Consider the following 144179-nt stretch of genomic DNA (forward strand, 5'->3'; position numbering starts at 1 on the left):
GCTCAGCGAAATAAGCCAAAAAGAAAAAGAAAAATACCGGATGGTCTCACTCATAGCAGGAATCTAGAATACTTAAATAAGGGACCAGGAAAATGAATAACTATAAGAAAGTGAAAATCAAAATCAACAAAAACTATGAACCAGAGACACTTTTTGGGGGGTGGGGGACGGGAGGGGAGGGATTGGGGTCAGAATGGGGGGATTGCAATTGTATGGGGAATATAAAAATAAAATTTATTAATTAAAAAAAATAAAAAAATAAAACATTAAAAAAAAAATCAATGACAATATTAAAAAGTCAGTGGATGGATTAAGGAATAAAATGGACTCAAGACCAAGTTCGATGATCTGGGAAATAAAGTTAATAAAGTACTTTAAGACCTGGGACACAAAAATCCAAATAAATGGAAATGGAAACTATCAAAATGAAATACAGAAGCATGGAGGTCTAATATTTGCTTAATAAAAATGCTAGCAAGAAAGAATAGAGAAGAGAAAGGCCGAAATGCTTGTAACAGAATGCGGCAGGAAATTTCCTTGCAGTCTTCAGACTGAAAAGAACTTGATTACTCCATGGTAATCAAAATGATCCACATTTCAACAAAATTCTTACATGATTTCATAACTAAATTCCTGCATGTTTCCAGTGAGGATGGAAGAGTAATATAGAAACCATCAGTGATCATTTTTCTTACTTTTTATTATCCGGTGGCAGCAGTCTCCTATACTACTAGTGACCCATAAGCACGTTGCCTTTCTTTGAGCTCCCACAGCACTTTATTTGAATGTCTCATATAGTACTTGTGTAGTAATTTATTTATGCTTATATCTCTTTTATTGGACTACACTCCTTTGCTTGGGAAGCTTGTAGCAAAACTGTTAGCTAAAGGTGGAGCTGAATGGCAATTTTATTGTTTACAAATCATGTGCTTGATAATGTTGAATTTTTATCTTATGTTGATGTCTTCTGCATATAACATCACCTGTAGGAACTAGTTGAAAATTGGTTTATAGAAAAGCAAGGAAATAGAATATTGAGGCAGGTAATAGCAACTTTTTTTATGTTATATTTAATAATGTCTTATCTGAGCTCCAAACTTAAATCCAATGGTTTGCTTGACATGTCCACTTGAATATTGATTAGACATCTGAAACTTAACACACCCCAAACTAAACTTCTGATTTATGTTTACCCCAATAACCTTAGCCTGAAATGACTTCTCCCTCCTAATATACTTAGAGCTTTATTTTCCATTTATCACAATTTTCTGCCAGTCTAATACATATGATTTTTTTCCCCCTAGGAATACCACAATTACAGAATGACTAAACATTAATGGAAAGAGAAGCATAAACCTATCATCTTTCACTATGGAGGCAGGTTTGGCAGATGGTGAACCTGACCGAACTTCGGTGAGTGGGTCAAATACAGCATAATAAGGTACTATCATCTACAGCTGTAAAGTGTGTGATGTGTAAGCTATGATTTTATTTTTTTAAGTGTACTTAAAACAAACTTTAAAAAAACTAAAATAATACTTCAACTTTCCTGTTGATTCTATAGTTACAGATAGCTTAAAACTTATTGACATACAGCCAGGTCATTTTTCTGATCCTTCTGCCCCATTTCCTCCTTAGCCTTCCCAGCCATGTAAAGAGTACTCCTGTAGTAGTTTGTTTGTAATTTTGCTAAAAAAACTTCTTGTTATAGTGACATCAAGAGAAAATGTTAATAGTTGAGGAAATTAAATGCCAAATATCAAGTCATGTGCAGCTATGAGCAGGTGGAGGGAATGAACCAATTAAAATAAATAAGAACTGTTGTGATGTATATTCTTTTTATAAAAATTCTTTCTATAAAACATATATTTAGGGGCCTCCCTGTTGGCATAGTGGTTAAAGACAAGTGCTATCAAGCTATTGCCAGCCACTGCAGCCGGGGTTCAATCCCCGGCCAGGGAGCTGACCCACATGGTGCAGCAGACCATGTCTTGCCCGCTGCTCCCCTCAGCAGTGTATTTCAGTAGGTCTGCCTGTTCTACTGCCCACGGTGGTGAATCCTCTCATCCCCTCACCTCTGACTTACACCCCAGTTCTTGTATGCATAAATAAATCTTAAAAAACAACAACAGGGCCTCCCCGGTGGCGCAGCGGTTGAGCCCTGGGCTGCGAAGCTGCCCATAGCCTCTGCAGCGCCAGTTCAATCCCCAGCCACCGGGCAAGGGTCCCACATGGTGCGCAGACCTCTCCTGCCACCCCCTGCTCCCCTCAGCAGTGTATCATCGGTATGCCTTTACTGTTTCCCACTCTGGCTCTGGTGAATTCTCTCACCCTCCCGTACTTCTGACTGTACCCAGTGCTTGTATAAATAAATAAATAAATAAATAAATAAATAAATCTTTTTAAAAAATCTTTAAAAAAAAAACCAACAACAAAAATACATATTTAATAAACACTGCTGCTTTGTGATTGTGACTGAATTATATTTGAAATTAGAGTAAATAAGTAAGGGTGGTAATTAGGTATACCTTACCCAATAAGTAAAAAATGAAATTCACCAGTAGGGTAGGTTAAATGATGACTTGTCATTACAAAAATCTTTTGCTCGAGTATAAAATCATTTTTAATTTTCATGTTTTGAGAGATTCCATTAAATACTGGTTTATAGGGTCTTTATTAGGAGTATTTCTATTACTTAAAGTAAGGGTACCACTGGCTAAAATGTTATAACTTGGTAACTGATTCGTTCGGTAGTAGATTTATTGGCAAATTTACATGGTTAGAGTAATGCAGGGGCCAGCTTTCTTTAAAATTATATTGCTATGGAGATGAGAGTCACTATTACATTGAAGTGTCTGTAAATTTTAATTTAGTGAATGTCCTTTGTTCAGTCTCAAATCTAGCAATAGTTTAATGATTGATAGCAAATTGCAGTTTTGCTTACTTGTATTAACTGGATTTCAACCTTTCTTGAATTTTTTGTTCAAACTTGTCTAAGATTCTGTAATGGTAAAAGAAAAAGTTAAACTTTAAAATGATAACTTGGGAATAGGGAATAAAATAGACATGGATATAACTTGGTTTATGAAGAAGGTTATTGTCATGGCGATTAATGGAAACCTGATGGTAGGTCATTTTATTTTCACTATGGCTTAAGAAAAAAAGTTAAGATTAAAGCCTTATCTTAAAATATGATGTTTTTTAATTTGTTTAAATGAGCTTTCTGATTTCTTTTTGTTTAAATACATTTAATCTCCTTGTGATAATAAAAATACCACTAATAATAATAGCCATTTTCTAAGAATACACTTTGTCAGAATGACTTCATAAAACCATTAAAGGTAGATACTTGTTTATTTTAGAGATAAGAGTTTATAGATAGAGAAATAGGCTTGGGAATGTTAATTATCTTGTTGACAAGTTCATAGAGTAGTGGAACTGAGGGCTGTCTGAATATTATTTTGCCACTAGCTATTGACTATGTATCTTTACGAGCAGAATTGCTTAAAATGAATTGTTACCTTTTAAAAGTAACAATTAGTAGATAGTAATTAATAGTTTTAAATATCTTTTTTTTTAAAAGATTGATTTATTTATGCATACAAGAGCTGGGGTACAGGCCAGAGAGGCGGGGGGTGTGAAGAGCCACCAGAGACAAGTGGGGACAGAACAGGCAGACTGACTGAAATACACTGCTGAGGGGAGCAGCGGGCGAGACAGGAGAGGTCTGCCTGCCATGTGGGTTTCTCCCTGGCCGGCCGGGGATTGAACTCATGCTGCAGAGGCTGTGGCTTGCTTCATAGTGTGGTGCTTAACCCATTGTGCTACCAGGGAGGCCCAGTTTTAAACATTTTTTATTCTAAAATCTGTTGCTGTTAAGAGAGTAGAGTAAGTTATTTAAAAAAAAAAAAAGTGAGCAGTTTTCTTCTTGTTCTTTAAGCTTCTATGAAATATTGTAGCTCATTTTACAGAGAATCCAAATAATTTCACTGTGAACTACTAAAATATTCTGTATTTGAAACTGATCTTGAGGTACACTTTTGACTGGATTACCTATTAACAAAATAGCACCTTTTTACTGCATGGCCAACTCTAGTTACTGTTTAGTATCTAGAAGTGGATAAGAAAAGAATATGTGCCCTGTATACATTTAGCTACATAACCTGAGCTCTACTGCTTTGTTGTGTGACCTGTTATTAAATTCGCTAGGTTTCCTCATTTATTAAATATAAGTAATAGTTATGAACCAGAGACACTCTATGGGGGCTGGGGGGCGGGGAAAGGAGGGCTTGGGGTCAAAATAAGGGGCTTGTAATTGTAAGGGGAATATAAAAATAAAATTTAAATAATAAATAAATAAGTAAAGGAAAAAATATAATAATAATATCTACCTCCCAGACTTGTTTTGAGTTTTAATTGAGAAAATATGTCTTATTATAAAGTGCATGTTATAAAGCTGTGTACATTGTAAATATCTCCAAAATAAAAATTACTGTTATTGTAACTATTAACATTGAAACATCTCTCCAAAATGATAAATAATTAAATCATGGGAGAAGTAATAAAGTGCACTGAAAAAACCTAGGTTATTCATTAATTTTCACTTTATACTTTCTCTGAATTTCAGTTTTTCTATCTAGAACACTGAAACAAATAGTCTACTTCAAGAAAAAATAATAGTCAGTAATATTAACTCTACCTACTTGACAGGGATAATATGATTTAGTGAAAGCAGAAAGTTCTTCTGAATAAAAAGTTGCATATCAGTATGAGGTGGTAATGTTTTTTTTAAATCTGATTGCTGCACTGCTTTTTAAAATATAACTAGCAAATGTTTTTTGAATTCATTCAAAGTACTGTGCAGGTGAAGGCGATGCCAAGATATAGACAATGTAATCTGTCTGATTTACATTTATGTTGTGAAGCTTAGTGGAGAATTAGATGATGAGGCAATAAGAGCATTTACAAAGTATTAAATGAGGAACACAAACAAGGTACAGTTTACAAGTTGTAAAGATTGAGTCCTCCCTGTAATGCTGGGATAGTTAGAGAAACTTTGTTAAGAAAACAACTGGGAGTAAGGTAATAGGAATGTTAGGGTTGAAAATAAACAAGTATAGCATTTTAAGAATAGCTAGAGGCTAGATTAATGGAGGTCAAGATTTTTTTCAAGGAAAAATGAATGGAAAATTGAGTGAGGTAGATTGGAAGGGGAGAATGGTGTTAACAAAACTAATGATTCATGTAGCTCATAGAGATCACACTTGAAGGGATTTTAAACTTGATTCTTTGGGCAGGTATGTCATTGAATTTTTTTATGCAGATAAATAATATTAATATGGACATAAGTCAATCTTACTTTAGTGCCCATTCCTTTAATTTTCTTCCATGAGAAGTTACTCTGTATTTTTTAAAAATTAATTTGCTTATTAGTTTGGTCGTGTACAGTTCTAATTTTTTTGTTAGTGTTTGTCTTAGGTAGTAATTACTGAAAAATATGGATTGAATCTCTTTATGTGGCACTAATGTACTTCAGAATACAAGTTACATTTACTATATATCTTAAAAAATTTTTTAATAAAGATTATTTATGCATACAAGAGCTGGGGTACAGGTAAGAGATGCAGGGATGAGAGGATTCACCAGAGACAGAGTGGGGAGCACAACAGGCAGATTGACTGAAATATACTGCTGAGTGGAGCAGTGGGTGAGTCAGAGGTCTACTGCGCCATGTGGGTTGCTCCCTGGCCAGCCGGGGATGGAACTTGTGCTGCAGAGGCTTCGGATTGCTTCATAGTGCAGTGCTTAACCCCTTGCACCACCAGGGAAGCCCTTAAAATGTTTCTTAAAGTTCAACATTTATACCCCTTTCAAAATTAACAACTAAGGAATGTTGAAAATATAAGAGCCAAGTGTTTAGCAGTAATAGGTTGAGGTAGACTAAATAAGTGAAATATCCTTTAAATTTAAAAAAATGGAATATGTTCCTGACCTTAATCAAGTACTTTATCTTTAAAATACCTATTTTCTGTTATTGGAGGAAATAGCTTTATAAGGTAGTTTTAAAAATGTACTATATAAATGACTTTTAGAAGAGAATAAAAGTTTTTAAAATATGTATGAGTCTTTATAGTATTTTAGGAGTTTTCAATTGAGAAAATCTCTCTTAATATTCTAATTTAAATTGGGTACTTTAAATCAAAAGTTCTGCAGTGGAAGGAAATGCAATGATGATTCAGTTGAGTAATTCTCAGAATATAGTAAATGAGCATCTTCCTAATGTGCCTAGAGATGATCCAACTTCCTGAAACTTTGATTCTTACATACTTACTTGGTGAGTATTTAATTATAATTGAGATTTGGTGCTTATAAAGTAAAATTGTATTTTATTAGAGTTTACTGAAAGATTTAAATCATATTCTCAGAAGTGTAACATTCAACAACATTGTCTAGCTTATTTTATGGGCAAATTAATAGAATTGTACCAGTTTTGATGACATCAACTATTACTTCGAGTGGGTCACAGTTTCTAAATGTTGCTATTTTTCTTCCCTTTTTATAAATACTATTTAGTTTCATTATTATCATCATTGATTTAGTATATATGTGTTGCTAATGATAGCGTATTTTTGGTGTACAATTTCCAAATAACTGGCCTTTCAGTTATTTATGCCTTCAAGTCCAGTTAGAAATGATCCATATGCCAATTACTAAGCCTCTTGGAACATTTTTGTATAGTGACTCTTGGTTGTTCTTCCTAGATTCCATCCCCTCTTCCCTAAAATGAGAAAGGATGGGAAAGAAGGACTGTGTAGTCTCTTATTTCATTTATAATAAATGGGCCTTGGTTAAAATTTGAGGGTCACCAAATTTGGGGTGTGCGTGTGTGTGTGTGTGTCCCTAATAATTGAGTATCTTTGAGACCTGCCTACTGAGTGTTTGGCTAATGTTTAAATACTTAAGACTTTTTTCTGTAGAAGCCATTGTGCTTTTCTTTCTATTTAATGAAGATTATGCTACCAGAAGAATCTCTTGTGAACCCGAGTCCTGTGGCTACTTTTCTTCTCTTTGTCTTTATGAGAAACACAGAGATCATTTAGTCTAATGATTCTGCCTAATGTGAAACTTCTATCTATAGTGTCTTACACAGCTGGTCATCTAGCCTTGGCATGAACACATGCAGTTATAGATAACTCATTCTCTCAAAAGGCAGTTCAAATCATATACTTGTAAAAGACTTCTCTGTTAAATTTTACCATTGGTCACTACACTGGTTTCCTCTAGGTCCTGTTAACAGGTGACCACAAATTTCGTGGCCTCAAACAACACAATTTTAATATCAGAAGTCTAAAAGCAAGGTGTGTTCCCTTTGAAAGTCCTGAGGGGAGGATCTGTTTCCTTGCTTACCAGTACCTTGAGGTTATAGTCCATTGACTCCTGTATCTTCAGCCTCTGTGTACTACTCACTTTAAGGACCTCCTTCCTATAAGGACCCTTGTGATTATGTGGGACCCTTGCCCATAACCCCATCAGTCTCTCTGCCCCATCCCCTGCACCCTACTCTTAATCCCTCTGATAACCATTATCTTGTAGGAGGATTGATCAGATTTGAGGGGAAAAGAGAGACTCAGATAACTTGAGGGTGCAGTCTGTGTGTCCAGAAAATATGTGGTACCATTGGAAGAATTGGGCTGTGGTGTGGTTTCTGAGGAAAACTAATGACTGCCAGTATTTGACATAAAGCTGCTTTTGCAACAATGTTTATACAGGTAGCATTGTTTTGAAATAGTTTTGGAGGTAGGCTTGATTTCTGAAGAAAAAACTTGGCAGTTACCTGAATAAGTAATAAATAAGCCTTGTGTGTGAATGAAATATACAGGAAAGGAGCAGGAAGAGAAGGCACAACAGATAGTTAAGGACAGAGCCTGGTTATGGCTGGCTATTCTTTTTATTGAATGAGAGGACAAAATGGAGGCAGGAAAATAGGAGAAGGCAAACCAGAACAGTGGAGTATTGTAGAAACTAAGGGAAGACAGGGCTTACATGATAAAAAGGCTGGTAGAATTAAATACATGCAGGGAGGATAAGAATTGATAAAAACCCAGAATCTGCCAGAAAGGGCTTTACGTGTTGACAGAATGATGTTAATTTCCTGATGCCCCATGATTTTAAAAAAATTCAGTTTCCAATATAAAGGTATTATTGTACCTTTCTTTGTTCTTGTAACTCTTCAAAGATTAACGCACCACTTAATATATTTTATAAACTGTGGGTGCGCTCTAGATTCAGATTCAGGTATATGAGATTAAACCACTCCTGAGAAAAATATCTTTTTTTAGATCTTTTCCATATTCAGAAGTCGCTGAAGTTCAAGAGCCAGTGAGTAATATATGGTGCTATCTTTGAAATGTTAACATTTTTGTATTTTTCTAGGCTTTCAAGTTGAATTATTAAAATGTGTTTTTCATTGTATCCAGTCCTAGATGATTATGTCATTATAGAAGTAGCTAACATTGATAGAAAAGGTCAGTTTAAAAAGTTTTCAGCTTTTCCAAAAATGAATAGGTTAAATCTTTTTTAAACTAAATAACTCACACCAATGAACATGTTTAAACAATACAGAAAAACATGTAAAGTGAAATACAACTATATAAAGGTTACCACTGTCACTATTTTGGTTTCTTCTTTTGTAAGTTTCTTCATTGTGTATATCTTACATAGAAAATTTTATAAAAATAAGATCACAGCATACAAACTTTTTAATAGCCTACTTTTATTTATTTATTTATTTTAAGGATTTATTTATTTATTTATACAAGCACTGGGAACAGTCAGAAGTACGGGAGGGTGAGAGAATTCACCAGAGCCAGAGCAGGGAACAGAACAGGCAGACCGACGAAGTACACTGCTGAGGGGAGCAGCGGGCGGCAGGAGAGGTCTGCACGCCATGTGGGACCCTGGCCCGGTGGGTGGGGATCGAACCGGTGCTGCAGAGCCTGCAGGCAGCTTCGCAACCCCAGCGCTCAACCGCTGCGCCATCCGGGAGGCCCTTAGCCTACTTTTAAATGCCAATATATAATGGATGTTTTTCTGTGAGTGGAGAAAAAAATTTAGTGACCATGTAGTATTTCATTGTGTGAATATGTTGTTATTGTTTATGTACATAAATATCTGTTTTAAATAGACCATTGCTTCAGGTTACTACAAATGAGAAATATTTATAGATACCTCTTTTTGAATATTTCAGATCATCACCTTAGTATACATTCTTAGAAGTGGAATTGCTGAGTGAAAGTGATTAGGTTATTCTTAAAGAACTGTCTGACAGGTCAGATCATATTCCCTAACAGTGATAGGCTCTAGTTCCCAGAAAAGTATTCCCTTAAATTCTCTCTTGTAAAATTCAAGGATAAAATGTGCATGTGTGTTTTACAGATGATTGCAGGAATATGAAAAATTCGGTTAAGTATAGAGGAGAGTGATGACTTCTGTTGAAAGAATAAATAGATCACAGCTGCATTATATAATTCTCACTGAAATTTCTTACTCTAAGGGCCAAAGATAACACTAAATAGAGCACTCTTGAGATGTCTTATATAGTTCTCCTGCAGAAATGTGGTTTTTGAGAGCCAGGTTCAGGAAGGAATATAACATTAATTTTATTGGGAGAAGAGGTGCCACCTGCTTGAAACTTTATTTTCAAGTTGTACCTGTCAGTGCTCGATAAGCCCTTTGTGCTTTGTTCAGCTCAAAAGATGACTTTAGTCAGACCAGTATGTGTGTTAGAGGGAAGTACTGTGTTAAAGGCAATGGAATTTAAAAGCTATAGATGTCATGGGATTATAGGATGGCCATCTGTACTGTATTGTTCAGGACTGAGTGTTTTCTCAGGATGTAGGGTGTGTTTGTGAATTTCTGCTTATTCCTTTACATTACTTAAAGATTGCCAAGTTTTATGCTAATTACAGGTGGTGTGGCAAACTATTGGAAGTACAATAAAATGGAAGCACATGTTGGCAGTGTTCTTTTTCTGAGATTTTTAGACTAAAATCAGTGAAGATTTAAGTAATGACTTTCATGCTTTAAATTATAGTACATTTGTAGCATGTAATGAATAATAATTAGTAAAAATTCAGAGCATTTTATTATTTCATTATTATATTACTATTTATTTTACTATTTATATTACTATTAGCCCATACCTGTTGGCAACATGGAGAATTTATATAATAAAATTATTGAGATAACTGTGGATTTTGTCTAAGGGATAATGGTAAATTACTCAAGTAGAAAAATGTTTTTCTGTCATGTCTTAATGTTTTTTCCTCTAAAACAAGCTGAGAAGGTGCTATATTCTTTGAGATTCTAGTAATATCTTGGTTCTCCAGAAAAAGCCAAGAAGAGTGACTAGCTTTTTATTTTTTTCAATATAAGATAGCTAACTTCACATTGTCTTTATTCTTGTGTGATACAGCATGGCACTGCACCAGATCCCAAAAATAGTAAGAATAAGAAGTCAATGTGTAGACTAGCCATGTGCAGAAGATTTGTGATGGGAGTTATTTGGTAAAAATGATATGTAATAGTCAAAAACTTATATTCCATTTCTTATTAGCATCATTTGCAAGCAACTGTGGGAAGATTTCATTTGTATCCCGATGCAGTATTTTTGTTTCCATTCCTTGAGGAGAAGGTTTCTGAAGCATGCTTATTTTCATGGTGTTTCTGATTTTATTTGGGGTGTTTCAGCTTGATGTTCTGTTGTCTTTTTATAATATATGTCTTCTGATGCCTGTTTTTTTATCTTTTGGCCTTTTTAAATCTCCTGTGAGTAAGCCATTCAGGTCATAATCACTAATTTTCACACATACCATAATTTACATTGTTTTCTGTTTCCCTCTCTGGGTCTGTATGTCCAGTTGCCTACTTGACATTTTGACTTGGATGTCTCACAGGCATTTCAAACTTAACCTGTCCTAAACCGAACACTTACACTTTTCCCTATAAACTAGCTCTTCTCACTAACAGTCTGTCTCACATAATAGAAGTTCCATCTCTCCATGTGCTCAAATTCCAACACTTGACATAATTTTAATTCCTATTTTTTAGTATATTTTACCTCATACTTGGTCTGTTTTGAAATCCTATTGGCCCTACCTTCAAAATATATTCAAAACTTGGGCCTCCCCAGTGGTGCAGTGGTTGAGCGGTGGGTTGCAAAACTGCCCGCAGCCTCTGCAGCGCCAGTTCGATCCCCGGCTGCTCCCCGGCCACTGGAGGAGGGTCCCACATGGCGCGCAGGCCTCTCCTGCCGCCCGCTGATATCCTCAGCAGTGTACCTCAGTCCTTCTGCCTGCTCTGCTCCCCGCTCTGGCTCTGGTGAATTCTCTCACCCTCCCACGTTTCTGACTATATCCAGTGCTTGCATAAATAAATAAATAAATCTTTATATATATATATATATATATATTCAAAACTTGACTAATACTCATGACTGACTACTATCCTCTTGGTTCAGGTCTCCTTCCTTTCTTCCTAGATTATTATAGTAACCTAACTTATTATGTCATTGTCCTTCTATTCTAGACTAGAATAGTCTAGTCTAGAATAATAGCCAGAGGGATGCTGTTAAAATATGAGTAAATCATGTCACTCCTTTTCTCAGAATCATTCAATAGTTCTCCATCATGTTCAGAATAAGACCAAAGTCTTGAGTAGGCCCAATAAAGTCTTACACAGTCTGGTACCCATTAACTTATTTGTTGGTTTTTTTTTTGTATTTTTTATATTAATTTTTTTATTTTTTTACATCATTGTTCATTTTTAAACAATATTTGCTTCCCCTCATCCCCTCAGATGTAGTCCCCATGGGATTTCCTTCCCCAGTGCACCATGCACCATCACCTCAGTCCCCTGTGCTCCTCCCTCCCTCCCTCTAATCCCTCTCCCTCCTCCTCCCCTGCAGGATGTCTCTGATTTATAATTGTCCATTTTTGCTTTGTTATTATTTTTTTACACTGATGTCTTATTTGGTTCCCCCATATTCCTGCTATTAGTGAAATCATGCGATATTTTTCTTTTTCCTTCTAGCTTATTTCACTGAGCATAATTCCTTCTAGTTCCATCCACGTTGCTGCAAATGGCATGAGTTTATCTTTTTTGATTGCTGAATAATATTCTATTGTGTATTAATGCCACATCTTCTTGATCCATTCGTCTATTTTTGGGCATTTGGGCATTTGGGAGTGCAAACTCGTCCAACCGCTATGGAAAGCTGTCTGGAGGTTCCTCAGTCGACTAGAAATGGAGTAATTCCACTACTAGGGATCTACACAAAGGACACAAAAACATTGATTCAAAAGAACACCTGTACACCTATGTTAATTGCAGCACTGTTTACAATAGGTAAAATCTGGAAACAACCCATTAACTTATTTGACTTCATGTACAACTCTCCTACTTGCTCATTGTATTCCAGACTCTCTTAAAACCTTATAACTTTTCCCCAAACATGCCAGACTTGCTCCCATCCCAATCCTCTGTTCTATACTTGCTCCTCCCTCTGCCTGGAATAATCTTCCCTTTATGTCTTCATGGTAAGTTCCCTCGTTGTATTTAATCATCTTTGAATAGAGTAGTAAAGTCTTAGGCTATCTAAAATTTTAACTCTCACTTCCCTGAAATTTTATATGTCCCCACTCTCTGCTTATTTTCCCTTAGTATTTATACTATATAACAATTTTTTTTACTTGTTCATTATGTTATTGTTTATCTCTCCCACTAAATCATAACCACCACAAGGGCAGAATTTTTCATCTTTTTATTCCCTGCTCTCTCCATGCTAAAATTATTCCCATCTACATAGTAGGCACTAAGTAAATGTTTGAGTGAATGGATGACTAGATAGATGGATGGATCAATAATTAGAATAGTGTTTATTTTGATTATCCTCCAGTGTTTCAGTCTGAAAAAAATGAATCTAATAGAATGAGATTTATATAACATAAACGTGCTTGAGAATAAACATTGAATGTCAGCATAACTTGGAATAAATAGAAGTTACTGTGTATGCTAGGATAATTTGCCTGGGAGTACACAAGGTAGGATTACTGTTGCAAAGAATTTGACATAATGCTTTGACTCAACAAAATTTGAAAATATAACAGAATTATAGAATGGAAGTGAAATTACTCTTTCATTCTATATAGACCAAATCATCTGAATAGTCTATTCAGAACCGACCAACTCAGAAAAAAACTTCAAATGTCAAATATGACCAACCTTGTGAAATTATATACTTCTCTCTTTCTCTCTATCCTTAGGCCCAACTCTTTCTTTTTGGAAGTTACTGGTAAATCTAGGGAAACTAGTAATTATTCATATCAATGCAGGAAGATTTCTTAGAAGATGTCTGTCAAGTTGTGAAGTTTGCCACAGTTGTCTCTGTTAGTTTCCTAAGTTATTTTGGTTTTCCAGTATTACATTAGTTATTTATTGGTGTGTAACAAATTATCCCGAAATTCAATGCTACAAAGCAACAAACAACTGCTACCAGATTTTTTGGGGGAGGTGGGTGATGGTCACAGCCAACTAAGATTCCCTCATTTCCTTTAAATAAGACTAAGCTATACTGTAATCAGTGTGAAATTTGTTGTTGCTTTAGTTTTAATATATTACCATACTTGGTATTTGAAACAAAGAGGACTCTTTCTATCAAGGGAGATCAGAACAATGTCCATAGGCAACATTTAGCATAATGTTGTATATTTAAAAAGTTACTAGACAAAAAAAATCAACGGTCTTTTTCCTGTTTTTTTTTTTTTTAGTTGATTACAAGTTATTTATTTTAGAATTGGATCTCTGATTTCCTAGAAAACAGTAGTAACTCCAGATGTTTGATATCTAATGGGTGCTGTAAAAATATTGTCTGACCAAAAAAAAAAAAAATACAGCTCATCTTTCTGATCAATATTACTCTTTGCTTTTGTGCTTTTCAGGGAAAGAAATGTTCTTTGTTGATGTCTTGTTAAACTTTGCACAATGCTTGGCATGTAATAAGCACGCAATAAATGTTCCTTTTTGTAGAAAAAACAGACTGTATGAATCGCTATGTAGTATTAAGTGCTTTCATAGCATGCACAACTAATACATGATAGTGCATGGTTGTTTCATATTTTTATGCCACTTTAATTTAAAGAATAAATAACTTTTGGCTCTCCCTTCTATCTCTAAATAATTTTTATCACTCCTAAACCATGTCTTGAATTATAACTGAAAGTAATTTTTGACGAGTTTTTCAAACCAAAATAGATCACTTGGGTGATTTTATTTTTTTCTTCCCATCTCTATTTTCCAAAATTAAAACAAATTTTTGATAATACCTAAGTCAAGATCTTTTTTTTTAATGTGTGGAAAAGGAATTTCCTTGTGAATTATAATTTTTAGGATTGATATGCATGTGCTTTCTACTTATAAACTAATGCTATTTTCCTTGTCCTTTTGTTTCACTGCTGCTTCCATCCTGATGCGTTTTGCTTCTTCCTGGTTTGGATTGTATTTGTTTGCTGCTCAATTACCCTGCATTAAAAGCTTCTTGGTGATAGCAAAGATGTCCTTGGGCCATCAAGTAAGTAGCTAAAGTTTGAATGGCATGTTGGGGACATGATAATATTTTGGTGTGTACTTATAAAAGACATACGGTATTTCTCTTAATTATTAAATCTTTTAATTGTTCTTTCCACGCATTGAAATACAAAGAAATGGTCATTCATTGCCTGTATGTTGTCAGTGGGATTGATAGACTGTGTATTTACATCTTGATAATCTAAAGATGGATTATTTAGTCAATTATTAAACTCATAATTTAGAACCTCTTCATAATAATTTCTTTCTACAGCCATAACAAAACATAGTTCAGATTGCTTTGAAGCAGGATATGGTACAAAAAATTCATGGTAATATGAAAATGAGAAATAGCCTATTTTTTCAGAATTTTTATGTAGTACATAATTTGGTCATAAAAATTCTATTTAATATACTTTGGATGTTAGTAAAACATGACTGATCTTAGGGATTTAGGAGGTATACCCTTTAAAGTTATGTCCAAAAAATTGTATTTGAACATTATGGTAGCTTTGGGGGATACACAATGAATAAAATATGTGTCCTGCATTTCAAGATCATTATAGTCTAACTGGGGAGTTACACCCATGAACAGATCATTTCAAAGCATTATCATAGGGACAACTTTTGTATTAAATATCTTAGAATTATTGAGGTGAATATTAAACAAATCTAATAGAAGATTAATTTTATAATAAAGAATCTATAGCTAAGAACTTAAAATATCCAAGGAGTTTGTATTGGTTACTAGCTTTATCTGCCTGCTACTGGTTTTCAAAAATCAGAACAAAACAATCATTTGGCTGAATTCAAGTCTAACCAAATAATTACAATTTTCTGCATCATAAGTCCAACAAAGATGTTAACTTTATCAAAGATTACTTTACTTTCACTACAAAGTACAATCAGCAGAGGGCACTGTAATGCTGTCTTTAGTAGGTGAGGCGTTGGTTGTAATATCACAGTGTATACTGGGATCATACATTGATTGATTCCTCAAATCTATCCAGTCATTTACCAAGTGTTGTCAGTTTTATGCCAAAGACTATAGATAAAAACAAAATCATTGTCCTTCCTGAGTTTATATTCAAATGGCCTACTATTATGCAAATAATGTAGACTGTCAAAATGATTTTTGTATTATACAGATCCTCTTTTGTCTGATTAGCTGTTAATGTTTGTTAATGTTTGTGAATGGAGAAAACAAATAAAAATTGAATTTCTATTTTTTTTGAAAGGAGTACATTCTGTATATTGCTGTTTCTGCAGTCCCTCTCATTTTAATGTTATCAACATTAATACCTCAATTAACAGAGGTTAAAAAAGCATGAAAAGAACTAAATTTACACTTCTCAAACTATTTCCCTTTTTTTATAGTTGAAGTTAAGTAAGACATAGAAACCTACCCCTACTAATGGAATGCTAATGTATTCTTTAACTCATAAATATGAGTTGTGTTCTCATAATATATTTTACATTAGCCTTAATGTACTGTCTGATATTATAAAAGAATGTGTGTAGCATATGTGAAAAAATCTATTCATATAAGTGACTGTTGAACCTGAACCTACCACTACACTTAAGAACTTGAATCTTATGGATATCTCACATCCATGTATGTGTTCTCATTGCAATGTCTGTGCCTGCCCCACAGAGGTGACAATTACTTTATGTTTTTAGTTTATCACTTTCTGGTTTTGGGTTTTTTTTTTTAAAGAGTTCATTTTTTGTCAACTTTATTAAAGTGTATGACAAAAAATAGAATGTACTTATTTGTTGAAAACTTAAGGAGTTTTGATAAATATCTCCACCAAAGTAATTACAATCCATATCAAAATACAAAACATTTGTTATTGAGAACATTTACTTCTGCCCCTTTGCATTTAATTTCTCTATCCCCATTCAAGGCAACTGTCACTAGTCACTTGTCATTGTTGAATAAGCCTGACTAGGATTTGCATGTGAGAATTACTTTCTGAAATTTTACATGTATGTATATACATAATACATTTACATATATACTATATAATGCATTTATGATATTATAGTTATATATAAAGGCACTCACCTATATCTACATATTTTTATTTTATTTTATTCATTTATTTTTTTAAGATTTATTTATTTATTTATACAAGCACTGGGTACAGTTAGAAGCGCGGGAGGGTGAGAGAATTCACCAGAGCCAGAACAGGCTGACGAAGTACACTGCTGAGGGGAGCAGCGGGTGGCAGGAGAGGTCTGCGCACCATGTGGGACCCTCGCCTGGCGGCCGGGGATTGAACCCATGCTGCAGAGGCTGCGGGCAGCCTTGCAACCCAGCACTCAACTGCTGCGCCACCAGGGAGACCCCATATTTTTATTTTAAAAGTATATATGTATCACTAAATTTTGCTTAGTTCTTAATTTTTTATTATAGCTGTTTTACATATAAAATGTCATTTATGTTAATAGTTATATGTTTGCCAGACAAAATTCCCTTGAATTCCTCCATTTTGCTGTAAATGGCAACATTTTGTCTTCCTTTGTGGCTTAATAATATACCATTGTGTGAATATGCCACATTACAGATCCATTCCTCTTATCAGTGGGCACTTAAGTTATTTCTATGTCCTAGCTATTATAAATAATGCTGCAGTAGACATTCTTAGTATGTGGAATGAAGCTAGGGATCTATTATTTCAATACAGATTATCAATTATTTTTATCATTAATTGAATTATCTTTCTTTTCCTTACATCTAACATATATATAGGCTCTACACATGCATGGGTTTGTTTCTGAGCTGTCTATTATGTTCTTTAGGTTAATTTGTTTTCTTTTTACATCACTTCCATACATTTTTATTTTTAGTAATAATTTTTAAGAATTAAATGGGTCTCAAATTTAATAACTGAAGGAGTCTCCATAAGCTCTGATAATACGGTTTCATAAAATATAAAGCTATTGATTGATTTATTCAAGAAAATTCTGTTGAATACCTTTGGTATGCCAGGAGCTGTACCAGGATTTGAGGAATTATGGGATAAGCAGACAAAGCTCCCTTCTCTTTTGGAATTTGTGATTTAATGAAGAAGATGGATAAACAAATGAGTAATATAGTTTAGATAATGATAAATTCTACAGTGAAAATCATGTGGGCTAGACTCCAGCAAGATGGCAACAGAGTGAAGACACCAAGCTACCTTTTCCAGACACACACAACAAAACTTGCAAAACAAACCAAAAACCCCTGAGGGAAAAAATTATTTTCAGCATACACCATAGGTGCATCAGCTCAACAGAAAGGGAAAACTCTAAGTGAGCTTTAATTAAAGTAATAAAAGACATCACATTCCATAAGACAGATAGGAGCTACTATGCAGAACCCCTCAACATCAGGGCTCCTAAGACCTTGCATAAGACCTTGTACAAGCAGGCATTGTACTGCATAAGACCTTGTACAAGCAGGCATTGCTGGAGAGTGGCAGAGGTAGGGACACTGAATGAGGACAGTGGCTTTTAACTGAGATTGCTAACACAGAATAGTGTAGTCTGAATTGGGTCAGAGCACCTGGACTTCTTATAGAAGAGGCTACTACTGAAATCAAGGATGAGGTATCCAAAACACCTGATACCCCCCACCCCAAGCTGATATGACCATTGTCACCCCTTCTGTTTAACTTAGTGATTGAGGTTTTGGCCAGCGCTATCAAGCACACACAGGAAATAAAGGGAATCCAAGTAGGAAAAGAGGTGAAACTGTCACTATTTGTAGACAATATATTATATATAGAAAATCCTGAAAACTCCATTGAAAAGTTACTAGAAACAATGATGAATGAATACCGCAAAGTGGCAGGCTACAAATTAAATACAATAATACACACTTTTCTATATATCATCAACAAATAAATAGTAAAAGATATTAAGAAAATAACTCCATTTATAATTGCTTCAAAAGGAATTAAACACCTTGGAATGAACCTAACAAAGGAGTAAAAGAACTATACATTGAGAAGTATGAAACATTACTGAAGTACTTACATAGCAACATAAGGAAATGGAAAAAATATTAAATGCTCATGGGTGGGGAGAAACAATATAACCACAAAATGACTACTTTTTCTAAATTGATATACAAATTTAACATAATCCCCATTAAAATCCCAGCAATATTTTTCAAAGAAACTGAATTAAAAAAAATGAAATTTATGTAGAATCACAAAAGGCCTCAGATTGCAAAAGCTTTTCTGAAAGATGACATTTAAATGCAGATAACTATTTCCAAACCATCCTGAAAGCAACCAGTTTTCTGTGAATGCCAACAGTAGATGTTGAGAGGAGACAGTAATGTGAAGATCTGGGCTAGGAGTTTTCTAGGTACAGGAAACAAGAAATATAAAAGCCCAGAGACTGGGGCAAGATGGCATATTTTGAAGAATCACAAAAGGCCATTATGGCTAGAGTCAAGTAAGAAGAGAGTAGCAGAGAATGAGATAGAAAGATAAGCAAGGATAGATGCTTTTAAGTCTTTAGGCCATGAATTTATTTTCAGTATATTAGAAAGCTGTTGAAGATATTTCTGCATGATGCACATCTGATTTGTGACTTAGAAAGATTGCACAGGCTTCTGTGTAGAGAATGAACTACACAATCAAGGAACAAGACAGTAAATCTGGATGGAGATCATGTAGCAATCTGCTGCTGTGAACCAGTGGAAAGGGAACGGTGGCTTGTAATAGCGCAGGTGGCAGTTGTGGAAATGGGTAGAGGTGATAGATAAATTTTGAAGGTAGTGTCTAAAAATCTCACAGATGAATTGGATGTGAAGTATGAAAGAAAGATTTAAAAATACATCTTTGGTTTTTGACCTGAGAATATGGTGGATGGGAATAATGATTCCACTGAGATGAGTGAGTGGCAAATGTGGAGAAGAAATAGTATCATTAATTACATTCTAAGTGAATTTGTGATGCCTGTTAAATGAGAGATGTAATTATAAGGCAGGTAATTGGATAAGAGTTTGAATTCAAAAGGAAATATAAATTTAGGAGTCAGCAGTCTAGATTCTTTTTTAAAGGACTTGATATGAAAAAAGATTTTTAATACCTTTACCTGGGTAAATGAAAGTGTTTTTTTTAATTTTTACTTTGAATTTAAGGAGCAGAATATAATTTTGGAACCTTGTTAAAGCAATATGATTCAAAAGTCATGGTGGAAAAAGTGTGAACATGATGATCTGGCTAAGTTAAAAACTAAGTAGAGGAAGACAAAATCATTCTCAGCATAAAATTTAAGTTTTTGTGGGCTCAAAACATAGAAACATAAAATAAAAGGATGTGGGAATCCTAGGGCACTGTAGTTATACCTTATTTGTGCTATTCCTTCACTGAGTATTTCTCATTTCTTTCCTCTCTGGAACTGGGCATTGTTTTCCTCTATTGGTGGCCTTTCAAATGGGAGAATAAGCGCTTTCAAAATTATTTAAATTGATTGTTGGGGCAGCAAGCTTTTAAGAAAGCAGACATTGGAACCAAATGGTCTTGAATTAGAATCTTGCTTCTATTACTTAATCTTAGGCAAGAAGTCTTTGCACCTAAAGTTTCTCATCACTAAAGCAGGAATCATGTCTACTTTCCATAAAATTTAAAAATTTCCATAAATGTAAAAATTTTAGGGAATATAAAGTATTTTATATTGCTGTTGAGTTGTCTGTTTTTTTGGCTGCTAATGCGTTAAATATCTTTTCATGTGTTCACTGAACTTTTGCTTTTCTTCTGTGAAATGACTTTTGCTTATTTGTCTATCAGCTATTGTAAAAGAGTTAAAAATTAATCACAATGAAAGGTTCATAGTAAATTTTGGCATACCCTTCGTTAACAGTTGAATATATATTTTAATTTTTATAGTTCTATTATTTGACTCATGTGCCTATATATTCTTTCTGGACTGATAGCAAACTATAAAGAATATAAAACAATTATGTGAATTCATTGAAGTTTTGAGTTGGTAAAGTGATTATAACCATTAAGGCCTTTTCAATCTAGGTCTATTCCCTGTTAATAACTATGCCATTATAGAAATATTTGGCATAGGTACTTAAGTACTAATTCTTTTTCCCTTCTTTCCTTGAGCTGTGGTAGCAAACAGTGAAGAATCTCAACTTCTAACACCAGGAAAGATGAGTCAACGTCAAGGGAAAGAAGCTTATCAAACACCAACCAAAGATTTGTATCAGCCATCTTTTAGTCCAGCAAGTCCTCATAGCCAGGGTAAGAAGTTGTGGTTTTAATGTTATTTTCTTGTTGGTGTGTGCTTTCTTTAAGAGAAGAAGACATTTTGGTGTATCATAACTTTGGTTTCTTTTTAACTGCTTGGTTTATAGGGTTTTTAAATTTTTTTATTTTAATTCTCCATAATAGTCCTTTAGAGTCCTTTAATTCCTCCTATATTCTCCAACATACTTGGTTAGTTATATCATTCTTCTAATTCAAGGATTCTGAAATTTTTTGGTCTTAGAACTATTTCATACTATGAAAGTTGCTGAAGATACCCAAAGAGATTTGTCTTGTTAACCTAGTAATATTTTTTCTATTGTAAATTAAAGCTAAAAGTTTTTTAAATGTTTATTATTCATTTAAAAAATCACAATTATAAACCCATTACATGTTAATATAAAAAACATATTTATGGAAAATAACTGTTTCTCCCTCCCCCCCCAAAAAAAAAAATTGTGAGACAGTGCTGTTCTTTTCCCCGAGGGTGTCTCAGAAGTTAGTACTTTTGACATCTTGGACTGGATAATTCTTTGTTGAGAGATTTAGTCCATCCATTATAGTATGTTTAGCAGCATTCCAGGCCTTACCCATAAGATGATGCCAATAACTTTCCCCAGTTGTGAAAACCAAAAAATATCTCTAGGCCTTGCCAGATATTCCTTAAGGGACAAAATCATCACTCTGCTTTTTTTTTTTTTTCCTTTACAAGACTTGAATGTGAAGCTTTTAAAAAGACTTGTATTTTTTGTTATCTGCTTCTATAATCAGTCTGTTGTAATGTGATAATTTGATTGAAGTGTATGAATAAAATATGGCCTGACATTTATATGTGTTTGTAAAAGGGAAGATTGTATTAATAGCTTTTATACATAATTGTGGACATTTTTGATACTATACCCAAATTGGACAAGTGATAGTTTCTTATGTGTTGGTTGCAATATGGAGTATGAAACCATAATGTGTCCTTATTCTGTTAAATTTCATATCCATTGATCTGTCTTGAACTTGATTAGCTCTTTACTTATGCATGATTTTGGAACATTAAGTAATCATTTAAAAAATAGTTAATCACTGAACTGTGGAGATCTATCAAGTGTTGATGCATTTTAAAACAATCAAAAAAGTGTCTTACGCATGCTTCATGCACACTTATTTTGTCACATAGAATATTAAGCCATGTGTATCAAAGATAAAGATTAATAATTTTTAATACTTCATGAAGGATTTGTAAATGATACTGGCCTTTTACTACAAGTTGCATTTGAGTGAAGAATTCAGTGATGAATACTACTACTACAGTTTGATACTTCTGCCTTGATTTGTGTAAAAGTGCCTGCAGTTTTTACCTAACATTATTTTGCACCATCAGTAAAAATATCAACACAATGAGAATGTATTATGAAACTAATTTTGATTCAGATCCTCTAAAATAGTGTTGGGGACTCTTAGAGTCCATGGGATCATACTTCCTAATTCATAATTGATGAGTTTTGTCTATTTGATTCTTCTTAGCTAAAGCATTTATAGAATCAAATGCTTTGATAACTGTAATGGAAAGACTTCTGCTTTTAAAGCTGTGAACTTAAATTTGGTGTTTGAAAGTTAATATATACTTAGACTACTAAGCATTTTTAAAAATTAAATTTAGAGTCAACTATTATATTGTCTGTATAGCCAGTTAGGTTTTTGGTGTTATTACTTTATTATCCTTGGAGTTAAGCTTTAGTTACTTTTTAGAAAATGAGTGTTAACTGATAAGTAATAAGTTACATGCTTGTTTTCTACTTAAGTAGAAAATGTTTTTTCTAGTCAAGTGTTATTTGGAGACTTTTTATATAGCATTGTTGGAATTGTAAAATGATCAAACAAGATAATTATCTTAACATTTATTGCTTAGTTGTTGAAAATAGTTTTTAACGATTTATTTATTTATGCATACAAGAGCTGGGGTTTAAGTCAGAGGTGCTGGGAGGTGAGAAGATTCACCAGAGTGGGGAGCAGAACAGACAGATGTACTGAAGTACACTGTTGAGCAGAGCAGCGGGTGAGACAGGAGCAGTCTGCTGCACCATGTGGGTTTGCTCCCTGGCCAGGGATCGAACTTGTGCTACAGTGGCTGCTGATAGCTTTATAGTGCTGAGACTTAACCACTTGCACCACCAGAGCGTCCCAGTTGTTGAAAATATTTTTGAGAAGTCAGCATTTTTTTTGCCAGACTGCTTTTTTGAAGCCTGAAAATGGATATCTGGTACACACATTATTGTAAATAAGCTTCATTAAGATAACATTTTGAAAGGATGCAACTTACCTGGTTTTTCCTTTCGATGTTCCAGAATTTTTACTATAGTAGTAGTGATTTATCTGATTGATGTATCTTATACTAGATTATTTAGAGCAATTCTTTGACTGGAACTTAGTATAGCAACAAGAGTTAGTAACCAGTAATCAAATCTTCCCTTATTTACATCTATCATGAACATTTTCAGGCAAGCAGAGGCCTTGGGAGAATAGTAAAATAAACACTAATATACCCATCATGTAGATTTTAAGAACTTCTTAACCTTTTGTTGCATTATTTTATTTCTTTGGGAGTTGGGTTGGAATATTGAGAATAAATTATAGGCCTCATGATGTATATTTAATGTACCTCTAAAAATCAATATTTTGTTTTCTAACTATAAAACCTTTACTACATCTGACAGAATTAATAATTACTTTATATTACATAATCAGATTTCCCCAGTTGTCTTAAGGTCTTTTTATAATAGATTTGTTGAGATCAGTATTCAAGTAAGTTTCATACATTGTATTTGGTTGTTATATCTCCTTTAATACTAAAATATATCCTCACTTTTGTTTTTTGTGTTGCCTTTGGCTTTTTTAAGAAACTGGGTCAGTAACCCCATAGCATGTTTGGTTACTTTCATTTAATCAGTTGCAACATTAAAGGTTGAAAACAGTAATTTTCTAATTCAGTTACATTTTTTTCATTTTTTTTTTGAGTAATATATAGGAGTGTAATTGTGGAGTCCTATGCTGAGTGTATGTATTACTTTATAAGAAATGACCAAACTATTTTCTACAGTAGTTGTATAATTTTATACCCTTTAGCAGTGTGTAAACGTTTCAGTTGTGCTATATCCTTGATCTTTTTTATTTTAAGCATTCTAGGATATATTGGGTGGTTATCATGTGGTTTTAATTTTCATTTCCCTGATGATTTTGAACATCTTTTCATATACTCGTTGACCACTTGTATATCTAAAATGTCAAGTTCAGATTTTTTTGCCCATTTAGAAAACTGGCTCATTTGTCTAATTATCAGTCTGAGGAGGTCTTTAAATATTTCCATATTATCCTTTGCTAAATGTGTCTTGTATTTTCTTTCAGCCTCAGCATTTCTTTTCATTGTCTAAATAGTTTCTAGCAAAGAGAAGATGTTTTTAATTTTGATGAATCCTGGTTTGATAAATTTTCCCCATATGATTCATTTATTTTTTTCCTATTAAAGAAATCTTTTTTCTACTATAAGTTTGCATAAAACATTTTATGTGATTTTTTTTTTTCCTAGAAGTGTTACAATGTCAGGGGTCTGATTTCTTTCTTTGTTTTCATTTTTACTACCTCTATCTTTGGTCAAACCTTTATGATTGTATACCTACGTATGATGTTTTATACCTCATACAAGATTGCATAGCCTCCTAAGTTCTGTTAGGAACTTGCCCTCCTGTTGATGAGGTTCATCCACCTTAACAAAACAACCAACCATGAATATTGTTGTATGTTGAGATCAGTTTATAATGGGGTTGGGGTTCTTATTGATGTATGTGGCCAGAGAATAAACAGATCCTGTGAGGTAGGTCTCTGAGGAAAATAATAGGAATAAATAAAATTATTTATTTTTGTGTATGAATGTTGTGTAGAGCAGTGGCTCCTAAGTCTGTGTTTTAGAATCACCGTGGAGTTTCGCTTAGCTACAGATCCTACTCCAGCCTTTCGAAATCTCCAGGGTGAGGTTGTGTATTTTTCAAGTTCGGACCAGCAGGTTAAAACCAGCAGTGAAGAACATTAATTGCCAATTCCATAATCTTATAATCAAGCTTCTTAGTATGTCTGATTTTATTTTGTCCTTCCAGTTTCATCCTATATTTCCCCTCCCTCTCGCCTTCTCTCCCACCTTTTCTTAAATATTCCCTGCACTTATCAGTAGCATAGCACTTGGAAGATAATGTGTTCTTCTGTGCTTAATGGATGAATGTCTATTAAGTACCTGTTATGTGCTGGTCCCTGCCCTTGTGAAGCTTACAGTCTCATTTTTTAAGGAGTAAATACAATTTGAGGCTTGCTTTCTCTGTTCTTTAATCTCAGCTTCACATGTAATATTGTTCCTGTGTTTGCTAAAGAGAGAGTTCTACAAGAGAGTGCAGATGACCACGCAGAGGGGGTAGGTGGGGAATGGAATTCATTTTGGTGAAGTTTGATGAATGCATACAGATAGCTAGCTGTCACCATTGAGCACTTACTGAGTTTGGTTTTTGCGTGTCATCCTTGCACAGGGGCCATGCTAATCTTCTCTGTATTGTTCCAATTTTAGTATATGTGCTGCCGAAGCGAGCACTGAGTTTGGTTTTTGTGCTAAAAGTTATATTTAACTCTTGGAACAATCTCACTAGATTTAGGCATACTCTGTTTTTTTACATGTGAAAAATATGAGGGCTAGAGATGTTAAGAAATTTGTTTTAATTTACAAAATTAATAAATGGTAGAGGCAGACTTCAAACTCAGGACTGTCAAAGCCTATCATCTTACCTTACTGGATTGAATTACAGTGTTGCTATTTTATTTTCTTTGTTTTTAATACTTCATATGATATTAAAAATTTACATTTTGCCTTTGCTTTAGAATGGTAGATTCTCTTTATTCCTGTTTTCTGACTGAGTCTCCTTCAGCTATATTGACTTCAATAGCAATTTAATATAGATGATTATCCCTTAAAAATATTTTTTTAATTTATTGCAGTAACATTGGTTTACAACACTCTTTATGTTTAGAAGTACAGATTGACACCTCTTCAAATATGTTATCACCAACATACCAGAAGCAATCACCATGGCCACTGAATCTCCCTTAACGTTTGCTCCCACTTCCCTTTGCTCCCACTCTTCTTCCCCCTCTAATAACCTCAGTTCTGTAGTCCAAGTCCAAGGGTTTGTTTGCTTCCTTTGCTTTGTTTTCTTTATATTCTATACAGATTGAAATCATTTAGTATTTGTCTTTTTCCTTCTGACTTGTTTTGCTTAGCATAATTCCCTCTGATTCCATCCATGTTGGATGACACAATTTGGGCTTTTTTTTAACTGTATAGTTCCATTGTGTATATATACATATCTTCATTAATTCATCTGTCATTGGACAATTAGCTGGTTAAAAATAATTTGTAAGTTTGTCAATCTCTTCAATCATCTTAGGATTTCCTTTCCTTTTTTTTTGGAGGAACTGGGCATACGCTGAAACTCTGTGATAAAAACAACATATAAGATAATATTTTATTAAATATTTAGTTTATGGTGCTGAATTAGGTTATTACAAAATTGTGTATTTGCCAGATTCTTTTCCTATTCAAAGACTAAGTACCCATTTACTTCAAAAAAGTTTTATCTATGATTACAATCTCTTCAATAGGATGGAATTTTTTATACTGGTTTGTTTGAACTTCAGTGTATTTCAGTTGTTTATCAAGAAAGACTTATAGATTAATTAGGCCTGTTGTGTCCCTTTCCCCTTCTACTTTTGATTAAGAACAATGCAACGGAGCCTAGAGACTAAATTATAGCTCATCTCATCGATGGATACTCTGTTCCCTTTGGATCACATTTTAGATTGTTATGAAAGCTCAGTGAGCTGCTATAATTTATCTTATAGTATTACCCTTTTATTCTTTGGTCATGAAAAGCTATTTTCCATACTTTTATTTATAAAAAGCCATCTTTTAGATGTAGTACTTTGTGAGAGAATATAAAATGTTGCTTTGCCAAAACTTAAGATCCATTTCAAATTAAATGTTTAATGTTTAAAAACTTTTTGAACTAAAAGTTTTACCTGATTCATTCAGTTTTACTAGAATCTAGATTAATTTTGATTAATCTAGACTTGAGTTTAAAAAGACTTTATTCTTAGTATTATGTTTTTCTTATCCTTTGGAAATTCTCTTAAACCTACAAAGTCATTTCACCTTGACTAATCTGACAGACTTAAACATCATAATGATGGATCTATAACTGCAAATTAATAGAAAACTTCTAGGTAAAGAGGGATTTTCTTTGACAGAGAGTTTGCTAGTGTGAAGATACAGTACCACATTCCCCACGGTGACAGCTGTAGACATGGTTGGTATAATCCCAGGTGACTAACACAGAGCACCTTCATTAAAGTGGTTCAGAAACAAAAGGAGACCAAGAAGTCAGTTTTCTCCATGAATCGAAGCAATTCCTCCTTCCTTGGTAAGACATTTTTAAGATCAAATCTGCACAAATATGAGACCATACATACATAATAATTGTGTGCTTGAGTATCTTTGTTACATTTCATAAAAATTTTTTTTCGGAAAGAGAACTTGAATTTATCCACACTCCCCACTATCTAATTTTTAAATGTCATGGTTTGGTTAACAGGAAGAGGTTGTTTTCATTACAAAAATATTGATGTTATGCTTATTTTCTTCTGAATTATTGACACCTCAGGGAATTAAATTTCTGAAATTATTTTGTAAGAAACAGTTGCTTTCTGCTTTGAAATTCCTTCTTTTGGTGCCATTGCCTTTATAGTGCTATGAAAGAACCTATTAAAATAACGAAAGAGAATATAGTACTTGACAAATTAAGAAAATAAGAATAAAGTATTCTTCTATATCTCTCTTGAGCCAGTGTTACAATGTCTGTGTTCTACGGTTATTTCTGTGCTCCTATAGTGAAAACTGAAATACTTTGAAAGCATTTATTGAAGAGTGAGAATAAATAATTGAGCTTTGCTTTAAGCATCTTTCCAAGATGAGGAGTCTGTCTTATCCTTGCCAGCCCTTATAACTTGTTTTTTTTTTTTTTAACAAAGCAGTAAGATGAACATTAAGAGCACTACTCACTACTGAATACTTTTTTTTCCCCCAAATAAATATCCTTTCTACACACACACACACACACACACACACACAGAGTTTGCCATCACTGCTATAATTTTCCTGATTTGAAACATGGAGAGGCAGGCTTTCTGTAGTTTTAACTAGATATTAAAAGAGAAAATACTGAGAACTCTCAGAATTGATAAAAGAGAGCCGCCTTCTGATTAAGGAGACCTCGCAATTCCCAAGCAGGAAATCAAAAATGTAATAGTCCTATAATTCCAAAATACCAACAATGTCAATATTACTTTAAAAAATAAATTTAATTAAAGAGAAAAAAAACCAAAATGTAATAATAGTCTTCCTGCTGATATTTGACAAGAAGGAAGGCTAAAATATAAACATCTCATTTACCCTTTATTTTGTAGGAACAGACTCTAAGTTTTAATCAACTTTTAATTAGTATGTATTCATACATATTGAAAACTCAATCAGAGCAGAAACTAGGACTATTATGTTCTTGGCTCTCTTGTGCCCAATGTAGTACCTAGCACATAGTAGGTACTTAATAGTTTTTATTGAATAAATGATTATATAGTATATATCTATAATTATAAACTTTTCATTCAAAGGAGAGTGCTATCATCTGTACAGTCTGAAATTATCTTAAGCCGCCCTTTTGCTTGTGAATTTGTATTCCTGTTTATGTTGAAAACATTTAATACTGAGAATTGAGAGAGTTATTTTCTGAGAAAATGTAGGGTAGGATATTAAAATTGTTTTTCATATTTTTCAGGCCATATAACCATTAATGAGATTTTGCTAATTACAGCTAAGAAACTGCTTTGCCCTGTGGAGGGTGGAAATTATCAGAGAGCTTTATTGTTGTATTTATTATAAACAACAGTCATTATTGACCATCTCATATGTCCTTTGCTTGTTAAGCCTGAGCTGCTTCAGTGTGCCAGCTGCATTCTTATTGAATTGTGTGTTCTGTAGGAGAACTTATTGCTGAATTTATATAGTATTATCTTCAGATATTCAGTTCATTTTATAAGATAATGTTTCCATGTTTGGGTAGAATCTTAAATTTTTGTTTGTTGATTTTTGTTTTTTTTAAAAAAAACTGATCTTTTCCAGCTGTTCTTGCTGCTTTAAGAATTTTTAAATCTCTTAAAGCCTAGGTTTATTATCTTGGGATTCAAGATAAATGGCTCTTGCAATACTCTTAACAATACCTAATTTAAACCAATGTATTTTACCATAAGGTACACACAGAACTTTACAGAATTTAAATAGATATTCCAGCTATCAAATTAGGTTATTTCAAAATATCAGCTCTGTTTGTCATTCATCTGTCTTTTAAATAGAGATAGTCTGGAATTTGTCCAGAGAGCTCATTAGAGTTCTATTATTACAGTGAAATGCCTTTCCTTGTCCTAATCTTTTGGCTCTATAGAAAGAGAAATTAAGGTCAGGCATTATCTTTCAACATACGCAGGAACATCTAGAGAGTCTTTTTATTATGGCCTTTTGTGGTTTGGGCTCTATTCAGATGTCTAATAAGGGATGAGTCACTAGACCAAAGACAAATATATATATAGTTAGTCTCTATTGCAAGGGGGAAAAAAATTTATAATTAGTTCTTTTTAACATGAGGGAATTTCAAAAGAACTACATCGTTTATGTCAGTGTTTTCCGATTTTGACCTTAACCCACAGTAAGAAATATATTTTATATTACTAACCAAAACGTTACATATATATGTGTGTATGTATGTAGTTAGATGTTAAAAACCTAAAACAAATGATTCATGAAACAACTTGCCTTTTGTTATCAAAGTATGATACATTCTGATATTTCTTAGCATGGCCTATACTATTTTGTTTCTTGAAATATTTGTGACCCGCTGAATTGATTTTTCACCTTACCATTGAGTGGTGACTTATATTTTGAAAAACATTTTCAAATAAGTGTGTTTATCTGTAGATCAAAATCTATGTCTAATATTAATGTCTTACATAACTTTCTTTTTTTTTTTTTAGGCTTGATTAATGGTATTTATTTTTATTATTTTTTTTCTTTTTTTTTTTTTATAAATTTTATTGTTATATTCCCCATACAATTGCAGCCCCCCCATTCTGACCCCAATCCCTCCCCTCCCGCCCCCGCCCCCCTAAAAGTGTCTCTGGTTCATAGTTTTTTGTTGATTTTGATTTTCACTTTCTTATAGTTATTCATTTTCCTGGTCCCTTATTTAAGTTTTCTAGATTCCTGCTATGAGTGAGACCATCCGGTATTTTTCTTTTTCTTTTTGGCTTATTTCGCTGAGCATGATCCCTTCCAGCGCCATCCATGTTGCAGCAAATTGCATGTGTTTATCTTTTTTGAATGCTGAATAATATTCCATGGTATATATGTACCACATCTTCTTGATCCAGTCATCTATTTTTGGGCATTTGGGTTGTTTCCAAAGCTTAGCTATTGTAAACAGTGCTGCTATAAACATAGGGGTGCAGGTGTTCTTTGGAATTGATGTTTCTGTGTCCTTTGGGTAAATACCTAGGAGTGGAATTGCTGGATCATATGGAAGCTCTATGTTTAGTAGGTCCAGAAATCTCCACACAGCTCTCCACAGTGGTTGGACCAGTTTGCACTCCCACCAACAGTGCAGAAGAGTTCCTTTTTCTCCACACCCTCGCCAGCATTTGTTGTTGCTAGTTTTTTTAATATGTGCCATTCTCACTGGTGTAAGATGGTATCTCATGGTAGTTTTGATTTGCATTTCCCTGATGGCAAGTGATGTTGAACATTTTTTCATATGCCTGTTGGCCATTTGCATTTCCTCTTCAGAGAAGTTTCTTTTTAGCTCTTCCGCCCATTTTTTGACTGGATTATTTTCTTTGTTGTTGTTGAGTCTCATCAGCTCTTTGCAGATTTTTATGATCAGTCCTTTATCATTAGTGTTGGGTGCAAAAATGTTCTCCCAGTTGGTGGGGTTTCTCTTTGTTTTTGTTATTGTCTCTTTTGCTGTGCAGAAGCTCTTTAATTTGATGTAGTCCCAGCTGTTTATCTTTGCCTTCACTATCACTGCTTTGGGTGATGTGTCTGTAAAGATGTCTTTGATGTGCAGATCACGTAGTGTTTCGCCTATATTTCCTTCTATATATTTTATGGTTTCAGGTCTTATGTCTAGTTCTTTAATCCATTTTGAGTTGATTTTTGTGTATGGTGTGAGGTAGTGGTCAAGCTTCATTCTTTTGCATGTAGCGACCCAGTTTTCCCAGCACCATTTATTGAACAAACTTTCTTTGCTCCAATGCATAGTCTTTGCTCCTTTGTCAAAGATTAGTTGACCATAAATCTGTGGGTTTATTTCTGGATTTTCTATTCGATTCCATTGGTCTGTATGTCTGTTCTTGTTCCAATACCATGCAGTTTTGAGGATTATGGCTTTGTAGTATAGTTTGAAGTCTGGGAGTGTAATGCCTCCATTCCCTTCTTTTTTTTTCAGGAGAGCTTTGGCTATTCGGGGTTTACATAACTTTCAAAACAATTTTAATGATCTTGACACATACTTTTTGTAATTTTTGTTTTTATATAAAGGTAATATAGTGTGAAATATGAGAAATACTAGATTCAAATGTTAAATGGCCCAGATAGGTTTTTTTCAGGAGTGCTCAGCTATGCTCTACACTTTATAGTAGTTGAGTCTAGTCAACATGGCACATAAAATATGATTATGCTTTAGTTTTTCAGGAGTGATAAGTCGGGCTTTGATCATAGTATGATCCACAGCATGAAATTAAAATTAATAAAATCCATAGTGAGCACAAATAAATCTGAAACTAAATTAAAATCACAAGATTTAGTAAATATTTTTAAAGTAGGCCTTTGGTCCTTTAGAATAATAATCCCAGATTTGGGTTTTAAATTAGGTGTTTATTATTTATTTTTAAATTTGGTGCAAGTTCCTTGAAATTCTTGGGATACAAGGAACATACCTCAACATCATAAAGGCCATCTATGACAAGCCAACAGCCAGTATCATTCTCAATGGTGAAAAGCTGAAAGCAATTCCATTAAGATCTGGAACAAGACAAGGATGTCCACTCACCATTGCTTTTCAATATAATACTGGAAGTCCTAGCCAGGGCAATAAGACAAGAGAAAGACATCCAAGGAATCCAAATAGGAAAAGAAGAAGTCAAACTATCACTATTTGCAGACGATATGATATTATACATAGAGAACCCCAAAAACTCCACAGAAAAGCTAATTCAACTCATCAATCAGTTCAGTAAAGTGGCAGGATACAAAATCAACACGCAAAAGTCAGTAGCCTTCCTATACACAAACAATAAATCTGAAGAAGAAGAAATCAAAAAGACCATCCCTTTTGTTATTGAAACAAAAAAAATCAAATATTTGGGAATAAATCTAACAAAAGAGGTAAAGGACCTATACAAAGAAAACTATAAAACACTGTTAAAAGAAATAGAAGAAGACACAAAGAAATGGAGAGACATCCCCTGCTCATCGATTGGAAGAATAAACATTATTAAAATGGCCATCCTTCCAAAAGCAATATACAGATTCAATGCTATTCCAATCAAAATTTCAATGTCATTCTTCAAAGAAATAGAACAATTATTGATGAAATTCATATGGAATCACAAAAAACCCCGAATAGCCAAAGCTCTCCTGAAAAAAAAAGAAGGGAATGGAGGCATCAGACTCCCAGACTTCAAACTATACTACAAAGCCATAATCATCAAAACTGCATGGTATTGGAACAAGAACAGACATACAGACCAATGGAATCGAATAGAAAATCCAGAAATAAACCCACAGATTTATGGTCAACTAATCTTTGACAAAGGAGCAAAGACTATGCATTGGAGCAAAGAAAGTTTGTTCAATAAATGGTGCTGGGAAAACTGGGTCGCTACATGCAAAAGAATGAAGCTTGACCACCACCTCACACCATACACAAAAATCAACTCAAAATGGATTAAAGAACTAGACATAAGACCTGAAACCATAAAATATATAGAAGGAAATATAGGCGAAACACTACGTGATTTGCACATCAAAGACATCTTTACAGACACATCACCCAAAGCAGTGATAGTGAAGGCAAAGATAAACAGTTGGGACTATATCAAATTAAAGAGCTTTTGCACAGCAAAAGAGACAATAACAAAAACAAAGAGAAACCCCACCAACTGGGAGAACATTTTTGCACCCAACACTAATGATAAAGGACTGATCACAAAAATCTGCAAAGAGCTGATGAGACTCAACAACAACAAAGAAAATAATCCAGTCAAAAAATGGGCAGAAGAGCTTAAAAGAAACTTCTCTGAAGAGGAAATGCAAATGGCCAACAGGCATATGAAAAAATGTTCAACATCACTTGTCATCAGGGAAATGCAAATCAAAACTACCATGAGATACCATCTTACACAGTGAGAATGGCACATATTAAAAAAACTAGCAACAACAAATGTTGGCGAGGGTGTGGAGAAAAAGGAACTCTTCTGCACTGTTGGTGGGAGTGCAAACTGGTCCAACCACTGTGGAAAGCTGTGTGGAGATTTCTGGACCTACTAAACATAGAGCTTCCATATGACCCAGCAATTCCACTCCTAGGTATTTACCCAAAGGACACAGAAACATCAATTCCAAAGAACACCTGCACCCCTATGTTTATAGCAGCACTGTTTACAATAGCTAAGCTTTGGAAACAACCCAAATGCCCAAAAATAGATGACTGGATCAAGAAGATGTGGTACATATATACCATGGAATATTACTCAGCATTCAAAAAAGATAAACACATGCAATTTGCTGCAACATGGATGGCGCTGGAAGGGATCATGCTCAGCGAAATAAGCCAAAAAGAAAAAGAAAAATACCGGATGGTCTCACTCATAGCAGGAATCTAGAAAACTTAAATAAGGGACCAGGAAAATGAATAAGTATAAGAAAGTGAAAATCAAAATCAACAAAAAACTATGAACCAGAGACACTTTTAGGGGGGCGGGGGCGGGAGGGGAGGGATTGGGGTCAGAATGGGGGGCTGCAATTGTATGGGGAATATAACAATAAAATTTATAAAAAAAAATAAATAAATAAATTTGGTGCAAGTTACCTTTAAAATTTATTTTTAAAAGTGATATTTTTTCTTTGTTATTGAAAGAGTGAAGTTAATGTTCATCAGTTTGTTTCTTGACATCATTGTAATATAATGACTTTCTTTAAATTAGATTATAGACTTAAAAAATGGACCTTATTACTACTACCTTACATTTACAAGACAATTTATATTGATCAAAACATATTTTATTAAGTTGTTCTCTGATATTTACCCTTCCTTATTATATATGTGGGCAAGGCAGGGTGTAGCTAATAAATGAACCAGATCTAGTACTCAGAAATATTCTCCTAGTGTTTTTTCCTTCCACTTTTAATTAAAGTAATGCTTAGTTTACCATGTATTTTCATCAACTGTTTTGGGTTTACCAAGTATTTAGAATTTTTTAACATAAAAGAATGTTAATGGAAGTTTTGTGAAGCTGTGTAAATATGGGTACCACTGTTTGGCTGGACATTTACCCATGAGGGGATGGGTAATTTGGGTGACTGATTTGAAAACTATATTCCTTGCCTCTTCTGTATTGTACACTAATTGTATTAAAGTTCCTTTCCGTTGAGAAAAAACAAATAAATATGGATACCATATTTATTTCACCATCAACCATATGAGGCAGAAAAGTGGGAATTTTTAAATTTCCAGATGATTTAAACCTAAACCTTACGATAGGAGAGATATAAACAACTGATTGGAGTTAGGCTTAGTCAAATGAGTGCAAAGAAAGGACAACATAGTAACAGAAGGCTGAAGCAATGGAAAAATAAATTCTGTTCATTGTTTAATAATATTTTGTTTTTCTTTGTCTCTCTTCTCTGAATTATTGAATTAAGACCCTGGACAATAATAATTACTTAGGTTTGTTGTATGTTTATCATGTGCCTGGGGAAAAAAAGTATGTGGGTATGTATTGTGAAGTGTTTAATGTATGTTGGAGTGCATAAATGCATATGTAGTTGATAGATTATTAATAAAACCAATACTTTACAAGTACTATCCCAAGTTTGGAAAATATGCTTGTTAGTATTTTAGAAGTCTTGGGTCTTTCCCTACTCCTATTCTCTTCCCCATTTTTCCCCTTTGTATGCTCCAGATGTGAACTATCCTCATTAGAATCTTTGTAGAATTTACATGTTATCCAATTTGATCCTTTTTACAATCCCTAATATAGATAATATTATTAGCATTTTAGAGATGAGGAAACAGAGTCCAAGAGAAAATAAGTTAATTGCTCAAATGCAATTAATTTGGTGACTTAATTTCAAATTCTGCTTAACCTTTACACTATAATGCCTTTTGTGATATTATGTTCTTTGTTCTTTATGCTTTAAGAGGCAGAAAATCATTAAATGAATTATAATTCTCTGTTATCTATACTTAATGGTGATTTATATTTATGACATGGGGAAAAGGGAAAATAAAAACACCAAAAAGTAAAACCCAGCTGTAGTCATTGGTATCAACCGTGCAGTTACTTATTTTTCACCATTAATTGTTTTTGAGATAACTTGACCCAAGGAAAGAATCTACTCTATACCAAAAACTTTAGTTAATTATCCTTTTAGTAAAGAGAAACAGTCTTACATTATATGGGATGCTGTTGCATGTGGGTAGTGAGCCAACCTTGAGGTGCGTGCATAAGGAGGGAAACGTTGTATAGTAAGATAGTTACAACCATGAACCACTAAGTTAGTTGAATTAATTTTTCTATCTCTCAGTAGCTAACTGGGTGCATTTCCAATTTGAAACAAGGAAATGTGATTCGAAAAAAAAACCACTGTAGGTTACACGAAGTGGTTGACGAGATCTTTTTACCTTCAGTTGAGGTGGAGAAAGGTAAATGGATTTTAACATAACTAGGAGAGAATTCTTTGGAATTTTAAAAATTACTATGAAGAGATGACAGTGTATTGATTTGGCTATAGATGCTTTTGTTAGATTTTTGATATGAGATCATATCATTTAGTTTTAGCCTACCAAAGAAAGGTATTTCAGTTTATTACTATGATAATAAGATTGCATTGTTTATAAACAGGAGAGTTTTAAATGGAAAATACTCAGTGGTAAATTACATATTTCGAAATGTTTAAATGTAACAAAATAGGTACTGTAGCCGTTCAAGGAGACACATATTGGAGCATACAACATTATTATAGTGTCTTTTTAACTTCACTGTTTATTGGTTTGCATTAACACTGTCTTAATGACTCATATTTGCCTGCTAGACATAAATCTTAAATGTTTATTTTCTGCTTTAGCTTTAGCTGTTGGAATCCATAAAAGTTGTTCTTGAAAGAATATCTTCCCTTATGAATTAATCATGGCTGAGGCAAGCAGTGGGTTAGATAAAAATCTAAGAGCTTCAGGAAAGAAAAATAGCATTATGGATGTCCATTTTTGAAGTATGAAAAAACTGGAGAAGAAAATGTTAGAAGTAGGAGGAGTGGTTATTACTACACGAGCATAATGGATACGATAAAAGGATTATTTTTTTTAAAAAGAAGAGAAACGAATTTTATTGCTTCTTGAATCTCTAATTTATTGATCTTGCTTTGTTTTCTTAAAGCAGCAGTTTAGTGCAGGGCATTATTGGTGCTTGAATAAAAGGTAAAACGTTAGTGGAATACCTTTCTTGTTTATCAGTTCATTAAAAAAATGCCCAAGAGCATGGCTTAGTGCCTTTTCTGTGAGTCTCTTTGAGACTATCTGTTTATTGCTGATTTGACAGTCTCTGGTCCTTGTCCTTTGCTGTTAGATGTGTGTGTCCTTTGTTTGTGCTGGTGGGTTTTGCTACATTTGGATGTGGGAGAAAAGCCTGTCATTGCCAGTCGGGTCTAATTAGCCTTCTGGGTGAGCATATAGGTTAAATAGCCCTTCTAAACCATGAAAGAAGAGAGCTCACAGCAACGTAGATTTTCTTCTTGTACTGTGGTTTCGCCTGTTTTATTTCCTCCACGAACTGATGGCCGAAAGCTTGTCCGGAATGCTTCATTTGGAGGATACAATGAACTTTCTCCTTCATTGCCAGGTTTGTTTGTTTAATCTTGCATTCTTTTCTTAATTTCTTGGAGACTTTTCATTTAAAAAAACTAATCATTTTAACATCTTAACTGCTTTTGTTTAAATAAGACAATTCTTTCACAATTTTAAAGGCTACATGATTGTATCTTACCTCTTAAGGTTATATTTTGCTTTTAAAATAAAAAAATACTTGATATTCATGGCAAAGAAGTATTGACTGAAAGGGTGCTTGCTTTAACCATTTTGTTTTTTTTTCTGACACTTACATTTTGCTAAATTTTAATTACATTTCCAATTTTTATACTAACGTTATTCTTAGCTTTTTGGGAATATTCATTCTAATAGGTGGTATATATGCATTCATTTGAAGTAGTGAAACACTTGTTCACCTGTGCAGATAAATAACTATAAATTCACTGATTTCATTTTCTTTTCTAATGGTGTCTCTGAAAGGGACTGGAAACCATACTCCTGAACTGTTTCCTAAGTAGCAAAAGCTTTAAACAGATTTAGAATTCATAATCTGTATTTAGTCTTCTTAGTGTAATACGGTTGTTACTATCATGCTTCTTTCTTATGTTCTCAGATGTTGTAAATGGCTTTGAAAATACAACACGTTGAAAGTTTTTAATTTTGTTACTCCCTTTGCTTGTTCACTGAGACTTAGTTCCATTGCTATATTTGTCTCTTTTTTTTAAGTCAGCAAAATTGCTGATCTTGATGCCATGATTGTACTTATTATTAAAGAATAATCATGTGACCCTTATAAACAATAGAAAGCTTCACTTTTTCAAAGTTGGGTATTTACTTAACTAATAATTGAAGGAGAATTGTCAGTTTATCTTGCCAAAGGATATAGTGAAGGTCATTCTGGTTTGATTTGCTTGAATGATAACATAAATGGTTAGCATTGTTTTTCAGTGATTGAAATAGAGAAAATGATACTCATAGATGTGCTTCCATTTTCCCCTTACTACAGCCAGCAGTTGTATTATAAACAGCCATGATAAAAAGCTCTTTAAATATGTTGCCAGCTAAGAAATAGAATGGAATCTGGTATTTCAACAAAGTATCTTTTTATGTTTTTTTTTTTAAGTTTAAAGTAAAAAATAGAATTTCTTTTGGGATATTTAGTGTACTGAAAAAATTTTAGATGCATTTGTCTTCATCTGACATCACTAGAGGAGATGTTTTACTTCAGTGATATTTAAAGATAACTTTGTCTCACTGTTTTGAGCACAACCCTTTATTCATTTTGGTTTTCCGTATGAAAATCTTTTATGTGTGTGTGTGTCATTTCTACCTTAAGAAATATGTTGGTATGGTCTTCTTCTCTATGGTGAGCTACGATATAGGATATGGTATTGTTTCCCATGTATTCATAGTGATACCACAGTGCAGTTTTTTTAAATTTATATCTACTTATCTTTCCTTAATCTCAGGTATAACTTCAAATATATATATTCATTGAGTAAATAAATGAGCAACTAAATTTATAGACAAAATATGTGAACTTTAGTGCATAGATTGGTTTCTTTTTAGTATATTCTGACTTCTTTTGTATAGTGTCTTATTCGTGGCCTAGTTCTCTATAGTTAATATTCTGCAGCAGCTCTATATTTTGTGAATACCTACTAAATCTGTATTTGGTATATGTGTGTATAATCTTATTTTAACAAAACCAAAGCAGCATAAAACTTCTATTACAGCCAAATAGTGAGCCAAATTTATTGTCACAGTATATAAAAAGTATATCTTATAAGTGATGATTGCACTTGTATTCTGTTAATTAATTGGTAGTTGAATACACAATGATAGTTTATTCAGTAATAATAGTCCACTGTCCACTGATTAGCAGGAGAAATTAAGGCCTGTGTATTTCTGTAAGAGATAATCTAATGTAAAATTTATTTGTAGTTGAGGAATGAAGGCCCTGGGAAATCAAGGGACTTTACCATGGTTATATAATTAGATGATGGTAAGTTAAAAATTATAATGCACATCTCTATTCATTGGAATTATTGTGAGTTTATGGTAACTTCCAAAATGAAATATTTAGAACAAAAAGAACTGACAGACTTAAAAAAAAAAAAAATTCAGAATCAGGGAGAACAAGTTGTTTGTAATTGGTATTAGTTTTGTTTTTTGACTAGTTGAACTACTGCTAGGATCGTCTTTTTTATTTACTTTAACTGTTGAAAGCATTTCTGAAAAATATGTTTTCTTTCCTTATGAACAAAATACAATAGCAATTTCTTTCTTTAAAACTCAGTATTATTATAACTCAAATATTTTCCCCACAGAGAAACTTCACTGGGAATGAAGTAACATGTCCAGGGTCATATAGCTAGTAAATGGTAGTGCCAGTATTTAAACTCAGTCTTATTCTTGTTCTCTTAGCTATCCACTGCATTCAAAATAAGGAATTATCTTACCTTATTACAATTTTTGTTTGAATACTTGGCTTCTCACAATTGCCTTTTGGAGAGGAGTAATACAACAGAGAAGTCTTTGCATGTTTCTGTCCCTAAAATCTAGTCCAATGCATGGCACATAGGAGGTACATTATAAATAGTTTTGAGATGAATTAATAATTATATTTGTTGATTGAGGGTTTGCCACCTATCATTCTAAGTATTCATCCATTCTGAACATGTTGTTGTTATAGGTTCTATAGTCAGAGAAAATATAGGGACCAGTATGAATATTTTGGAGTGTGAGAATGGAGTTCAGCTCCCTGGTTTTAAATCATGACTTGTCTGTTAACTGAGCATTTAAAAGATATATGTGGCTTCACTAAAAATAGTAGTCTTACTGCTTTATATAGTATAAACAAGAAAGTAGATCGTTCAGGAAAAGGCCATTAAGAAAGTAACGAAAAATCACAGATCTTTTCTGAATAAAAAGCATTTTTATTCTAGGCCTCAAATTATTGCTTTAGATAATTTTCAAGGTCAGCTATCAAAATATAAGTCAAAGATAACCAGGTATATAAGAAGATGAATGAGAAGTAACTGAAGTAACCGAAGCAGTAGATAACAGAAGGCCTTTCAAATAATAGAATTAGTCAGGCATAGATATTTTTTTTTTAAGTTTGTTTGCTGTGTAAAAAAACAAAGCCACACTTTCAAGACAAACTTGAAGAACTAGAAATTATACATAGTAGCCCACATAATTGTAAAGTAATAGAATAGAATTTTCAAGAAGTGAAGTGAAGTAAAATTAAACAAAACATGATAACCAAAATTAAAAATTAAGTAGACATGTAGTATATTGGACATACAGATGAACACAGAATTAGCAAACAGAAGACAGTTCAGAAGAAATTATCCAGTATGCGGGAAGGAGAGACAAAAAGATGACAAATGTAGAAGAGACAGGAAATAGAGGGGAACAGTCTCTCATGAATTTCTTTTTAGTAAAAGAAGTAGAGTAAATCTTTGAATATAATGCTTAGAGCTTTTTATAGGACTAATCAAAGACCCCAACCCACAGAATTCTGAAGAAGCCAAAGTGGAAGAAACCCAAACCTTAAACACATCATAATGAAACTTAAGAACATCAGAGCAGAAGGAAAAAAACCTACCAGATTTCCTTCACAACAGTGATCATTTCTCTCTGACTTAAAAACTGAAACAGTCGAAGCCTAAACAAAAGAACAATATATTCAATATGTTGAAAATAAATATTGCCAATCTAAAATTCCATGCCTCAAAAAAATTCTTCAAGAATGAAGGGACAATATAGACATTTGAGACAAATAACTGAAAGGATTGCTGCCAGGAAAACCTCACTAAAGAAAATTCTAAAAAAAACTTCAGGCCAAAGGATAGTCATTTCCAGTGAAAGGTCAGAATTGTAAAAAGAAATAAATGTTAAAGAATATGTGGGAAACATTAATTTATGTTGATTTCAAAACAAAAAATAATGTCTTTGACAGAGCTTTGTTCTCCTACATACATTGAGATCTTTGAAGTGATTTATGTTGGTCATTAGTGTTGAGAATTACTTGTTACAATATATATTGCTCTTAGTAATTTAGACTTTTCAGGTTGAATTATGTACTTTTTGGTTTAATTTACACTGAAGTTTCAAATTCTGATAAGTTTTCATTTAAAATTTCATGTTATATTAATGAAACAATTGTGGCTTTGTTTTTTTCACTAAAAAAATTCCTTCTTCATATTACAGAAAAAATTCAATAAATTTTCTAGATTAAGAAAATGGAATGGAATTGTTTTTATCTAATGTAAGCTAAACTCAGAATAAATTATATTATCATTGATATGCTAGAAATTATTTTAAAATGTTTCAGGTGTTGGTACTACTTATGATATATTAACTTCTGCTTTATGAATAATTGCACAGATATTTTTAATAAAGGTTTTTATTTGACTCAACAAATAATTATAGGAAAGAGGCCATATTACTTATCCTCAAAAATAGATAGAACCTCATTAAAATGTGCTTTGCTTCTTTTATGACTGCCACAAATCTCAGTATAAGCCTCTCTCTATAATTATATCCTTATAACATTAATTTGTTAATAGATTTTGGCATTGTGCTACATTAGTGTGCTCCATGACTATAGGAATATCTATCACCCATTTATTTTGGTCACCCTTATAGAATTTGTATAGCAATAATTAATGATAGTTATAAAAAAACTATAATTGAATGTTTTCTGTGTGTAAAGTACTAAACTAAGTGTATTCTGTGCCTTTTCATTTGATTCTCACAGTAAGCACATGGTTAGATTTTTTGAAGGCCTATTCCTCAACCCAGATTTATTTACTGTCTTTTACCACAGTTCTGTGATTGTTTTAACGTTTGGCAAGAGAAATGAAAGTTATGCTGGGTTGGTTGTATTAGGGAAAAAGGTTCACTGGAAAAAAAGCACCACAAGGCTTGAAATCAGGCCTCTCAGAGCACAGAAAGGAGGTACCTAGGTTGATATCAGTGGGTTCAGGAAAAGACTTCATTACCTCTATAACCTTTAATTCATTCTAAAGAATTATTGCACTAAATCCCTTATAGGTCTTTAATCCCTAATAGTTTAAAACTGTATGTACAGTCTAGGCTTCTTGCTCTGATACATATCAAATATAACATATATTTGAAATCGAATGACTTACATGTTTATTTTTTAACATTAATGCCGGTGTATGTTCCCAAGTACAAATACTGAGATGACAATGTTTTTTAAAGGTTTTGAAAGAGGGAAGGAAGACATTTCCCAAAACAAAGATGACTCTTCACTCTCTATGTCAAAGAGCAAGGTAAGCATGTAGTCCCCAAATAGTGACATTTTTCTAATATTTTAGATGCAAAAATGAATTCTGAAATCCTATCAGATTTCTATGGGATTTTTTTTGTTGCTACAGCTAAGCCATGTAATATGTAAAAAAATAAAGAATAGTTCTTCCACTGGGGCTGATTTAAGTGCTCTTGGTTGCTCGGAAATAAAGCCTGTTGGTAACAGTTCTCTCAAGAGTTGCATTATTTCTGGTATGTCTGCGATTGCAGCACTTCCTTAAGCAAGTGTTCAGAGTTCTATTCAGAGATATTCTCAGAGTTCATGGCTTTTTAAAAATAATTCCCAAGTGTTTGGAGTTCATTTGTCTGATAATCAAAATTATACATTTTATCCGTTAAAGGCCAGATAGCCTTTGCTTTAATAGCCTGGAATTGAAAGCCTTACTTAGAATAAGACATCATTTCCTGAATTAGTATTTCTCAAACTAGGATATTTGTATATATTCATATACCTATTGAAAACTTTTTTATTCAAGTTTATGTATTCAAATTTGAGAAGTACCACAAAATCATTGGTAGTCCTATGAGTTTGTACTTCACTAGGTTTTCTGTAATTTGTCAAGGGATTTGGCAAATTATAGAAAATATGACTTTTTTCTGGCCAGGCTTAACACAAAAACAATTCTTAGGTTTTTGGAATCAAACTTTCAAACACTGGAAAAAAAGATTGTTAGTGATTTTTTCTACTATTCATAGCAATAGGGTTTGCTCTTAAAACTACATTTTTTGTTCCTGTTTTGGGGGTGGTTGAGAGGATACCACAATATGTTTTTATATATGATTTTACACAAATTTTATTCACATTTAACATTTCAAATAATTATTTCATAAAAGTCCATCTAGCATAGGTGTAAAGTGCTATGGATGGAAACTGGATGTTGTCATATTGAGGACACATATTTTCTCTTATTCATGAAGCTAAGTATTAAATTTGACTGTGATATAATGTCTGAAGTCATTTTAAAAAGGTGAGAAATACATATAGTGAGATGACTAAGAGTATAAAACTAGGAACTATGCCAACCGGGGTACAAATGCCAGCTCATCTACTTACTATTTTAGTTTCCAAAGTTATTTAATCTGTTGGTCTTAGTTTCCTTGTTAGAAAAAGGGGGGCTACTACTACTATCTCATAGGGTTACTTTGTGTATTAAATGAGGTAGTAAAAATAAAGTGTTTAGTGTGATTCATGGTAAGTAGTAAACTATTATTAAACTAAACTATTAGTATTTTTTGTTTAATAGTATCTAAGAAGTACTTTATAATATAAATTTCCTATTAAGTTGTGGAAAATAAAAAGCATCACATTCCTCTGACAACAGCAGTGCCATCATTGGATTTCAAGGGTTAAGAAGAAGAGACCTGTTTAAGGGATTTTCTGAAATTGTTTATATCATAATCTATGCCATCATCATGGTAGTAAACATTGTAATGTTTCAAGTCTTAGTTCTCAAGGGAGTAACTTTAACAAAAATCTAACAGGTTAATCCCCACCCTCTACACTGAGCTGAGTTTTTAGTTCCCTGCAAGTTTTGCCAGTTATTACCATCACATAGTAACCCATGTGTTTGTCAGCAGCAGAAGTGTTTTAGAGAAATGAGAGAAATGAACTGCAAATGTGACTTCCATTTTCATTTTATTAATTCACCATATTTCTTGAGCCTTTCCTTTTCCCCAGATGATAACTGGCTATCATGGTGAATAAACATGATGCCTACCCTCATGGATCTTAAAATTGAGTGAGGGAGTTTATACCCAAGGTCTTTATCCTTGATCATATCTAGTGATTTTATGCAAATGTGCAAAATCTGGCTATTCAAAATTTGAAAGCAACCATTTGTGTTGTGCCCTGTGTATTCTTCTGTCACTAAGAGGACTACTGAGAACTATAAGTACCTTCTGCTATGTCTAACAGTAGGTAAAAGTGAAAATCACAAGACAATGAAGGAATATGTTCAATTTAATTATCCCAGGGTTTATAGAAACAGATTTTAGTTTTTGTAAAGTAAAAAGCATTTGCTTTCATGGATGAAGGTGGTCTTCCTAAAAGAGTGCTGGATTATAAGAGACTCAATTTCTGACCCCTGATGTTACTGTTAATTTGGAAAATCAGTCTCCCTGAGTCTCCCTTTCCTGGTTTGTAAAATGGAGGTGAAACTATATCTTATGCCGATTTTTTCAAGGTTATTAGGAAAATCAAATGAATATATGAAATATAAACTACAAGTTTGGAAACATTTATGAAAATAATAGGGGCAATGGATAGGCAGGAAGTAGGTGCTAGAAATATTAGTTCTAGGATAGTGTCATAATACTAGTTTTTGAAGATGTTTATATTTCTTTTCATTGGTGTAGCATTGGGCAATGTAACAGCTTGCTAGAATGCACATGGTTTGTTTTTTAATTTAGAATATTTCAACTATTAAAAAATTACATTGCTTTGTCAACCCTGCCCTAAGAAAAATTAAATGATTAGAAATTATTAGAAATACTCTAGAAAATAATTTTTTTTAATTATAAATGATTTTATTTTACTTCATAGATTATTTTTTATTTTTGTGTATTTATTTTGTATATTTGTTAGTTTAACATAGATTTATTTTTAAACCCAATAGTATAGGGAAAATTAGTATTTGAAAATGGACATTTACTAAAGTTACAGCAATACTTGGAAAGAATCTCACAAATATAACTTTGATGTCAATTTTTATGTGCCATATTGTATTGAATAAAGATTTTAATTTTTTTTCTTCATTTCTATGTGATTTTAGTCTGAATCTAAACTTTATAATGGCTCGGAGAAGGACAGTTCAGCTTCAAGCAAGCTCACAAAAAAAGAATCTCTCAAGGTTAGTTTCCTGAGTTATTTATGAGCAATAACTAGCACTATTCTTTGCATGTGCTTTTGAAAGTAGGTTGATAAAGAAATAAATGTTTCTTTCTAAAGGAAGAAAAATACATCCAAACAGGCACACACGTAATGATGTTAATATTTGTGTGGCACAGTGGAATGACTGATAAAGCTGCTTGATGACTGAGGCAGGGCTGCTTCAGGCCTCAATTACCTGTCCTGGGGCTGAGGACTTGATATCTCTGTGCAGTTGTACCTGAGTCAGACATATCACTGTACTGTGAAACATTTGATGGGAAGCTCTGGTATCCTTTAAAATTAGAGTTTGCTAACTGAAGGTCATGTACTGAATTGTCCCACAGGAGATATAGTTTTTAACCTATATAATAAATATTTGAGCCAACGATTACAAGTCCAAATTTTCAACTTCTTTTAAGAAATATGCAACGTGGGGCCTGCCTACCATAATATGGTGCCAGAACCTGGAGCTCAGGAAACCCCTTTTCCAATGGACTCTGATCTCTGTCTACTCTTTTTTGCCCAGTTTTGTTTCATACCTAATCCTGTATATATTTGCAATCCCATATTCAATTCAATGTTAATAAAAACCAAGTCTAGAATTGTAGAATTGTCAAAATTTTTATCTGTGATAGTCTCTTATGTTATGTACTGTTAGGTACAATTAGCAAGATAGTATTGTATTTATTTTTTAAATATATTTATTTTCTTACATCATTGTTAGTTTTTGATATATCATCTCTTCTCTTCAGGTGTAGTCCCCGTAGTTCTCCCACCACCATAGCACACGTGTTCCATCTCCAGTCTCTTATGCTCTTCCCTCCCCTGGCATAACCACTCTCTCTCTCCCTCCTCTGCTGTATACCCCAGGTCTATGGCCACCTTGCAAGTTTTGTCTTTTTTCCTGATCTTTTGTTTGGTTTTTCTATATTGCACATATAAGTGAAACTATCTGATATTTACCTTTTTCCTTCTGACTTATTTCACTTAGCATAATCCTTTCCAGCTCCATCTGTGTTGTCATAAATGGCATGAGTTATAGATAATGATAGTCCTACTTCAAGGTTATCGTGAGGATTAAGTGAGGTAATACATGAAAAGTGCTTAGAACAGTGACTAGCATACAAAATGGACCCCAGTAAATGTTAGCTGTTATTATTTTTTCATACTAGGAATCCTGTATAGCAGCAAAAAGAATGACGTAGGCATGGAAACACTCCAAAAAATCAGGAGTGGGGGGAACTTTTTATATGTGTTAAAAAAAAAAAAAACGCACAAAAGTTATATATTTCTATATGCTTTGTGCTTAGAAAAAGCTTGAAAGGATAGTAATTTCCAGAAGGTTAACAGTGGTCAATTCTAGGGCCTCCCCAGTGGTGCAGTGGGTTGAGTACAGTGCTGTGAAGCTGTCCACAGCCTCTGCAGCATGGGTTCGATTCCCAGGCACCAGGGAGAAACCCACGTGACGCAACAGACCTCTCCTGCTTCACCCGCTGCTCCCCTCAGCAGTGTCTTCAGTCTGTCTGCCTGTTCTGTTCTCCACTCTGTCTCTGGTGAATTCTCTTACCCTCCCACACATCTGGTCTGTACCCCAGTTCTTATATAAATAGATAAATCTTTAAAAAACAATAATTAAAAAAACTATAGTTCTTTTAACATAAGATGTTAGAATTCAAAAAAGTTTTAGAGTTTTATATTCTACACTATATAGGTCTAAATAATTGAAAATAAATTTCCCATTTGTATTGAATTTTTAATTTTTCTGTTATTTCTATAAAATAGGTGCAAAAGAAGAATTACCGAGAAGAAAAGAAAAGAGCCACTAAGGAATTACTCAGTACAATCACAGATCCTTCCGTTATTGTTATGGCTGATTGGTTGAAGGTCAGTTGTATTGAGTCTAGAAGTCAAATTGCAGAATGTTTATCTACTGGACTAGGAAAGCCCAGAGTGTATGTAAAGCTTACAAGACAAAAACAACTATGTTGATTTTTCACTGGCAAAGAAACTGTTAATTGTATCTCACCATTTCTGTGTTCCATGCTTAATGGGGAGGAGGAAGTTTAATGTTTATTGACAACAAAATCAAATACAAATAGCAGTTATTTTTAAAAGGCTTTTTTGATTTGTATATTATGTAGTCTAATCAGTGTGCTGTAAGTAAATATTTTTTCTTACTATTCAAATTATCATTTGGTATTATTGTAGACTCACTACATGTTTCACTGATATGAGGCAAAGTTAATGTAAAAGTTATTTGAAAAGCAATTTTCAGAAAAACTTGCATATTTCTTCTTACCTTTTTGTGGCCTTTGGTTATTTACCACTTACTTTTCCTTCCTTTCGATGATCTAATCACCCTATCTGTGTCCGTCTTATCTGAAGGATGTTTGGTAGGAATCTTCCAAACTAATGCTGTTTTTAAGAATGATCTTGTAAGAAATCCAGGAAGTTTTGGTACTGGTAGTCACTTAAAAATCACCCCAGCTCTTACAGCTTTTCCCTTTCCTCAAGAGTTGGTATGACCTTCAACCTAAAACTCACAAGAGATCTGTGATAGAAGATCTCTTAAATGAAAGTCTAGTATAATTTCCTGATAGTTCAGGTAATACAAGGGTCTTTCAATGCTATGCTTAAAACACCTTCTGACTGACATTGGCTCAACGTTAGAGGTTTTTAAGCTCTTGATCTCATTTGGGCTTTTCAGAGCTGTTGCTATTCTTGTCGTATAACATTGGATTTCCCTAACCAATCCCCACCACATCCCCTGACTTCTTAATTGCTAGCTTCATTCTGATAATTTGCCCTCATAGTCCGTTAAATCTCCAGGATCTAGAACATTATGTCAGGGTAACTTTTGCTATTATTTCTCTTTCACATACTTTGTCATAACAATCTTTTCCTCATTCTTAAATTCTTCCTTTCTAAATTTTCCTTGTTTAGAGTTATTGTGGTGTACTTATTTGTGGGTTATAGACCCCTACATTTATTTCATAATTCATGTAATTGCATCAAAAGATTAAATGTCTATGGTAAATAAAAATGAGTTTATCCCTAATTTTCATCTGTTATATTATCCTTTAGTATTGTGAGTTCAGTGGCTTGAATAGATACAATTTTAATGGATTACAGGAATACAAGTTGGTAGGAAAACCTAGTTATAGACTGTTGACATAAACTCAGTAAAGTCAGGATGAGGAACATTTTATGAAATAAGAATGACATTCTTATAACTTGAGTTTTAAAAATTTCCCCTAGGAAATTTATATGACATACTTTATGTAATTGCTAAGAACAAAGTGATTTAGAGAAAGTAATTGTAGAGACTGGGAGGAGGTTCTTTCCTCTTCCTACCAATCACCAAATATTTAGGGAATGCCTGGTGTGTGCTAGTTTGTTTTCAGCATTGTTGATGTAATGCTAAGAGGAGAGGAAAAAAAACTTAAAAAGCAAAATAATCATATACTCTCATAAATAATATTATACTTGTGATAAACACTTGTGATAAGAAGAGGAAAATCTCAGTAGTAGCAAAGTGTATTTTAATGTCCCTGACCTGGTAAGGAAAGAAAGGAAAATCATTTTACTAAGTACATTATTTGAAACTGTTGATCCAGTTTCCTGTAGAATTTAAGTTCCTCAGAAACAGAAGCCATGTTCTTTTCACGATTATTTGAAGTCCTCATCATTGAGTAGTTTAAATACATAACCATGTACAGATAGATTATATTCATGTATAAATCTAAAATGTACAGCTTATGAAAATTTTAGATTAGAACATCCTATTTGCCATTATTTGCTTTGTATCTTATGGAACTTGAAAACAGAACTTATTTCTTTCTAAAGAGTAATTTTTATTGAAGTAAATAAATTATCTCTCTTTAGATTCGTGGTACTTTAAAGAGCTGGACCAAGTTGTGGTGTGTGTTGAAACCTGGGGTGTTACTCATCTATAAAACCCAAAAAAATGGTCAGTGGGTAGGAACAGTCCTCCTGAATGCCTGTGAAATCATTGAGCGTCCATCAAAAAAGGATGGCTTTTGTTTCAAACTTTTCCATCCTTTGGAGCAGTCTATTTGGGCTGTGAAGGTAAGTAAGCCCTGGTTATATAGTAAAAAGTAAAGAAGATAATCTATTAGTAGATCTGTGATAAATCAATCTAATAATTGCTGTCTTAAAAATTTGTTCTGTTTTCAAGTGCATTATTCCTTACTATATCTAGCCACAATGAAAACCGTACCCAAAAACTTTTATCATTAAGATTTAACTTAAAATTTCTGCAACGAAAGTTTCCTAAACTTATAATGCACCTTATCCCTTTTGTCCACAGGGATTCAGTTTGTATTGTTTAATTTATTTATTTATATAAGCACTGGGTACAGTCAGAAGTGTGGTAGGGTGAGAGAATTTACCAGAGCCAGAGTGGGGAGCAGAAAAGGCAGACTGATGAAGGACACTGCTGAGGGGAACAGCAGGCATGGCAGGAGAGACCTGTGCGCCATGTGGGACCCTCGCTGGTGGCCGGGGATTGAACTGGCGCTGTAGAGGCGGCGGGCAGCTTCACAGCCCAGCGCTCAACTGCTGCGCCACTGATGAGGCCCTGACTATGTTTTTTATCTTCATTAAAATTACAAAATCCCCCAGAATAGCAATCGCCATTTGTTTTTTGTGGTTTTTCCTCTAGTGGCATAAATATATGATAAGTTACCTATAAGTAGAAACAATTCTACTTGTAAGAGAGACAGCTTTCTTTAAAGATGTAGTTCTAATGCCTTTTTTAGTAAAAAGCACTACTGTGGTCACTCCTGCATTATAAAGGTAGAAACTCAATCAGGAAAATAGAAATACCGTACTTGATTACCAAGGAATTCTACAAACAGGAGACAGGTAGTACATGCTAACTAAATAAATGAATTTTGTTTAGTTTTTATATCCCAGATTCTGGGATTCAGTCCTTCCCACAGGGGAAAGAATTTAACCCATAGAATCTCCAGTATTTGTATATATTATGTGATTCTCAAATAAAAAAAAAAGGCTTTCAAAATCTTTGATCTGTAGTATTTATTGTTACTACTACCCTTCCACTACCCTGAGGATTTTTAAGAATTAAAGTTAGGGGCCTCCCCGGTGGCACAGTGGTTGAGCACTGGGCTGCGAAGCTGCCCACAGCCTCTGCAGAGCAGGTTCGATCCCCGGCTGCCAGGCGAGGGTCCCACATGGCGCGCAGACCTCTCCTGCTGCGCTCGCTGCTCCCCTCAGCAGTATCCGTCATCTGTCTGCCTGTTCTGCTCCTTGCTCTGGCTCTGGTGAATTCTCTCACCTTCCCGCACTTCTGACTGTACTCAGTACTTGTATAAACAAATAAAGATTTTAAATAAATCTTAAAAAAAAAGAATTAGAATTAATTTTTTAAGTCATAAAAATATTTTTAATGTTTATTTAATTCAAAATATTAATTTTAGGGAAATATGTACAATTGTATGAGCATTAGTTAATGATAACCATGATTTCAGTTTTCTGGTAAGCAAGTCTATTTGTTGAAAAAAGAGAACTTAATATTTAGCATTGACTTTTTCCAGAAGTATGAAATTAAAGCTTGTTTGCTTTTAGATTATAAATCATACCTAACTTAGATTGTTACAGGAAATAATAGATAATGTAATGTTGAAGTCACATGATAATTACAGTATACCATTTATTTTCACTTTTATTTATTTTAAGGGTCCAAAAGGTGAAGCAGTTGGATCCATAACTCAGCCCTTGCCTAGCAGTTACTTAATCATCCGAGCTGCTTCAGAGTCAGATGGTAAATAACAAGTTTTAGTGGATTGTATTTTGGTCCTCATTTTTAAGGGTTTATTTTATGTACTATTCTGTATTTTTCTTTGGGGAAATCTACCTTTAGATTGATATTTGAATCAGAGGTATTGTAATCATAAATTACTTAGAACACTAAATGCATCATTAACTAGGTAGAGAAATTGGAAAATTGTCTTGAGAAATCCTGTCAGGATTTCATGTTCAAATTAACTTTTCTAGTGCATGTTTCTCAAAGAAATGACAGTATATGTAGTAATAAAGGTTAGCACTATTAAATTAGATAGTAATTTTTAGAATTCTTTGATTTATATTGCTCATGAATCCATGTTCTTCTAGGAAGATGCTGGATGGATGCCTTGGAGTTGGCTTTGAAGTGTTCTAGTCTTCTTAAACGTACAATGATCAGGGAAGGAAAGGAACATGACCTGAGCATTTCATCAGAGAACACGCATGTCACTTTGTATGGTTTGTTACGTGCTAACAATCTCCACAGTGGTGACAACTTCCAGTAAGTAGATATTACCAGTAACCTGTTAAATGTTTTAGAGACCATGTTGTACACTAGGTTAGTCAGCAGGCCTGGAATTTTTGTAGTATATCTGGGATTGAAACTTGATTGCCTTCCCTTTGTGACCTAAGACCTTGTTGAACATTTGTTCACTTGCTATAAGGTATACAAAATTATTTTCCTGGTTCCAGCTAACTTGAATTTCTTGTGTTTCCTAAATATAGTCATGCTAACTAGCAACCTTGTCTTTTTGCATAGTGTTCCATTTCCTCCATTAATAATGATTGTTAGTCCTCCTTGTTCTTTACTTCTGGCATACTCTGTGTGTTGTTCAGGCTCAGATATTGCAACATATGAGTACTTTCCTGATTCTTACCAATAAAATTTGTACTGTTGTTGCTATTTTATAGAACTTCTTTTTGTGTGTGTGATGGCACTTGATTTATTCAACATTGTATTTGTAGAATTCTTCTATTATATAAGTATTTCAAGTTGAGGCTATACCCTACTTGTGGTGTTAACCCTTTAAGCATTAATTGCAAGGTTATGCTAAAATACTTCTGCACAGAAACTTCTTTAGGTTCAGAGATTTGTTGAGGTTCGGCTCTTTTGTCAGATTTCTAGGAAGAGAATATAGAGAAAAATAGACTTCCCCTTTTCCTTTCTTGCACTAACCTTAACTTCTCTGTCTCCACTTACTGCCATCAAGAATGAGGTTCTTCTCAAAGTTAGACTGCTACCATCTCCTCCTTCATGTAGCCTCACCTGAATTTATTTTAACTTCCTTTGCTTGACTCTTTCTTTACTCTCTTTTAAAACTCCATTCCTTGACCTTTTATGTTCTTTCTTTGTAGAACTATAATTTGGACTTTATCTTAAACCTGAGTGGGATAGGATTGGGGGAAGAAACTGATATACGAATGGGTATTTGTTGGTGCCTTTTCTCAAGATTTTCCCCCAAAGCACTTAAGCTATACACAGTCCTTTGTTTTTACTGAATACTTAGTAATCTTGAAAAGCTCTTATTTGGGGATTTTAAAAGTTCATCTGTTACACTTACTTAGTCATTAAAAATTTTTGAGCTTCTATTGCATAAGACACCATATCCTTCTCTGTCTGGTTCACTGCATTGTGAATAAGGAGATGAATTGGATGTAATCCTAAATTTGAGTTTAGTACAGGGTTTAGTAGCTGTGTGTTCCTGGAGACATGTTGCATTTTGCTTTTTGTTTTACTAGAACTCTGTAAAATGTGAGGAGCCATAAAAAGTAAGAAGATAAGAATGATATAAACAACCAAAGGAATGTTTTAGAGTAATATAAGATCAAGAAAATTTAGAGAGCGGAAACTTAATATCCAGCAAAGGAATCAAAGAGAGAAGATCAATATAACAGATTTTTCAGAAGTAGAATCAGCGTATCAGCATGTTCATTTGGCTCTGTGACAGGAAATGAGCTAGGAATGATGATACAGAGATGAGGGGGCTGGGGCCTTCCTTTGAAACTTTTAGAATGCTTAGCTGTAAAGGACAGAGAGTGGGTGAGATTAATGATTCAAGTTTTAAGCCTGAGTGACCAAGAAGATAGTAAAATAAATAAAATCATATTGGGGAAAACTAGATGATTTATCAAATACTGGGTATGTTGAGGACGCAGTGATCCCAAGTCATATAAATTATGTGAGCCAAACATTTAAAAACAAGGATCTGAAAGGTAAGGTTACATGGATCTGAAAGTTATTGTTGTATGCACTTGTTAGGAAATCATGAAATAGAAACAATGGTGAAGCCTTGAAATGGGATAGCTTGCCAAAGGAGAGCAGATAGGTAAAAATAAAAAGAGGGTCAAGGAAGGTGAAAATATTTTCAGGACGGAAAAAGATGAAGGCACTCAGAGAGCTCAAAATGTAGAACCACAATTACATGTAACCCAATTGCCGAGACCATTTCAGGGAAGGGTAATAAAAGTCTAGTTTTGCAGAGAAGTTACAGAAGGTGAAGACTAGACAACATTGGGTTTGTCAACTAAGCCGTCAATAGTGACTTCTATGGGAATAGATTCAGAGGATGAAAATCAGAGCATAAGGAGAGAATAGTTGGTAAGATAGAAGAAACAGCAATTTAGGCTACCTAAAGTCTTTGTTTAGACTTGAAGAGATGGTGAGGTTAATTAAAATGATGATGCTTGAAAAATAAGGAAAAAAATTCTAGGCAAGAGATCATCTAAAATTTTGCTTTTGGAAAATTTTAATCCTTGGTAGTAGAGAGGCAAAGAACTTTGAGTTTTTCCCTGGTTTTTTGTTTAACTTCTCTGTACCTCCATCTACTAATCTGTAATGTGAGAATATTATTAATTTCATAGGATTATTTTAAGGATTTATTGAGTTACTATATAAAACAATTAGAATAGTACCCAATACATAGTCTTTAATAAATGTTACATGTTGTTCTTACATATTCTTAATATTTTCTTTCTTATAATAATTCTTTCCCTTAAGGTTAAATGACAGTGAAATTGAACGACAGCATTTTAAGGACCAAGATATGTATTCTGATAAATCTGATAAGGAAAATGATCAAGAGCATGATGAGTCTGACAATGAGGTGATGGGGAAAAGTGAAGAAAGTGACACAGATACATCAGAGAGGCAAGATGACTCCTATATTGAACCTGAGCCAGTTGAGCCTTTAAAGGAGACTACCTACACTGAACAGAGCCATGAAGAACTTGGGGAGGTAAAAGTCTCATATTCAGAGATTTATGATATCTTTAATGTTTTTTAATTTTATTTTCTTTTTTATTTTAATTAAGTAATTTTTTATTGAGATGAAATTAGTTTACAGCAATATGGTTCAGAGTTACAAGTTCATATCCTTTCAGATGTATGACATAAATTAGCATTTATAAACATCTAAACATATACTTTCACATAAAATAAGCAAATAAATTTAAAGTTCATATTTCTTCAGGTTTGCCTTTGAATAGAATACTTACCTGCTTTATGTCATTGCTAGAAACAAAATAAATTGCAAGGAAATGTGAGTATAGTTATTATTAACTAGCACATAGAAGTAAAGATGTATAATAGAGGGTAATGTTTTTGGTATTGGTTCTTTGTATATATCATTCAATTTTGGTTTCTTTTACACTTACCCTTTTTACCTAAATTTTATAACTATAGACTTTATTACCTAATGGGTTATTTCTACATTTTAATAATGCTTTTATAATAGTCCTATGTAGATTTTCAACATTACCCTGTCCTTTCTAAATTATCTACATATCTGAAATAAATATAATATTTCAGTGTTCTTGTTAATTATTAAAGGCAGGTGAGGCTTCTCAAACAGAAACTGTTTCTGAAGAAAACAAAAGCCTTATCTGGACACTGCTGAAACAAGTTCGCCCTGGCATGGACCTGTCCAGAGTAGTTCTGCCAACATTTATTTTGGAACCTCGTTCTTTCCTGGATAAACTCTCAGATTACTACTATCATGCAGATTTCCTATCTGAGTAAGTAGATTCTTATTTCTTAAACTAGAAGATGCTTTGTGGTATTTTCCTCCAAGTTCTATAGCACTCATTAGTTTTTATGGATCTGTTCCAATCAATGTCAGCAAGAATAGACTCAGTCCAGGAAACCTGGCCCTTACAGGACATATGAGGCTGAAGAACTCTAAACGAAATTGATAACATGGCCACTTGCCACTGCCTCATCATTGTAAATACCAGGCATTGCTCGGTAAATGAACCCCCAAATCTATTTTTATTTTTTTCTATTGCAGTTTCTCATAGAAACTCTGGCAGCATCTAGGGTTGAAAAATCTTGGTTTGAAATGTTTCTAAAATTGAGCACAGATTTGGGCAGTATCTTAAAGAATAGAAAAAATTGGGGGATTGGGGGGAGGAGAGATATAACCAGATTATGAAAAATGATTCTTGTAAACTTATTTACATGGATTCATGTCTCATACTGAGTTCTTGGTTTGATAAAAACCGTGGAGAATTTGTGAAAAAAAAATTTCCAGTTTTATTGAGAACTAATTGACATCACTGTGTTAGTTTAATGCATACAGCATGATTATTTGATTTACATAGATTGTGAAATGATTAATGCATCTAACATCTAACATCTGTCTCCTTATAAATAAATGAAAAGAAAATGAAGAAGAATTTTCTCTTTGTGATAAGAACTTTAAGAATTTTTTCTCTTAACACCTTTCCTATTTGTCATACAACAGTGTTTTTGAGGCTCTTCATACTATTTTTCATAATGATTGTAACCAATTTACAATCCTATCAACAGTGTATAAAAATTCCCTTTTCTCCATATCTGTACCAGCATTGTTACCTCTTTTCTTTTTGATGATGACCGTTCTAACCAGCATGAGGTGATAGCTTATTGAAGCTTTTTTTTTTTTTAACAAATTTTATTATTAAATGTACAAAAGCCTTCCAGATACTTCATTCTAGCTATTAGTGGCAACAGATGTTATTGGCAGGAAATCCAGATGATTAAACAGGGATGAACTTAAAGATCACCATTGCCTGAGGCATAGGGCAACCTGCTTTTGCCAGATTTCTTAGTTTCACTTGTGGCACAGGAGATCCCTTCCCTGTAACCCTTGCTTTTAACTCCTTGAGTTTCTTTTGCTCCTCCATCTGTTTCTACTTAAAATGCTTCATCCACCTCTCCCATCTCCTTAGCCTGCTTCTTGCCACCTTAGCTGGACATGGGTCCTGCTACTCCTTCTCCCTGTCAGTGTGGTTTTAATTTGTATTAAAGCCCTAGTAACTAATGTAAAATTTTGGTATTCGTTTGTTTTTAGGGCTGCACTTGAAGAAAATCCTTATTTCCGTTTGAAGAAAGTAGTGAAATGGTATTTGTCAGGATTTTATAAAAAGCCAAAGGTAATATTTATGTTTTATTTTCTTTAGTCTTGTATGCTTTCTTTATTTTTTGTTATCTTTAGATTTTTTAATTAATAATTGCATTCAGAACTTCTTTGAGTTAGCAGAATTACAAAATACTTGATCATTTAGACATAATATGATTGAAGTAATTTCATGTCACTACTGTGGAATTTTGTAAGGATGACTCCCAGATGATACAGTGAAATCCACTTTGACTGGTTTAAACTATCTTAACTCTTCCATATATGTAATTTGAAATTTGTATTTTTTTTTTTACTAGGGACTGAAGAAACCTTACAATCCTATACTTGGTGAAACTTTCCGTTGTTTATGGATTCATCCCAGAACAAACAGCAAAACCTTTTATATTGCGGAACAGGTATTAGAAATGCATGGTGCAGATACAAAACTGATTTGGAAGTTTTTGGGATTTTTTTTTAAAGATTTATTTATTTATTTATATAAGCACTGGGTACAGTCAGAAGTGCAGGAGGGTGAGAGAATTCACCAGAGCCAGAGCGGGGAGCAGAATAGGCAGACGGACGAAGTACACTGCTGAGGGGAGCAGTGGGCGGCAGGCGAGGTCTGTGCACCATGTAGGACCCTCGCTGGTGGCCGGGGATTGAACTGGCACTGCAGAGGCTGTGGGCAGCTTCGCAGCCCAGTGCTCAACCGCTGTGCCCACCAGGGGAGGCCCAGTTATTGGGATTTTTTTATAGAAATATTAACTCACAAAACTCACGGTTGATTAACTTTTCTTATCAGTGAACATTTGGTGAGCATTTAACGTTTTAGTTCATAATACTATTAAATGCCATACTCAAAAATATTACTACAGTCATAGAATCCTATGTTTAAAAATAAATCTTTATTTTTCGTCCCTCCACACTTTTGTTTTTGACCAAGTTCATATTTCTAAAACACCTTTTTGATTATTCTTAAAATTCTTCAGTGATTCCCAAGTTCCTAAATCATGTTTATATTTGTCTGTCATTCAAGTTCTTCTGTATCTTTCTGAATTTGTCTCAAATTACATGTCTCCCTGAACTCTCCACAGTGGTCCTATTTGTGCATTCACAATTAGGTAACCTAGTATTATAATTTTTTGCCTCATTAGTTTAAAATTTAATTCTTCTTCCCACCCTGTGACCCCCCAGTATTTCTTCTCAATTATTCTCATCTAAACAAACCCCAAACTGCTCATCTTATATTGACCCAGATGACAGCAGCTCCCAGTGATTTCTCCCTTCTCAAACTTCTGTTATTATTAATTATCCATGTTTTTGTAATTACCCATAATGCAGTTATTTTAACACTTGTATTGGTTTAGCTTTTTACAGAATACTTACTTCCCTAATTGAATTGTTGGCTCCTTGAAGATACCCTCCCCATGACACCTCTTTTTGTTGTACACGTAGAAGGCAGTCAGAAAATATTTTTTAATTTGAAAATACTCATTCATTTAAACTTAGGTACATTTGCATTCACGATTCTCAGTCTTCTCCTAACCTAACAAACCTGAGAAACATGACATTGTGTTCCAGTAAAGTGCCTCCTTGAATGTAAGGAGGATGAAAATACCATGTCATTTGAAAAATCATCCCCTGGAGATTTTGACACATAGATGCCATCATATTGAAACCACTGTGTATTCATTTTTTAAAGTTGATGGTTATGCCACCTTACATTTTAACTCACAATAATTCTTCACTAAATGAGAGACTTGAGAGGAGTTAAACCGATTTGTCTCACTTTGTCTCACTTCAGAAAATGTAAGATGTATGTATTGAAATATTAGGTTATTAAGACAAAATGTTTGTCAAAGCTTTTGTTAGTTTTCTACAGCTTATCCAGCAATACATAAGAAAAATAAGTAATACAGAATTAGTTGTCCATTGCTGTATACACATATTACTCCCAAAACAGTGACTAAAAACAAACATTTATTATCTCATACAATGAGGCTCAGAGAGCAGGGGCTGCTTGACTGTTTTCTGGCTTAGGATCACTTAGGAAGTTTTAGTCATGATGTCATACAGTTTTTGCAGTGATCTGAAGGTTTGACTCAGCCTGAAGATTCTACCTCCAAACTCATTACTGTGTTTATGCTTTTGTGTTTCCCTGTGTTCAATAGGTGTCCCATCATCCACCAATATCTGCCTTTTATGTTAGTAACCGAAAGGATGGATTTTGCCTTAGTGGTAGTATCCTGGCTAAGTCCAAGTTCTATGGTAAGTTTCCCTGGTTTCAATCTTTACTCTTTTTCTGGGAGGTAGATAGTAATTTCTTGGTGAGCTTTTCTTTAGACAGCATCTTGTACTGATTTCAGCAAGGGATTTGCATGTCACTTTCAGTATGCTCTTCATTTGAATAATGACTTTTCTAATGTTTTTCTTTTCCCATTCATAGAGGCATGACTCACTTTAAGTATTTTTACATATATATAAATTTATCACAAACACCACTTATCAATATACAGAATAATGTTTGCCCACCAGAGTGTCCCCTTTTTTTACATAATGTATTTCTTTTGCCATTAGTCCTCCAAGGTTTTTTGTTCCATTTCAGTGTACAGAAAAGGAATCCACATATGATTAGAGAGAAGGCATCCAAGTACAATTAGAATACTTGGTCCAGGGTCAGTCAATAATGAAATTTAACCTTGGACCAAAATGCCAAAAAAAGAAAATTAAAACTTTACATAAAACCATACAAGTGCAAGTACAAGGGAAAATAGAGAAGAGAGAGAAAATAGTTACTATAGAAAACCTTAATCTATAAACTGTGACAATTCAAACAAATATGACTAAAGTTATACACCCATGGAAACTATGACCTTAAGTACTTTCATTTGATAATAAACTTTTAAATGGAGAAAAAGTATCAAGTTAAATTTCAACTAAAGAATTTTATTTTTTTTTTAAAGATTTATTTATTTATTTATTTATTTGTTTATACAAGCACTGGGTATAGTCAGAAGCACGGGAGGTTGAGAGAATTCACCAGAGCCATAGTGGGGAACAGAACAGGCAGAATGACGAAGCACACTGCTGAGGGGAGCAGCGGGCGGCAGGAGAGGTGTGCTTGCCATGTGGGACCCTCCTCCGGTAGCCGGGGAGCAGCCGGGGATCGAACCGGCGCTGCAGAGGCTGCGGGCAGCTTCGCAGCCCAGTGCTCAATCGCTTCGCCACCAAGGGAGGCCCTCAACTAAAGAATTTTAAACTTGAAAAAGTAATTTTCATAAAATATGAAAATAAAATGTCAACAGAAATCTAGGTCTGGTTACCTAATAGGATGTAGAGGACCATAAGTAAGTCTTTAACAAGAAAACCACAGTTCAATATCACTCATAAATATACATGCAAAAATCCTTAACAAATTGGTAACAGATCTATATATATGTGTAGGGTAATTCACATAAAAGGATATATTGTGATCAATATTATCAATAATATGTCAGGATTAAATGGAGATATCTCATTAATACAAAGTTGCTACATCATGTGAAAATCATTCAGAATCATTCATATTAATGGAATAATAGAAAAATAATAGAAATAAAAAATAAAAAAATAGAAAAAATTAATAGAGACAAAGCATTGACAAAATTCAATACACATTCAAATTAAAAACTCTCAACATACTAGGACTGAATTAAAGATAGCTATGAAAAATTGATAACAAATTCATTCCCAAGGTAAAAATTAAATAATTTTTAATTCTGTTCACAGAAATAAGATAAAGATGTTCACTCACACAACTTCTATACAAAATTATATCAGAAATCCTCACCAAGATGTAGTAGACAAGATAAAGAAAAGACATACGGATTGGAAAGAGTGAAGTTTAAACTATTTATGTAACATACTGATCTATGTAGAAAATCCTAATGCATCTGTTTGACAGACCTAGAGCAATTATTGTCTGCTGCCAAGGTTTTCAGTGCAGATGCAAGAAAAAAGTATGCTTAAGCTTTCTGCCTAACGTTTGCACCCAAGATTGAATGGAGGAATACAGGGGGGAAAATAAAGATTTTTTGCAACTCAGAAATAACCTTGTAAACAGTAAGGAGCTTTTTTTGGCTCCAAAAGAAAAAAACACCTGTGGTACTATAGAAAACAGCTACTGGAAGTCATTAGTGAATTTAGTAAGGTTGCAGGATACAAGGTCAAAATCCAAAAATTCTACTTCTATACAATAGAAATGACTACTTGAAAATGAAATTTAAAAACAACTTTGATTACAGTAGTACCTGAAATACAAAATATTTGGAAATAAATTTAATGAAAGATATGTAAGACCCTTTACACTGAAAACTACATAACATTGCTGAGGAAAATTAAAATAGATCTAACAAGTAAATGCAGAATGTACTATGTTTACTAGATTATTTAATATTGTTAAAATGGCAAATCTTCCAAATTGAGCTAAAGATTCAGTGCAATCAAAATCCTAGCAGACTTTTTTAAATAAATTGACAAACTGGCTTTAAAGTTACATGTAGGGGGCTCCCTGGTGGCGCAAGGGGTTAAGCACAGCACTATAAAACAGTCTGCAGCCTCTGCAGCACAAGTTTGATCCTTGGCCAGCCAGAGATAAACCCACATGGTGCAGCAGACCTCTCCTATCTCCCCCGCTGCTCCCATCAGCAGTGTATTTCAGTCAGTCTGCCTGTTCTGTCCCCGCTCTGTCTCTAGTGAATCCTCTCACCCTCTGCATCTCTGGCCTATACCCCAGCTCTTGTATGCATAAATAAATAAATCTTTAAAAAAAGATAAAAAATAAAGTTACATATAAAGGTCAAGGACATAGACAGCCAAAAAAAATTTGAGAAAGCAGAATAAGACAGATCTTTTACTTCCTGAGTTCAAAACTTCCTGTAAAGCTACAGCAATCAATACAATGTGGTATTTACATCAAGAGAGCTATAGAGATTAATGGAACAGAGTAGAGAGTCCAGATTTAAACTTATGGGGAAATGATAGTCCAAAATTAAACATATATTTACAATGAACACAGAACTTTCTTAGTGAAAGAAGTACAACACAGTAAACTACAGTGGTACCCAAATAAAATCCTAGAGCTGGTAAAACTGCAGTGATAGAAACTGGAGCAGTGGTTTTACAGGAAAAGATTGACGCCAAGGAACAAGGGGAAATTTGGAGAGTTTATGAAATGTTCTGCATCTTGATTATAGATGGTGGTGATTTCATGACTGTATACAATTGCCAAGACTATAAATGAAAACTTAAAATGGGTCACTTTGAAAATTATACTTCAGTAAAATGATGATGTGGGGGGGAAGCTAGAGAAAAATACCATAAATTTTATATTTGATTGCATTTTGTGGATTATGCATATTCAATTTTTCTAAATTATAGTATATTGATTGTAAGTACTTAAAGGATACACTTAACTAAGTTATTGTGATGAACAGATAGGAAATAATTTTATTCAGAAATGGACTAAGCAAGCATATGGTGAAAAAGTCTTATTACATGTTCTACATGTTTCAGATTTTTCTTAATAGCCCGATATCATAGTAAGCACATGCCTCTATCTTTCAAAAGTACTGATTTTTAAAGAATGGAATATGGATCAAATATGTTTTGGATATAAGAGATATATGTTTGGCCATAGTGAGACTGAGACAGTAAAACATTCCACTCTAGATATATGATTGATGTCCTAAATATATTTTGTTTATATTGAATTGGTTGAATTATGTGAAATTTAATAAGCAATATATATTTCAGGAAACTCACTGTCTGCAATATTAGAAGGAGAAGCACGGTTAACTTTCTTGAATAGAGGTGAAGATTATGTAATGACAATGCCATATGCTCATTGTAAAGGTAAAAATCTTCCATACTTGATATAGATTTTCCTTAAGCTTCTTTTGTAAATATATGTTTATAGCCATAATTTATGTTTTGACATTGATGGAGCCTGCCTTTTGTTTAAAAATGTCTTTGGTCTACAGATACTTGAGATTATTGCTATCATCTGCTCAGTATTTCCATGGTGAATTAATTCACACATAACAGACTTTTTTTGACAAACTTTAGTTGGAGGAGGCTGATTTATAAATAATGGAATTTCATTTGCCTTATGTGCATGTTTTAAAATTTGATGAAACTGCCATTATTTTGGAATCTTTATGATTCTTAAGATTTCCATCTTCTTTCACTACCACCTGTCTTTTAAATTTTTAAATTACCACTTTTCTGTGTATCAATGTTTTTAAAATTTCTCCTTATCTTCATTTGGTAGTTTTTTAAAAGTTAATGTGTTATGCTTCCCCTCATTATTTAGGATACAAAGGAAGCTATCAAATAACATATCAGGCCAGGTATCCAATTATTCTGTGTATTTTATGTTTAAAACCTCATCATTTCAGTAGCCCTATAAAGTAGGTTATATTATCCCTGTCTTATGTATGAAGAAAATGAAACACAAAGAGAATTTGCCTGAGATCACTCAACTGCAGTGTGGGAGAATCAAGATCTCTGCAGTCTGCATTACTAGAGGTCATCAGCTTAAACACTCAGTTTGGTCATTATATGCACCTTATTTCCAACCCGTTTCTTAAAAATAATTTTTTGTTAATTATCCTCTATTTTAGGAAATGATTAATAAAAACAGAAATGATTTTATATGGCCTCATTTTACAGATGAAAAACGTGAAGGGTGGAGGAATAGTAAGAATCTTATCCAAGGAAAACTGGCTAGTCCATAAGAATGCTGAGAGCAAACTCAGTTTTGTTGACTCCCATCAACTATACCTAGAAATTACTATATACAAGAGTAGCCAATGTGTGGCCTCAGGCTAGATCATTCTGACAGCTTCACATGAGGTTCTTGAAATAGGTATGAAGTGAAATACGTGAAGTTATGAATTAAATTGATAGAATATATTAAAAATTTTTATATCATTTGCAATAAAGAAATGATTTTCCATGTAAATACCCATATTATACCCAGCTAGCAACAGAGAAAATTTTTTTCATAGCAATATTTTTATTGCATAGAAAAATAATAGAGACTAGTAACTCTATGAATGAGAATAACCAAGGTTATTCTCCAAATAGCTCGTCTCATAAATCACTATACAAAATAAAGTCCAAGCTGAGTAAGTATGAGAAACGTTACAACCTGTTCCTTTCTTGGAAATTAACACTATTTATTTGTGCTTACAGACTACAGTCTGAGAATAGACACACACCCTATTTATATTTGCTAAACTGAGATTTCCCCTACTTCTAGCCACTGAATCTATTTTACTCATTTGCCTTACACAGTTGAATCTTGTTATTTATAGTAGTTATGTTTTATAAAGTCATCATGAACACTCAATTCGTGCATACTGGACCATTGCTCCTAAGAGAAACACAAGGTCTGCTTCCTTTGAGCCACTTTTCACAGTTTCATCACCTGATCATTACATAATCTTGTTTCTATTTAAAGATACTTTATTTAGTATATACTGTTGGTTCGTTAGCGTTGAACTAACAGCCAGCAGCAGTATAACTCATGTCTGAGTTTTAACACTTCACTTTCTCCATAATATACATCACAGCCTTCTGGTCTTAAAAACACTTGGCAGCACTTTCACACTACACTTGGGGGCCATTCTAAACAGTGAAGTTACCAACAAAAAGCATGAAAATGCAGTGCTAGGGCCTCCCTGGTGGCGCAGCGGTTGAGCGCTGGGTTGCGAAACTGCGCGCGGCCTCTGCGGCGCCGGTTCGATCCCCGGCTGCTCCCCGGCCACCAGAGGAGGGTCCCACATGGCGTGCAGACCTCTCCTGCCGCCCGCTGCTCCCCTCAGCAGTGTACTTCGGTCCTTCTGCCTGCTCTGCTCCCCGCTCTGGCTCTGGTGAATTCTCTCACCCTCCCGCGCTTCTGACTGTACCCAGTGCATGTATAAACAAAAACAAAACAAACAAACCAGCAAACAAATAAATAAAGCATGCCTCTATAAAAAAAAAAAAAAAATGCAGTGCTAAAAGTCCTGTAAGAAGAACATTCATTTACAGTAAGAGGGAGTAAAGGAGAAGGCAGTCTCGCTTTGTTTGACCTCAAGTGGAATGTGTACATTAGGCAACTCAAATTTTTCACGACTTGGTGCATGTCCACAAATTATAAAACAAGTGCTGTGTGATTTTTTGGATTATCAGTATATTTAATAAATATGTGGGTTTGCAAATATGCAATCTGCAAATTATGAGGTTTAGCAGTTAGCTATTTAAAACCTAATAGAATCAACCTTTTATGTGCTTATTATAGACTTCTTTGAATGCTCTTGAATGCTCTTGAATTATTAGCTTTATTATAATTACTGCTTATACAATGTAATTTTATATAGTAAATATAATAAGTATATATTAAGTAATAATTATTGTTCATCCTGAGAAATGAAATTTTAAAACTGCTTGTTCTTATCCAGTGTCTGTTTCTTCAACCTTTTGTCAATTTTTTTACTTTAGGAATTCTTTATGGCACAATGACCCTAGAGCTTGGTGGAACAGTCAATATTACATGTCAAAAAACTGGATACAGTGCAATACTTGAATTCAAACTAAAGGTTAGTAGAAAATGGTAGGCTGTATTACCTAAAGGGGAGCTTTCCTAGAAATATAAATTTTGAACAAAGAGCAAAGTTTAATTTCTAATTAAGGATTAAATAAAAGAACATAGAATCCATGAAAGGGTAGCCTTAGGAGATTCAAATCAACACAAAGCCGTCATTTTAAAATTTCAATTAATAAAACTGTTGGCATTATACAGAGGAGATTTAGGAAGTGAATGAATAGTGATTTCTCAGTAAATTAAAATACCGCTTTACAAAAGACCAAGAATTATATATTAACTTCACCTGTAACTGTATAGACTAAAACAGAATTGTAGTAGTTATAATTTATGCATGACAAATTGTTCTAGAACTCAAAAGCTTGAAAAGAATCATCTTTTAAGTGGTATATATACACATAGAATATTAATCAGCCACCAAAAAGATAAACTCACACCATTTGCAGTAATATGAATGGAGCTGGAAGGGATAATGCTAAATAAGTTAGGAGAAAAGTAAATACTGGATGGTATCACTAGTATGTGGACTATAAAGTAACTAATCTTAAGAGTCAGATAGAGGGCCTCCCCGGTGGCGCAGCGGTTGAGCGCTGGGTTGCGAAGCCGCCCGCGGCCTCTGCAGTGCCGGTTCGATCCCCGGCTGCTCCCCGGCCACCGGAGGAGGGTCCCACATGGCGCGCAGACCTCTCCTGCCGCCCGCTGCTCCCCTCAGCAGTGTACTTCGGTCCTTCTGCCTGCTCTGCTCCCCGCTCTGGCTCTGGTGAATTCTCTCACCCTCCCGCGCTTCTGACTGTACCCAGTGCTTGTATAAATAAATAAATAAATCTTTAAAAAAAAAAAAAAAGAGTCAGATAGAGACAAGCTTAAAAACTAACCCTTCATAGTTGACATAACTGGAGCACCAAGTTGGGGAGGTGTTGGGGGAGGAATAAGAACAAAGAAGGAAGGAAGCACCATGGACTGTGGAGATGGATTATCAGTGATTTGATGGTGGGTACACTATGGTAATAATACCTGATGGAGGTATCCCAATATTACCTTAATTAAAATTAATTAATTTAAAAAAATCAGGAGCCATCTCATAATCCTTAGGGGTTTTATGGATCAGGAATTTAAACAGACTATACTGGGGACTTTTCTCTGCTAGAAAATATCCATTCCTCACTTAGGAAGAATTTGTAGGCTATGAGAGTCTTGATAGTTGGAATCATTTCAAGGTTCATCACTTACATGTCTGATGACTGGGGTTGGATGACTACAAAAGACTAAGAGTGCTGATCTGAGCACCCGTGTGGATGGCCTTTCAATCTGACTTGGTTTTGAAAGCATGACTGCTTTGAGATAGACTTCTTACTGGCAGCTCTGAGTTCTAAGTGAAGATTTTCTTGTGGGGAAGGTGGGAGCTATATCACTGTACATGACCTAGCTTCAGAAGTCAAGTTTAACATCTCTTACACCATCCTCTATTAGCTGAAAAATTACAAACCCACTCCAGTCCAAGAGGAAAAAATTAAGACCTTTCAAACTGTCAGTTGTGGTACATTATGATAGTACATTATGTTAAGATAAATGTTTCCATAAACTAATATTTATTACTAAATCTTTCCTATATTATCTAGCTGATGAGCGACTTTCTCTATTAAAACGGGTCTTACTTTTTTTTTATATAATGTCCTTTGATTTTTATTTCATCCTAGCAAATGTTTTGCTTGTGTGGTAATAGTACTTGAAATCATTGCTAAAGATGATTTAAGTAATTCGTGACATCTTTAAGGATTAGATTAGGACGTTAACATTTTGTCTTGGTGAAGGTAGTACAGTAACTCAAAGTATATACCCTCTAATTTTATTCTTTAGAAAGTTTTTTGATTGGGCATTGATTTACTATTTTGTTTTGAAAGAGGAGGTCTTATTTCTTTCCATGGATAAGTTAAATCCCTTCAGTTTACTAAGTTTTGCTTAATACATTGCAATACTGATAGAATATTCTTGAGTCAGAGGTGAGCACAGGACATGAGACAGTTATGTCAGTGTGATCTTTCTCAATATGTTTATTTGGACTCGACATAATCTGTTTGTTTTATCCTATTTTTTCCCCACAGCAGCAAATTCAAATTTCTTTTTTTTTTTTGAGCATTTCTGACTAAAATTTGTGTTGTATTTTACTCAGATGTCTAAAATAGCACTGTAACTACATAATTACTTTTTGGTTATTTTTTTCTATATTGTGTATACATATAAGTTAAAAATAAAAAGTTACTTTAACATTTTCTCTTTTAAAAGCCATTTCTAGGTAGTAGTGACTGTGTTAATCAAATATCAGGAAAACTTAAATTGGGAAAAGAAGTTCTAGCTACATTAGAAGGTCACTGGGTAAGTATTTTTATGGATTAGCTTTACCGAAAAAAAAGAAAAAAAAAATCAAGCCATATTTTAAAAACTTACTCTGAATAAATCACAGTTAACAAATATTTTGGTTTTGATCTGTTATTAACATATTTAATTTTATGTAATAGTTTGTCTTCTCAAAGTTGTAAATCAATAAAAATAGCGAACATATATCACTGCTTTGTTTGAAAATGTTATTGATTTTAACTAATTTAATCTTTAATACAATTATGTATCATAATTATACCTTCTGTTGTTACAATCTGCTTTTACAGAGGAGGAAACTAATGCACAGAGAGTTTAAATAAGTAATTTGCCCAAAATAAGCGATGGAGCAAGAATTCCACTCCAGACACTTTGACTCCAGAGCTATACTTTTACACACAGCAATAGACTACCTCCGACCTAGAGAGTCATTTCCAATGAGAGTTATATATCCTTTTGCAGAACATGGAAAAGATATAGGAGTATTTGAGTGCAGTGGTTTTTATTTACTTCTTTGCTGGCCTAAATTCTCACTTATGTAATTTAATAAGAGGAACTTAAATGAATAAAAAGGATCATGATACTGCCTCTCACTTTGCACTCTCACTGTGAATACTGAGTTATGTGCTATTTTCTGCATTTTAACAGGCAGAAAATGAAGAGAAAATGAAACTGGATCTTGAAATTCAGCCAAGAAACCACATATACTCTGTCAGCTTTAAATTTTACACCTAGTTGAAGGTCCTTTAGAAAAAAGATAAAACCATCTTTTATAAAAGAAATTTCTAAGATTGAGTTTAAATTTTTAATGCTAAGAAAGGTTCTTACAGGTTTCTAAATATAATGAGTGCATATGTAGTCAATAGCATCTCATAGACTGAGGTCTATTTTGATAATTCAGACATGAGACTTTGAGACTTTGCATGTAATTGTTTGAAATTTGTTTAGTAAGTAAATTTATGAGGGGGCCTTCCTGGTAGCCTATAGGTTAAGTCTCAGCACTGTCACCTTTACAGCCTGAGTTCTGTTCTCAGCCAGGGAGCTAACTTATATGGCACAGCAGACCTCTCCTGTCTTGCCCCACTGCTCCCCTCAGTGGTGTGTTTCAGTAGATTTGCCTGTTCTGATCCCCACTGTGACTCTGGTGAATCCTCTCACCACCAGCTCCCACGGCACCTCTGGTGTACACCCCAGTTCTATGCAAGAAAAAAAAAGTAAATTTATGAAATCTTAGAAGCAAACTGTGCATTCAACAGTTTTAAAAATTGGCTAGTATTACGTGTTTAATCTTAGTGTTTTTATAAAAATGACAAATTTGGGACTTTTGTAAGAGTAGTAGTTACATTTTTTTTTTATATTTTATTTATGCATACAAGAGCTGGGGTGTAGGCCAGAGGTGTAGGGGGTGCAAAGATTCACTAGACACAGAGTGGGGAGCAGGACAGGTAGCTCTACTGAAATATACCACTGAGGGGAGCAGCAGGCAAGATAGGAGAGGTCTGCTGCACCATGTGGGTTAGCTCCCTGGCTGGGGATCAAACTCATGCCACAGTTACTGGCTATAGTTTGATAGCACTGAGACTTAACCCCTGCATCACTGGGGAGTCCCCCTACATTTGTTTTAAAGTGTATTTAGGTCCAGGGTTAAGTATCAGGAAGAAATTATTTTATTATTAGGCTATATAATACTTTTTTTAACAAAATAACTCTCTACATTAATTTTTTATTTCTTTAAATATAGGATAGTGAAGTTTTTGTTAATGATAAAAAGACTGATAATTCAGAGGTTTTCTGGAATCCAACACCAGACATAAAGCAATGGAGATTAATAAGGCACACTGTAAAATTTGAAGAGCAGGGAGATTTTGAATCTGAGAAGTAAGTATACCATGTTTCAACTAATTTCATGAAGATCAAGTAATGTGTTTTTAATCCCTCAATACTAGCGTCACTGTTCTCTGTCTTCAGTCATATTTGAATTTAGCAAAAGAAGTTTAACATTTAAGGGGTATGACAGAATTCTGTTTGGTACCTATGAATGTCAAGTAAATATAATACAAGTCGTGCTATTTTTTCTTCAACTCAGACAAAAAAAATTTCCCTCCTCTCTTCTTATCTTTTCTAGGACCTATTTAAAAAATTCTGTTTTGTTTGCATAAAATTATAAGACTAAAATGATCCTTAGTTTTTAACTAGCAGCTTTTTATTGAGTTGAGGCATGTAGAATTTTAGGTGAAAGCAGTAGTTCCAAATCTACTTTTGCTTCATTTTCTAAAATAAGAGAATATGTCACTGGATATTCAGGCTTCTAAAGAATTTAATTAGTTGGATAATAATTAGGTCATAGTTTCTGCTCTTAATGTCATGAAATTCTTGCTGTATCACTTACTCTTTTAAACCAAATATATTACATAATTATTAACCAATTTTTTTCTTACTGTATTTCTTTGTTACGAGAAGGGGCCATCTGCATATGAGACACTATGCTAGCTGCTTTAGACACATAGTGCAGTTTAGTTATCACTACCTATCTCCACATATATACAACACTTTTCAAGGTATAAATATGATGTAACATATTTTAAAGATAAGGAAAATCAGCTTACACAGAATAAGGAACTTTAACTTCACTAGCTAAAAAGTGGCAGATACAGTATTCATCCCAAGTGTGTGTGTCTAATTCCAAAGTCCTTGTTCTTTAAATACCAATATGGTATTTTCCCAGATGTGTAGAATATTGATACTATATTTCCATTCATCTGGGGGGAGAAAAGGCCTAAACTTTGATAGAAAAGATTTTGTCTAAGTAGTCTTTTCTGTAAAATCAGTGGTTTGAATACTGACCACACTTACAGATCATTTGGGAAGCATTTTAAAAAACAATACGTGCACCCCACTCCCAGAAATTCTGATTTAAAAAATTCCCAGATAATACTATCCATCCAAAGTTGAGAAGTATAGCATTACACTATTGCGTCTTGGAGACCATTGGATCTTAATTAATACATATAAGAACCATCTGTGGAACTTGTTAAAAATGCAGATTTTTGAGACTTCATTTCTATCTTCCTGCTATTGATTGACATATGTTTAAGAATTCATGTAATAAATGTCTCTTGCCAAGAAAAAAATTGGTCTCCACTGTGTCACACTACTCAGGAGACCGTGTTTTATAGTTTGATTCATTGTGAAGCATCTGAATATACTTTGTCAAAGTAAAAAAGTATCATGAAGACATTTTCCCTGAAGTGACGTTAAGTCTATTCAATGTAGATTTTTAAATACTGTCTTTGCACATGTACTAGGCTATGGCAGCGTGTAACTCGAGCCATAAATGCCAAAGACCAAACAGAAGCTACTCAAGAGAAATATGTTTTGGAAGAAACTCAAAGACAGTCTGCCAGAGATCGGAAAACAAAAAATGAAGAGTGGACTTGCAAGTTATTTGAACTTGATCCACTCACAGGAGAATGGCATTACAGGTTTGCAGAGTAAGTAGTTATAGTATTTTGTAAGTAATATATCATAAGCCTTGCTTGTTGTCTTTATTTCTAGAATTTGTATTGTTAGCTGCAATAGTATTTTTAATTAAGATATATGTGAGATTTTAAACTTGATATCCCACACATAATTTGACAATAAATTTGACTGCAGGCAGTTAGCCTATAAAATAAGCTGAAAATCATATTAGATGTGACAAATCTTAGTCTTATAGATAGGTATTACTCATGAAAACCTAATTATAGAAAATATTGTAAAAGTTTTTAGGTCTTTTTGTTTAGTCACTAAATAAGTGTCTTTTTTAATGCCCTTCATTTATGTAGTACACGACCATGGGACCCACTCAATGACATGATACAGTTTGAAAAAGATGGAGTTATCCAGACCAAAGTAAAACATCGCACTCCAATGGTATGTAATTAAAAAAAAGTAATTAGAGGTGCTAGGCATATAAATTATTATGTATTATCCATAAATATTTGAAATTTTGTTTCAAAATTTAATATGTTGGCCAGCAAAGTGGGAAAATAGGTATGTGCTTACCTACTACTTCCCCCTCAAAGAAACATCAAAAAGCAAGTAGAACTATCGGAAACAAATTTGCCAAAACTCTGGAAAATAGTAGGAGGTTTGCAGCAACTGTGTAAACACTGAATCAAGAAAGAGGTGACTTCAGATTAGTAGGAAAGCTATATGAGATCTTTACTTATCCTTGTTCCAACCCCTCCCTGGTACAGTGACAGTTTTGATGGGTCCACACATTCCCTGGGTGTGCCCTGACTCCAGAGGAAGCAGAGGAGACCTAATTCACCAGTAGTCATATATGTGTATTCTAACCTGTCCAGGGCTGCTGGAAGGAGTTGTACAGGGCACATGTTTCTCCTTTTGTCTAACTCAAAGCTTAGCAGAGAGACTACAGACATTGCTTGGAAGTACTTTAAGCCAAACTAAAAACCTGCAAACCCCTAGCCAAAAGATTACCTTTGAAACATACAGTAGACCATGTAAGACCCAGGAACAACAGAGGGGGAAAGATTCCTTGGAAAAATAGGGCATTGTAAAGCCCCATGAAGACAGGGAAATTTTTAAAACTAAGCAAATGCCCAAGGCAAGATGTTTATGCTCAGAAAAAAAAACAAAAACTAAATCACTACCTCACACCATGCACAAACACCAACTCAAAACAGATTAAAGAACTAGGCATAAGACCTGAAACTATAAAATATATAGACGGAAATATAGGTGAAACACTACATGACATACACCTGAGTAACATCTCTGAAGACACATCACCCAAAGCAGTGAAAGCGAAGGCAAAGATAAACAGTTGGGACTACATCAAATTAAAGAGCTTCTGTACAGCAAAAGAGATAGTAACCAAAACAAAGAGACACCCCACCGACTGGGAGAAATTTTTTGCATACAAAACTAATGATAAAGGACTGATAACGAAAATCTACAAAGAGCTGGTGAGACTCAGCAAAAGCGAAGTAAACAACCCACTCCAAAAATGGGCAGAAGAGCTAAAAAGAAACTTCTCCAAAGAGGAAATGCAGATGGCCAACAAGCATATGAAAAAATGTTCAACATCACTTGTAATCAGGGAAATGCAAATCAAAACTACAATGAGATACCATCTTACACCAGTGAGAATGGCACATATTAAGAAAACTAGCAACAACAAATGTTGACGAGGATGTGGAGAAAAAGAAACTCTCCAAACTCTCCTGCACTGCTGGTGGGAGTGCAAACTGGTCCAACTACTATGAAAAGCTGTGTGGAGAGTCCTCAGTCTGCTAAAGGTGGAGCTTCCATATGATCTAGCAGTTCCACTCCTAGGTATTTACCCAAAGGACATAGAAACATTAATTCAAAAGAGCACCTGCACCCCTATGTTTATAGCAGCACTATTTACAATAATTAAGCTATGGAAACAACCCAAATACCCAAAAATGGATGACTGGATCAAGAAGATGTGGTAATATACACAATGGAATATTACTCAGCAATCAAAAAAGATAAACTCACACAATTTGCAGCAACATGGATGGAGCTGGAAGGGATCATGCTCAGTGAAATAAGTCAGAAAGAAAAAGAAAAATACCAGCAGTTGGGCCTCCCCTGGTGGCGCAAGGATTGAGCTCTGGGCTGCGAAGCTGCCCGCAGCCTCTGCAGCACAAGTTCGATCCCCGGCCACCAGCGAGGGTCCCACATGGCACGCAGACCTCTCCTGCCGCGCCTGCTGCTCCCCTCAGCAGTGTATTTCGTCATTCTGCCTGTTCTGTTCCCCACTCTGGCTCTGGTGAATTTTCTCACCCTCCCGCGCTTCTGACTGTACCCACTGCTTGTATAAATAAATAAATCTTTAAAAAAAAAAAATACCAGATGGTCTCACTCATAGCAGGAATTTAGAAAACCTAAATAAGGGACCAGGAAAAAGACTAATTATAATAAAGTAAAAATCAAAATCAACAAGCAACTATAAGCCAGAGACACACTACAGGGGGTGGGGAGAAGGGAGTAGGATCAAAACAAGGGTGGTGGGAATTGTATGGGGACTAGAACCAAAATGAAAATGCATACGTTGTGCAAAAATGAAAAATGATATAAAAAATATATACAATAAAATTTTAAAAAAGATATTCCATTTAAACTGTTCAGTTGGGATACTTTAAAAACTAATTACTAAAAAAATAAAAAACTGTAAACTTTCACCTCAGACTAATATCTAGGTTTGGTAAAAACCTAATTAAGTATAGTAGAAGTGCCCCTACGCAGAAGTCTGCTAAGATTGGACACTGTTAATTAGTTTTTGTTTTTGTTTTTTATCTTTATCTGTTTACTGTGTTCAAGGAAATCTCTTATCAAAATACTTGCTGAACAAGAGCTATGGAACAGAAAATGCAATGACAATGCATAACAAGGAACTCTTTGCAAAAATAATTTGTGAAATTCATTGAACAAATAAAGTTTGGTAGCCTTTGACAAACAAGAGAATAGCAACCCTGGGGAAGATGGAAAATCTGATTAGAGATTTACCACATTATGATTTTTCAGATGTTGAGTTTTCAATGAAGAATTACAAAACATGAAGAAACAGTAAAGCATGACCCACTAAAGGGAACAAAATAGAAACAATCCCTGATGAAGTCTAAACACCACATTTACTAGACAAATACTTAAAAAGCTATCTTAAATATACTCAAGGATGTAAAAGAAACAGTGAACTAAAGAAAATCAAGAAAATGATGTATAAACAAAATGGAAATATCAATAAGAGAAATTAATACAAAGCAAATTCTGGAGCATAATGACTGAAATGAAATATTCAGAGAGATATTCAACAGTAGAATCAGACAGGCATAAGAAAGAATCAGGGGCCTCCCTCGTGGCACACTGCACTATGAAGCAATTTGCAGCCACTGCAGCATAAGTTCAATCCCCGGGCTGCTAGGGAGCGGCCCAAGTGGCGCGGCGGACCTCTCCTGTCTCGCCCATTGTATTTCAGTCAGTCTGCCTGTTCTCTTCCCCGCTCTGTCTCTGGTGAATTCTCTCACCTTCTGTATCTCTGGCATGTACCCTGGCTCATGTATGCATAAATGAATGAATCTTAAAAAAAAAAAAAAAAAAGAAGAAGAATCAGCAAGTGTGGAGATAAGACAATTGAAATTATCTAGTCTGAGGAAGAGAAAGAAAAGAGAATAAACAAAAGTGAATGGAGTCTGAGGGACCTATCAGACACCACTGAGTGAATTAAATGCAATGTTGGAGTCCCAGAAAGAAAAGACAGAGGAGTACAAGAACATTTGAAGAAAGAAAACTCCTCACATTAAAAGAAACTCAATAAACTCAAGGTAGGATAAGCTCAGAGACTTAAACCAAGACACTGTAAGCAAACTGTCAGAAGACAAAGAGGGGAAAAAAGAATCTTGAAAGTAACAAGAAAGAAGCAACTAATTATATTGCGGGGAGTCTCTGTAGGATTAATAACCAATTTCTCATGGGCCTCCCCTGGTGGTGCATCGGTTGAGCGCTGGGCTGCAAAGCTGCCCGCAGCCTCTGCAGCACCAGTTTGATCCCCTGCCACAGGGAGAGTCCCACATGGCGCGACAGACCTCTCCTGCCATGCTCGCTGCTCCCCTCAGCAGTGTATTTCGTGGGTGTGCCTGTTCTGCTCCCCATTCTGGCTCTGGTGAATTCTCTCACCCTCCCACGCTTCTGACTGTACCCAGTGCTTGTATAAATAAATAAATAAATCTTTAAAGAAAAAAAAAGATTAAAAAAAAATAACCAACTTCTTATGAGAAACCATAGAGGTTAGAAGGTATGAGATATGACATGTTTAAAGTGCTAGAAGAAAAGAATTGTCCTATATACAATCTATCCTTCAAAAATGGGGAGGAAATTAAGAAATTCCAAGATAAACAAAAGCTGAGGAAGTTTACTGTATTCCTTGTGGGAATATAAAATGGTGTTGCTGCTGTGGAAGACAATTTTGTTGTTCCTCTGAAAGTTAAAAACAGAATTGCCACATGGTCCAGCAATTCCACTACAAAAGAATTGAAAATAAGCACTCAAATAGATACCTGTACACAAATGGTCTTTCTGTATTATTCATAATAGTCTAAAGGAAAAACAATTCAATTGTCCGTCAATAGATGGATAAACAAAACATAGTATATACTTGCTATGGAATATCTTTCAGCAGTAAAAGAGAAATGAAATTTTGCTGCATATCATGACCTGAATGAGCTTAGACTATATTATACACTAAGTGAAACACAAAAGAACTAATATTGTATGATTCCATATTATCATAATTTAGAAATTCAAAATTTTAGTTTTGTTTCTTCTTGTAATAAAACTAGAATGATGAGACAGAACATTTGTATTTCCTCCTAAAAGTAGTTCATTAATCACAATAGATCTTTGTGTGCTGATATATTGCTAACACCTTTGTGATATTAAAAACCTTCACACCAGTCTTTATCAATCTTCAGTTTGAACCTACTCTAAGAATGTGGACTTGGATTGTAAATGTTATAAAATTTCCCTTCAAGTTCAAGTTTCTCTGACTTGAAGTAGGAGGGCATAGCGTAAGCTGAATCCAAGGCCTGCCTATTTATTTATTTTCTATAATAAATTATGGAAGTTTTAATTTTAAGCACATATATAAGATATTGCAAAATTCTGCAGTGAATCAGATAACTGTGGGAAATTTGTTTTGTGAACAGTTAACAGTAAAGAACAGAGTTTTAAAGATTTGTGACTACTGGGTTCCCTGTTTTGCTAAGCATATTAATTATCTTTCCTTTCTGATAATGTTTTTTTCTCTTGTGTTTGCACTTTTTTATTTGGTATTAACTACCAAAATTGCCAGCCTAGTAGTAGGATAGTCTACAGTTTATATATTCTAAGGAAAATTTAGTCTTAGTTAATGGTTTAATAAAATTTTGAATCTTATATATGCACACAGATACTTTTGGTAAGTCAAGTAGTGCTCTGAAAAATTTCATTTCCATTATGTTTTTATATTATCCATACATTATTAAAAATAAATAAATATATTGGAAAGCCAACACCATTTCTTGTTGGAAATAATATTATGATTTTAAAACACGGTTATTTAACATTTAACTAGTGCTAACTGCTGCAGTTAGAAAGTTGGTGGGGCTATATTTATATTTGTGTATGCATGAAAATGTCTCTTAAAGGATCTACAAAGTACTAGAAGTAAGTGCTTTTTAATGTGAGAGAAATTGGATAAGTAGGGGTTAAGAGTGAGTGAGAACTCTGCATTGTTTAGTTTTATACTTTTTAGGTGTTTGTGAAGCTAATGTTATTAAAATTAAAATAATTTGGTTGCATATCACATCTTGTTTATTAGGTTTTAAACTATTGTCATCTTTGTTTTTTTTTTTTTTAAGATTTATTTATTTATACAAGCACTGGGGTACCAGAGGCACGGGCGGGTGAGAGAATTCACCAGAGAAAGAGCAGGGAGCAGAACAGGCAGAAGAACTGAAATACACTGCTGAGAGGAGCAGCGGGCACGCCATGTGGGAATCTCCCTGGCCAGCTGGGAATCAAACCAGCGCTAGAGAGGACAGCTTCACAGCTGTGGACAGCTTCATAGCGCTGAGTTCAACCCGCTGCACACCGGGGAGGCCCTGTTTTTATATCTAAATATTATGAACCATGAATAGGTAGTTTTGACAGTTCTACATTTGTCATTAATTTTTTAATTATGCAAATTAACATGATAGTGTGATTTTTTTTTTTCAGGTTAATGTCCCCAAAATGAAACATAAGCCAACTAGGCAACAGAAGAAGGTGGCAAAAGGCTATTCCTCCCCAGAACCTGATATCCAGGACTCCTCTGGAAGTGAAGGTAAAAATATTTACTGCAGACTGTTCACTGTAAGTCTGATTTTGTTAAAAAATATTACTACACTATGTATGATACATAAAAATGTTTTTTCATATTAATTTAAGAAGACGTATAAGAGTATTGGTGGAGGCAGGAGTAGGGTGCAAAAGAAGGTATTTTAGACTATAGGTAAGTTTCAAGACCAGGCCATATGTAAAGGGAAATGAAAACTGGGGAAGCACTCAGGTTAAGAGCCATATTGCAGCACCAGCTCTTATGCCTTCTTATTTAATGATTTCCTAGATTCAATTTAGGAAGCATTTTTTGGGCTTTGAGCTCAGTTCCAGGCTTCAAAAAGTTTTCCATTCTCTGAATTATTATAATGTTTAAAGTCACAAATTAGTAAAAATATAATTATGAGAATTATGGACTAAATTAGTGCCACTCTTATTCAAGCCAGAGAATATGTAAACTATCTTGAAATACATTGAGATTTAATCAAAAAAGGATTAAGGTGATGTCTTAGTCCTTATGAGAAAATGAAAAAACTTGAAGCCATAGTTTCTACTAAGCTCACAGGAGCTCAGATAATAGTAAAGGGGAATTAATGATAAATGCCAGAAAATTAGAAGATGACAAATAATAAAGAATTTATATAGATGGGGCAACTGAATTCAGTTTGAGGACAGTTCTTAGAAGAATCTTGCTTAAGGATTTCTATTGGATGACAGCAGTCTAGGGTTGAAGAATGTGGGTGGGGTAGAGTTAATGAAGTAGAAAAGGAATAAAGTGAATTAAGGTTTAAAAGCAGGCATAACATAGTACCAGTGTACTTTGTTTTGTTCCCTTTCTACAGAAAAAGAAATTGAGACACAGACAGATTAACCCACCCCACAGACAGGTTAACCTACCCAAGTTCTCCCACCCTGCCTTATATATATATGGATATTTTGGCTCCTTAATTCACTCTCTTCTCCATTTCACTATATTACCTATAATGTATTAACTAAAATTTATTGAGTACTTAAAAAATACTTTAAAAAAGTACTTAAAAAAGTGTAACTGCTATACAAAATTTAACTAATTTGTGGTTACTTTAAGTATATCTGTATTGTTCTAGTTTTGAAATATGTTTGAAATTGCAAAAATGCGGAGTATTAGTATTATATTAATCTTTAAGTCACAAAAAATGCTTTGGAAAATTATTACACTAGAGACATTAAGCTAAAGTGTGATTTGTTTATAGTTTAGTACATTCAGTATTTTCATTAACTTCTTTCTAAATGTCTTTTTTAGCTCAATCAGTAAAACCAAGTACAAGAAGAAAGAAAGGTATAGAACTGGGAGACATTCAAAATTCAATCGAATCTATAAAACAAACACAGGAAGAAATTAAAAGGTAATATATACTAAGGATGACTATTCAAGTCCAGAAGAGTAGTTAAGAATCCTTTTAGGTAGGAAATCATGTGCAGACTTTTCCTTTTTATAGTATTGCTAATGTTGCTAAGCTAAAGTAGAACTTAGACAGCTGTCATCTGAGATAGACTGAGACTTGAAATTCTTTCAGCACTAAAATATTGGGAAGGGGCTTTCCTTAGCTGTGAGGGTAGAGTTGAAATATCTCTTAACTTCTGAGTTATACTAGGAATAGAGTTATTTTACATGTAGAAGTGGGGTGGTTTCTGCAAATCCAGAATATATACTGTGCTCTCTTTGGATCTTTTTTTTTTTTAAAGATTCATTTATTTATGCATACAAGAGCTGGGGCACAGGCCAGAGGTGCAGAGGGTGAGAGGATTCACCAGAGACAGAGTGGGGAACAGAACAGGAAGATTGACCAAAGTACATGGCTGAGGGGAGCAGCAGGAGACCTCAGGAGAGGTCTCCTGTGCCATATGGGTAGCTCCCTGGCTGGCCGGGAATCGAACTCATGCTGCAGTGGCTGTGGGTAGCTTCATAGGTTGCATCTTAACCCTTGCACCACCAGGGAGGCCCCTCTTTGGATCTTTGCCCACACTGAATACACTTCTTTTGTTGCCTTTTCTCCCACCTTGCCCATCAAGAAATCCCTGTTTATCTTTCAGGGTAAAACTCAAGTGCCACCCTTTTCGTTAACATTTTTAATCACTCACCTTTGCCTTCTAGAGTTCTTTTATCCTTCTGCTCAACTTGTATAGCTCTCTGCACATACTCCTTTTGAACACTTACTCGAGACGCTACAGAGTTGTTATTGTATATTTGTGTCTGCCCCATTAGGACTCTGAGCTCCTTCAGAGCATCTTGGTGTTATCAATCATTATATAGAGTGCTTCCATCTTTAATTATATTTATAAAATCAGTGAGCCTACTTGTTTGCATCCTAAAGAAAAGAGAAAGAACCCTATACTGATAAAACACTTTAATAGGAAAAGTCAGAAAAATAAAAATCACTAATCAACTCTTTTTAGCCAAAAGCATGTAGGGTGGCATGAGGATAATGTCAGTTTATTTCATGATTAAATTAACATTTTATTTTGGCTAGCAAATGAAATGCCTACAGAGCATTCTGTTGTAGTAATCATTTTTTTCCTGGGGAATTTAGATTTTTTTTCCAACTCCACCTCTATTTCTGTAAAGAAAAGATGAAAGAATCTTAGTTGACTAAGAAGCAAAATTTTCATTTCAAAACCATTAAGATAATAGGTATCGGGCCTCCCCGGTGGCGCAGCGGTTGAGCGCTGGGTTGCGAAGCTGCCCGCGGCCTCTGCGGCGCCGGTTCGATCCCCGGCTGCTCCCCGGCCACCAGAGGAGGGTCCCACATGGCGTGCAGACCTCTCCTGCCGCCCGCTGCTCCCCTCAGCAGTGTACTTCGGTCCTTCTGCCTGCTCTGCTCCCCGCTCTGGCTCTGGTGAATTCTCTCACCCTCCCGCGCTTCTGACTGTACCCAGTGCATGTATAAACAAAAAACAAACAAACCAGCAAACAAATAAATAAAGCATGCCTCTATTAAAAAAAAAAAAAAAAAAAAAAAAGATAATAGGTATCTTTCTACATCTTCAGACTTTAGTAATTATGTTGGATGTGTATCATTAATACCTTTGGTATGATAGAGTTGGATTCAGATAAGAGCTAATAATTGCACCACATAGCATAATCAGCTCCCTGTTCAAATGGTAGAAATTGATTGAACTAGTTTAGATAATGTAATTAAGTGCTCTGTGACCGTATATAAAGTTGTGAGTTCTCTGGTAACATTTTCACAAATAATTAAAAAAAAAACTGTTGCTTATTTTTGTAGAAATATTATGACTCTTCGAAATCATCTCGTTTCAAGTACACCTGCCACGGATTATTTTCTGCAACAAAAAGACTACTTCATCATTTTCCTCCTGATTTTGCTTCAAGTCATAATAAACTTCATGTTTAAGTAGAAGTTCTTTCCAGTAGACTCAATGAACTGGAATAATCAGATTTGGCCTGGGACCAATGTTCAAGTTGGTTTGGTCTTTAAAGCATCACCATATTTCTAAAACAAAAAAAAAACTTAGAGATAAATGTAGAGGTATTGACCTTTCATACCTTTTACCCTTAACCTTAAACAAGAGCTATTCTATTTGATTATTAAAGTGAGCTGTATGTTAAGTGCCAGAAACTTTCTAGCTTTTGTGAGATTGTGTCTACATGTGAGTATAATAAATCCACATGTATATACACAATTGTGTCTTATGCATACCTGACAGTAGTCTATTTTATAGTATGTTTTGAGACCTAGCATTAAAATGTTAATAACAAAAATTCTATCAATATTATAAATACATATATGGTAATCTATTGTCTTCATAAAACAGGCACAAAAATTTTATCAGTAAGGAGTTACAGAATGGGAAATGATGGGATAATAGACATTTTAATAGTTCGGTAACTGAACTGTTAAAAAAATCATTTCCAAAGCATCCAGCTCAGTTGTCTTAGAAATAGCAAGAAAAAAGCCTGATCACAATTGACAATGTTGGGGGATACAGTTGGCCTATAACTTTTTAAAAAGTTTACACAAGATTTTTTTAATCCCTAGAATTTAATATTTATAGATACAAGTATATATGTATGTATGTGTATATCAATATAAAAAACTGGTATGCAGCTACTTGATCTATTGATTATATCTTTCTGTATATTACCGTCAGAAGCACTTGCTGAAAAAGTGTTGTCAAAATTGATTGCTATCCTTTTACCTTATTTCTTTTAAGTCAGCTGGTCCAAATTCTAGAGATGTTAATGAAATGCTGGTAATTCTTTTCATAATGAAAGCTTATTTTAGTATTCATTTAGACCCTAATGTGTTCAGTGAATATGTAGAATAGAAAAGAAAAAAAAAAAAACAATGTTTTACTCTAAAAGTCAAAAAAGAGAAAGGCAATAAGACATTTTGTGTGGTGGCATTTATGTGTACATTAAATTGTTTCTTTAAAATGTGCAATAAGTTGAGCATCAAAGAAAAGCATCAAGTTCTGAAGTTCAATTCTTGATTGTCCTCATTTGTTCTTAGTAACTTCATTCTGTGGCAAAACTATGGTTCTTGAAGATTCTTTTTGTTCAGGCTCAGGCAAACTTTTCCCTAAGTTTTGTTTTTCAGCTTAGTATTTTAACTTACATTTTTACATAAATATTTATAGTCCTCTAAAGCAGGGTCTGCAAATGTAGGTAAGCTTAGGAACATGTTCCTAAAATATAGCGTAGAATCCTGAAATGGTTATTAAGGAAAATAAAGGTTAGAGAAAATAATTGCTCTGGCTATATTTGCCTTTGAATAAAAGGTAACTGTGAGATGCTAGTAGTTATAATCAGCTATTTACATCATGATAAATATAAAATCAAGGAATGATTGCTAAATTATGAAAATTGCAAGTGATTTAAAAAGAGCCTGACTTTTCCCCTCCCTAACCAATATAGCTATTTTAAATAACCATAGGTTTTTAGGAGTCCTTTCGGCAAGCCAGTGCTGTATCCCATATGTGTGAAAATAATTTTTAAATTGATGAAAACATAAATAAGGTGTACTTACACCCAGTATAAATACAGATATAATAATGACTACGTTACAATAGATGGGTGTTTTGTTTATGTTTCATACTTATAATTTTTGTACTTTCTGTTGTCAATTTTATGCTCAACTGCCTATTCATTGATATATTTGTAAATACTGTACAATTTGATCTTTTTATGGTTCAAATTAGTATTAACTTATATTACAAAGAACTAGATTGGCTAATCACAAAAACCATTCCATCATTAAATATTGAAAACTTAAAAAATTTTTGATAGTCAAACCCCTTTGAGGTTTTGGTCTTACCTACATTTGTTATTTCCTTTGGTCTAAACTAGTGTTTATTTGCATGGGTATCTTCTAAGACTGGAAAGGTGGTCATTTTCTTTATTTTAAAATGTTCTCTATAGGGTTCTTATTATCCAAGGAGTCAAAAACTACTTAAGCAGGGTTACTCATGATAGTTTCTTCCATCCTAGGAGCAGATATCTACTCTAACAGCCCTCTTGTGCTTTCAGTTGTGTGAGATCCTTTCTGTGAACTGAACACAAAACTCAGGAATTGATGGCTTAATTTTAGATCAGTGCTTACACTAGACAAAGTAGTGAGTTCTTTAAACACATAATTAAACTTTGTATTTAGCCATACATGTAAAATTGACTTTGAATGTTCTCTACCTGAGATTAATCTTCCTTCCCACGTGGATTCATAAAAATTGTGATTTACACTTCCCAGTTGTCTGAAAGTTTCATAATGGTTTTTCTAGGATTTAAGACCTTACGACCTTTAAGAATTTAAGAAGTTATGAATTTTTCATTTGATCAAAAGTTTATTTTTTCACATGAAAATTCAAATAATTACTGTCATGTGCACTTCTGCTTTAGTTGTTAAATGTACAATGCCTTCATTTATACACCCTTTAATGAGATGTAGCTGGCCCAAGAAAAAAACAAATAGGACATGTGAAAAAAATGTTTCAGCAATAGATATTTTATTTGTAATTCATTTCAGTACTTTTTTTGTATCACTTATAAAGGTACAGTGTAATCTTTGTCACCATTCCATTGAAAAAGTTGGCCTTCTAAAATAGAACCCTCATTTAGTATTCACGCATTTGTGCCTTTAAGAAAATACTTTTTGTCATTTTTGTGTTACAGAACTATATGATTCAAAGTGTTTATAGGCTTAATTGTCATAAAGGGTCATTTTTCTGTGTCACTTTATTTCCTTTTATATAGTTATATTTAAACAGTAATACTTTTATAAGGGTTTGTCTATTTACCTATTTCAAGTATATTCTTCACTCAGACTATCATTGATGTAGACTTGTCAGATTATTCTAAGTATTGTAAACAGTGCCTTTTCTATGGAATTCACACTGTTTTTGGGTGTCAACTTGTGCCATATACACACAAAATTCTGTGGAAAGCAGTTTTAACTTTTTGAAGACTATCTTAAATATTTAAGAACAAATGTATAAACTCCATTTTTTCCAGTGGCTATCATTTCTAGTGAGCAGTGAATATATTTTTGGCTTTTTTGTTGGAGTTGGCATTTTTGATGAACCATACATGAAGCTATGGATTATTTTGAATTATGTTAAATGTACAGAAATAAGATACTAAAGTTACATTTACACCAGATTTTCCAGTTTGAACCAATGGGAGGAAACACAAATAATTAAGTTTACATTTCAACTTCTATCTTATTTGACTACGAGGAAAAAGAAGACTTTAAAATGTATAACCTGCCACTATTACGTAATTTGTTTTCATTTTGTTTACCTATAGTGTGAACTTAATATATTCAGTTTACCTTTTGTTACTCTTAACATAGTGTTTTGTTACAGTTTTTAATTGAAGATGGACTGTTAAATTGTATAGGACCAGTGTCTCCTTACTATGACTGACATATTTAGGAGAGCCACAAGAAACCCATGACAAAATGAATGTGAATATACTTTCTAAAATACTGAGAAAATTTTATCTTTCTGCATTTATCATGTAAAATTATTTTAGTATTACAATACTGAAATTTACTTAAAGAAAAATGCCACAAAACATTTGAACTGATGAGCCACAGAACTTCAGTTGAAAAATGTTTTCACTTTTTAGCATGCTAAATATACATCTAAATTAAATATCTTGTTTAATGGCCATTTATAAATTCAAACACTACCACTGGTCAGTTTTGTATAATAGAATAAAAGTATGTTATCTGCAGTGTAAGTATAGCACACTGTCAAATTCTTTTCTTTAAGGTGCGTAGTAAATGTACAGATAGTTATAGGCTATTGTTTTGTAATGTATTACATTTATAATCTATTATTCCTAACCTACTATAAATGTTTGCAGAGACAAAAGCATTGAATTTTTCTAATCTGTAAAATTATGCTAACTTCTACAAGTAGGCATTCTAAATAAAATTTTAAAAAGAACAGACTCTGTGGTCAAATGATTTTGAATAGAACATATGGTGACCAAATTACTTATTCCTGATTTTTATTTTGTGGTGGTAGTTAGTTGTGAAGTATGGTAAAGGACTTGGAAGGGATTTAACAGTTGGCACCCCTCTGGTATATTTGGTGCTTTATATTCACTCTTGAAAACTCATAACCTTAAGATAAGTGGGAGTTAGCTAGATTTTTATGGATGAAGACTGAAGCTCAGACAAGGTGATTGCAAAAGGTATATAGTAAGACTGATAGTAAACACATCCATGTCTGACTTCAATATCCATTCTTTTTCTAATGTACAGTTAAATGGAACTGAATACAGCACTTCACTTTTAAATGTTTGGAATAACCCACTGCATGAATCTATATTGATTCAACAACGAAGAACTATTAAGCATATATACCAACCCCATATGAAAAAGTTTTTCCCTTCAAATCACCTACTAGTCATACTGAGTTAACATGAGTTATATAAGAAGTCATACCTCTCTGGTTTTCCTCTTTTCCTTCATTATCCTTTTCCCTGTGCCCCTCCCATTCTATGTCCATTTTCTTCAAGCTAACAGTTACTTGGTTCTGTCTTATTAATTGGAGGGCTGTAGAGTGGGGAGCTTACAGGTTTCTCCTGTCACATGCATAAGGTTAAAGGGTAAGAAAAGCAACTTCTTACTGTTCCACCTCAATGAGACATCTACAAAGATAATTTTCTCAATGACCACACACTAGGAGGTAGCCTGTATTGTGCTCTGGCACCTTCCAAAATACTACTTTCTTGTGGAAGTAAGTAGTGGACAACCATGTCAGGTCACAGTAACGTAAAATTATTACGTGTTTTATATTTAAGAATGTTTTGTAGATGCCAGCCACCATGCCAAAAAACGATGCTTTGTAAAGATTCTTACTCTCCCCAGAACTTTATATTAAAGATTTTTCTTTCGCAGACCTACTCACTTTTATTTAAAGATGAGAAAGGTGCAGACAAAACAGCTTACTGAATGTCACTGATTAAATAGCAGAGCTACCATTTCATCAAGAGAGGGAGTTTAAATAATATGAAACAAGTATGTCCTCTGCCTGTTTTTTCCTGACACTGGATCATATCCCATGATCTGAGGCCACGGATTAAAGCATAATCTGATGCTTTAATAGCCTCTTTAAAGCATGCTATTCATTACCAGTGTGGTTAAGTCTTCACACCTACCCGCTAGCTAGGAAAAACCGACGTGGCCAGGGTTTCAGTGATAACATGAGCCCAGAAAATAAGTGGCAAAGCCCCTGCGGAAAGCAGAAAGCGTGCAGCCTGCGACGGTAGCCAGGCCTTCCCACGTGTCCTGCATCCCGTCACTGACGCCCGATCCAACGAGAGGTTTCGCGCCGCCCTCGGTTTGCAGTTTCCTGGGAGACGGAGGACGAAACCACTGAAGGGAAATGAATTCACCGCTGGGAATCGGGCAGAACTCGGGGCTTCCGCTCCGGAGACAACTCCCGGAAGTCCAGGCCGCTTTCCTATCTGGCCGGCTCTCGGGCACCCCCTGCTGCCCCCAACTGGCAGAACCGCGGGGCTGTTCCGCTGAGCGAGTGGAAAAGCAGCCCCCACACCCAATGGAGAAGTCGAGTGGCCGGGACTTCCGGTTTCCTCCCCGCCCCTTCCGTCCTAGCCGTGCCCGACGCGCCCCCGACCCGCATTCCTAGGGTTCCGCCAGCGGGCGCCCGAAGCCGCCTGAACCCTGGGGTATGGCAGTTGCGGGGTCTTTGAAAGCGGCCTTGCAGGTGGCGGAGGTGCTGGAAACCATCGTGAGCGGCTCCTTGGGGCCCGACGGGCGTCAGGTCTTGTGTACGAAGCCCACCGGCGAAGTGCTGCTCAGTCGAGATGGAGGCCGCCTCTTGGGGGCGCTACATTTAGAGCATCCCATAGCCAGGTACCCGCGACCCGCCCTCCAGCCCATTAGGGCTTTCCTTCGCCTAGGACCTGCATCCCCCCACTCCAGCCCATTAGAGCATCCCATAGCCAGGTATTCACGATCCACGCTGCAGTCCATAGCCGGGTATCCCAGACTGTTTGCCTGGATTTTTGACCCTTGAGGCTATTCCTGGAAAAGCTGTTCTTGTTCTCTCTGCTGCACCCCACCCTAGAATATTGAAATAAAACAAAGTAACTTGAAAAAGGGAAAACTAAGGAGAAATCAGAGGGAATCTATTTTCCATTTATGTCTATAGCTGTGAAGACATTTTCAACATGATCCAGATGTACAAAGGCAACCCACTGAAAATCTGAGTTACTTTCTTTTTTTTTTTGTACAGGATGATAGTGGCATGTGTTTCCAGTCATCTACGAAAAACAGGAGATGGTGCTAAAACATACATTATCTTTCTCTGCCATTTGCTCAGAGGACTTCATGCAGTCACAGACAAAGAGAAGGATTCTTTGATTTCCAAAAATATTCAAACCCATGGAAGATATTGGAAAAATTGTTGTCAGTGGAAACTCATTTCCCAAGCTTTTCTAATCTTTCAGACACAAATATTAGATTGCATTATGGACCAGTACTTAAGTAAACACTTTTTGTCTGTTTTTCCTTCATCCACTAAAGAGAAAACATTGTGTAGGAGCTCTTTAAACTTGCTCTTAGATGCATACTTTTGTGGAAGAGTAGGAAGAAATAATCAAAACTTTATTTCACAATTGATGAGTGACTACTTTTTCAAGTGTATGGCTTGTGAGAGGGGGTTTGAAGAAGTATTTGAGTTAGTGGATGACTGTTTTGTAGAGTTGAACATTGGTGTTACTGGCCTTCCTGTTTCAGATTCCAGGATCATAGATGGACTTGTGCTTCACAGAGACTTTTCTGTGTACTGTCCAGCAGATGGTGAAATGAGCCTAGTGATAGTAACAGATACCATTCAACCTCTTTTTTCATCTTCTGGATCAGAATTTATTCTAAATTCAGAAGCTCAGTTTCAGACATCTCAATTGTGGATTACAGAAAGGACAAAAGCAATAATGAAACATTTACAGAAGCAGAATATAAAATTGCTCCTATCTAGTGTGAAACAACCAGACTTAGTTATTTATTATGCAGGATTGAATGGCATATCAGTGGTGGAATGTTTATCAGCTGAAGAAGTTTCTCTAATCCAAAGGATCATTGGTCTTTCTCCCTTTATATCACCACAGGCCTCTTTACAGTCTGAAATCTCTAACTGTGCATTGGTGAAATTTTGTAAGCCCCTTGTCCTTCGATCTAAAAGGTATGTTCATCTTGGTCTGATTAGCACATGTTCATTTATACCACACTTTGTAGTTCTTTGTGGACCAGTGCAGGGTCTTGTTGAACAACATAAGGATGCTTTACATGGAGCTTTTAAAATGCTTCGGCAGTTATTTAAAGGCCTTGATCTAAACTATGTGACACCAGCTGGTGACCAAAATTATATATCAGGTCTTTTTACTTATAAGGATAGTAGAAAAAGTGATCAACTACTAGAAACGTTTAATGACTCGGTACAAAGGCCAGATGAAGATGTGATTGTAAAGAACAAAAATGAACAGGCAAAAATTGAAACATATTTAAAAGTATATTCAGATTTGGTAGTTCCAAGCATAGAATTAAAAACATACACTCCTTGTTCAACCCCAAAAGTGATATCAACAGATATTCACCAGACTGATGAAAAAGTGAGGTGTTTCTCTCAAAAAAAAACCAGGGTAATTGATGACCCTGAACCAGTTGAGAGTAATTCTCTTGCTAATTCAACAACAGAAGGCACTAGAATTGAAATTTCTTATGAAAATTTGAAGGTCACAGAAACTGCTATCAAGGGGAGCATGTTACCAGTGAGAGATGAGTCACTGGATACGTGTTCTTTCCAGAGTTACTGCTTCTCATCTATACCGGCAGGTTGTGTTTTGCCAGTGGGTGGTAATTTTGAGATCTTGTTACATTACTATCTTGCCAACTATGCCAAAAGCTGCCAGCAATCAGAAGAAACCATGGTTGTTAGTATGATGATAGCTAATGCACTCTTAAGCATTCCCAGAATCCTCTACAAGTCTAAGAAAGGAAATAACAGCTTTCCACAAATATATGTCAGAGCTGTCCATGCACTGCAAACCAATCAACCCATGGTCAGCAATCACACAGGTTTGGAATCAGTAGCTGGTAAATACCAGTTATTAACCTCAGTTATTCAGTGTTTGACAAAAATTTTAACCATTGATCTGGTAATCAATATTAAGAGACAACCTCAGAAAATTTATGATCAAGATTCAGAAGATGAACTCTAAAATTGGAAGTTTTTTTAAACCAGAGTTTTAATCCTACTCAAATGATAAAGTAAAACAGACATGTTACCACTGATTCTCAAGTCAGTTGATTTTTCTTCCTTGTCACTCCTTGCTTATATCCATTTCATGCAGAAAAGCCTGGCTAGATTTTCACCAGCCCATATATCACTGAATGTATTGTCCAAAACATAATTTTCTGCATTGTGAACTTAACTACCATTCTAAAAATTAGTTCCAGATTATGAAATTTAAATTTCAACTTTCTCCTGTCTCCTGAGCTTATGAAAATAATTGCTGTATATGCTGGGTTTTATTGTATTTGGTGCATAGCCAGAATTTAATGGTAAATAATTTTTTTCTTATTTGCAATGTAGGTTTTCAAGGATTTATATTTTATTTTAGAGGTTTATAAATTGCAAGTAATACTGAGTATCTAACTGTAGATAAAGACAGTATCTTCTACTTTTTTAGTGGTTCTCTGTAACACCCAATACCGAGCTGTTTATACCAAGTATTCAGAAGCGTTCGTTGAATGAAGCTGTATCTTTAATCCATTCTCCTAAATATTTATTTCCAGCTTACTATTTAAATATTCTTACTTAGTGCACACTGTGTGGCAGATACTGAATATTCTTACTTAGTGCACACTGTGTGGCCACTGTGTGGCCAGCAAGTTGATGGTTCCTGCCTGTAAGTACCTTTCCTTGAAACGGATAGATGTTACTACTTGAGTGGCAGTCAAATTTAGAAGAACTGATTAAAATGTAATTATAGTTATACTTGAAAAAGTAATGACTAATGTACTTAAAAAACAACATCTATCATGCAGTATCTCCTGATCTTTTCATTAAATATAATTTCATTTTTATAAGATTTATGCATATGGTAACACTTTATTTCTGTGAACATGGAGAGAATAATTATGTTATGCTACATTGAATTCGTGGATGAATGGACATACTGTAAAATTACTGTGTAATATTTTCCATCTCCTTTTTAAAAAATTTAGGTCATTTGATTTTTGCTCTGTGTTGTTTTAAATACTCTTCCATCATTGAAGGCATTGAAAGATTCTTCCACACAGGCCCTGTATTTTGCATATGTAGGTGTTTTATAGTGATAGTCACTATTTCAGGTGTTCCTTTGTAAGCTGGGACTGTGTCTTTATATGGTTGGTACCTTGTCTAATATGTGATACAATAAAAGGGCCAATGAATGTCTTTTGAAGAACTATTTACTTTTAATTAGAAAAAAACTTAAAAATGGTGAAACATTTTTAATCCTTATCACTAGCATAATTGCTCTATCACTGAGTTAGATAAAAGGACACTTTAAAAATGCAATTATGTAGTATTTAAACTCTTATCTACAAGGGATTTGAGGTGACCTGCAAAAAGAACAAATCACAGTAAAAATTCTGAATAAAAATTGAAGACCAAGGAAAATGTAAAGTCACTAACAGAGAAAACCATGCTTTGTAGTCCTGCATAATGAAACTTACTAAATTTGAATTCTATATTATTACATCTTATGGTTCTGGAGTTCCCTGAATTTAGCTGACAACTTCCACTGTATTCTGTTGGCTAAGACAATAATAAAGGTCAACTGAAGTGCAAAGTGAGGGAACACTGTCCCTACCACTCAACAGAAAGAATGCCATTGTCACATTATAAGAAGACATTATAAGAAGGCTGAGATATCTTTGGAAAATACAATCTGCTACACCATGGAAGAAAAAAAAGGACAAATATGCATTAACATCTCAGCTGAGTTTTTTATTTTCTGAAATTGCAAGTCAAATGCACTTTTCCCGATAATTTTTATGAATCAATCTCTGTATTTGTTCACCCTATGCCAGCACATCATTTTTATCTCACTTTAAATAGTTGAACTGCTTTAGTCTTGGGAACCATTCATGTTATACTGGAGATGTTATGGTATCCATGTTTCTGCTAAAAGGCAGTAAAGGGGTGTGATTTGAACCCGAACTTTTTTTCTGATTTTATATAGTTTGAATTAACTACGGTGTGTGGAGTTAAATAATGATCTAGTTTCATGTTACTGCATGTGGCTATCCAAGTTTCTCAACACTTTGTTAAAGAGGCTTTCCTTTCTCCATTTTATGGTCATGACTTCTTTGTCAAAGATTTGCTGTCCAGATTGTGTGGGTTTATAGATGAAGTCTCTGTTCCATTGGTCTGTGTTTCTGTTTTTTCCCCAGTACCATACTATTTTAATTACTATTGCTGGGTAGTGTAGTTTGAAGTCAGGGATTGTGGTAACTCCATATTTCTTTTCTCTTGGGATTACTTTGGCTATTCAGTAACTTTTTAGGTCCATACAACTGTTACAATTATTTGTTTTATTTCCTTGAAAAATGTCACTGGAATTTTGATGGGTATTGCATTGGATCTGTAAATTGGCTTTAACTGTTCATTCTTTCAGTCCAGGAACATGGGATATCTTTCCATTTCTTTGTGTCATATTTCCTTTGATAGTGTCATAATTTTTACTGTATAGATCCTTCACCTCCTTAGTTACGTTTAACCAGGTCTTTCATACTTTTTGGTGCAATTGTGAATGGGATTTTCTTCTTAATTTCTATTGGCATCTTGGTCCATTTTTTACAACAGCTGAGTTCTTGAGAATTCCAATATAAACATTGATGAAAATGAAACAGACAGTATTCCATTATATAAACATATAATGGTTTATGCATTGTAAAAACAAATGGGAAGAAATATCATACAACTGCACACAATGCTGTGGATGAATCTCTCAAACCAAAATAAATCAGTTCCAAAACTGCAAACTCTAGGATTCCATTTATATAAAGTAGAAAGCATGGCAAAAATTAGTCAATGCAATTGCAAGTCATCATAGCAATTGCCTCAGAGTGACTAGGGGCGCTAAAAACTGAAAGACAGCTTGATATGAATTTTTATGCATGAATGATGCCCTTTTTCTTGATCTCGGAGTTGCTTACATATTACACTTCCATAAAAATTTCAATTAAAAATAATTATGTGGATCAATTATAGGAAATATGTGCCCTAAAATAAAAAGATTAGGACTTTAGCCCACACTTTCAACATGATCACGGACTTCTCTAATAGGTAATAGATACCCACTGTCACAGCACTGTCCTGTCTAAGAAACTCTTTTTCCCCCCTCCTTTACACAGGGGCTTTAGGAGGTAAAGTTCAGGAAGGGCTTAAGGAGCGGAGAAACAAATCAAGCTTAGCAGTCAAGGAGGGGTCATGTATTAGAGTGCTGTCCCCTCATCCTCTCTTTACAAGGTTTGGGATTTTACGTAATTCCAGCTGCTTAAAAACTGACACAAACATTGCTATGTGCAAATGTTTAGGCAAAGGATTTCTCTATGAGCAAATTTAACACAATTTTATGCAAATTTCTTTGCCAGAAGCTCTGGGGATAAAAAGACAGTGCTTGACTTCAATAAGCTGCTGGCTGTAAGCGAGATAGCCCCATACCATGAAAAGTATGTAAGGTTGAATGGGGACATACTGATTTAATGCAGCTAGGGCACATGAGATAAACTTACTGTGTTTGATGAAATTCAGGGAGAGCTTATCAAGAAGATAAACTTGAAGTGGAATTTGAAAGAAGGAATTTAAAGGAATCAGGTAGATTTAGTAATGTTAGGAGAAATTTCAGGAGAGAGATTAATAGTGCATTCACAGATTTGAAGGGATCAACACATGAGGGGGCTTTAATTGAAATTGCCTTGTGTCTCAGTCTCAGAAGACATAGAGAATCAATGCAGCATTAAAAGTAATTCATATCTCTACTGGAATCTTTCAAAGGCTGTGCACAAGGATCTATCCAGTTGGTAATCCTTATCCTCTCTTCTTAAAAAATCCTTTTCTACATTCCTTAAAATTCTCTCACATTGTAGCTGTAACTAAACCAGGGGTTGGCAAAAGTTTTATATAGAGAGCCAGATAGTAAATATTTTGGGCTTTATAGGCCAAATAGTCTTTGTCACAACTACTCATCTCTGCAGTTGAGCACAAAGATGATAGACAATATGCAAGTAATGGATGTGGCTGTGTTTCAATAAAACTATTTATAATAAGAGATGGCAGGCTGGATTTGGACTGGAGGTCATAGCTTGCTTAACCCTGACAGACTTATACCTCACAAAGACAGCTCTTCACAACATGTGTGTCCTTTTCATTTTTCTCCTTCCCCTGATCCTTTAGCTTCTCTCTTGTAAATTTTGTTAGTCAAGATATCAAATCCTGTTCTGCGATAAGAATAAGGGTCAGTAAATATAAAAAGAACCCCAGACATACTAGGGAACCACAGACTAATTCTAACCAGGTAGAGTGAATGAATCCAAGTGAAATTTTAAGAAAATTTACCTGGAAGTACTATGTAGGTGGATTGTCATTGATAGAACAGAAGCAGAGATACCAATTGGAAGGTTATTGCAAAGAATTAAGTGATAAATTTAGAGTCTAAACTAGAATGTCAGCTAAGAATGGAAAGAAGGTATGGGGTTGGAACAAAGTGTGATTCAAAGATTAACTGGAATTAACCAATTAGAAGCTGGAGAAGGTGGAGGAAGGAGTCAAAAACAATAGCTACCAAGATATAAAGACTGAGTAGGAAAATACATAATTTTTGGTCACTTTTTGTGTCTTCTTGCCTCAAAAATATCAGTGTTCCTCAGTTTTTATTTTTGTTTACCTTTTATTATTTCTTTCTCCTCTTTTCTTTCCTTCTACCTCCCCTGTCCTCTCTCTTCCACCTCCTCTGCTCCTCTTTCTCTCCTCTTGCCTTTCCCTCCCTCATAAAATCACCCAGGGTAACATGATTCAAATTCCTGGCATGCACTATGACTTTTCTTCTGATGATTTCTAGGCATGTTATCTGGCCTAAATGTCTCTAGTGAGATGAGACAACTCCCTAGTTGGTGTTTCCAGGAAGATTGACATACCCTCAACTCAGGTCCAGTTGAAGTTGGTTTTAACCTACTTCCAAACAGTAAGTCAGCCTATTGCTGTTTTTGTGGATAAAGGCAAAAGATACAAGGCTCTTGGTTCAGAGATAAAAGTCCTTATTACTGGGGGGTGCAATTGTATGGGGAGTATAAACAAGATGAAAATGCATACATTGTGCAAAAATGAAAAATGATGTAAGAAATATATTTTTTTAAAAAATGGGCAGAAGAGCTAAAAAGAAACTTCTCCAAAGAGGAAATGCAAATGGCCAACAGGCATATGAAAAAATGTTCACCATCACTTGTAATCAGGGAAATACACATCAAAACTACAATGCGTTACCATTTTACACCAGTGAGAATGGCACATATTAAAAAAAGCTAGCAACAACAAATATTGGTGAGGATGTGGAGAAAAAGGAACTCTCCTGCACTGCTGGTGGGAGTGCAAACTGGTCCAACCACTATGGAGAGCTGTGTGGAGATTCCTCAACCTATTAAAGATAGAGCTTCCATGTGATCCAGGAATTCCACTCCTAGATATTTACCCAAAGGACACAGAAACATTAATTCAAAAGGGCACCTGCACCCTTATGTTTATAGCAGCACTATTTACAATAGCTAAGCTATGGAAACAACCCAGATGACTGGATCAAGAAGATGTGGTATATACACACAATGGAATTTGCAGCAACATGGAGGGAGCTGGAAGGGATCATGCTCAGCAAAATAAGCCAGAAAGAAAAAGAAAAATACCGGATGGTCTCACTCACAGCAGGAATTTAGAAAACCTAAATAAGGGACCAGGAAAAGACTAATTATAATAAATTAAAAATCAAAATCAACAAGCAACTATAAACCAGAGACACACTATGGGAATGGGGGAGGAGAGGAGGGATTAGGGTCAAAATAAGGGGGGTGAAAATTGAATTGTATGGGGAATATAACCAAAATGAAAATGCAAAAATAAAAGTCATTACTCACAGCACAGCAAGTAGCTTGAGTATTAGCAGGTTGACATAAGTTACTGTCATTCCCCAAATCCCACAAGGGTGAAACAGGAGCAAATGGATGTTTACACACTCAGTGGATTGTGTTACTGGAAAGGGATACACTGAACTTCAAGAATCTCTTTTATTGCAAGCAGTGATCAAGCCACCTCTTTGTCACAGAATTGGTCCCTCACTGTAAAAACCAGCCTGAGAAATGGCCTGGGTAGAGGTCAGGGCCTTGCTTTCTTAGCATACTCAATAAGATGTATAGGAAAGAAAACAGACTCTGAAAGATTGTCATTTTCAACAGTCAGCATGTCCAAAATTGAACTCAGCAACTACATCCTTAAACCTCTTATGTTTTTCATCTCGGTGAAGAGCACCATCTTCTACCTCATCACCAGAACCAATCTGGAAGCTACTCAGACTCCTCCCTCATCCAGTTAACCATTCATATTCATAGCTTCTGGGGATTATTGATAGAATGTGGACACATCTTTGACGCTTACTCCGCCATAGTCATTAAAATGTTCTAAAGATTCTAGCACAGTCGGTTTTATACAATAAATAGAAGTTTAATTTAGGAGTTAGCTGCATAGAAGATGGTAACGTTCTGATCATGTAGTTAGTAAAGTTACGACAGATTCAAACCCAGGTTGTAGGACTCCAAAATTCATGCTCTTAATCCTACACCAGTGCAGTCACCTTTTTGCCCCCTTTTCATTATTAGTTGTCAATTTGTTCAAAAGTCTGCAGCTATCAAATGGGTTTTGAGTCACATCAAGATCCCCCAGGTTCTTGGGTTGACAAGTGTTCCATGAACATAAGAAGCCCTTTGTACCACCACCTGTCCCAAAAATGTTTAAAAAGTCAGTGTGAGTCATGGATGTCCTGCAACTGAATAACCTGGAAGTTGAATTCCCTCTTTTGTCAATTCCTTTAGGTTTGCAGTTCAATGCTCGAGGTCTCAGTCTGGTTAGTAAAAATGACCCTGAAAATCATCTGCCTTCTCAGTGAGTTCTCCGAAGAGGGGTCGGTGCAATTTGGTGTGAATCAGCCCTGCTTAGGAGCCTTCATAATCAGCTTCTCATTTCACAAAGAATTTCTGCTCTGTAGGCCTGATGAGAACATGAGAACATAAATCCTTCTGCTTTATAAAGCACTTTATATTTCATGAGCACTTAGCTAAAATTAATTATCCAATTAATCTTCAAGGATGATAATCAAATGATTCTTTCAAAATTATCATTATTTATTAACATTAAAAAGCTGGTGAAGATCTTTTTTTATGAGTGTTCACAGGGGAAATCAGAGTCACCGAGGAACCTAATTTCTGTCCATTCAAGGTCTCTCAAAGGGAATTCAACTGAACTCCAACTCGCTGCAACATGTGGGACTCATGGAGGTGGGACCCTGGAGCCTGCCCCACCTCATTGCATGAGAAGCATGAAGTCATTAAATCCTCAAGGCTTCTACTTCTCTCTCAATCACACTAGAATTCTGCCCCTGTTTCTCTTGCTGAACCGACAAGATATTGAAGCCTTCATGGAAACGAAATGTTTTATTCTTGAGAATGTTGCTTGACTTGTATTTTAAGCTAATTTGAAATAGCTATAATTAAACGAGTGTTTTAAATTAATGATACCTTAACTGTTTATCATGTAATTAGCTTTGCCAGTGACCATGGTGGTTGAGAACACAGGTGCTGAAGCCAGATGCCAGGATCTGAATCTCACTACCTGGGGGACTTTGCACAAATTACTTGCCTCAGTTTCCTTTTTTATAATAGGGACACCTTGATAGTACCTGCCGCATGGTGTCATTTTGAGGACTGGTTGAGTGAATATAAGTAAGAGCACTTAGTCTGGTTCCAGGTACAAGGTAAATGTCCCAGAAATGAGTTAATAACTTGGAAATTTAATAACTTGGAAATGTTATCGCAACAGAGAGGACACAAATGTGTCGCCCGTGTTTCTGTGTTTCCATTTCCTTTAAACCCGGTGGGTACTGTTGAGCATCCAGCAGATCCACTAACCCCTCACACCCTTCTTCCTTTTCTCTAACCCCTCCCTGTCTGTCCTCATCTCTCTGTTACTTTATCTACTGTTCTGCTCCCTGACCCTGTTCTTTTCATTCCCTTCTTTCTGTTTTTTCACTAATCAGATTACTCTGATTAATGAGGGGCCCTACAGTTGGCAGGGGTCTGCTTGTGGGAACTATTTTGTCCCATGAAGAATCAGAGAAAACAAGCAGCCCCTCTTAAGGGCTCTGATTTCACTCTCCTCCTTGAACTCTGTGTCTTCACCCCACTTTTTACATCTGCCTCTCTGTCTCCTCCTCTCTCTGCTCCCCGATCTCTTATGTTTCTCTCTGACTCTTTCCTTCTCTGTTGGTCTGCATATCATTCTCTGTTTCTCTCTGCATCTCTTTGTCACTGTCTCTTGTGTGTGTGTGTGTGTGTGTGTGTGTGTGTCCCTTTAGTTGTGGAAGGTGAGTTCCTTGGCCCTTGGGAGACTATCTAGTGTGGAAAAAGAGAGGCAAAGACCTCAGATCCTTTGTACTTTCCCTGCTTTGGGGTATGACTGAGAAGACCGTTTTCTCAAATAGAGTAACTGTCAATAGAACCTTGCAGGCAATACTGGAATTGCAGGGAGTCAGGTCCCTCTTGATAGCCCCTGAAGTAGTAGGAACATTAAGCAGTGTATCTAAGTGACAGAGACGGTGATGGTAATCAAGACAACTTATGTACAAGTTAACAGTACATATTTAATGATACACATGATGCTGCATGGTAATTAAGCATAAATGGTCATGAAAATGACTGTAATTAGTGTTACTTTTTCACAGATAAGTCAAATTCATTTCCCCTTTCTACATTACTAATTCACCAGCATCTGTAATCAGGGTCAATGCTGATAATTTTCTGATGTCACACACTCTTTAATTATCACATCCCATGAACATACACAGATGCAGACACACACACACACACACACACACACAGATCCTCAACTCTAAAATGAGGATTCCCTTGTCCTGGGCTAACCCCACTTTGCAGGTAAGAGATTTGCTCTGCTCTGCCCATGAATCCCCAATTCCCCTCCTTGTAGGTGCTAGAGCTTTGAGATATCTTTAGAGATGACTGCTTGACCACTGTTTGAGGTCCTCTGTGAGTTCCCTTCTAATTCTAAAATCCTATTTTAAAAGATAGTATTGGTAGTGAAAATAATTATATGAGTAGGTTTTAGTTAGATGATTATCAACGTCATCATCACAGAAATAACTATAATCATTGTATTTTAATATATTTCAGATACAACGGTATGTTCTTTACATGCATAATCCCTTTAAATTTTGAGGTAGATGATAGTCTTTGTTTCCCAAGTGAGAAAACTAGGGCTTATTGAGGTTAAGTATTTGCCCAAGGTCATGGAGCAAGTAAGTGGAAAGTCAAGGGTCAAAGTCTTAGAATTTTGACTTGAAAAACTGATATGAAACCAACTTACTCTTCCAGCAAAATATAAATAAGGACAGAGATTTCCTTCTCTATATTAAATTTTTTCTACTAGTAACTGTTCAGAATGCAAATCTGTCTTTCTATGGGAATGAAGGGGTAATGACCACAAAAGGGGTTTTTTTGCTCCCAAAAGGAGAGAGAAAAGGCAGGGAGCATTGCCAACCAACTTGTTGAGGGCCTCCATGGTGGCCTAGGGGTTCAATCTCAACACTACCACCACAGTGCCTGGTTTGATCCGCAGCCAGAGAGCTAACCCACTTGGCACAGCAGACCTCTCCTGTCTTGCCTGCTGTTCTCCTTAGCAGTGTACTTCAGTGGTTCTGCCTGTTCTGCTCCCCACTCTGTCTCTGGTGAACCCTCTGACCCCCATACCTCTGGCCTGCACCCCAGTTCTTCTATGCAAAAATAAATAAAACCTTTAAAAAAAAAACTTGTTTATTTTTCCCCACTGACCACTGATCATTTTGAAAACTTTGAGATATCTGGGCAATCTGTGTGCATTCTTTCAGCATTTGCCTGGAAGCTTCTCTGGGAAGAGGCTATCACCTCCTCTGCATTTGCTTACTGTACTCATTGCAAAAAGTTCTCTGAGTGGTCCTCCCTAAGCAGAGTCCCCTAAAGGCAAGATTGAGCTGTTCACCTGGAAGGAGGAAGTGAAGTGTTTCTTGGTCAGACAAGGGGGTGAGGAGCAGGGCTGCTGGGCTTAGAGCTGCACTCACTGCCAGGGCTGATTTACTCCCTCCGTTCAAGCGCTGCTCCTCCCACTGCTCTCGCTGGGTCTACCTGGGAGCAGCCTCCTTGTGCAGGACCCGTCCTGATTCACCACCACGGTGAATTGTCCATAGGTAAACACTGGTTCCAGTCAAATCAATCAAAATTCTTCCCTAAGACTTAGCCAACTACTTGGGGTGGAGGGTTGGAGGAGGACAGGTCTTCATGGACGAAGGACTGGACAATGTAAGAGGTACTGAAGAACTGAAGTTTCCACCTTGACTCTCCCTGTCCTTGTCTCAGTATGGCTTATACCCCCAGCCACCCCTTTCAAATGACCTCAGTCCCTTGCTTCCTCCCACTCCTCTTAGTAAAATCCAAACTGTCCAAACAATGCCTGCTAATTAGTTGGAATAATTCTTCCCTTTCCTGAGAACCATCTTTGAGCAAATATTCTTGAAACTAACTGAACTTCAGCTGACCCTGCCTGCTGAAGTCCTATAAAAAATTCCACCCTCCTTCCCAAGTTAGAACGCTCCTTCTCATGTCGACAGTTTTGAAAAAAAAGACTTATGCTAATTGTGCTCTTGTTTTTTTCCACAAAGGATATGAGTAAGAAGATGCTGAAGTGTTAGCAGCCAGTCCACAACTCGTGGAGAAGCCACTCACAGAGAATGACGTTAACATGGAAACAGGTGAAGAGGTAAGTGTTAGAAAGACAGAGTAAGAGTGAGTCAATCAGAGTGAGAGAGAGAGAGCGAGAGATCCAGTAATGTTCATTTTCCACCTCATTTCCCCAAGCCCAGCACAACATCTGGTATTCCCATTTTTTGTTATATAAGTGAACTAGTTAAAAATGTAGGATCAAAAACAGAATAAAGGAGAATCACAGCAATCTTCAAATTTGGCTGCAAACATATAATGATTTTTATAACTCTGTACTGAAGTAAACTCAAATCTAGAACTTCTGTGTCCAGGAATGAGAATTAACATTATTTTGCACTTAGGTAGTTCATTCAACTAGTCTCTTATGGGTAAATGCTCAGCGAGAAACTCAGGGTTCTACCTTCACTTCTTGCCAACTTGACTTTGTGGGATGAAATAAGTTGCAAAACAATCAGGGTGGTAAAAGATTTTTTTTAATTAGGACTTTCATACAAAATATAAAATTAATATGATATGTGTCAAAATTTTTATTTCATTCATTTAATGAAGAAACTGGTAAAAACTGATTTAAAGGAGAATCCAGAGGAAAAGCAAGTATAGAGTCAGTCAGAAATATTGAGTTGATTTGGCTGATAGATGACAGACTGGTCTCTTATAGAGTGGAAATTAACACCCTTCACTAGACAAAGTTCATTTTTATTTCTAACATTAGGAAATACTTGCATTACTATCACCCTTCCACAAATTAGCTTAAATTTCTACAGAGTTCAAGGACATATAGTGAAGGACAATGAAAAACAGAATTCTATAGAATTAGATAATCTTAGAAGGATCCTTTCTCCAGAGATTATGCCAAGAATTCCGTCTGTTTGAGTCTGATTTTCTGCACAGGATCTACAGACTGGCTTAAATAGCAGTGAGATTTGAATAACTAAATTTGAGAAATCGCCTGGCAAATATGACACTATCCATTGCTGCCAAACTGAAAATATTCTTCTACTTGTATACAGTCCCCCAAACTAATTCGCTGATATTTTGTCAACACAATAGCTATCTAAATTTCTCATTTTCCCCATTATGTTAATTAGGGCAGGTTAGCCAGGCACGTTGGGAAACACCATCACGAATCCCTGGCACTGCACCTTGAGATGCATGCACAGATGGGGAACTATCTCAGAAACTAGGGTTTCTGTAGGAGGAGAGAATAGATTTAAGATCTCAAAATCAGACAAAACAGAACATCTGAATATGGACTTTTAGCCCCAAAGAGGAAAGCCTGAAAATCACAAAGACAAAACTTAAAACCAACATTCCTGTTTCCTGGCCCCTACCTGCTTCTTGAAGTATGTATAGTTTTATATTTCATCCTGACTTTTTATGCAGGACAGCATGGTGCACATATTTGGAATCCAGAAATAGAAATACTCATGATCTGGTGGGACTGTTCTTTAGAGCTCATGATAGATTTATCTTCTCCTTACTTGGAGAAAAAAATGGTCAAGTAAGGCAAATTGAACACCTCACTCTCAGGTAATTCAGCCTCTTGGCTAGCTTCACCCTTCACAGTTGTGAGAGAGGTGGAGACAAGAGCTGAGAGTCAGAAATTGTAAGGCCAAAGCCAAAGGATGGTTCAGCTCAGGCTCAGGTGAAGGAGCACCAGATGAAATTCTAGATACAGGTTCTGAAGACGGAAGTTGTGCAGTTATGCCCCATTTATTTTGCTTTTACCTTGGTCCAGGATGGCCACTGGTATTTAAATGCCAAAGCTGGTATTGTATCCAGTGGAACAGCTAAGTTCATCCTTTCACACAGTTATTCACATATGTACTGAGACAGGCTGACTTATTATTCCTAAATGCTCTAGTTTTCGTAATATTTTCTGTATTTAATGTTTCAATTGAAATGGTTTGCATCTCTCCCATAAACTGTATAGATTTCAGTGCCTTTCCCAAGATTTCTGCAAACCCCACACTTCTTCCACTGCTCACTCCTTGCTCAGACTTTTCCTAATCCCACTGAACTCTCAAACCACCTCAAATTCCTCTTCCTACAGTTCCTCGATTCTTTTCACTTCATCCATTGTTACCTTACAATGGAAAACCAGTGCATGTCTCTGATTTCCTCACCAATACATAAAGCCACATGTAGAGGACATTTACTGAAGTTTGAAACAACCCATAGTGTACATTGCCAAGCAGTGCAGCAAATAATTCAGAAAATTTTAAAACAAAAACAAAATGCTTCTTAAATCCTCTTGAAAAGGATATACATGATGTAAACATGGCAAAGTTGTTAAACTCTAAAACTGCATCGTTACACATGGTTAATGATCCTGTTTTTGTTAAATTCATTTGCTAGAAAGTTTTCATAACAAGAGTTTAAAAAATACACTAATCACGGAACCATGGAAGGTATTTTTTTGTCTATGTTAGGATGAAGGCAAAACTGCCATAACAAAGGGGTTCTAAAATTTAGGGACTATGTAGACATTTCTGTCATTCTAACCTGATAGTGTTGCTGAGCAAAGGTTCGGTAAGGGGACGCCACATGTTGGTGCAGGGATCCAAACTCGTTTTTCTTATTTCCCTGCTTCCCTCCAGGGCCTTGTCTTTGTCTGCACAGTCAAAGCTGGGCTGCAGACAGGCCTCTGCTCCCTTTCCCAGATAAGATAAAGAACAGAGTTACAAGGCAATCACATTCTTTCTGTGCACATTCCTTCTATGCGAGTGAAGAGAAGTTGTAGACATTCATTTCCACTCACATTTGAATCACATGACCACACATAGCCAGAAGATGATTAGGAAATACAGCCTCTAAGTTAGGTAATCATATGTCCAGCCAAATTCTATTCCTCTGAAAGAAGGGGAGATGGCTTTTGGCAGATACCTACCAGATATTTTTTTAAACTTCATTTTCTCTGTCTCTCTCCATATGATCCCCAGCCTCCCTCCTTGAGATGGGGGTGACTGTGTTCTCTCATCTCTCTTATTTATTTCCAGCTTCCCAAATTCTATGTGCTACCCAGTTTTTATAGACCAAATTTTGTCCCCACCCCAAATTTGTATGTGGAACTCCAAATCCCCATTACCTCACAGTGTGACTCTATCTTAGAGAGAGGGTATTTTTAAAAAGCAAACCAAAATACCACCCAGCTTTATTGAGGTATAATTGATATGTACAAAAAACTGCATATATTTGATTATATAATTTGATAGGTTTGAACATACACATACGCACATGAAGCCATTACCACAATCCAGGTAATAAACATGAATCAGGGTTTTGGGAGCAGGCCTGAACCCCAAGACTCCAGGCGGGTTGTGTTTTTGGCAAGGAAAGCATTCAAAATTAAGACCAAAGCTACAGAAAAGCAAGCGATTTATTGATGGGTAGGAAGAAGACCAGGAAAGCCCTCTGAGCAGAGAGGTGTCCCAGGTGGGTAGCCACTGAGGGGCTGAAAAGCAGGTGCTTGTATGCATATAATGGGAAGGAGTAGAGGATTGGCCATTGGGTGTCTCCACTTTGTGTCTCTTGCTAATTGGCTGGGCCCACAGGAGTCTCCTAGGCTACCAAGGTGCCCTGAGTTTGCCCATATTACCTGGCCTACATTTCTGAAACTAGCTTTGGCCCATTGCTTTAGCGTTGTGTTACCGTGTTGGTGTTCTGGGCATCCACGGTTTACTAGGTTGCAGGGGTCTCCTGGCCTTCAATTCCTCTCCAGTCAGACTGATAAATGGGCCTAGGGCACCTGGGCTTGGGGCTGGGGGGGCAGGAGTGTGCCCTCCTGGCTCCAACCAGCTGTTGCTCAATCAGGCTGACAAATGGATTCGGGGCCTTGGAGCACCCTCTTCCTGACTGCCTATACCCATTTCCTAGCTTCCTCCTTCAAATATATCATTCACCTCCAGAAGTTTCCCTCGCCTCCACTCCTTTTGTGTGTGCATGCGTGCATGTACTTGAGACCTACGCTCTTACCAGATTTTCAGCATACTTTCCAGTAGTGTTAACTACAAACAGTGCTGTGATCCTGAGGTAATCCCTTAGGAATTCTGTACCTACTGGAGAAGTTCTATTATAGTATGACAGCTAGTGTAATGAAGTGCCTGCTTACTGAGTCAGACATTTTCTAAAACTTTCTCAATCGACTAAACTCAGAGAAGAGCCTGGGAGCTACATATGAGATAAATTCAGAATTCAGCCAGGTCGCTGCTTGGTAGCCTCACCAAAGATTGATCTTTCATGTCCAGATGAAGTTCTGAATCTTTTTTTTTTATTTAAATATTTTATTTTATATAATTCTTACATCTTTTTTCATCTTTGCACAATGTATGCATTTTCATTTTGGTTATATTCCCCATACAATTGCACCTCCCCCCTTATTTTGACCCTAGTCCTTCCTCTCTCCACCCCTCCCTCCCCGCCCCCCCCACAGTGTGTCTCTGGTCTATTCCATGGTTCACTTATTTTTAGAAGTTTGGGGAGAGGGGAATAAATCAACAACAATCATATCCAGGAATTTAATGGCAAGGAAATTAGTGTACCCTAAAACAAGATTATCTGTTCAGATATTGATTTGGACTTAATATACTGCTCTTATGTCCACCTCTAGCATCACCTCCTCAGATCTTGACATCCCCTTCTCAGCAATTCCTTAGGCATGAGCTTACTGTTGTAACCCAGGGAAACAGCAAGTCCTCCTATTCTTTCATATTTTCTTGGTGTCGTAGAGATAAGGATATTCCTTTTCTCTGGATTTAAGGAGGGCACCTCTCAGATAGGATTTTATGTTGCTTGTGGGAAAGGTCAGATAAATCTTTCCTACACATACCATATCTCAAATTTCTCCAATTTAAAGTATTCAGTATGCCAATGTGCCATATTTAGGGAGTCTATCCTGAACCCTGTCACAAAATAGGAGAAAGTTTGTCTAAAGCTCTTACTTGGGTTCTAAAAGAAAAGCTGAGTTTATAAAATTTAGTGTTTTATTAATATGGGTTTATATAGAATTTATTTATTTTTGGACAATTATATAAACAAGGAACCCTAAATAGAGGCGATCATTCCATCAGGAAATGGGGATGCCAGTGCAGGAGTGCTGCTGGCAATAGGGAGTGGGACTCATGGTGATGGGGAGGCTGCCAGTCATAGGGGTGACTTGGAGGCCAGGGGAGTTCATTCTAGTTTTCCATAGAATGGTCTAGATTGGGGGTGTACAAACTGCAAGGCTATGCAAAGAAGGATTTGAATTCTTTTTCCCCTAGATGGAAATTCCCCGACTCAATGCTGATGATGTAGTTCATCAGCTAGATCATTTCATATAAATAGCCCATACCATCTGGATACAATCAGGGAATCAGGTATTCCTAAACCTGCCTTCTTGGAGCACAAACAATATTCATTGAATCTCATAAGGGCTGACCCTGGCTCCCTAAGTGTGTGAGTGCATGTGAAATTATTCCATTAGCAATGGAAAACTATAGTTTACAATCCCCAAACCTGTCTGTCTGTTCTGTTAGCAAGAGTCTGTGTGCTTTCCTGGGGTCTGGAGGGTGGATGTAAGAGGGGAGTTACTCTAGGTAGCCAGAATCAAACTTCAAATTGTCCGTGCATTCACTTATTCATTCTGTGTAGTTATTGAACACCGAGACCCTCACATCCCAGAATACTTGAGAAGGTGTTGTGAAAATATAATGGACCTATTAGCATCTTCTGTTTCTCAAGCTTTGCTATTGTCGGTTCCTTTTAGCCAAGGAAGAGGGAGAGAGAAAGGGGAAAGCCAGAAAGAGAGAGGGAACAAAGGAGTTTTTAATTATAATTTCACTTTTTGTTACAGGCAGAAAGAGCTATTAAAACTTGCTTCCAGAAGAGGAGGTCCTGCTTCCTAATGGATCAGAATGGATCAGAGGAACTTTGATTTAAGATTCAGGTATTCATAGCACTCAGAGTGAGGAGAACATTTTCATTTATTCTAAATGTCCTAGAAGTTTGCCTAGGAGGGAGGAACGTTGCTGAAGAGATGTGCTAGAAAAAGTCCTGTTTCATTCCCTGTTCATATCTTTCAGAGTGGGGATTCTTAATTATTTTTAGCTTGAGGGTTTGTGAGTATTTTAAGAATCTAATGAAAGAAATAGATTATTCTGCTGGGAATATGCTTTGGTATGTTTGCATACACATGAAAAATAATTTTGAATTCAAAGACCCAGAATTAAGAACCAGCCCTCCACATGGTGTACTCCCACACACGGACCCTGTCCTTGCTGGTTTCCCGCCCTGGCCTGACTGGGACAACCTCAGACCTTCATGACTCAACAACTGTGCAAGGTAGGAAGAGAAGATGAATGAAGGATTGGGCCTTCCTATCGCACACTGAAATACTGAACACAGGTTTCCATAGAAATTTGCTGATGTTGCTCAATTTCTGGTACCTTATGGGTTAACAGATTGTGAACAGAAAAATCACGATTATTTTTTTGGGACAATCTAATCTGTTCCAACCAAGTAACTTCTGAATGAAGCTCTGTAACTGAGTAAGTTGGGTGACTTAGTAAGTAGAGGACAGCCTACTTATGCTCTGTTTGGGAAAGGAGAAAGAATATCCTACTGGACATCCACAGGATTGGGCTCCAGGCACAAAAACTGAAGAGTGTGCACATTATGGGAAAGCATTATTTTAACTGAAAAACTAACATATTCCCCATGATATTAGGTCTCTATTTCTTTAAATTGCTCACTTTCTCCATTGCAGATGCATCACCTCTGTGCTGGTAAGTGTAGAGGAGGCTGCACTTCTTCCAACTGGTAAATATTTTCACATAGACATAGATTTTTGAAATACATAATTCTGCAAGGCTGAATAACTAGCTATTTTAATTATCTTATACCACCTAAGGCTTCAGTACTTTGGATTTGATTTTGATGCATAGTGTTCTATAGAAAGCACAAGCAAAAATGAATAATTCATAAACGATGCCTTACATTTATGATTTATTTACAGCCCAGACCTCATGGCAACTCAGAGAACATCAAACACCCTTTACCCTGGCCTGCCATTTAAAGCAGCATTTAGGAAAAAAAAAAAAAAAGAACAAGACAACACAAAAGATACACTGATGACTTTACATAAGGCAATGAAAAAGAAACATAAATATTTGCTAAGAAGTAAACTGAACAATGATGAAAATTAAAGGTGGCTTTGAGAAAACCAAAAGTATCAAAATATTAACTATTGATGTCATGAGGGAAATTGCATATTATTTGTTATGACCTTCTCTCTCTGTTTTCTCCGAGCTAATTCTTCATGGTATCTTGTGATTTTGTTTCAGTCTTTCTGATTACTCTTATTGACTAATAAAATAAGAGTAAATTTTAACAACGAAAAACTCTAAAATTCTTATAATGATTAGGAGAGGGACATAATTTTGTCTGTTTTCCAATATACTAATTCATTGTTTTGCAAGAATTTTTTTTTAATATCAAGGGCCCTAAATGTCTTACCATCCATTGTCATCATCCTTCTCTGCAGGGGAGGGAGCCCCAGGGAATCTTGCTGGGCAGGGAGGAATTGTTTTGGAATACAATTAATGGAAATCCCAAGAGAGGAAGAAAATTCAAGAACCCTGAGGATTTTTTTTTTAAGATTTATTTATTTATGCATATAAGAGCTGGGGTGCAGGCCAAAGATGGGGGGTGAGGGGATTCACCAGAGAGAGAGTGGGGAGCAGAACAGGCAGACTGACTGAAATACACTGCTGAGGGGAGCAGCGGGTGAGACAGGAGAGGTCTGCTGCGCCATGTGGGTCACTTCCTTGGCCAGGGATGGAACTCGCCCTAGAACCCTGAGGATTTTGAAAATTACCATTGATGTGGTTAAAACAGAGTAACTGCTAGGGGTTTTGTAGAAGGTGAAATAATGAGGGGACAGATCATGAAGGAAATGTTGTGCTAAATCAGAGATTGTCCATATGGTTCCCTAAATATTGAAGGATTATAAGCAGGAAAAATTTGATTGGATTTATATTTTAGAATAAGCACTCTGAAGCAATTTAGAAAATGCATGAAAACGTGTAGAGATTTAAGAAACAGGGATCACTTAGGCGGTTAGTGCTAAAGATCAGGTTGACTATAGTGAGGGGCTTAACAGGGCTGATATGAGGTGGGTAAAATATTTGGGCAATGGGGGTGGTAGTGGCCATCTATATTTTAAAAATTATGGGCCCATGAGAGATGATTAACTTATAATTTAGAAAACAGGTAGAGTAAATGTATGCATAATTTCCAGTCAGGGCATGGAGAGAGTCTTCATAGTATCCCAGCCCTATCTATTCCTGTTCATGTCCAGTAACTATATCTTCATTCTCTTTTTTTGCTAAATATGTTATTCCTGGCTAATTTGTATCTCCCACTGCAAGAGAAATGTACCTATGTAGTAATTATTCACAATGCTGTGGCTTTTCCCAAGTTATTTGCATAGAAACAAAATATTTTTGCTCCAGCAGAACCCTAATGCCAATTATTTCATCCTTGTGATTGACATCATCCATCCTGAATATGACCTCGAATGATTCTCACAGGGGTTTTTACAATGTGTCATTGATGATGATCAGATCTATGTCTTGCCCATAGCATGCAGGACAATTCATTTCTTGCTGATACATTTATTGTTCAGTATTCTATGCTGTAACTATAACATATTCAAACCATGCCTTGAAATTTTTAGGCCATAAAATCACTGCATTCTTAGAATGTCATCTGTTTTTACATTGAACACACAGCACTTGCAGAACAGGAGAGGACAGAAGGGAATCCAATGGGTCTATGGGAAGAGCAAATTCCCATTTCTTCAAGGAATGCACATCTTGGATCTGGTCACCACAGGACAACACGATGTTATCATATCAATTAAAGTACGCAACGGATATTGATTAGAGGACCCATTGCTCTGGCACAGCAATCTCAAAAGCCCTTGGAGTAAACAGGCCTGGTCTGTGCTGGAGGACTCCTTGGCATGTGGTACATAGCCTGCAAAAGAAAAAGGCAGCTTCCTGAATGCCAGCAGCAAGGGGTTGGAGGTAAAGAGAGTCCTGCTACCACTGTCAGTGCCCTTGCGTGCTGGAGCCCAGAGGTGGCTCTGCAGTTGTAGCCTAGACACTTGGGCATGGCCCCCACATGCAGCTGAAGTCCAAAGCTAGACAGAGGACGATCAGCAGGCCAAAGCCCTGAATTCTTCTTATTCCTGTTGGGTCAATAGCTCAAAATCAGATTGTTAATCTTTTTCTGGCAACCCAATACCGAAACACTCTGTGAAGGACACACCACACTGAGCAGTAGGAACAACCTCCTTGTTGGCTGAACACCTGGAACTGGGACCTGACCATGGGACCACAGAAGAACCCATAAGAACAGGCTGCAGCATTCCTTAGGGCAACTGATCGACCACCCACACCGGACAGTTTTAGGGAGCAGTCTGAAGAGAAGAAAGAGACCAGAATCTGTGTGAGCTAGGAGCACCTCACCTGGGTGGCTCTGTCACAGCAAGACAGTCCTGGACACAGAAGGAACAGATTTCCAGGAGGGCATCTAAAACACAGAGATACCTTTATCACAGAACCTCCCACGGGGGTCCTGCTTGTCAATATCTAAGGGTGATACGTGCAGTTTTAAGGGGTACTGGCATGAAGAAATAGAGTTCATTTGAGAGACTCTTAGAAGATGCTTAGGGAAATGATCCTTAATAAAGATTTCTGAACTTTTCTCTTCTCCTCTTCTTTCTCTGTGTTTGTATCTGTCTCTCTGGCTCTGTAATTGTCTCCTTCACATGGATACACACACACACACACACACACACACACACACTTTACTAAACAAATCTTATGGGAAACACCAACATATAAAACAGCTACAAGCCCTGGTGTGGGGGTTGAAGTGGGACATGAGGGTTCAGAATTTACCTGGTGACCTGATCAGCAACTTCCCCTGAGACACTTCTGTCTCCCTGGAGCCCTGAGGCTCCATAGAATGCAGTTTGAAAGCTGCACAGCTAAAGAATGTACACAGAGGCCAGCTGGGGGTGACAGTTCAGGCCAAGGTGCTGTTCACCCTTCTGTTGGTATTATAGCAATCCTGTATATTTCCCACATGCTACTTTCTGTTATTCTTGGAAAGTTCATTGAAGAAAGAACTTAAGTCACTTGAAATTTTTAGCTTCCCTTGTTCCTTAAGAATCTGATTCAGGGCCTCCCCGGTGGCGCAGCGTTTGAGCGCTGGGTTGCGAAGCTGCCCGCAGCCTCTGCAGCGCCGCCGATTCGATCCCCGGCTGCTCCCTGGCCACTGGAGGAGGGTCCCACATGGCGCACAGACCTCTCTTGCCGCCCGCTGCTCCCCTCAGCAGTGTACTTCGGTCCTTCTGCCTGCTCTGCTCCCCGCTCTGGCTCTGGTGAATTCTCTCACCCTCCCGCGCTTCTGACTGTACCCAGTGCTTGTATAAATAAAATAAATAAATCTTTTTAAAAAAATCTATCATTATATAAAAAAGAATCTGATTCAAATCTTGATTAATTCTTGCAGTTTTCACCACCTTATACAACACCATAAAGAAATTTTATGGGAGCTGTTGTTTTTATAGACAATTCATAACATCTCTCCCCAAACTGAAATACCCCCTAAAAAATTTCACCCAAATCCTTATATACCGAATGAATTGGATCGAAGGATGTCTTTGCAAGGTTCTGTGATGAGGGTGTATCCCTGCAATTCCACTCCAGACCCACAAGAAAGTCATATAATTAATGTGGTTTGGTTTTGTTTTCAAAATCCCTTTACCAAATGCCTCCAGGAGGTTCCCCTGTTTTCTGGAGAACAGGGAAACTATTGTGCTTGAACTGGAAGGACTGACAGCAAAGGAGGTTGACCTCAGTGCCCTTGCTGCAGAGATGAAAGGGCTGCTTTGAATTTCTTGCTGAAAAGTTGACAGTATTTTCATTATTTCTGTGAAGCCTAACGCTGGAAGCCTTTTAAAGGAGCAGCATTTGTGTCCCGCACCCTATGTAAGAGAAGAAATGGTGCAGATCCTATCTGTCTGGAAGTTTCCAGAGACCTTTGGAGAATTGCTCGGACATGCTCCTATTCTTTTTCTCCCTCCACCATCAACAGTGTCACCTGCAAGGCCCCTTCAGGTGGGGAAATGCTCGTTATCAAACCATACAGTCAATCATCCACCAGGGCACCAAGGTCTCCTCCTTTTTCCTCTTCAGAATTAAGCTACATTACCATCTTGTGCTTTAAACCTTGTCTTTACACATTATGCTTTGCATTTTATTGTGTTGTATATTTCATAAGATGATCCTTGTAGACATGACTGCAGTCTTGTATTTGATTCTCTAACAATATCGATGCAGCACTTGACTTTTCTGGATTTCCTGATACTTGGATGTTAATTGAGAATTCCACCTGCTTAATTGGGTTAGAACAAATAAAACATATGTCTGTATGTACTCTAAAGCCCCAGGTCCTTCTCTGAAAACCGAGCCTTGCGCTGCCCTGCTCTAAAAGCCTGGGTAGGCCTATTCCCACTCTAAAAATATAGCCTTTTTTTTTTTTTAGATTTATTTATTTATTTATTTATTTATTTATACAAGCACTAGGTACAGTCAGAAGCGCGGGAGGGTGAGAGAATTCACAGAGCCAGAGCGGGGAACAGAATAGGCAGACTGATGAAATACACTGCTGAGGGGAGCAGCGGGCATGTCAAGAGAGGTCTGCGCGCCTTGTGGGACCCTCGCAGGAGGCCGGGGATCAAACTGGCGCTGCAGAGGCTGCGGGCAGCTTCACAGCCCAGCGCTCAACCGCTGCGCCACCAGGAAGGCCCTAAAACATAGCCTTTCACTGTGTGCCGTCCCTGCGTAACCTAACTTGAGTCAAAGCTCTTTTGACATGCCCTCAGTGGTCCTGCCTTTCAAGCCTGATTGGTCAATTTTCCAAACCAGCTGTTCTCAAGGATTGACTGATTCTGGTGCAAGATTGAACCTAATTGGTGCCAGTTAGAGCTCAGAACTGGTCTCTTCCCAACCAGCTGGTGCTAGAGCTAGGCAGGCAGACTGCTGTCTCTGAATGGAGCTGCCAAAAGAGTCTCCAAAATGGACATGTGAGTTTCCAAAACTGCCTTTATTTTTGTTTTTCTTTTTTCTTTAAACCTAAACCAGACTGTACCTGAGATGGCTATCAAAGCAGGCTGCATTGGAGGGGCTCAGCCTAACGGCCCTCAGCTGGGGGCCTGGGGCGTTCAACCTGGAGCTGGAGGGTGATTCTTAGACACTAAAGACTTCTTGGAAATGGGAAGGGTGCGTTTAGAATGCTAATTCAGTTTCCCCATCAAGTATCCTGTGCCCCCAAAAGCTGAACCCAGGGGCCAGAGAGCACAGTAAAGTCTGGGATCACTGAGAGCCTCTTGTCTTTCAGCTTGCAGCAGCATGTGAGGCCAGGCTGGGTGTAGGGTAAAGTAAAAGGTATCAGGCTTTTCTGCCCACCCACCATTAGAATAGATGACGGAACCCTGCGGTCCCAAATGCATGCCTGATGGCAGGCACCTGGAGTAGAGTGTGGGCATAAGTAGATGGGATTCGACTGGGCTTTTAAGGGTGGTGTCATGGGGATGCCAGCAGAAGCTGAAAGAGAAGCAAGAGAAGCAGAAGCCAGGAGAAGGCCGGAGAGCCCAGGGTGAAGACCTGCTGGGGGCTGGGAGGCCTGCCAGCCTACCGGCCCCCCAGCGCCCCTGCCTGCCGTGTACCTGGTAATCCCAATAAAAACCTGCAAAACCACTGAGGACTCTGACTCCTCCTTTACCCGGTCTGCTGGATCCTAGAAAACCTGCACTGTGGTCCATTCCTGCCCTTACACTGGGACAGTCCTTTACAGTATTAAAGCAGGGATGGTGTAGGGGCAGGATGACACAGGGCAGCTTTTCTATGATCCGAGCAGGCAGGGTGAAGGAGGAGTCCTGGAGCCCTCACTGGCTTTTCCGGCTTTTATTGGGATTTTACTGGGTACACAGCAGGCAGGGGTGCCAGCAAGTCTTCACTCTTTCTGGGCTCTCCGGCGTTTTCCGGTGGTCTCTGCTTCTCTTTTGCTTTCTTTCACTCTCGTTCTCTCTGCTTCCACTGGCGTCCCTGTGACGCCGTCCTTATAAGCCCAGTCTCAGCCCAGGTGAATCCCATCTACCTAGGCCCACATCCCACTCCAGGTGCCCGCCATCAGGCATGCATTCAGGACCGCAGAGAGCCATGCTCTATCCTGATGGCGGGAGGGCAGAAAAGCCTGATACTTTTTCACTTACCCTACAGATGGCTTAGTCACATTTTAGAAATTCAAGTTTTTACACAAAAAGTCAAGTTTTTACAAAACAATTGTACTTATTTTCTATCTAAAAAGTAAAACAGGATTTGGCCTCACAAATAGGTATAATACTCACTCCTTAAAAGCACGCATGACCGTTCTGAAATTCTGATGAAAATGTTTAACAACTGGGGCCTCCCCGGTGGCGCAGCAGTTGAGCGCTGGGTTGCTAAGCTGCCCGCGGCCTCTGCAGTGTCAGTTCGATCCCCGGCTGCTCCCCGGCCACCGGAGGAGGGTCCCACATGGCGCACAGACCTCTCCTGCCGCCCGCTGCTCCCCTCAGCAGTGTACTTCGGTCCTTCTGCCTGCTCTGCTCCCCGCTCTGGCTCTGGTGAATTCTCTCACCCTCCCGCGCTTCTGACTGTACCCAGTGCTTGTATAAATAAATAAATCTAAAAAGAAGAAAATGTTTAACAGCTGGGAAAGGCATCTCCGCTGGCATCATCCGAAAGGATCAGAATGCCCTTGCTTTCCCACTCGTAGGCTACCCATTATCAAGTGGGGGATGGTGGAGTATCAGCACTGGGTCAGAGGCCAGAGTATCCATAATAATGTAATCACCAGCCTCTTTATCGAGTTGTGGATTGACTCCTTAGGGTGTGAAATCTGCAGACTATTGTGAAGAATACTGCTCTGACCAGTGCCAGTGTTTTATAAAATGTTCTCTCTTCAAGTGTGTAGGGGCAGGAAGACCACAGGGCAGGTTTTCTGATCCAGCAGACCAGGGAAAGGAGGAGTCAGAGTCCTCAGTGGTTTTTTGCAGGTCTTTTATTGGGATTTAGCGGCTTCATGGCAGGCAGGGGTGCTGGGAGGCTAGCAGTATTCACCCTATCTGGGCTCTCTGGCTTCTTCTTTTGGCTTCTGCTCGTTCTTGGCTTCTACTGGCATCCCCGTGATGCCATGAGGCCGCCCTTAAAAAGCACAGTCTTAGCCCAGGTGAATCCCATCTACCTATGCCCACACCGTACTCCAGGTGCCCGCCATCAGGCATGCATTCAGGACCACAGGGATCCATCATCTATCCTGATGGCGGGAGGGCAGAAAAGCCTGACATTTTTTCTTACCCTACAAAGTGTTAATCCTAATGCTATGATACAGGGTATTAGGTGTGAGGGTATATATAAGGTCAGGACTGGACCACTGAGCAGGTTTTCTGATCCCATGCAGACTGGGTAAAGGAGGAGTCAGAGTCCTCAGTGGCTTTAGCAGGTCTTTTATTGGGGTTACCAGGTACACGGCAGGCAGGGGTGCTGGGGGCCCGGGAGGCTGGCAGGCCTCCCAGCTCCCAGCAGGTCTTCACTCTGGGCTCTCAGGCCTTCTCCCAGCTTCTTTTTCTCTTGCTTCTCTCTCTGCTTTTCATGACTTCCTGCTGGCATCCCCGTGACACCACCCTTAAAAAAAAAAAAGCACAGTCTTAGCCCAGGTGAATCCCATCTACCTCTGCCCACACCCTACTCCAGGTGCCCGCCATCAGGCATGCATTCAGGACCGCAAGGATCCATCATCTATCCTGATGGTGGGAGGGCAGAAAAGCCTGACTTTTTACCTTACCCTATAGTCCACCCCCTCAGGGTTTTCTGCCATACAATTTTGTTTCTTAGCAAACACAAACAATGCAGCCATGGCCCACAAAAACAAATACATCACAATATAACAAAATGCAACAGAACACAAATAAGTCCAGGCAGGGCCCCAACCTAGTGCAAAAGACAATTATTGGTACCAGCAGATGAGCCACCACATCTGCTGCTGAAGGCACTGCTCATACGAGGGAGGGGAATCACTCACAGCATCTACTATATCACACCAGGAGCCATCAGGCTTCCTGGCCTTCTCTGGCTGTAGTCTCGGCTACAACCACACACAGCATCCACCCCCAGGATGCACTCGCTCTGGGATTGGCAATTCTATTCTGTTGGGGGTAATCGCCAACCCTCAGGGTTTCTGTCTGCAGTCACTCCAACACTCGGCCTTCACGGCCACCAATGCGACACGCAGACCCCTGCACTCAGGCCAACCCACTGCACAAGCACAGGGTCGGGGATCCAAACTCTACATGCGACCTCTTTTGGGTCCCCTCATTGGCTTGGGCTCCACCCCAAGCCACGCTCCCCACCCGTCCCCCAAGGACGGGTTCCTCAGCTCCTCACCCTCACTCAAGAATGAGCAGGGCATCACCCACAGGTGATTTTACAAGACTCACAGGGCTTCCGCATACTCAGGCTGCTTAACAGCCGCTCAGGGCTTCCCAAACTTAGCATCAGCACCAGCTTTTGCCTTCTCAGTTGGCTTTTCTCCTCTGCCTGGCTGCTGGGCACACACAGGCCGCCTTTGGCCACCAAGGCCCACTGGCCACCCCCAGATTCCCATATCCTGGGGTTTACAAACTGTAGGGTAAGGTAAAATGTCAGGCTTTTCTGCCCTCCCGCCATCAGGATAGATGATGGATCCTTGCCGTCCTGAATGCATGCCTGATGGCGGGCACCTGGAGTAGGGTGTGGGCAGAGGTAGATGGGATTCACCTGGGCTGAGACTGGGCTTTTAAGGGCGGTGTCACGGGGACGCCAGAAGAAGCCGAAAGAGAAGAAGCCCAAAGCAGAAGCAGAGAACGCCAGAGAGCCCAGATAGAGTGAAGATTTGCTGGGGGCTGGGAGGACTGCCAGCCTCCCGGCCCCCCAGCACCCCTGCCTGCCATATGCCTGGTGAACCCCAATAAAACACCTGCAAAAAACCACTGAGGACTCTGACTCCTCCTTTACCCGGTCTTCATGGGATCAGAAAACCTGCACCGTGTCTATTCCTGCCTTTACACAAACGAAACTGTTCCACCCCCAGGGTCCCAAAACATATCAACCTGCAAGGTCCTCCGCCTTCTGGCGGGATTGTCAGTCCAAGTCCATCAGTCCATGTCCAGCAGTCGAAGTCCGTTGGCCTCTCCCTGCATCAGCACTGGCGAGCTCCGAATCATGGTCCTCTCCTCCCTGACGATTCTGCTGCCTCAGGGGTCATTGGCCGGTCCTTTCGGGTGTTGTCGGCTGGTCCTCTTGGGCGTCTCCTTCATGCCAGGTCCCATCCTGCAGCTCCTGGACCCTGTCCCTCTCCTGTGCCTCCATGATGCCTCCAGCATCGTCACAGGCAAAGTCTGTTACTCCTTAGTCCCTCCAGGTCTTCGGAGGGCTCCATACCGGTCTGCATGGATCATCTTGCTGACTTACGCCAATTGTAAAGGGCAGGAAAGAACACTGAGCAGGTTTTCTGATCCCATGCAGACCAGGTAAAGGAGGAGTCAGAGTCCTCAGTGGCTTTAGCAGATCTTTTATTGGGGTTACCAGGTACACGGCATGCAGGGGTGCTGGGGGGCCGGGAGGCTGGCAGGCCTCCCAGCCCCCAGCAGGTCTTCACTCTGGGCTCTCAGGCCTTCTCCCGGCTTCTTCCTCTCTTGCTTCTCTCTCGGCTTCTCTTTCGGCTTCTCATAGCTTCCTGCTGGCATCCCCGTGACGCCACCCTTAAAAAAGCACAGTCAGCCCAGGTGAATCCCATCTACCTATGCCCACACCCTACTCCAGGTGCCCGCCATCAGGCATGCATTCAGGACCGCAAGGATCCATCATCTATCCCGATGGCGGGAGGGCAGAAAAGCCTGACATTTTTCCTTACCCTACAGTCTATTATTACTTACCTGATTTTTTTAAAGGTTTATTTATTCATGCATACAAGAACTGGGGTACAGGCCAGAGGTGGGGGGGTGAGAGGATTCACCAGAGACAGAGTAGGGAATGGAACAGGCAGATCAACTGAAATACACTGCTGAGGGGAGCAGCGGCTGAGTCAGGAGAGGTCTGATGCACCATGTGGTTAGCTCCTTGCCCGGGGATCGAACTTGTGCTGCAGAGACTGCAGATAGCTTCATAGGTTGCGTCTTAACCCCTTGCACCATCAGGGGGGCTCTTACCTGATTGTTGATGGAAAAGAAAGCAAAGGCCCTCCACTGGCTCACTCCCAGGTATATACTGGAAGCGGCTGGGAATCTTTTTCAACTGGAGCAGGAGCTGGTTTGATTTGGGAGAAATGTACCCACAAACTGTGTCCTTATAGCTTTACTGCGTGGGAGTCATCAGGAGTACTTGAGAACTAGTTCAGACAGGTTGGAGAGGCCTTCTATCCTGAGGCAAGGCTTTAAGGAGGACCCAGTCTTCAGGAGAGATTCTAGGATGGCTAGAGAAGGGGAAAGAAGTGTCAGGACTGGGTCTATTAACACTTGCATAGTCATGGAGAATTTTAATACTTAAATCAAGAGATATAATGTATTGCTATAAGCTACAATATTATATTCCTGATGGACCACTGAATCAGTAGTGAAGAAGGGTCTAGAGATATTCAAGGACTGCAATAGAAATATTCAAGAAGCTCCAAGGGGGCTAGTGCAACTGGAGTGTAGTGAACATGGTAGTAAATGAGACCAGAAAGGTGTTTGAGGCCAGATCATGGAAGACCTTAAAGCCTTGGCAAAGAAGGCTGCTTGTTAAAGGCAGTTTTATATAATGGTTAATAACAATAATAGTAATTTCTGTTCCAAGTTTTCACAATTCTAATGTCTGATTTACTATTTATGTGACCTTGAGCATTTTATTGCACCTCTTTTTTTAAAAAGATTTATTTATTTATGCATACAAGAAATGGGGTACAGGCCAGAGGTGTGGGGAGTGAGAGGATTCACCAGAAACAGAGTAGGGAGCAAAACAGGCAGAATGACTGAAGTACATTGCTGAGGGGAGCAGCGGGCAAGTCAGGAGAGGTCTGCTGCACCACGTGGGTAGCTCACTGGTGGGGGATTGAACTCATGTTGCAGTGGCTGCAGATAGCTTCATAGGTTTCGTATTAACCACTTGCGCCACCAGGGAGGCTCTATGGCACTTCCTTTTGCCTCTGCTATGGAATGGATATACCTCTTTGTGTATCTATTCTGTGGTTTTCTCATATGTAAAATGAGATTAATAATATTATACTTGAACAAATTCTGACAATTTTTGGAATCTAGGTAAAACCTGAAATTAAAGCATTTCTTTTTTGAGCTTATAGCTCATGGAAGGTATTAACTTTTTACTTGTAACAATACCAAAAAAGAATTTTGCATTAACTATATAGAGGGTGGCATTTCAGGTTGCTCTCATAAAGTAATTGATAAGAAAGTATCATTGTCTAATCAGTGACTGTATTTCAATTAACAAGTAACTTTCCATGTGACTAATTGAGTTTCTAATGATCTGGAACCTGACCACATAACACAATGAACTTTCTCCCAACTTAATTAAAAGCGGTGGTTCAAGCAATGTGAATGAAAATGAACCTAGGCCATAAGCATATAAGCTAGACAAGTAGATGGACCTGGACGGGATACATAAATATTAATGTTCTAATACGCAATCTAATTACATTTCAGGTCTAGACAACGCTGAAATAAGCACAAGCAGCCAAGTACATCAGGTCAAGATTTTAATTCAAAGAGTACAATGAGAACAAATAGTTTGTGGAATTGTTCTTTCTTTTTAAAGGCTGACCTCAATTACAGAGCATGTGTAGAGGCCTGATATATATTTGGCAGTGCCAACAACTTCCCTGTCTTTGATTCACTTCCCAAGGCGGAGAAAGAAACACAAGGGAAAATGAAATTGAAATTTATGTGGTTCCCTCATTTGGAAAATTAGCATGTACTACATTTATATCCCTTACTGCCTCAGTTAGTCATTAACCCAAGACTGAGACTTTTTTTTTCTCTAGAGTAGTAAGGAATGGCTTGATGAGCATCCCCTGTGCTACAATCTGAGGTAGCATGATTGGTCCATTTTAATTTATTCAGCTATCATAAAACACCCACCATGGTGTGGTATTTTAACACACATCTGAAGATATAAATCCGTACCCCCAAGTCATATATAATGTTGTAAGCCATTGTTACCTCAAAAAATACGATAATAAACAGTAGTACAATAATAAACAAGAATTTAAAAAATCCCACTCACCATGTTTCCCACAAGAACTCAGAATTCTGCTGTCCTTACTCAGAATTCTGCTGTCTTGCTGCAAGATCAAGGGCAAGAAGGGTGACTGAGACAGGTTTCTGGGGGAGTACAATCTTATTGGAAGGGTTTTAATTTGTCCATTTTGGTTTTGGTACATTTCATTTCCAAAAGCAAGATAAAATGCACCCAGAAGTTAAGTCCATATAAGAAGAGGTCAAAGAATGACAATCAGGGATGCGATTATCCAGCAAATCCTCCACCTTATTTCACCCCTAACACAGAAGAGTGTGGCCATTCTAAGGCTCTGCATGCCTTTCCCTTAATAGGGCCAGAGCCTAAGACAAAGGCCTAAGACTTAGCTCATACTTGCCTGGGCAAAACACACTCACCAAGGTGCATGTGTTCTACACTAGGTCAGAGGGTGTGTACTTGGACTTGAGCCAAAGTAACAAGTTTGTTGACCAGCATCATTTTCTGTGTATATCCTTCATTCTACAACAAAATTGAAGTGTGCAGTGTTCCTCAACCATTAGTACTTCCATTGCCCTATATTTCTATATTTCTTGGTGAACCACAAAAGCATGCTTACTGGAGCTTGGGAGGGTAGTTGGTCCTTAGAGAATGAGGGAAGTTTTTGTAGGATTTGGTAGTAGCAGAAAAAAAGGATTTCTTTTTGCTGCCAGCTAATCCAGGACTTAAAATGCTGGCCCAGCAAAGGGCTAGGAGAGCCAAGGCAAGCTCATCAGTCAGTGCTGGCCAATGGAACTGGCGCCTCAGACTGCCACTGCTATGGCATGTCAGCCGAGGAAGCCAAGCCAGGAGGATGAGCTCACCATTGCCTTATTAATGTCCACGCGTAATAAAAGTGGGTGGCAGGGAGAATTCTCTTTCCAGAGGACACTCTTATTGCCTACTCAAATAAGGACAAGTACATTTCAAAATGTGTGACATTTCATCAGGTACAGGTCCACAATCCTTTCTCTGTAGTTACAGAATCCAAAATACTCTAAAAGGAAAAAAAAAAAAAAGGCCTTTTTAAGTGGTGGGACAAAGCTCCTTCAATGGCAAAAACAATTCTGCCCATTAGTTGTGTCTCAGAGTTACTAATCACCACCACAACTGCTGTGTACATTTGTCTTCTTTTGAAATTTTTGAGTTTAATTTTACTCTGAAAAAACATAAATTATATAAAACTTTGTTATTTACACCAAATATTTATTGACTGAATATGTTAGAAGAAGCTGATAGCAAAGATTTATTCATCATTGACAATATGATAATAGTATAGTTGTGTTTCATAAATGAAGGGAAATTGTTGAAATACAACTAGCATGAGGATACTATGCATAACAATGATGACATTATGACTACAGGTGGAAAAAAATCACCATAGATGATCTGATGATGGTTAGTCAATGTAAGCTGAATTAATTGTTGGCCTTGAATAACATGCTTTATCAGGGATGACGAGATCCTTGACATTTGCTTAATTAAAGGGAAATTGCTTACACTAGGAATATATCATAATGAAGTAAATCACACTGGAGGAAGTTTTTTTTAAGATGTATTTATTTATGCATACAAGAACTGGGGTACAGGCCAGAGGTGTGGAGGGTGAGAGGATTCACCAGAGACAGAGTGGGGAACAGAACAGGCAAACTGACGGATACACTGCTAAGGGGAGCAGCGGGCAAGTCAGGAGAGGTCTGCTGCGCCATGTGGGTAGCTCCCTGGCAGGCCAGGGATCGAACTCGTGCTGCAGTGGCTGCAGATTGCTTCGTAGGCTGCGTCTTAACCCCTTGCACCACCAAGGAGGCTCTGGGGGAAGTTTTTGCTTTTATTTAAATTTTTAATGTAAAACTTAAAAAAAAAAAATAAAGGCATCACTTCTGATTCTGTGGTTGCTTGGGAAGTTGTGCTGATGTCACTTCAACTCACTTGTGTTGTTGTGGGCAGATGAAAGCTTAAGTCGGCAGCTATGTCCAAGAGGTATCCCTCACAGGCAGGGCAGCCAGTGCTGGCTCTAAGTTAGACTCTCTGTAGCCCTTCATCCTCCCAGAGGCAAGACTGATCTTATGGCATGGTGCTCCCGGGGTTCCAAGATGCTCATGGTGAAAAGTCTTTACTTAAACATCACTTGCACCACATTCTATTGGTCAAAACCAGTCACCAGACCCGCCAGAATCTAATGGAGTGGAAGGAGAAATTCTACCATGTGATAGGAGAAGAAAGGCAATGAGAGAAACCGTGGCTGTATTGGCACATAATCCATCACAACTCCCTCATCCAGGTCTCTCCATTCCTTCATGCAGATCGAAGTTTCTATCTAAAGACCTCTAACACTTTCTGTCATTCAATTTCTCTGGTTTTGAATTTTCTCAGTGCTTTGTTTTTCTAATGGGGTCTTTCTTTTGCCTCCATTTTTTAAGTATATTTTTACTGGATATATAATTCTAATATGACGATCTTTTCCTTTAAAAATCTCATTATGTCCCAGGCCTCCTTGGTGGTGCAAGGGGTTAATACGCAGCCTATGACGCTATCCGCAGCCGCTGCAGCACGAGTTCGATCCCCGGCCGGCCAGGGAGAAACCCACATGGTGAGGCAGACCTCTACTGACTTGCCCGCTGCTCCCCTCAACAGTGTATTTCAGTCATTCTACCTGTTCTGTTCTCCACTCTGTCTCTGGTGAATCCTCTCACCCTCCACACCTCTGGCCTGTACCCCAGTTCTTGTATCCATGAACAAATAAATCTTTATTTCATTTTATTTTTTAATTTGTTTAAAGATTTATTCAAATAAATATTTTTTAAAAAATTTCATTATGTCCCTAGTATGTTTTTGACAGGAATTCTATAATAATAATTCTTATCTTATTCCTCTGTAGGCAAAGCATTCTTTTTTCTCTGACTCTTTTTAAAGATTTTATCTCTATCACATAGTTTATAGAAATTTGAATGTGAAATGCTAACTCATGTCTGGACTTCTGGCTCACAGAAATTGTGGGAAAATAAATAGCTGCTAAATTTGTTACATTATGACACAGTGATGGAAAATTATATATACAGATTTATAGTTTGCACTAAATTCAGAAACTTTCACCCATTAATATTTCAAATATTTTTCTGACCTTTCTGGTACATCAATCAATATATAAGTTTATTTGTTTGCTGAGGTAATTTTAGTTTACAGCACTGTGTATGATTCAGGGCAATAGATTCACACCTCTTCATATTCGCTTGATCTTGTCCCATAGGCACTGAGACGCTGTTCATTTCTATTTTCACTCTTTTTTCTTTTTACTTCACTTTGGATAGTTTCTGCCACTTTAAGTTCACTGATTTTTCTCTTCTATAGTGTCTAATATGCAATTCCCATCTAGTGAATTTTTAAATATATTTCATTGCTCTCTTCTTTATTTTGATTATTTTATCCTTAAACATTTATAATAGCAACTTCAAAGTCTCATATACTAATTCCTCCATCTTTGTTATTTCTGGAACTGTTTCTATTGATTTTTCCTGCTTTTTCAAATATTTAGTAACTTTTATAGGCTGTTGGAAGGTAAAATTGCACATTTAGTCTGTCAGACTCATTCATTAAAGAGTGCTGGACATTGTTGCAGGGGGCTTGTTATTTCAAGATTTGAATGTCTCAAAGCTTTTTTTTAGGTAATTATAAGAACTGTATTTTATTTGAAATTCTCCCAGCTCTGTTTGACCCTTGGGAATGGTTCACTTTAGAGCTGCCTGGACCTTCTGCCTGGCCTCTTGGAATTTCTTTCTGTTATTTGCAACTTATTTTTTAGCAACAGACTCATGAAAAGCCCAAATCTGATTTCTAGATTTCTGGCATTACTCCCTCCTGGCAGGTATACCTGTCCACAAATTCCAGTCTCTCACTTCCCTGAGGTGACTTGCCTGTTCTGCTTTGAATGCTGCTCCCTGTGCTGTGGTCCAGAAAGGGCCTCCAAGAGGAAAACAACATTGTAGTGGGCTCGCTGCACTGTTTGCCTTCTCCCAGAGTTCATAGGTTTGCACTGAAAGTTATTCTGTGACCAAAGCCAACTTTTTATATATTTCATCCAATTTTCATATTTTACAAAGCAGGAGGGCAGGTCAAGACCCAGCTACTCCAGAATGGCCAGAAGCAGAAGTTGGAGGAATGTTTTAAAAGCTATAGATAGTGCCACCACTTAAACATTTGAAAGTCTTGTTCCTAATCTTTCACCTGAACTCTCACTGTAACTTGATAACCTGTATGTCTTCTTTCAGATCTTCAGGTAACTAGAAAGAAGAATCAATTAGTACATGCATGTGTTATGTGTGTAGACTTTAATTTAGCTTAACCTGTATATAACTAAATTATATATTATCTTAATTATCTTAAAAATCAGATATCATTGTTGGTCTATATTTATTCCTATTTGCTTTACTATAAACAAACCAATAACACTATATAGTCTTCAGCACACTGTTTGAATATTTCTATTCACTGGAGAAATATTAATATGTTTGATTTTGGGATTCTGCTCAGCCTCTCAAAAGAAAATACCAGACTTTGTTGCTTAAACAACAGATAAAATTTCTCATAGTTCTGGAGGTGGGAAATCCAAGATTAAGGTGCCAGCTGGTTCAATTTCTGGTGAGGACCTCTCTCCCTAGCTCCAGATTGCTGCCTTCTCACCGAGTCCTCATGTGGAAGAGTCTCTTCCAATTTTATGAGCAGATCAGTTCTGTCAGGCAGGTACTGGCCTTATTGACCCCAGTTAACCTCAGTTGCCTCCTGAACAGTTCTGTCTCCAGAAAGAATATGCAATGGAGCAAAGAAGGTTTGTTCAATAAATGGTGCTGGGAAAACTGGGTCGCTACAAGCAAAAGAATGAAGCTTGACTACTAACTCACACCATGCACAAAAACCAACTCAAAATGGGTTAAAGAACTAGACATAAGACCTGAAACCATAAAATATATAGAAGGAAATATAGGTGAAACACTACATCACATGCACCTCAGTAACATCTTTAAAGACTCATCACCCAAAGCAGTGATAGTGAAGGCAAAGATAAACAGCTGGGACTACATCAAATTAAAGAGCTTCTGTACAGCAAAAGAGACATTAGCCAAAACAAAGAGACACTCCACCGACTGGGAGAAAATTTTTGCACACAACACTAATGATAAAGGACTGATCACAAAAATCTACAAAGAGCTGATGAGACTCAACAAAAACAAAGTAAATAACCCAGTCAAAAAATGGGCACAAGAGCTAAAAATAAACTTCTCCAAAGAGGAAATGCAAATGGCCAACAGACATATGAAAAATTGTTCAGCATCACTTGTAATCAGGGATATGCAAATCAAAACTACAATGAGATACCATTTTACACCAGTGAGAATGGCACATATTAAAAAATCTAGCAACAGGCCTCCCCGGTGGTACAGCAGGTTGAGTGCAGTGCTGTGAAGTTGTCTGCAGCCTCTGCGGTAGGGATTCAATTCCCAGCCAGTCAGGATGATTCCCACATGGCGTGGCAGACCTCTCCTGTCGTGCCCACTGCTCCCCTAAGCAGCGAGTTTTGGTCTGTCTGCCTGTTCTGCTCCCTGCTCTGTCTCTGGTGAATCCTTTCACCCTCCTATGCCTCTGGTCTGTACTCCAGATCTTGTATAAAAATAAATAAATATTTTAAAAAAACCAAGCAACAACAAATGTTGGCAAGGATGTGGAGAAAAAGAAACTCTCCTGCACTGCTGGTGGGAGTGCAAAATGGTCCAACCACTATGGAAAGCTGTGTGGAGATTCCTCAACCTGCTAAAGATGGAGCTTCCATATGATCCAACAATTCCACTCCTAGGTATTTACCCAAAGGACACAGAAACATTCATTCAAAAAGGCACCTGCACCCCTATGTTTACAGCAGCACTATTTACAATAGCTAAGCTTTGGAAACAACCCAAATGCCCAAAAATAGATGACTGGATCAAGAAGATGTGGTACATATATACCATGGAATATTACTCAGCAATCAAAAAAGATAAACACATGCAATTTGCAGCAACATGGATGGCGCTGGAAGGGATCATGCTCAGCGAAATAAGCCAGAAAGAAAAAGAAAAATACCGGATGGTCTCACTCATAGCAGGAATCTAGAAAACCTAAATAAGGGACCAGGAAAAAGACCAATTATAATAAAGTAAAAATCAAAATCAGCAAGCAACTATAAACCAGAGACACACTACGGTGGGTGGGGAGAAGGGAGTAGAATCAAAACAAGGGGGGTGAGAATTGTATGGGGATTATATCCAAAATGAAAATGCATGCATTGTGCAAAAATGAAAAATGATGTAAAAAATGTACAAAATTTAAAAAAAGTTCTGTCTCCAGTATAGTCACATGGGTGGGGAGGGGTATTGGGCTTCAGAAGCTTAAATGAATTTTGCGGAGACACGATTCAGTTGTGGCATCAGCATTCTCTAACTGGGTTCTTATATAAGATATGGCATATAAATGCTTAACTTTGCTAAAAATTTCTAGGATTCTAAATGATTAAATCCTTAGCCACAAAGATATCTGACAAGAGATTATTGACCTATAGGACAGTAAATTATACGTTATTTAAAAGAATGAGGGTTATTGAAATATTGATCCAGAAAATAATAAAATGTTAGGAAAATAAAAGGATATTTCAGGAATTGTTTCTCTCATTGAGCTTTGCTTTTAAAAAGAGGGCTGGGCTCCTAGGAACTCAATGAAAGGGGTCAAAAAATATTGACTCTTGTTTGCATTTCGGCCTTAGCCTGTTCTGCACTTGTGTGCAAAGTCATGCAGGTCCCCAGAACCTTTGCTTGAAGGGCTGTGTGTGCTCATCAAGCACACACCCTTAGGGGTACAGTGTTCTTACCTACTCTACCTCTCCCATTTCCTGCGAAGTGTGCTGGGGCAAGCCTCATTTCCAAAAGGACAATAATAACAATGCTTATTGTAAGATTCAATACAATGTTTCCCAGAAAGTGCTAAGCATCACATGTTCCCTGGAGTAGGTTCTCAATAAATATCTAACTGTTGCTGTCACTACTGTTATTGCTGTTATTGAAGGTAGAGAAGAGTGAAAATGACCTTGGTCTTACCCATTGAGGTGAAGGTGACTCTGAGAAGAAGGAAACTCTCAGCAAAAGTTTCCTTGCCCCGGACACAAGGGTCGTTTGTCTGCACATCTGCTGCACCCTCTCAGAGGTGAGTGAACTTTCTCTTTTCGATGTCTGCATCTGTAGCTCCCAAGGAACCTTGCTTTCACCAGCTCCGGGAAGGAAAACAGGGTGATATAGAACAATGTTTTTCAGAGTAGCATTGCTGATGATGATAAACTGCTTTTCTGATAATGAAAATTCTCTTTTTAATCTCTGAAATGGATGCCTGGAGAGCCTCCAGAAAATTCACAAGCTGCTCCATCCCCTATGTCCAGCACCATACCCCTTCCCAGTGCCCTTTCATTATTTTTCTAAATCTAACTACCTCACATGCCCGCCCCCCAACCCATTAGTGTTTACCTTATGCATCCACCTATGGGCCCCTTCAGGGACAAATGGCAACAGGCAAATATTCTCCCAAAATGAGTTCCTTATCTGCTCACAAGTAAGCCAATCAGTCCTCGATCACAGTTATTCCCTAAATGCTAATGCTCCTGAGGCAGTGCTGAATTTTCCACTGAGTTCAAATAAATTATAACATAACTTGAGAGCAAATTTTCTTAGGGGACCTATAGAGGTTTCAACAGCTATTTTCTTAGAGCTCTGGAGAGTTCTTGTTTGTTATAGGACCCATCTGTGCAATGATGGTTCTAGAAAAGTACAGGCTTCAAATAGCCATCCATTCAGGTTTACAGCATGTGCTGACATGTCAGTTTAATAGTCACAGGGCATGATGAGAGCTGCCTGAAAGGATCTCAGTCATTGCTGAGCCCAGTGCCAATGGGTTACTTCCTGCATCACCCCTTGAATTCACTTACCACCTTTAGCAGGTATTCCTGTTATGTCTTTCATACCCATTTGTGAGAGTTACATGGGATTTTAAGCTGGATTAAATACGATATTAAAATTAATTTCATTGGTTTCATTTTACTTGTTTTATCGTGGTTAGTAGAATCTTTAGAATTATCTACGTGACTCGTGCTATATTTTTATTGGACAGATTTTCCTTAGAAAATTCTAGTCACTTTTTTTAAATATCTGAAAAAGACAAACTTTAGGGGTTACTAACAGCCTGCATACTTTCTTCTAAGCCTCAAGTGCTCTGTATAAGCAGATCAGATTATCTCTTCATTTACTGAAAGACCAAAAACTCAAATATTTTGAGGACTGAGGAAAATAAAAGAGGGTCAGAGAAAGGGAGGCAGTCCCTGCTGGCAGTGTCCCTGTCACATGCTGTGAGATGAGCTAGCAAAATGGTAGTTTCCAGCCTGACATGGGAATGGAAGAAAACAAAACACTCTAATCTTATGTCCTAATATCTCTTGTCTAAACTCTCTCTAGCTTGTTTTCCAGGATGGTGGGGCATTTGGGGTTGGCAAGTTGAGTGGCCTTTTGTAGGAAATGAGTTGAGGTTCAGAGCAGTTGGCTCCTCAGAAAAGGCAGGAGAAACAAAAAACAGAGAGTGGGTGTTTGCTCATACTCTGGGGCCTGCATCTCTATGAGGCAGTGTTCAGTCAGTCAGAGCCAAGGGGAGTCAAGGCAGTGAGAAGGAAGAGGGCAGGAAGCAGCATCCACAGAGAAGAGAGTAAACACTCTTCTGAAGGATGGTGAACCAGTGACCACTAAGTCTTGTCCCAGCTGGCAAAATTGCAATTCCAGTTACTTTTCTGGAGGCGGAATCTTCACTTTTCTCTCTTGCTGTTCACATGTTGTCATTTTGCCATTAAGAAGTAAATGATGTGTAAAGTAGAGACGACAGAGATTCTCCTTGTCCTCCCACAGATAATGTGTGGATAGCAACATCTAAAAATATGTCACTCATTATTTCTGTAGGTGCAATATCCTGCGTATTGCACAAATGACATCTCTTGGGAATTATTATTGCTAACAGTTTATATAGCAAGAATTTTTCCCAGATATAACCTATAGATTCTGAGCTAATAAATGTCTTACATAATATCTTGGAACATTTTGGGGAGGTGGAAAATTTAAAAATATCATGCTTTGAATATGGGATCAGTATTTTGCAAGTGATATGTCTAAGTACAATATAAATGTAGAATCAGAAATGATGAGAAAATTTCTAGACTATTTTAACTTTCTGAGGATATCATTTAAAAGTTATAATAAGATTTTAAGAGGATATTATTTTTTTGGTACTTGATTTTTCTCTCTTTCCATGGTTTCTTTGTTATTTTAGGCTATGATGATTTTTTTTTCCCTGACACCTAATACATCATTCCAACAACAGCAGTTCTCCAATTCTCTGACCCCAGATGAGTGTCCTACAATTCAATTCAATTCTAACACCAAGTACCCAGAGGAGGTAGCATACATCCCAGAGACTCAGGGTTTAACCCTGCAAGAATGCCCCATTTTGGACCCCACCTCTACTGCACCGATAAGTAAGGTCCCCAAGCTACCCAAACTTCTGCTGGTTGACTACCAGGATTCAAAGATTCCCATAATCTCCCTTCATTCAGGTTTAGTAATTCACTGGAATGATAATACAGAATCAGGAAAGTGCTCTACTATTGTTATAGGGCAGCCCCGATTGAAAGGGTTGCCTGGCTGTGGGTCCTCACCCGCGCGCTTACAAGGGACTTATTAATACTCCACTACAGGCACACACAAAGGTTAATAAAAGGTTTATTTACAAGGGAAAAGGAAATAAGGAAAATGTACAACTCAGGGAGAAAATAGGGAAATAAAGTCTTTAATACATCCTACCTGATCCGCCGACCTGGAAACCCAAAAGGCACGCTCAGAGCTGGCTGGATGCTGCGAGCTGGCAGAGAGCCAAAATGGGGAACCCCTCCAAAGCCCACGTGTCTGGCTTTATACCAACCTGGCTGCTGAACCCCACCCTCAGGTCCCAGCCACCTTCCCTTTGGTGGTGATGGGATTTGGAGTTCCCAGTGTCTTGGTTTTGGCCTGGGGTGGGGGTGGAGTCCACAAAGCCTGTATGGAATTAGCTTTAGGACATCCTTTTCCCCCTAACACTATTACTGGTTAATGGAAAGGGTTGTCCCCCAGGAACAGCCAAATGGAAGAGATGAATAGGGCAAGATATGGGGAAAAAAGAGGTTGTAGCTTCTGTGACTCCTCCCAGCACTTCATTGTGTTCACCAACCAAGATGCTGTCTGAAACCCATTTAGGGTTCTTACCAAGGTTTTGTCATGTAGGCATAATTGATTAAATCAATAGCTTTTGAGGACTAAACTCAATCTCTAGCCTGTTTTTCTGCCTCAGGGTAGAGTTGGAAGTGGGAGTAAAAGTTCTGACCTTGCAGATCACAGGATCACACCATTTGGTTTTTATGGCGACCAGCTCCCACCCTGAAGCTATCTAGGGCATCTCTGAGTCATCTCACTAGCATACAGTTTTAGGAGCTCTGCACTAGCCTCTAGGGACAAAGACCCAATATTTGTTTACTTTTCACATATGTTTTTATCATGCCATGTTAAGGTGGCCATGACAAGTAATATCAACGCCAACATTTGCTGGTGGTCAGACAGTGCCTTGAAGCCACATCCCATCTGCTCACCACTGCTTGGTGGGGGCTGAAGGGGTGAAGGGGAGGAGAATGAGTAATGCTCAGAGATTCCCATGTAGAGGATGGAGAGGGCACAGGAATCCAAGTTTGCAATAAACAGGACAGGTGATTCTGATGATTCTAATTCCAGGGTCTCCTGGAAGAGACAGACTATACCTTTTAAAGCACTTTGACACTGTTCCACCATGTTTGGCCCAACACTGAGATATGACCAAAAAAGATGTTTTTATTCAGATTCAGAAAGTGAAATTTTTATTCTTTAAAGCTGATACAGGTAATGTTTGCCAAGGATTCTATTCTAATGCTAATTTGGTGTCCTAGAACTCAAAGGGCAAGAAAGCCAATGTGCTTTCTGAAGTGGAGAATAAAGAAGTACTTGAAAATCTCTAATGCCCCACAGACTTCTAGAGTTACACCCTAGCAATAACTCAAATAATTGAAAGCAGAACTTCTATCACCATCCATATTTGGGGCTCATAATTCTTTTGTGGGGAGCTATCCTGTTCATTGCAGAATGTTAAGCAACATTTCTGGCCTCTGTGTACTAGATGCCTGTGGCATGCACCCCCATTTACCTCCAGTTGTGACTATAAAAACTTCTCTAGACATTGTCAGATGTTCTGTGAGCGACCATATCTTCCGGGTTGAGAACGACTGCTCTGAAAGAAATCAGTGAAACATCCTGTGATGACCTCTGTTAGTGCTCCTCTCCCTTTGGTTCCCAGGCTGCATATTGTGAGAAAATATGCAAAGCATCAGATGTCAGGGAGGTGAGTTAGTGAAGGCAACACTGAGTTGAAGTTAAGTAGGAATAAATCCCTCTTGCTCATCTGGAGCCTTCTGGGCTTCAAATGAGAATCCCAGGGATGAGGGCTTAGTGAGATTTGCTGGCATAGTTTTCTCCATTGTTTAAAGTGATCCTGAAATATAAATTAAATTATCCTCAGGCACCTTCACCATAACTAAAATTCCCCCATTTGGACCATTGGCAATAGCAACTATTCAACAGGAACATTCCCAGTAGTATTCTTAGCCATTATGAACGTGCAAGTGCTTTTGTGCATTCCGGTAACTGTTGCTACTAGAAGCAAGACCCAGGATTTCAGGAGCCTGGGTCAAGGGAGGGGGGATCAATGCTGTGAGGGAAGATAGCGTGGGAGATATTGCTAAGCTTATTGGCAGTGATGTTGCCCCAGGTTATTAGACTGGTCCAAGCAACACTATCCTTGAAAGATAATTCCGGGCCAGTGTAGATGGAGAAGATAAGTAATTGATCGTTGACTTCTTTTGTAGAAACTTTATGTGTAGCAAGGAGGAAGAAAACATAAAGTACATTCCCCACTTAAACTGTCCAAAAAATGAATTATGTCCTTTCAGAATCTGTTTGGGTATTTCAGCCCCCACAGGATGATGTAACTGGAAACACTTTTCAGTTGTTCCCTATGGAAGAAAAGGGGCTTCCTGAAATTACAATCCTAAAGAGCTGCAGAGAGACAATTTCCCATGACCGGGCTTGAGCACAGATAGTTAGATCCAGAGCTACTACAAAGATTTCTTTCCCTAAAGTCACTTTCCAATCTAATCTATCTGAAATTAGAAAAGTATTCAGATGAATGAAGTTATAGCTTACAACCCATCCCCAGCTCTTTAAAAAATTCAATGTTCCTGCGAAGTGTAACAGTTAAGATGACATCAATCATTCACACTTTAGTGTGAATCAGTTTATTATCTGGCACAAAAATGAGGAATGGCAAGACACTGAGACTTCAGAGGACATTTCTGAGGGGGAAGGGAAGAAAGGAATTGGTTGGGAGATGGTATAATAACATTCATGTAGGAAAAACTGTCTACAGAAAAAATTAAGTGCTAACAATTTATCATGCTTTATTATTGTGTTTTAAATTGTACTAAATCAAACAATACAGAAGCATATAAAATAAAAATGTATTGTTTCTTCTTCCCCCCTTCCAATTCCACTATCATGTATATCAATGTTAACATTTTGTTTGCTGGATATCTTTTTATTGGGTTTATTGAGTATGTTTGTACATTTTTTAAAAACTCACGTGCATATATAGTACATAGGTTATTTTTTTGAACTTTTTAAAATTATTTTTAAATTTTATATATTTTTTACATAATTTTTCATTTTTGCACAATGTATGCATTTTCATTTTGGTTATAGTCCCCATACAGTTCCCACCCCCCCCTTGTTTTGATTCTACTCCCTCCGACCCCCCCCCCATAGTGTGTTTATAGTTGCTTGCTGATTTTTTTTTTTTTTTTTTTAAAAAGACTACAGATTTCTCTATGTTGATTTTGTAACCTGCCACTTTGCTGTATTTACCTACTGGTTCTAATAACTTTTTGATGGAGTCTTTAGGATTTTCTACATATAATATTATATTATCTGCAGGAAGTGATAATTTCACCTCTTCTTTTTTTTTTTTTTTTTTTGATGGACTTCTAAAGTTTATTTTCAGTTTTTTTTTTTTTTTTATAAATTTTATTGTTATATTCCCCATACAATTGCAGCCCCCCATTCTGACCCCAATCCCTCCCCTCCCGCCCCCGCCCCCCTAAAAGTGTCTCTGGTTCATAGTTTTTTGTTGATTTTGATTTTCACTTTCTTATAGTTATTCATTTTCCTGGTCCCTTATTTAAGTTTTCTAGATTCCTGCTATGAGTGAGACCATCCGGTATTTTTCTTTTTCTTTTTGGCTTATTTCGCTGAGCATGATCCCTTCCAGCGCCATCCATGTTGCAGCAAATTGCATGTGTTTATCTTTTTTGAATGCTGAGTAATATTCCATGGTATATATGTACCACATCTTCTTGATCCAGTCATCTATTTTTGGGCATTTGGGTTGTTTCCAAAGCTTAGCTATTGTAAACAGTGCTGCTATAAACATAGGGGTGCAGGTGCTCTTTGGAATTGATGTTTCTGTGTCCTTTGGGTAAATACCTAGGAGTGGAATTGCTGGGTCATATGGAAGCTCTATGTTTAGTAGGTCCAGAAATCTCCACACAGCTTTCCACAGTGGTTGGACCAGTTTGCACTCCCACCAACAGTGCAGAAGAGTTCCTTTTTCTCCACATCCTCGCCAACATTTGTTATTGCTAGTTTTTTTAATATGTGCCATTCTCACTGGTGTAAGATGGTATCTCATGGTAGTTTTGATTTGCATTTCCCTGATGACAAGTGATGTTGAACATTTTTTCATATGCCTGTTGGCCATTTGCATTTCCTCTTCAGAGAAGTTTCTTTTAAGCTCTTCTGCCCATTTTTTGACTGGATTATTTTCTTTGTTGTTGTTGAGACTCATCAGCTCTTTGCAGATTTTTGTGATCAGTCCTTTATCATTAGTGTTGGGTGCAAAAATGTTCTCCCAGTTGGTGGGGTTTCTCTTTGTTTTTGTTATTGTCTCTTTTGCTGTGCAAAAGCTCTTTAATTTGATATAGTCCCAGCTGTTTATCTTTGCCTTCACTATCACTGCTTTGGGTGATGTGTCTGTAAAGATGTCTTTGATGTGCAAATCACGTAGTGTTTCGCCTATATTTCCTTCTATATATTTTATGGTTTCAGGTCTTATGTCTAGTTCTTTAATCCATTTTGAGTTGATTTTTGTGTATGGTGTGAGGTGGTGGTCAAGCTTCATTCTTTTGCATGTAGCGACCCAGTTTTCCCAGCACCATTTATTGAACAAACTTTCTTTGCTCCAATGCATAGTCTTTGCTCCTTTGTCAAAGATTAGTTGACCATAAACCTGTGGGTTTATTTCTGGATTTTCTATTCGATTCCATTGGTCTGTATGTCTGTTCTTGTTCCAATACCATGCGGTATTGATGATTATGGCTTTGTAGTATAGTTTGAAGTCTGGGAGTCTGATGCCTCCATTCCCTTCTTTTTTTTTCAGGAGAGCTTTGGCTATTCGGGGTTTTTGGTGATTCCATATGAATTTCATCAATAATTGTTCTATTTCTTTGAAGAATGACATTGAAATTTTGATTGGAATAGCATTGAATCTGTATATTGCTTTTGGAAGGATGGCCATTTTAATAATGTTTATTCTTCCAATCCATGAGCAGGGGATGTCTCTCCATTTCTTTGTGTCTTCTTCTATTTCTTTTAACAGTGTTTTATAGTTTTCTTTGTATAGGTCCTTTACCTCTTTTGTTAGATTTATTCCCAAATATTTGATTTTTTTTGTTTCAATAACAAAAGGGATGGTCTTTTTGATTTCTTCTTCTTCAGATTTATTGTTTGTGTATAGGAAGGCTACTGACTTTTGCGTGTTGATTTTGTATCCTGCCACTTTACTGAACTGATTGATGAGTTGAATTAGCTTTTCTGTGGAGTTTTTGGGGTTCTCTATGTATAATATCATATCGTCTGCAAATAGTGATAGTTTGACTTCTTCTTTTCCTATTTGGATTCCTTGGATGTCTTTCTCTTGTCTTATTGCCCTGGCTAGGACTTCCAGTATTATATTGAAAAGCAATGGTGAGAGTGGACATCCTTGTCTTGTTCCAGATCTTAATGGAATTGCTTTCAGCTTTTCACCATTGAGAATGATACTGGCTGTTGGCTTGTCATAGATGGCCTTTATGATGTTGAGGTATGTTCCTTGTATCCCAAGAATTTCAAGGGCTTTTATCATGAATGGGTGTTGCACTTTGTCGAAAGCTTTCTCAGCATCTATTGATATTATCATATGGTTTTTATATTTCTTTTTGTTGATGTGTTGGATAACGTTGATTGATTTTCGGATGTTAAACCATCCTTGTGCCCCTGGAATGAATCCAACTTGGTCGTGGTGAATTATCTTATGGATACATTGTTGGATTCTGATAGCTAAAATTTTATTGAGGATTTTTGCATCAGTGTTCATTAGGGAGATTGGCCTGTAGTTTTCCTTTTTTGTGTTGTCCTTGTTCGGTTTTGGTATTAGTGTAATGTTGGCTTCATAGAACGTGTTTGGTATTGTCCCTTCCTTCTCAATTTTTTGGAAGAGTTTGTGAAGGATAGGCACTAATTCGTCTCTGAATGTTTGGTAGAATTCATTTGTAAATCCATCAGGTCCTGGGCTTTTGTTTTTGGGGAGGTTTTTGATTACCATTTCAATTTCGCTAATTGTAATTGGTCTGTTTAGGTGTTCTATTTCTTCTTTATCTAGCTTGGGGTGATTGTAGAGTTGTAGGAATTTGTCCATCTCCTCTAGATTGTTAAACTTGTTTCCATATAACTGTTCATAGTAGTTACTGATTATTCTTTTGATTTCTGCTGTGTCCGTTGTGATTTCTCCTCTTTCATTGATGATCCTGTTTATTTGTGCTTTCTCCCTTTTTTCCTTTGTGAGCCTGGCTAGGGGTTTGTCTATTTTATTGATTTTTTCAAAGAACAAGCTCTTGGTTTCATTGATCTTTTGGATTGTTTTTTTAGTTTCAATTTCATTTATTTCTGCTTTGGTTTTTATTATTTCTTTTCTTCTACTGGTTTTGGGGTTTTTTTGTTGTTCTTTTTCTAGATCTTTGAGCTTTGAGATTAGGTTGTTTCTTTGCGTTCTTTCTTGTTTCTTGATGTGAGCTTCTATTGCTATATATTTTCCTCTTATTACTGCTTTTGCTGCATCCCATACATTTAGGATATTGGTGTCCTCCTTGTCGTTCAATTCAAAAAATTTTTTAATTTCTTCTTTGATCTCCTCATTAGTCCAATGGTCTTCCAGTAGTGTGGTTTTTAATCTCCATGAGGTAGGAAAGTTCCTTGCCTTCTTTTTATGGTTTATTTCTAGTTTGATGCCTTCATGGTCAGAAAAGATGGTTGATATGATTTCAATCTTGGTGTATCTGTTGATGTTTGTCTTGTGCCCCAGTATGTGATCGATCCTGGAGAATGATCCGTGTGCGCTTGAGAAAAATGTGTACTCCATTTTTTTGGGGTTTAGTGTTCTATAGATGTCTGTTAAGCCCAATTGCTCTAGGTCTTTATTTAGAGCTTTGGTTTCTTTACTTATTTTTTGTCTTGTTGATCTATCCATTGTTGATAGTGGTGTGTTGAAGTCTCCCACTACGTATGTGTTTTCTCTGATGTCTGTTTTCAGAGAGGACAACAGTTGTCTGATATATTTTGGTGCTCCTTCGTTTGGTGAGTATATGTTAATGAGTGTTATTTCTTCTTGAAGTATTGTCCCCTTGATCATAATGTAGTGACCATTGGGGTCTCTTTTTATCTTTTTGAGTTTGAAATCTGTTTTATCTGATATAAGTATAGCTGTTCCTGCTTTCTTTTTTGGTCCATTTGCTTGTAGGATTGTTTTCCATCCTTTAACTTTGAGCCTATTTTTATCTTTTGTAGCTAAATGTGTTTCCTGGAGACAGCAAAAGGTTGGGTTTTGTTTCTTAATCCAGGCTGCAACTCTGTGTCTTTTTATTGAAGAGTTTAGTCCATTTACATTTAGAGTTAATATTGATATGTTAGCATCTGTATTTGCCATTGTGTTTGTCTTTCCTTTGATTTTATTTATTCTTTTAATAACTTTTTTTTTTTGGCCTTCTTTCATTGTTATTCGTCGCTCTGAGGTTCTGGCTTTAGGACTCCTTGTAGTATTTTTTGGAGTGGGGGTTTAGTTGCAATGAAATTCCGGAGTTTCTGTTTGTCTGGGAAGGTCCATATTCTTTCTTCAAAGAGGAAGGAGAGCTTTGCGGGATAGAGTATTCTTGGTTGGCATCTGTTTTCTTGGAGTCTGTTGACTATGTCCCTCCACTCTCTCCTTTCCCGTAGTGTTTCTTCGGAGAAGTCTGATGTCAGCCTGATTGGTTTTCCTTTGAATGTTATCTGTTTCTTCCCTCTTGCCAGCTTTATTATTTTTTCCTTGTCCTGGATTCTTGGGAGCTTTACTATTATGTGTCTTGCTGTATTTTTCCTTTCGTCGTGGAAGTTTGGTGTTCTTCTTGCTTCTTGTATATCAATTTTCAGCTCCTTCTTCACATTTGGGAAGTTCTCTTCAATTATCTCTTTGAATATTTTCTCTGTTCCTACATCTCTCTCCTCTCCTTCTGGTATTCCTATAACTCTTATATTTCCTTTCCTCATGGAGTCGGATAGTTCCCGAAGTCTTTCTTCGTTCTTTTTCCTTCGTACTTCTCTTTCCTTTTCTGTTTTGGTTCTTTTTATTTCTGTGTCTTCAAGATTACTTATTCGTTCTTCCATTTCATCTATTCTGCTTTCATTGCTTTTCCCAGAATTCTTTAGTTCTTCCATTAATTCTTTGATCTCCTGCATTTCTTTTACTTCCCTCTTTAGGGACTCAATTTCTTTCTTCTGACCATTGTTTTCCCTCTCTAGGGACTCAATTGCATTCTTCTGATCGTTGATTATTTTTCCCTTATCATTGTTTTCCTTTATGACTTCTGTCAGTTTTTTAATCACGGCAATTTTAAATTCTCTTTCTGGAAGGCTCAGAAATTCTTCCAAGTTATTGTCGTTGCAATCTGGGGGCTGGCTTTCTTTTTGTGGTGTGCTTTTTCTCTGGAGAGTTGCTAGGTTGCGTGTGGTTCTTCTCCTCCCTACTGTCTGTTTTCTAATTTGCCGTATGCGTTGGGACACTGTGTTGTTGGGACTGGCCGGCATCTTGGGTGGGCTTCTCTGTTCCCCTCTGGTTCTTCCAGGAGTCATCTGTCAGTTTCAAGCAGCCTTTACTTGAGAAAGGTCCCTGTTCTAAAATGCCGATGTGGGGACACACTCCCCTGTGCGCCTGGTCTGCCCTGGCGGTGGGTTCCTGCTCCCCTCTGGGCTTGGACTGCAGGCCAGAGGGAGTTTGGCGTGGGCGAACTTCCCCCGCTCACCTCTGGCTCCTGAGGAAGCCTTCTGCAGGTAGTCTTTACTGAAGAAATGTCCCTGTTCTAAAATGGTGATGTGGGACACACTCCCTGCGCTTCTGGTCTCAGGCACACTCTTCTGCGCGCCTGGTCTGCCCCGGCGGTGGGTGCTCGCTCTCCCTGTGGGCTCAGACTACTTGTTCAGAAGGGGCCCGGTGTGGGCTAACTCCCCAGCTGGCCACTAGCTCCTTCAGTAGCCTGTGCTGGGGTCAAGTCGCTAGGTGGCACCAGAGATCTCTCCTAGAGCCCTTGGGGAGCTGATTTTCCACCCCGTGGGACAGGGAGCAGAGCGGGGATGGTAGGGTACACCTCAACGGCTTTGGGGTGCTGTGTCTGCCTTGTGCCCCACCGTCGTGGGGAACCCACGCCCCTAATTTCGTGCCCCGGGTCTCAGTTCCAAAGCCCTCCGTTCCAGGACGCGGGCTGTAGCCCAGATCAGTGGCGCGGGAATGGCGCCTTTTGAATCCCGCTCCCCTGCCTGGGCGCCTTGTTCCTGCTCACTCAGGGAGGGCCTCCGCCGTCTCCCCGCAAGCCTAGGTCGCAGGCGCGGGGACCTGGGCAGCTGCAATCCGAGCGCCGCTTTCGCGCAAGCTTACCGGGCGGCCGGGGCTGTGTGCTGGTGCTGGCCTCCTCCTGGGGGGCGGGGCTCTCTTTAATGGCGCCTGGAGCTCACCTCCGCGGCGGATCCTGCAGGGTTCGCCTCAGCTCCCGTTCACGGGGTGTGGTGGCTGAAATAGTTCCTTTCCACTCACAGTCCCGCTTGCTGCGTCCGTTTTTCTTGTTGGCCGTTTTGGTTTGTTGTTTCCCTCCTCTCTGCCGGTCGGAGAGTGCCGCCTCTGTGGGCGGGGGAGGGGAGCAGGGTTCTGCGCTTCCCTCCCTTCTGGTCCTCTTTTATGGCCACTTTCTTCTTCGGGCAGTTTGCTGGAGTCGTCCGTTTATCTTCCGTGTCCCAGTTCTCACTGGGACCTGCCGCTTTTCCTCCCTATTAACTTTTTTTAATGGGAGATCTTACTCGCAGCGTCTCCTCGCCGCCATGTTGCTCCACCCCCTCACTGCTTGCTGATTTTGATTTTTACTTTATTATAATTGGTTTTTTTCCTGATCCCTTATTTAGGTTTTCTAAATTCCTGCTATGAGTGAGACCATCTGGTATTTTTCTTTTTCTTTCTGGCTTATTTCGCTGGGCATGATCCCTTCCAGCTCCATTCATGTTGCTGCAAATGGCATGAGTTTATCTTTTTTTGATTGCTGAGTAATATTCCACTGTGTATATGTACCACATCTTCTTGATCCAGTCATTTATTTTTGGGCATTTGGGTTGTTTCCATAGTTTAGCTATTGTAAATAGTGCTACTATAAACATAGGGGTGCAGGTGCCATTTTGAATGAATGTTTCTGTGTCCTTTAGGTAAATACTTAGGAGTGGAATTGCTGGATCATATGGAAGCTCCATTTTTAGCAGGTTGAGGAATCTCCACACAGCTTTCCATAGTGGTTGGACCATTTTGCACTCCCACCAGCAGTGCAGGAAAGTTTCTTTTTCTCCACATCCTTGCCAACATTTGTTGTTGATAGTTTTTTTAATATGTGCCATTCTCACTGGTGTAAGATGGTATCTCATTGTAGTTTTGATTTGCATTTCCCTATACATCAATTATTTTTATAAAAAATATTATTCCCTATCATTAGTAATTTATCAGGGACATCTTTCCAAGTTAATGCCATCCTCTAATTCTTGATAATAGCTGCATATATTCTATGTTATAGATATGTCAGTATTTATTTAACAGCTTCTTTGTTCATAGATGTGTCTTTTATTCTCAGATTTTTACTATTAAAAATAATACTTCACAATATGGGAATCAATAAATAAACTGTGATATAGTGATATAACGGAATACCGTAGCTACAATGAATGGACTATATATATATGTGTGTGTATGTGTGTATATATTTATGTATATATACATACATACACACAACAACCTGTTTTGATCATAAAAACATTCTTGAGTTAAAAATATGCAGAACAGATTTATCTACTACATAAAATGTTGAACATATAAAACTATATGTTGATTATGAAAATGTATAGATGTAATACAAATTTGAACAGAAACAAAAATAATGCTTCCCCAAAAAATCCTAGTACATATATCTCCATGTCCTGGTGCTTTTATTTCTGTAAGAAAGGTTTATGCTACTCAAGACAAAGACAGCAAATTTATATTCTATTTTCACATGACATATTTTGGAATGAATTCAGTATTCTGTTTCCCAGTTTCTAAACATGATTCAGTTTGTGTAATTATTGAAATTCTATCCAGAAAAGGTAGAAATATAATCATCATCATCATAAATTCTTCTTCAAGGAAAGCACTCATACTGGACACAAAATTCCTAGATGAGTTTGAACAGTGTTTAAGCTGACTATTCACTTCCCCTGTTCCAGAGCCTATATATATTTTTTAGGCATGGCAAAGAATTGTGTTCTCTTTGTGGGCATCTATCTTATTAATAGTTTGCTCCTGACTCTTGAAGTAATAAATATTCCAAAAAGGATCTTAGAAAGCTTTTTCATGATGGCTCGTTTTATCCACCTGGAAGAGAAACAGACAAAGCAGTCAGGACTAGGCAAGCCTGTGACCTTGAATTAAGTTCAAGGACTTACCCCGTTTTTATACAGTATACATATCAAGGATGGAAAAATGGAGTGCAGGGGATAGTGGGTGAGTATAGACACACAACCCAGCCTTGTCTCCCTGTCTGACACTGTTCTTTAGGAGGTGTCAGGTTATCTGAGCACAACGTGCTTCAAAAGCCCTGTAGAGGGCCTCCCCTGGTGGTGCAGCGGTTGAGCGCTGGGTTGAGAGGCTGCCTACAGCCTCTGCAGCACCAGTTCGATCCCTGGCCACCGGCAAGGGTCCCACCAAAAAAAAAAAAAAAGAAAAAAAAAAGCCCTGCAGATTCAGGACATGGACTTGCAGTTGGCCACTTGGAAATAGCCTTGAACACACTTTGTTTCTGTTGTACTGGTCTGAGCTCTTGGCCTGAAACTCCAGGGAGCCTGCCTGCTAATGTGGTTCCTGCAAGTGACCATGGTGTTCCTATAGCTCACTCTCTTATTAGCACATTTCTAAGAATTCAAGTGAAAGTTTTAGCAAAAGCATGTTTCATCTGATACTAAAATTCTTTAGGTCTTAATACCCACAAAGTCACACTCTATAGCCTCACCTTTCCCTGTACTTTGTGATTCTTTTGCCAAAGTATGTTCCAGCCTCTGAATATTAGACAAATAATTGTCAAACTGTTCTCATGGGCCATTTGCTTCCTACTTCCCTTCTAGCCCTTCCCCACAAAATAGAACGTCCCACCCTAGTATGGGAGTCCTGTTTTTGTTTCTAAAGCAGCATTGTAACAGAACACACACAGATCAGTTTCAGACTGCTAAGATTATGTAACTTTCTAGGACCCAGGATCTGTGTCTTTTCATCATGTACATAGTGGGCACTCGACAAATATTGTCAAATAATTGTTAAATGAATAAATAGAGCAGAGAAGGAAAACATTTATTTAGCATGTACTACATGCCCGGCTCTGAGCTAAGTGCTGAGCAAACATTACCGTATTATTTGTTATTTGTTAGTTCTGTATGTCACATGGCTTCTGGAATAGACTCAGGACTAGCAGAAATTAGAGGAACTTACACTTACTAATGTTCAGAGCTGACTGAAGATGAATTTGACTGACTCAGTGGTGGTGAACTCTCTGTGAGTAAGGATACATTGGAGATATTATATGGCGACACAAGCATCAAAGGGTTGGAGGCTGTCAACCAGATAAAGGTCCTACACTCAGGTGCCTACAGAGGCCAGGCAAAAACCACAAATAATTGATCATGGTTTCCCTTGACAAGAAAAAAGTGAAAGCACAAATGAGAGAAGACAAGGGTAAAAAGGACTTTACTTCTCCTTAACTCCATAGAAAATAGTTACTGCCTCATGATACATAGTGGCTGGCCTGCAACCTCTAAATTAGAGCTACAATAGTGAGGCCTGTGCATATTCCTTCTAAAGAACATGGGATGCAGGATTATAGGTCCTGTGTTGAGAAATCTTTCTACATTTCAAAAAAACCCAGGATTCTCATTTTTATGTGAAACTTCCTGATTCTTACAATGTACTATCAAATTCCCTTTAAAAAATAAAACACTATAGGCCATCTAGCACATCTACATATTTGGTCCATAATCCATTTGAAACCTCTGCAACTGATAATGTGCAAGCTTATTTTAAACCTAAGAGTCTTAGAATATTTGCCTTATAGAATGGTTATAATCCAGTACTTGGTAATAAAATGTAAGTCCTGATATTGAATGATGGACCCCTATGTTCACAAAATCTAATCTCTTTTAACTTTCACACAGGGGACTAATTTGTGCTGGCCCTATTTTATTTCACTGCTTTTTGTTATTGTCCTCAATGTATCAGAAGCTATCTGATTATTTTAGGTAACTTTATCAACCACACTGTTGATTGATAACACCAGGGACAGAGAAAGTCAGATAATCTTATTATGACTTGGAGCACAGGGCTCAGTTCCCACGGGCACAGATGGACTACAATGAATTAAAACCCCATCCAAGATGGTGCACAAATCAGCAGTGATATTTTGACAGCTCCAGTTTTTTAATATTATTTCCACATGTTCTCTCAGTAAAAATAGAGAAATCCCCACTTCCAGTGAACATCCTTTGATCATAAGGTGAAAAATGTTTTAGAATAGAAGCCACCCTTCTTTCCTTCTTGATTTGGGTTGGTGGAAGCTGTTTTCTATTATCTAGAGTTTAGGGAAAGTGGTGCAGAAACCACCAATGTCTTCTCCTAGCAGAGTATAGCATTGCTGGTCATTCCTAGAAGGTTGGAATTGTTGATTTCAATCTAAGGAATGATTATGACTAGCTCTGCTCCGGGCTATAAAAAGAAGTCTAAGTCCTCTCCTTTCCTTTCTTGAATTAGACTTCCTCCTCCTGGAGTAGTTCTATTTGCCACACCTACAGTTTTTCACATATTCCTAAAAGAATGGTGTCAAGAGGCTATTTGACCGTTTTTTAGGATTGTAGGACTTGAAAGTAACTTCTCTAGCAACAAAGAGATCTCATATTCCAAAGTCATTCCTCTTTGCCAAGAAGCAGTTAGTATTAAGGACAAAGCTACAAAAATGAGCAGAGTAAATTTTCCTGCCACATGCCCATTATACATCTCTTTCCTTAGGTGAGAAAACTAAGTAGGAGACAATTCTCTCTTGGTTTGCACAAGGATTGCAAGTTGACTACTAACTACCCTATATTCCAGACCATCTTTCCTTGGGTATTTGTATAATGAACACCTTTGGAAGGTATAGTCTGCCCCCAAAGCAAACATCAAATGTTCCTACAATTTTGGAAAATAGAGATAGTTTAGATACCCCCTAGAGCAAAGAATCTGATGAGTGTCCATTATAAAAGATTTGGGTTTCCTAATCTCAGGGTTCATCTTGATAAAATCCCATCTATGTACATGCATCATCTGGAGCCCCCCACGTTGCTCTATGGGAACTGGCTCAGGCAACTCGTGACAAACTGTCAATAACTTGGCTGCTGATATTGCTGAGATTAGTAAATAGTCCTTCAAATCTGATGCAGGAGATATGTCTTCTCATAGCCACAAAACTACTGGGCTAACTTGTTAGCTTGTAAATAGAATAATATTCCAGACATTTAATCCTTGACTAACAGTGATCATGTTTTCAAGAATCTTAGGTCCATAGGCAAAGAACAGGTAGCCAAACTGGTTGAGAAGATGGATCTGATACTAGGGGAATTGAGTTACTGATATTTAGAAGAACAAAGAGGATGATATCTGGAGCCCCAGGGAGGCCTCTGGGGACACCCCTTAGACCTTGTCCACCAGAAACAGTTCATGGAAAACAGTAGTAATCAAATAAAGGGCAGTTGAGGATTAAGATTTTTGAGATAAAATATTTGGAGTCCAAGTTAAAATGTGAAAAACAAAGCAGAATAAGGAATTTATAAATACCAACTATGGACCTT

General features: G+C 36.9%; 2 protein-coding genes across 2 annotated transcripts; both read left to right on the forward strand.

Moving 5' to 3' along the window:
- Positions 1–1332: 1332 nt before the first annotated feature.
- OSBPL8 (oxysterol binding protein like 8) lies at positions 1333–80849 on the forward strand (the record flags this gene model as incomplete). The annotated part of the gene is given in 25 exon segments (XM_084255896.1): positions 1333–1413; positions 8340–8342; positions 8344–8379; positions 14590–14626; positions 20739–20876; positions 42383–42453; positions 45262–45339; positions 47142–47243; positions 49245–49448; positions 51081–51165; positions 51516–51687; positions 54184–54421; positions 55015–55199; positions 56516–56597; positions 56881–56979; positions 58735–58831; positions 62357–62455; positions 65090–65187; positions 67476–67565; positions 69307–69443; positions 70871–71056; positions 71390–71477; positions 77352–77457; positions 78733–78835; positions 80717–80849. Coding segments are annotated over 25 exon segments (2709 nt in total). The 5' UTR covers positions 1333–1371.
- A 5764-nt stretch (positions 80850–86613) lies between these two features.
- Positions 86614–89202, forward strand: BBS10 (Bardet-Biedl syndrome 10; the record flags this gene model as incomplete). Its single annotated transcript, XM_084254963.1, has 2 exons — positions 86614–86836; positions 87219–89202. The coding sequence occupies exons 1-2, from the start codon at positions 86652–86654 to the stop codon at positions 89200–89202; spliced, it is 2169 nt and encodes a 722-aa protein (XP_084111089.1). The 5' UTR covers positions 86614–86651.
- Positions 89203–144179: the final 54977 nt, after the last annotated feature.

This window comes from Talpa europaea, assembly GCF_964194135.1.
Source record: "Talpa europaea genome assembly, chromosome: 15".
In the NCBI taxonomy this organism is placed as follows: Eukaryota; Metazoa; Chordata; class Mammalia; order Eulipotyphla; family Talpidae; genus Talpa; species Talpa europaea.